This window comes from Pleurodeles waltl, chromosome 5 (assembly GCF_031143425.1).
Source record: "Pleurodeles waltl isolate 20211129_DDA chromosome 5, aPleWal1.hap1.20221129, whole genome shotgun sequence".
NCBI classification, from domain to species: Eukaryota; Metazoa; Chordata; class Amphibia; order Caudata; family Salamandridae; genus Pleurodeles; species Pleurodeles waltl.
This window is the reverse complement of record NC_090444.1, coordinates 1,313,028,884-1,313,173,062: the sequence shown is the minus strand read 5'-3', so window position 1 is coordinate 1,313,173,062 and position 144,179 is coordinate 1,313,028,884. Positions and strand designations below refer to the sequence as shown.

The 144,179-nt window shown below is 44.3% G+C and overlaps 1 protein-coding gene across 1 annotated transcript; it reads right to left on the bottom strand.

Annotated features, from left to right (window-relative positions):
* Nucleotides 1-44,759: 44,759 nt before the first annotated feature.
* Nucleotides 44,760-122,415, bottom strand: LOC138297114 (trypsin-like). The gene is made up of 6 exons (XM_069236614.1): nucleotides 122,085-122,415; nucleotides 120,243-120,380; nucleotides 100,781-100,946; nucleotides 96,111-96,370; nucleotides 66,756-66,892; nucleotides 44,760-44,912 (listed from the first exon to the last, which is right to left on the bottom strand). Exons 1-6 carry the CDS (start codon nucleotides 122,413-122,415, stop codon nucleotides 44,760-44,762), a joined length of 1,185 nt encoding a protein of 394 aa, XP_069092715.1.
* Between the last annotated feature and the right edge of the window lie 21,764 nt (nucleotides 122,416-144,179).

Sequence of the window (144,179 nt, the reverse complement as noted above, 5' to 3'; positions counted from 1 at the left end):
TTACTTGGATTGAGGATATCATCAGCTGATGTTGGAGGAATCCTGCAGCTATATAACAACCTTCTCCACGCACATAGGTCTGCAATGTTTTAAACGCCTCAACTTTGGAGTGTCATTCGCAGCAGAAGTCTTCCAAGACACCATATGGGAAGCATTGTCAAGGCTAATGGGCGTGATAAATAGAAGTGACAATATTGTGATTTTCTTGAAAACCCTGGAGGAACATCACACAATACTATGAGATACACTACAATGTCTGGTAGAGCGAGGATTGACTCTCCACTGCCAGAAACGCTTGTTTTACACCAAGGAAATAGAGTTTTTTGGATACAACTTCTCTGAAAAAGGTATACAAGTCGACCTTACAAAAGTGGAAGCCATCAAAAAGGGGATCATTCTGCAGAGTCCTTTAAAGATCAATAGTTTCTTGGAGATGCACAGTTATTGCTGCAGGCATATCCCCAACTTGGCCACCTTCTCTGAACCATTGAGGACCTTGACCAGAAAAGATGTTCCGTGGAAGTGGGACAGCAAGGCCACACAGTCATTCAAAGATATCAAGATGTCTCTGTTACATGATGCCACCATGGCATATTTCAGCCCCATGCGACTAAGGAGCTCATTGTGAACACTAACCCCTCAGGCTCAGGCAGTGCTATTGCAAATAAAATGTGAGGGAAAGTGGGTGTCGATCGCGTATGCTAGCAGAGCTCTGACAGTGGTGGAAATGCGATATGCTCAGATTGAGAGATAGGCCCAGGCTGTCTGGTGGGTCTGCAAACATTTCCACCTCTATCTCTGTGGACAGAAATTTAATTGACCACAAGCCTCTTGTACCACTTTTTGCAGATGCTGCTCGGAATGGACTGTCTCAAATTGAGAGATCAGCTGTACATCACCTACAATAATCTTTGGAGATGGTGTTCTGGCCCAAAGTCAGTAATCCAGCTGACTAACTGTCACGTCATCCTCTGGCCTCTGACCTTATACACAGCAGAAAGAGGATCTAGGATTCAGGGCTTTGTTCTGATGGTTACTGAAATGGCCTGTCCCTGAGCTTCATCTTTATCTGAAATTACGGAAGTTGAGAGGACACCACTGGAGAAACGTCCTAGATGGCGCCCGTGGACTCATGGAGGAGAGCAGGAGGCAAGAACCCAGTTGGGGCGATGCAGAGACGAACTGAGCGAAAGTGAAGAAGATCTTATAATGCAGGCCATCAAGTTGTAATCCCTCATGGTATGTGGACCAGGAATGTTGAGTTAGCACACCAGGGCCATCAAGGGGTATCCAAAACCAAGGCACATCTGTGAAGCAAGATGTGGTTTCCAGGAATGGACTGAATGGTCAAGGACACTGTGAAGAACTGTCAGTCATGCATCATCACCAGTAACAAATCCCCTGTAGCATAGGGATCACAGAGGCTGCTAGCACAAAGCCATGGTCCTCTGTGAGCATAAACTTTGGCAGTTTTCCAGGAAATAGGTTCACAGTTCTGATAATGGACACCAACGTTCCTGCAGTTGAGCTGGTGAAATCCACTGCTTTTGAGTATGTAAAACCTGAGCTCTAGAAGATTTTCTACTTTTCTCCTTTTCACTTCTGGGGTTGCCCAATGAAATTGCAACAGACAATGTTCCTCCATGCCAAGGCCAGGAGGTTAGAATGTACTTGCACAACCTTAACATCAAGCTTTAGAAAATAACACCCTAATGGCTTCAAGTCAATGGTTAAGCAGAGAGATTTATGCAAACTCTCAACAGAGCACTGCAGATTGGAGTGGAAAGCATGAAGATCTTGAGTGCTGTCTGAACCAATTCCTGAGGGCATATAGGCACATAGCACCAGGGGATGTGCACCAAGCGACCTTTTGATAAGACGGTCAATCAGAGATCTTCTACCATCAAGGCCCAAGTGGGAGCCGTCCACCCTAGATGTACAACTCACTCAGCAGAGTAGGAGAAGCAACAATGATAGAGAGACTCAAGACAGAGAAGCGGTAGTGCCCACTCTTCAGGTAGGAGACTGAGTAATCATCAAGGATCGCTACCCTGGATGAAGGTTTCGTACTCCATTTGAGAAACAAACATGGGAGGTAGTGAAAGTGAAAGGGACCATTATAACGGCCAAATGAAGCAGCCTGGAAATATTGAGAAATGTGCCCTGGTTCAAAAGGGTTCCATCCAGCAGGTACGAATCTGACAAAGAGGACCTGACACATGAACAAGGTGTGACCGCACATGAAACACACGAGAAGAGGCCGGAAAGAGTACCATTAGAAGCACTGGGAATGAGCATGCTCCAATCCTAGACCCAGCCAGAAGCTAAGAGACTTGTGTTGAAATTGTGTTTTACTGTACGGAGAGTCCTCGTCAAAAAGCATGAACCCATTTGGTTTATTATTTTCTGTTACTTTGCTGTTTTTAATTTCTGAAAGGTTGGGAGAGATGTAGTGAGCCACCTGGCCACTACGTGACATTGTATCTTTGCACTCACAACGAGGGCCGAGTGTGGCCCCCGGGTTTAAATAAAGGTGCACTAGGTGCACACGGCTAGTTCACGCATTCACTAACCATCTGATGTCCGGTGTAAACTTGTGCATGTTGAGTGGCCTACGTGAGGCCTGTGCATGTTTGTGGCCCAGCCATAGCCACCCCCCCTCCGCAATGGGGACCTCTGAGAACACATCTGGCAAACGCTACAGCAAGCCAGGAGGCAATGCATCAGTCTCTGGAGAACCCCTGGCTCAGCCACAATGAACACGTAGTCTGCTGGGAACGACGCCAATTTAAGATTACTACCCGGTCGATTTGTGAGAACATGACAATAATACAGTACGGTTTCCTGTCTGAGTACTATATGACAATCACTATGTACTCTGCTTATGGTATATAACACAGCTCTGTGCTGCTGGCACTGTATAACGGAAATGTGATAACGTTGAAAAAAAGCACTGAGTATGCACAGAATGTGCATTTCAACTATAGTGCACTCTACTGACCCGCTCCCTCCCTTCTGAAACAAGAACTTATATTTAATTTACAGAAATCTGCGAGGATGCTGTGACAGACAACCACGAAAGTGGTACTGACATGGCAAATACAGGACATTGGGTTACCATGAAAGAGTGATTCTGCTGAGTATTGATGAACCCTATTTATTTAATCAATGTTGTGCTCCTCTTCAATGAAATGTACAAACAAAACTATTTGGCATCCATATGTTCCTCAAAATTAAAAAACTAAACAGGAATGCAGAAGCGTATACCCAGAGTTTTAGGTAGCCTCAATGAGATTTTAGGAACAAAATACTCTGCTAATGCAGACCCTAAAGTACTTCCCTGGTTGCTAAACTTAAACTCTTGTCAGTGGTTATTCTGTATTAGAGAAGTGTTTTGTGATTTTACAAAGTGAATTTATTAAGCATTGGTTAAAACTGAAAGTGTGCTAAATTATAGGTGCACTGGGAGTCTGATTACTGAAGTGTGTTAAGATTCCTTGGTGTGTTTTAGACTGCAGTCCTGGGGCAGAACTGAGAGAAAATATAAACACACTTTATAAAACGGAGGCCCCCCTAAGCCAACTTTCGATAACAGAAATGTTTCTAAAGTGATTTTTCATCATTTGAAAGATGCTGCCTTGCAGACACACACAAACACTCACACTAGGTTTACCTAACATTTTCTGTTGGGCATGCACGGACAGAGGCAGGTAATTCTGTCATTCTGTCAGTAGAGATCTACACAGGGACGGCTCCTCCAATTTTAAAGAGTCTTTTTTGAGATGTGACATTTGAAATGTGATCCATTTGCTATCAATGGTGACAATATCCTCGAGGCATGACCTGGAAGACTTGTCCCTGGTAAACAATAAAGTATGATCACTCCCGAAATACAGACTGAGGTAATGCCGTACATCTTTCACATCTACGTTGCAATAATTGTCCCCTCCTTTCTGATCCACCATGTTTTAACTCTGGGAGTAGACAGCTTTGTAAAACACACAGTGCCAATTCCATCAGCAGTGAAAACAGAGAAGAACAATGGGTCAGCCCCTCTTTCAGCATTGCTTGTCACTCACATTTTAGAACAGCTTACACTCCAGCAGCCTCTCTCATGGCTGACCATTTGATTAGCCAGAAATTGGGCAAGTTTGCAAAAATAGGGGCAAACGTAGTTGTTTAACAGAATATTGTACCTGCTTCTCCAGAGGTTTTGAGGGTATGACATGCATTTTACTTCTATCTATTCAACTGCTGCAGATGTGGAAAAGGCAGGAGTGCAGCTGCCTGTGCCAGGTGTATGCCACAACTGCAATGATGTCGCTCACTCGCCATATCCCTGACAATTTCAGCAGAGACCAACAACTTCTTCAAGCATTGCTCACTTCTGGGGCTACTCTGTGTATCTTTCGAGGTCAGGGTGGCTGCCTCCATAACCTTTTGCTCTTGCCAACACTTAGCCAATACAGAGACAATTGCCTAGAGAGATGAGGGATCAGCAGCTGACTCGACAAGCTGATATGGAGGTGTTTTGGAGCAAGGTGGAATGGCCAATAAGAGGGCATGAGCACTTTGGGACATGTGAGACCACAAGCGTGATGCAGGTGAATGAGATTGGGAGAGGGCATATGATGCTTTGAGTGGGGTACAAAAGCCTCGGAGTAGGCTTGGGAAACCTCAAGGAGCAAATTGAATGAAGTAGGATGCAAGCTGCAGAGACTCAGAGTGATGTCATAAACCCAAGTGAGTTGCTACTATAAAGAGGGCACGGGGGTTGTGAATTCGATTTCTGGGAGAATTCAGGTTGCAGTTGATGTTTAGTCCTTACTTTTGTAGATAACTAACACAAAGAGCATGTACATCTTACCCTCTGGTCCTGTGCATACTCCGTCAGCATTATTAATATTGGATTCTCCCATGCCCATCCTGTTAATACCACCGTGCTCTCATGAAACATTTTGAGCTGTCTTGTGCTTGTATAACTCAATTTCTGCTGAGCTCTATTGACTATCCTTGTGATGGGCAGTAACCGTTGAGTGGGTAGTCACAGTGTGCATGCTTGTGATGCACTCTTGCTTGAAAGAAGAAACTTGCTTGAAAGAAGAACTCTGAATACATTGAATTGGATTAGTAAGCATGTTCAAAATGTGCTTGCCCTAATTCGGAGGGTTGGGAGTGGCTGCTCCCTCCCTTTCTTGAGCACCTTATGCTTGAATATAATCACTATTTTGCAAGAAGGAGGTCCTGCGATGACATTACTCTATCCTCCTCTATTTGTAGTCTCTGAATTAGAGAATTGTTGAATATACCCTGGGAAGTCAGAAACCCAGAGTTAATGAACTTTGCCGTAGTCACGTTGGGTCCATGCTTCACTTTGTGGCTCATTCTATAGCTTGGGAGACTGTCAAGACTACCACCTGTTACATGTAATTTGAGAGGACTATCTAATATGGCACAACCAAGACATTAGTTTACATTTCCAAAGCTGAAAGGCAAGACGTAAAAGGATTGGTGAATTCTAAAACTCTGTCATTTGATTTGGTATTTTGGCAAATTTGCTACTGTGAGCTTAGCCCTGATGAAGTCCTGGCAATGAGGGTGGGCAAAACGTATGTTGGCTACAAGATTTTGATTGAGAGAATGGAATAAACAATTGCTCTGGAAGAATTTTGCAGACATTTGACTGGATTGATAAACTGCTTGAAAGAAGAACTCTGAATACATTTAATTGGATTAACATGAAAGCTTGAAAGGATCTTTATAAATTGTTTTGGGCTGCTCTAACTTGAAGGATTGTGGTGTCTGCTCTCTCAATTTCCTAAGCACCTTACGTTTGTATATGTTTCAAAATAAAGAGCTCCTGAGCAGACATTACTCCAGTCCCTCCCTCTTTTGTAGTCTCGTATCCAAGGAATTGCTGAAAATACTTCAGGAAGGCACAGACCTAGAGGTAATGGCATCTGCCATAGTCATGATGGGCCAACTTTGTAAAAACCTTATGTCCTTTTTTGACAAGAAGAACAGAAACGTTTGGACTGAAATGTGTGGGAAGTTTGAGAAACATCCTTGTGTGCCAATTTATCCATGTTAAATAAATTATCATCACCTAGTGTTCTGAGTCAAGAGAAAGTGAGTGATGTAGCTGTTAAACTGAACCCTTAAACATCCTAGCCTAATCCAGCCTCTAAGATAAGTCAATTTTTATTCCCTGAGGCTTCACAATACCAAAAGTCATAAATACCTCTTTTCAAAAGGTATTGGTTCCCAACACCCTAAAACATACTCATAACTTCATTTTTAAAGAAACAATATGCAGTACACTTGTTTCAGCTAACTATAGACCTATTTGAATTCTCCCTATTCAATTACAAGAACACATAACGCCAAGCACTATAGAATATACAAAAATTATTAGCAGATATCAGGGAAGATCTCTTCTCTTCCCTTTACTCAGGGAAACCTGAAGTCCTAATTCTACACGGTCTCTCTTTCACTTGAGATCACAATATGCTACTGGTGCATCTGAAATGTAGTCCAGTATTCCGGCACGACCCTTTTGTGTACCAGACTTTCCTGTTGAGCTTCACATATCCACTCAGGATTGGCTTCTCTGCATTGTCTGTGAAGCAAATTTCTACCGACTTCAATCAGGGATCTTCCACTCGTTTTTCCAAGTTCAATATCTACATGATGCCTTTGACTCAGATTTAGTTCCAAATGAGAACACAGCATCCAACTCCACATCTTTTTGGGCATCAAAGTCGGACAACATAACAACAACATTACCTGCCTGAAACAAATATACAGATGGATGAAGGAGAGACGTTGTATCTGCCTAAACGAAATACTGAAATCAGGTGTCATATATATGTGAACAGTTAAGAAAGCTCTGATCTCTGAATGTTTGCTGAAATCAGGTTTGGCAATGGATACCTGTTCTGCTTCAATGAAAGTTCATGAAGAGTGAAACACATTTTTCTGGGGGAAAATGAAATATGTTGAAGAAATTAATAGTTATAAAGCTTTGCTCTATTCGAAGAGCTGCAATTTTGAAAATGTGGACCACAATGACGAGAATGCACTGAGCCACATATTAAGGGCCTGATTTAGATCTTGATGGAATTACTGCCATCCTGCCGTGGCCCCATATACTCTGTCAAGCCGACAAAGTTCTGGCAGCTGTAGGTAGATGTATTACGGATGAATTGCCAACTGACTCAACAGAGTGCTCTTCCTATCCATCAAGCTGGTGGGCTCCCACTGGCATATTGAGATGTTACAGTTCTGCAGGCATTTTTCTGGAGGCGGAGTGCTGACGGAGAGAGACCATTTTACAATGGTAGTGGCCAGGGTAAAATAGCAAGTACACTCACTCAATGTACTTTAGCCAGATATGTCCACCTGCATTACACACTACACAACACACTACATACACACCATGATCCTTTGCCAGTCCACCACAACACATGTACATGCAGAAACCACACAATGCCATAGATCCTAAAACACAACATACACACACTAATGATACTACACCCACAAACAGCACAACCACAACTACCAATACAATGACACACTCATCTACACAAACACACTCACACAAAAACACACATGATAACAACCACAACCAAACAACAACACTCACCTTAATGTTGCACTCAACAACACAACACACAACCAATCATCTACAACAAACATCAGGCCCTCATTCAAGTGGCACACATACAGACACAACCACATCACCCACTGCAGCTCCCCCTACCTCAACCAGCCAATCCACTCACACCTCTTCCCAAGTAAAAGCTGTCAGGTGCCAGATATGTGCCCAATAGATGCACATTCATGAGAAGGACACCCCTGGACTATAAGCAGGAGACAAGTGAAGTGCAACACAACCAGCGGAAATTGCACCATCCAAACATTTTTCACTGTCACACATGGTATATTTTGCCACAAGAATATACATTAGAGTAGGAGTACGTGTCTGATGACTTGAGTCCAACTTTCACACAGTATGCCCCACATTGTGTATTGCTGTATAAATCATTGTGTCATTTGAATGGCTCTATTGTTCTAGTGACATACATGTAGTGACTCACATACACAACTGGAAGGACAATATTACACTTACAGGTCTAATTGCAAAGTGCACACATAGACATAGTTTGCAAATGTGGTGTTATTTTTGTTTGGGTGCAAATATGTTGTAATTAATATTTACACCTAATATAAAACACCAAAATAAAAATTGTGTATGTAATCGACTTTTTTTTAATATGCAGGTATATCTCAATTAATATCTGGAACAGATGTTTTGCAGACACATGCATGTCACAAGTAGTATTTTAAAACATTACTGTGACATGTATATAACTGCACTGGTCCTGAGCTAATGTGAAGTGACTAAATAACGTACACCAGTAATCCAGAATGCTTACCTTCGAGTCCCACGATGACAGGGTTGTATGTCCTTCGTGTTCCAGTGGCAGCAGCAACGGCAGGTCTCATCCAGTTAGGTGCAGTCGAAAACAGAAGTGGGAAATGGACAAAAAGGTGAGTTTTTACCTCATTGTCCTTCCAATCTGCTAGCTCAGGTGTGGAGGTTTCCCCACCACAGTTGCCTTGGCGGGAAGGCACTTTGTGGTTGGCTTGGCATGAACAGTGTCTGGAGTCCCACTGCCAGCCACTATTTCCAATGGTGCCGTCAACGCAGATGATTTCTGGCGGAGTCGGTGGGACTCTGGTGGTCTTTTACCTATGGTCCTGACTTTATCTAATAGAGTGGACGGACCGCCAAAGCAGCGGACGGGTTTTCTGATGGAAAACTGAGGACAGGATAGTGACCACCAAGATCTAAATTGGCCCTAAGTCTAGTTTCACTTGAAAACCACAGCTGAAAGCTTTTGGGGAGTGCCATTTCTGTTTTGAGTGCAGCCACGTAGAGGTTGTTTTGCATAAAATGGTTCAAGGGCCAATGGCTCTCATCAAAGGAGTATTACCCTTATAGTAACAGACTGTTTGTTGGAAAATTAAGACAATAGTCTTTCACTATTATGCTGCAAATAAATTTGGTACTCAGTGCCTGCTGTGCAAGAGCACAAGAGTACAAGAGCTCATGAAAAGTTAAACACATGTCTGGGGGTAAGAAAATCAAATATTCACAGAAAATGAATAGTTATCAAGCTTTGATTCACTATAAGCATTGAAACTTTGCAAAGAAGGATCACGTTGACCAGAACACGAATCCTACATGCATACATTCAGTTCAGTCTTGTTAAACACACGTGAATGGTGCATGCTTTTATGCAGACTAATATATTGTGGAAAACATTCCTAGTGCTCTGTTTAGTTTGAAGACATATATTAGGTGTCTGAAAAGGAATTGTGGTCTTGTTTGAGAAAACAAGGAGTTGTGTGGATTATTCCCTTGTGAGAAGCTACAAACTATGCGTGCTAGATTCTGTTTGCTAGGAATACAGGTAGCAGAGACATAGGCGACTTGGAAAGTTGAGGGTTTCATTCCCTCTTCGTCTCTTGAGACAGGTTTTGAACTGCATTAATCAAAAAGGCTTGTTTTAAACCTTGTTTATACTATTTTAATAACCTTTTCAGTGGCTCCTTGATTATTTTAAATATTGCCTACTAACACAGGAATTTCTGGAGATGGGATAAGGGAAAGCACATCAGTACATTTGAAATGTGAATTAATGTGATGATCTTCGATGTTGCAATTAGAGAACATGTACTAATGTTTTTATCTATCACGTCTTGACCTAGATTACGAGAAAAAAAACACACAAAAGGGGGAAAGAAGGAGGAAGAGAAAGACAGAAGAAAGTGACAAAGGTATAAAGCGGAGAGAAAAAATAAAGAGCAAGGGTGAGTTTGAGGGGAAGGGAATGTCTGGTGATGGATTAAAGACGCATGAGGGCAAATTAGGACTAAGGATCCGTGGTATTCAGCATCACTGCCTTCTGCAGCGCCTGTGGCAGGTTCTAAGCAAAACGTTTGGGCATCGGTGCTTGTTATACAAATTAAGCACTGTGTGATATGCATTGACCTTCGTTAACTAAGCTGCTGGGTGGTCTAAACCCATAAAACACAAAGTTTATTCCTTATACTACCTTCTTGGTAATCATTGTGCTCATCCTGCAGAGTTAAACTGGAACCTAAAAGGCACAGCATCAATGTCGTAATGATAGAAAAGTATTTATCCTATGAGCCACATTCTTTAATCATTTTGCAATTTGCCAAAGAGAGTGAAGACAAATTAGAATGGACTTTTTTCTTATCAACTATTCCAGCAACTGCAAACATACCTACCATTCTGATTATTTTTAACAGAAATGAGAGTCGCTGTAAGATTCGGTAATTTCTAACCTGCAAACAATAGAATTAATTTTAAGTATTAACTAGGAAATCCGTACAGCGCTGTTCTTAACCTTTTGACAGATACTGACCCCAAGAAATAGGCTGCTACACACCGGGGACCCCCACTTCGACAATTTCTATGATCTGAACCTTAAAAAAACACATAAAAATACAGAAACAGGTGTACATCAAACAAATATATAAATTAATAACTATTGTGTTTAAAAGGCAGAAAAATGGACAAAAGTCCAAATTTGAATTTTGAGGGAAGGTTGGCGAGTTTCACAATTTAAATTTGTTTTTAAAAGACGAAGATATATGTTAGGCTCTAAGATATGTTTGTCTTTTTTGCTCTGAAAGCAAGCACTCTTTTCGTCAGTGCATAGCAGTTCTTCAACTGAGAACACCAAGGCCCTCATTACAACATAGGCGGGCGGCAGTCGCCGCCCGCCAAGCTGTAACCGCCGTGCGGCTGCCAATGCGGCCGCACTCCTGCGGTGCCCATTATGACATCCCCGCTGGGCCGGCGGGCGGAAACAGAGTTTCTGCCCGCTGGCCCAGCGGGGATGTGGGCCGCAACATGGGAGCCGGCTCCAAATGGAGCCGGCGGTGTTGCGGCCGTGCGACGGGTGCAGTTGCACCCGTCGCGCTTTTCACTGTCTGCAGAGCAGACAGTGAAAAGCGGCATGGGGCCCCGTGACTCCCCGTTCCGCCAGCCTTTTCCTGGCGGTTCAAACCGACAGGAAAAGGCTGGCGGTAGGGGGACTCTTAATCCCCTGGGCAGCGCTGCTAGCAGCGCTGCCCTGGCAGATTACTACCGCCAGGGCCATTGTGGCGGGAAACCGCCGGCCCCGGCGGTGTGACCGCGGCGCTTCCGCCGTGGTCGTAATGACCAGGGGAGCACCGCCAGCCTGTTGGCGGTGCTTCCGTCATTTCAGCCCTGGCGGTCCTGTACCGCCAGGGTTGTAATGACCCCCCAAGTGTCCATGCTACTTCTTTACTGTACTTAAGCTGTTCCCACAAATCAAGCTAAGGATTCCAACTTGTTTTTTCCTGACAATTTTATATTCCCTAACATTTACACAATGTTTTAAAATTTGCGATTTTACAATTACCTTTTTATGTGTATATACTTTATAAATCTTCCAATACTATTTGCAGACTCCCTGAGTAGGTGGTGTGGATCCCAGGTTAAGAACCGCTCACTGTTATTCAGTACATTCTTGCGAAATCATTTCTGAGAAGAACTCATAAATGATTTTCTCGCATTGAGATAGACCTCTCATCTACTTTATTGAACAAAGTAGGCCTAGGATTTTTCTCTTAAATTGCATTTGCTGTGATCTAGCATTTACTCCTAGAAACGTATAATTGCTCTGTATTTCGTGCAAAACCACAAGTAAACAGGCATTACAAATACTTTCCTATGAAATGAAGAACTATCTATGCTCTGTTAAGAAGTTACACTTTGGTAAGTTGTAACTCTAAGTTTATTTTTGTAACAGCAGGCCATGACAGCTCACATCTCGCCTGGTCTCTCCAGCCATCTTAACCGCCTTCCTTCGGAATCGGCCCCCACCTACATTCCAATAATACTTAATGCACGAGCTGCTTAATTTGCTCATAAATATTACACAACCCAACACATCTTCCCCCCCTATATTTGAACACAACAAGAATACCAAAGAATTATGCATAAATATAACTTAACATAACAACACAGTTATGACACATCTGATTTCCACATGTCAGTTCAACATTAATTTAACATCACCGTTAAACCATAAGGTAATCTTTAAACTTTGCAGGCAATCTGATGACTCTAGTGGACAAATTGCATTTAACTTGGTCTTTCCCTCCGACCGTTGTTTTTTGTCTTTCCCAGAACCCTGAGATCTGGATATGGAGATTTTGGGGGTTATTACAACTTTGGAGGAGGTGTTAATCCGTCCCAAATGTGACGGATATACCACCAGCCGTATTGCGAGTTCCATAGGATATAATGGACTTGTAATACGGCTTGTGGTATATCCATCACTTTACTGTCACTTTTGGGACGGATTAACACCTCCTCCAAAGTTGTAATAACCCCCTTTATCTTTATTCCACCATTTTCCATCTACCAGTTTTACAACACTGTCCTTCACTTTTCTTCCTTTCTGAAAATGTTGACTGTCTCCTGGAAATAGTTCTCGGACGTTTCACTCTCACTTCATCCCCTACCTTCATTTTGAATCTCCGGTTTCCAATCATATGATGAGCTTGATCATACTTATTTTGTGCACATTCCCTCTTCCATATTACATCTTCAGTCTTCTTCTTTGGAATCTCAAACTGACCCATCCACTCTCCTGTTAACTTGGAAGTGGGAACATGTCCACGCAGTAATATAAAAGGTGATACCTGTGTGTCCGCATTGTTTGTAGTACACACACCCATAACAGTTTTCCTATCTCGGATTTGCAATTTAAACCACTCACTTTGGACAATCATGCATTTTCTTTTATAACTCTATTCAACCTCTCCACACAACCATTACTTCCAGAATGGTACAAAGAAGTCTTGGTATGTTTTATGCCCAAGAACATTAAACATTTCTCAAATTGTTCAGATATAAATTAACTGCCATTGTCCATCAGAATCTCATCAGGAATACCCTCTCTTGCAAAAGTATGTTCCAACCATTTTATTATATTAGTTTTATTTGGCACACTCACAAACTTTACGTCAGGCCAACGAATGTAATAATCTATAAGAACTATGCCATATTCTGGAGTCCCTCCCACAATATTCATAGGTCCTATGATATCAATTGCCAGTTTACCCCATGCCTTCCCAGGAACCTTGACAGCTTCTACATGACTCTGAATGGTTACCTGAGACTTGTCACTAATGGCACAATTCATGCACTCTCTAACATAATGCTCTACACTTTTATCCAAACCAGGCCACCAGAAACTATCCCTAATCCTTCTATTCATGGCACACATGCCAATGTGACCTTCATGGGCCAAATTCAACACCTTACTTCTCATACCTTGAGGTACCACTAAGGATTTAAAATGGTATAGCAAATTGTTTGATGTAGACAACTCATCAAAAACATGCTTGTACTTACTCCCATAATCATCTATAAAATTCCATTCGGACCATCCAAGTGATTCACCTTGCATAAGCGTTTTAAGCTCTTGATCAGCTTCACATGCATCTCTCTACTCTTGTTCTGAAATAGCCCCCTCTAAATGATCCTCTATAGAACATACACCAACATTACCATCATCGCTGTCACCATCTTCTCTGTTATTTCCATTACCTTCACTTGAATCATTACTTGTCAATCTAGATAAGCAATCTGCTAACACATTTTTCTTCCCTTGAACATATTCAACTTTAAAATTATGTTCACACAGCTTATATTGTCAATTAGCAATTCTAGGGGTAGCTTATTCAGCATCTTTCGTTGTGAACAGTTGAACTAAGGGTTTATGATCAGTCCTCACAGTAAATCGTGTGCCCCATACATATTGTTTAAAATGTCTTATACCCCACCAACAGGCTAAAGCTTCCATTTCAATTACAGAATAGGTAGCCTCTGCACCCCTCAAACTCCTTGAAGCAAATGCCACTACTTCCTCTTTCCGATCTCTTTTCTGCATTAACACCGCACCTAACTCTTTCTGACAAGCATCAATCATAATTACAGTGTGATCCTTGGTATCAAAAGGTTTCAACGGGATGGCAAGAGCTATTTCCTTCTTAATACTTTTAAATCACAACTCTCACACAAATCTGGATTTTTTTCTTTGTTAGAAAGTTTTCTCAGAACAATTAGGTTGAGTAGAACTCGATTAAACCCATGAAGGACCTTAACTAATCTTTATTTTCAGGACAAGCAAAGCCTTCTATTGCCCTCATTAGACTTTAAGTTTAATGCCCACTTCAGATAGCTCAAATCCTAAATAATTTATAGATGTTACACCTATGCAGCATTTTTGGGACTGAGAGATATACCATTCTAGTTCAATAGGTCCAGTACTCGACCTAATCTCTCATCCTGCTCAATTGTATCTTTACCATATATTAAAATATAATTCTGAAAAGCTTTCACACCTTGCTTGCCTTTAAACATACTTTCAACTGTTCTTTGGAAAACCCTGAAGCCAATGCCAGCCCGAAAGGCATGCGCTTAACCTGGAATAACCCTTCAGGAGTAATGAATGGCGAGTAATGCCTAGAGATGGGATGCAGATTGATCTGGTGATATGCCGTCGTCATCTACAATGAAGTAAATACTTTGCCACCTTTGATAGAAGATAACATTTCAGTTATGTTGGGTAAAGGATATTGATATACCCATATCTGCTCATTCAGGTCTCGCAATTCCACACACATCTGTATGGATCGATTGGCTTTCTGAGCTAACACAACTCGTGTTACCCAATCTGATGATTCAATAGGCTCAATAACATCATTCTAGCACAGCTTGTCCAATTCTTCCTTAAGATCTTCCTTCAAAGTTAATGGTACCTTACATACTTTATGTACCTTTGGTTTAACATTATCTCTTACTTTATCATTAAATATTTCTGGATATTGCTCTTCCTATTTATTAGGTTTAATGGTTGACACTTGTACATACTCCCGTTTCAATATGACCTATTCTGGATTGTTCGGATCTAACAATACGCATAGGTTCCCTTGATCATGCCATCCTAGAAGACATGCCTCATCCTTGGCTACCTATACAGTTCCTCGTGTCACGTTGCTTTTGAACATCAATTTTGCATCAAGTTCACCGAAAACCTCAATAGACTTCCCTCCATATCCCACCAGTTGTATTTTGGAATGACCTATTGCAGTTCCTTGGTTTTTAATATAACTTGTTCCATTTTGTTCCAATTAATAGAGTGAATGGAGATCCTGAATCTGCCATGACTCCCACTTCTATTGCATTTATTACTACATGGCAGAATGGTCTTTTTGATCCTTGTACTGTCATCTCATATATTGGTGACTCAGCTTCACTAATGAAACATATTTCATCTTCCTCACTAGATGGCAGTTAGTCGTTCAAGTCTATACTATTCACTATGTTCGAATTTGGTTTGCCAGATGACTTACACACCCTAGCAAAGTGTCCCTTTTTTAAACATTTAGCACATGTTTTGTATGTGGCAGGGCATATCTTAGCATTACCCAAATGTGAAGTACTACCACATCTGTAACACTCCATCGGCCTGTTTAAATTTCTTTTTTCAGATTTTCCACTTATATTCTGCTTTTGTTGGCATTCTTTCTTTATAAACTTCTTATTTTTAATTTTAACAGCTAGTACACTCTGTGATTGAGGTTGTGTTTTGTTTTCCATAATCGCCATTTGTTACATATAGGACGTAGTACTTTCAATTCTTGTGGCCACTTCTAACACATTTTGTAAGGTTAAATTGGGTGTAGATAATGAAGCTTCTTGCACTTTCTTATTAATTGTCTTCTCTACCAATTGGTCTCTTATCATTTCTTCTTCAAAAAACTTGTACTCACAGGATGCGGCTAACATTCTTAGTGCACCTACTTAACTTGATGCAGATTCACCTTCTACCTGCACCCTTCTATAGAATGTATGTCTTTCTAAAGTGACATTTTTACATTTTTTAAATCTAATATCTAAAGATTTAATTGCTGTCTCATATTCATCTTCAATTCCATCTCCCTCACCTTCTATTACTAATACCGATTCTTTGGGTGTATGTTTTAGTATTTTCCATCCTTCGGTACCCAAACAGTGTCATAGTATTGCAAATTTCCTTTTATGTGTGAAATCGTCTCCTTCTAGTGCATCCAGGTATGCTTCAAATGCTTCCTTCCACTGTTCCCAGTCAGAATCAGGTGAATATGGATTGGGAACAAATGTTGAAGGTCGCCTTTTAGATTGTTGCATTGTACTGAAAATGACAGTGCCAGTGTCTGAAAATGGCTGAATTGGTGAAGGATGTAGATTACTATAAAGCCTATCCCAACCTAAAATGGCCGATACCTATTGCGATATAAAGTTCTTGCAAAGTGTGTGTATCACTGTAATAATGTGATGCTCGCTGCTTCAATGGTATGCGTATCACTGATGACACGCACCTTGTACTATTCCTCAGGTACACACCGCAAAAAGATTAAAGTTGCACTGCATGCACCGCAGAATAAAAATGAATTCCCCAACTAAAAATGTCCGCCGTGCATCTGACGTTTGTGTGCGTATCACTGTGAACACACCCCAACGATCGATGGGTCGTCGTGAAGTCGGGCTGAGGCGGAAATGGACCATCGCTTCCGAAGATGCATGCGCAGGGCTGCAAGAAAATGTAGCCCTTTACAGCACCTTAATAAACCTTCCGTGGTGCAGATCTAGGTGTTGTTTTTTGAATGTTGCCCAAATGCGACCTGCACGTCAGGTGAGCCATCAAAGCAGCACTCAAAAAGCTGATCGAAACTGTGACCGAATAACTGTTCCCTGGAACACACGAGGAGGCCCTGCTGTCACGCTCGCCGCCACTGTTAAGAAGTCATACCTTGGCAAGTTGTAACTCTAATTTTATTTTTGTGACAGCAGGCCATGACAACTGATGACGCTGAAATGAAGGTTTTACATTTATTAGCGCATAAACGTAGTGCTGCAATAATCAAGTGTGACTTTAACCGAACTAATAAAGATTGTACGGGAACAAAATGTGCCCTCAGAGTAGTTCGCCAACATTTATAAGCGTGCTTTATATAACGTGATGTATTAGAATTGTACTAATCTGACATAACCGTAAACGTGTGCCATGATTTGCTTGTTTGAAATGTTTTAACTTAGCATAACTTTAGTGGAGGCTTCGGCCTAGTTGCCTTGTCTCACGATTTAGATGCTCGTGTTTTTCTAATGTGCTAATAAACGTGTATTTCTGCTTGAAGCTGTACTTTTCCAGTGAGATCGGTTCACATGCTTATCTTTAAGTTTTCGTGCCAGCCTGGCATCTCCTTCTTTGCTCCAAGGTCAATCTGCAGGTGCGGACAATGGAAGCTCTGAAAGTGAGTTAATTGGTAAAATATGTTGCAACTTACATACCCGACTCCAAGGATAATGTATGCCTAGGTAGAAGCTTGAGAACTGTTGTTTTTGATTGGACAATTTGAAGCCAACCTATGAACCCTCCAATGGAAGACCCTACTGGATTTGAACTGTTGACTATTTAAACCTGGTGCACAAGAAGAAAGCAGCCATTACCAGCTCTTTTTAGCCATTACTCGCCATTTGAGCCATTCGCCATTTTTACGAGCCATTACTCGCCATTTTAGCCATTAGCCATTTTGCAGGACATTGCAGCCATTATGGCCCATCTTGCCGACTTCGTCATTTTGCCATCTCCTACGATGCCAATTGATGTTCAATGAGACTTTGATGCTTTCTCTAATCGAGAGAAAGAGATTCTAAGAAATTCTTGCCCTAGAGACTTTAACTTTGATTTGCCCCTTTGCATGAAGTAGCCGTCCTTTATCTTGCCGCTGTGAGGCAATTGCCCCGTCCCCCTTACCCCTTTGCCCCGTCCCATGCCGATCGAAAACGGTACCTGTGAGACGAAGACTTCCTTGAATGCTGATTGAATTTGGTAAATATGAAAGGAAAAATGTACAATTGCATTGTGTTTCTTTTTAGGTAACCAACTGCTGATTTTTGATAAGAGCCCTAGTTAGGAGTTTTCCAAATTAATGTTACTAAATTGTTTTTGCATGAAGTCCCACATGCCGATGCTAATTTGAGGTTAGATGAGGATTCCTTTGTTGCACGATGCAATTTGAGACCTTGTTATGCTGACTAATGTATGCAATTAGCTCATTACAGATTATAGTTTTAGTAATTTGTGTTGCTATTATCGAATGCATTGTTATTCAAATGCTGCATAGATTGCATCTTTTCCGCCGTTATGGACAGCTATTAATGTTCATTTACATATATCATTTGGTGTTGAGACACATTTATATTGTGCTAGCTTTGTTAATATAGGGAAATAAATTCATTAACTTTGAATAAACTGGTGTGGTTATTCATGACCGAAAGGTCATGGTTCACCGAAATGTTTTCTGGATTAATTGTGAAGTGTTATGTTGATCAGGGCATTGCTTATGTTCGTTATTGATTATTGATTTGATTAAATTGATTGATCTCGGGTGAAGAGAGTCCCACTTGGTCAAAAGATTCATCGACCCAAGAGCGTCCAAATACAGGTAATTTATTAGGTCGGAACGCTCTATCAGTAGATGGTAGCAGAGGACGGTTACGCCCTTTGGGACCCCGCTCGAGAGGTATATGGTGTTGAATTAGATTTTTTCTTGGGTAAAACAGATTGAGAGAATGATGATGCCCTAAGTCCCCCGCGACTTTCCCGGGATCTCGGAGCTTGCGAATGGAGAGAATGGAGGTGTGAAATCGGCGTTGGCGGTACTAGTGACGGTATGAGTGAAGTCAGGATTTTGCGCTTGCACAGTTTATTGCCGCAGATTGTTTGGAAAGGTTGCGAGGATTTTAGAGAATAGCGGAGGTGCGACTCCGAGTGTGAGAGTAGGGAAGTCGTCGAACTTCATGTGCATGTGGCGCTTTGTGCAGAAAAAGGTCCACGTGGTTGTTGTTGTTGAGACGGGCCCTGCGAGGTCAAGAGACTCCGGAGTATGTTGAAAAGTGTATGAGACACTTGTTTTATGTTGTGGTCTGGTCGGTTTAATAGGTTGACCGGGCGTGGTCAACGAGTCGGTACGTGTGTTAAGGGAGTGAAAGAAAACTTCGACTTCGGGCTTTGACAAATTCTAAGTGCACTAGAATAGATCATTGACAAGTTGAGAGCAGAGTCTGCGGGTCAGATTTGCTTGCGAAAGTGGGGACCGAGAAAGATGGAATAACTGCCGAGGCTAGTGAAAAATCCCTAAGGTCCTGAAGCGATTGTGTTACCCTTCCTGTAGTAAACCGACAGATCTGTTTTATTATTATTTGGTTGCTCACGATACATGCTAGAAGTTGTTACGAGAGGAGCTGAGTGAAGGAGGACAAGCCGCAAGGCTTTGTCAGCCGCAGTGTGTGTGAGTGTGACGTCACTAGGAGCCGCGCTGGGATAGGTTGGTTGCAGAGAAGGGTCGCGCACGGATTGGACGCAGTCCGTGGGGCTCGATTGGAAGGGGAAAGGCAAGCGAAGAGTATTCCGGGAATTAAAGTCACTTATTGATTACAAACTTTGTGAAATAAAAGACGAGAAAATGAAATTTTTTAAAGCATTAAAGAGTGCGATGAAGGGGGAGTCTTACATTAAAGCGAGCGTAGGAGAGGAGACGCCACCCGAAGGTACACCAGCTTACATTGTAATGGAGGAAAGGGGGGTAGCTCCGTGCCTTTGGCTAAAGCAATGGCACAAGCTGACAGAGAAACATGGGAGCGTAGCGTTCCCGATCCATGGGACATTCAATATAAGGATCCTAGAGAATTTGAGATTCGCGATGTACGACATGAAGGTACCTCCAAGGCCAGCACAGTTTGAGGCTCTAGCGATTTGGGAACTAATGGCTAGACAGCAACAGCAAAAGAAGTTCGAGACCAGGGTAAGAAAGGTAGAAAAGACACTAGCGGACGCTAGGTGGGATAATGCACAGAAGGTGTGGAGGTCAGATATATTGCAGGGGATAAAATTGTTTCCCGCAATTACTAAGGAAGAAGAGGCGCCAGGCAAGAAAGCTACCTGTAAGACAAACAGGAGGTGTTCCAAAGATAGAGAGGAAGAGGAAAAGTTAAGGAGAGAAGAGGAGTTAGAGGATGAGGAGTTAATCATGCAATTGCTGAACGACCGTCCACCACCTTATGCAGAGAGTGGACAAGGTCCAAGTACCAGTTCTGCCCCTCCGGCACCGGTACAGAATAATGAAACTCTGAGTTCGGAAACGCCATCGGGATTTAAGGACCCGAGTTTACTGTTCACCCCGCAGATACCGCAGGTTAGGAGAATATATCCAGATGTGCCTATATTGAAAACAGCAGAAAATTATCAGCCGCAGGTCCCAAGGTACTACAGCAGTGACAACAGTACGGGAATGATTCTAGATCCAACCGTAATGGGAGTACAGAATGGTCGCAACTCAACATTGGCACAAGCTGAATCAACCCAGCTTTTGATGCCTCAAAAGCAGATGCAGGGGGGAACCGCACATGCTCAGATGACGGGGAGTCAGACGGGCATGCCGGCAATGATGACCCATAGTGTGGGAATGAACATGCCTCAGAACATGGGGAATGGACAGAACCCAGATGCGATATCCCTACCCATTACTGTAGGTCCGCCGGTACCTTTGTACATTCAGCCTAACTCAGGTATGAGCGGTCAAGGATCAATGGTGCAGAGTGGGACGGAAAGGAGGTGCATAGAAAACACTCCAGAGACAACTCCGATAGCGGCTCTGCCAACTGGATCTGGGTCCTTGATGGAGTTTAGTCCCATATGTGCTCAGTCAACAGTGGTGAGGTCGAGTCCCCCACTGATGATACCACTATCATCGAACACTGAAAAGTTGCCGCAACCATCAATAGCAGTCGATGTGAATGCTACACTGATGGGGTTGAATGCGCAACAGCTGACACAGTGGTTCAACAGTCTGAATTCCACACAAAGCTCAGCCAGTGGGAAGGGAGAAGACTATCTGAATAGGGTCAGGTTGAACATGGAAGCACAAGAATTGGTGGAAGGGACTATGGGGGTGAATAGGTTAGAGTCCTACTCGGAAGAAGAGCTGAGGTATCTATGTCCCAGGATTACGAGAGAAGTGAACAAGGTACATAGAAGGTTGCAAGAAATAGCTGACAAAAATGGGGTTGAGATAGACAAGACAAAACACTTGAGCAGGAGCTATAGATTGGATTTCGGGACCATAGACTTTGAACATATGAGGTCAGCAGGCATGAAAACGCACCTTAGAGAATTGCTGCAGAGTGCACAAGTGTGGAGGTGCTTAGACAAATGGGAAAGCAGATGGGCAAAGAAAAAGGAAAAGAAGAAAGATAGTGTCCCAGAGCACAACGAGAAAAGACCACAGAGTAGTGATGCAATAACCATGTTACCAATGAGGGAGACAGCAGGGGGAAAATTAATACATGTACCGTGGCACAGAAGCGACATTCAGTCTTTTACAGATGATTTTCCCAAACTGAGAGAGAAACCGATTGAATGGTATCAACAAACTGATAGGTTTGTGAAACTTGCGAAATGTCTTTGGGAAGACCTGAACACCCTCTTTGAGATTGTGGTTCCGGCAGATTTGTGGGAAGACTGCAAAAGGGCTGTAGGTTGGCCGACAAGTGAACCAGAGAGAGACAGGGATACGGGTGCACCATCACCTATGGTGATGAGCTTGTACTATAAGGTGATTGAGCATTTGAAGACGAAGGTTGCCGCGAAAAATGTGGATTGGCAGAAGATTGATCGAACTGCCCAAGAGGCTAAAGAGTCGATTCATGGTTACTATGAGAGGTTGTTGAAGGCGTTCAAGAACTACAGTGGCACGGAAACAATAGAGGCGAAGGACATGCTTCATTTTGTGTTTAGATTTGTGGAAGGGCTGAGACCAGAGATAAGTCAGATGATAAAGACGCATTTGATTTGTTGGCAGTCGAAACCTATTGATGAGGTGTTGAATTATGCGAAATACTGTAGCGACGAAATTGAAGTGAAACAGAAAAGGTTGAAAGAGAAAGTGATGGTGATGCAACTTAAAGCAGCTCAGATAGGTCTGCAAGGGTTGCAAGGGTTCCAACAGCAGATACCGCAGCCGCAGCCGCAGCCGCAGGGAAATATGGTGTTTCAGCCACAGGCGAGAGGCAGAGGCAGAGGAGGTTTTGGGAATAATGGTCCGGATTTGAACACTGTTGTGATTCCGAATGGTGTGCAGGCAATGAAAAGGGTGATGCCGTGTCACGTGTGCGGAATCGTCGGTCATTGGAAACGCGAGTGTCCGATGGTGGTGCAGGAAGGTGCAGGTGTTGGTCAGCAAAACAATGATGTCAATGCATTCCAGACAATGAGGGGACCGAAAATGAGAGGTCCAAACCCAAATTTTCAGACCATAAATCAGCTGCAGGGATTACAGCCCATGCAGCCGCAGCAGATGCCCCGTATGCAGATGACGCAAATGCAGCCAATGCAACAGCAGTTTCCCATGGTACCTAATCAGCTAATGCAAATACCTTTGGCACCAGTGAGTCAGCAGCAAGTGATGGTTCCTCCACAGGTCTCGGGTCAGGTGATGAGTACAAATGGCACCGTACAACAGTTCCCATTACACAGTGAGAATGGAATAAACAATGTATGGGAGAGTGAAAGTTCAGATGAGGAGGGAAATTGTGTGCTTGCAGCATCCTTGGAAGTTGATCAAAAGGGTCCATATGTGGAGGGAAGAGTTATGGGTCATCCTGTTTCATTCTTGGTTGACACAGGAGCCACACGTTCAACTGTTAGGAGCATTGAAGTACCAAATTTGCCACTCTCAGGGAGAACAGTTCAAGTAGTGGGAGTAGCAAACAGGCACCTGACGAACCCAATCATAGATCCAGTACAAGTCAGAATTGGTAACTATCAAGGGTCACATAATTTTGTGGTATGTGACTCAAGCCCGATAGCACTGTTAGGGAGAGACCTATTGTGCAAATTGGGATGTTCGATTATGTGCTCGAACGATGGAATTAGAATTCAGACGAGCAGTGATGGGGAAGAAGAGGACAGTGTAGAAGGGGATGAGATGGAAACTGTCGATGACGAATATCCTCTGATTAACCTTTTTCCGATGATAACTGAAGAAGATATTCCAGCTGAATTACGAGAAACAGTCGGAAAGGAAGTATGGGATATGACAGGAAAAGAGGTGGGATTGATGAAAGGAGTAGAACCAGTGAAAGTGACCGTAAAACCCAATGCAACCTTTCCCCAGACCCCACAATACCACATGGCACAAGACACCCTCATGAAAGTCGCCCAACTCATTGACGAGTTTGTAAAGCAGGGAGTACTGAAGGAAGTGTTAAGCAGTCCATGTAATTCACCAATCATGGGACTAATAAAGCCGAGTGGAAAGGTCCGAATTGTGCAGGACTTGAGGAAAATAAATGACATCATAATTAAATGCTGCCCTGTAGTACCGAATCCAGCTGTGATAATGTTTCAAATCCCTTGCGATGCCGAGTGGTTCTCAGTCATCGACTTGTCACAAGCATTCTTTTCGGTGCCTCTTCATGAGGACAGCCAATTTCTCTTTTGTTTCAAATTCTTAGACAGAGTTTACAGTTGGTGTCGAATTCCTCAAGGGTTTTCGGAGTCACCGTCAATTTTCAATCAGATTCTAAAGAAAGACTTGGAAGTGTTAGAATTGCCATTCGAGTCAACCCTAGTACAGTACATCGATGACTTACTGATTGCATCTAAGACAGAAAGTGGCTGCTCAGCCGACACCATTGCTCTACTGAACCATTTGGGAAGGAATGGACACAAGGTGTCTCCTTCAAAGTTGCAGTTCTGTCAGAAGAAACTAAAATACTTGGGTCATCAAATAGAGAAAGGGTCACGGAGAATAATGAAGGAAAGAATAACAATTGTACTTCAAATGAGTCCACCAAAGACGAGGAGGGAGGTGAGGAAGTTTTTGGGGATGGTGAGCTACTGTCGCCAGTGGATTCCCAACTTCTCAACTCTAGCAAAGCCTTTACTGAAACTGACCCAGAAGGATGCCTTGGATGAAATTGAGCTGAAAGGAGATGAGATGGATGCTTTTATTGAATTGAAAGAATGCATGTGCAGGGCTCCAGCTTTAGGTATGCCTGATTACACAAAGCCTTTCACATTGTTTTGCCATGAACGTGACGCATGTTCTTTGTCTGTCTTGACCCAAGCCCATGGTGGCATAAACAGACCAGTAGCGTATTTTTCAGCTACTTTGGATCCGGTCGCAGCAGCACTGCCAGGGTGTTTGCGCGCCGTAGCAGCAGTTGGTATCAGCCTCACTCAGAGTGAAGGAATAGTGATGGGACACCCATTAACAGTCATGGTCCCTCACTCAGTTGAGATACTTTTGACCCGCTCCCGAACGCAACACATGACTGGAGCAAGACTCACAAGGTATGAAACAATAATTCTGGGCTCACCGAATGTGCAGCTGAAAAGGTGCACTACGTTGAATCCAGCAACCTTGCTTCCCGGTGAAAATGCTGAAATTGAGAACGCTGAAGACGTCGAGCATGACTGCCTTCAGGTGACTGAATTTTGCACAAAACCCCGACCTGATATTAGGGATACTAAGCTTGATGAAAATGACCAAATTGTTTTTGTTGATGGTTCATGTCTAAGAGATGGGATGGGAATTTTGAAAGCAGGATATGCTGTATGTACTGTAACAGGTGTCTTGGAAGCGTCCTGGCTTCAAGGAGTCTATTCCGCACAAGTAGCAGAACTTGTAGCCCTTACAAGAGCATGCCAACTGTCTACATTGATGAAGGTTACCATTTACACTGATAGTCAGTACGGGTTTGGAATTGTGCACGACTTTGGGCAACTATGGTCACAGAGAGGTTTCCTGACCTCTTCAGGGTCCCCAGTGAAAAACGGGGAGAGAATAAGGGAATTGTTACACGCCATTCAAATGCCAGCCGAAATTGCAGTGGCAAAGTGTAGTGCTCATACAAAAGGACAGGACTATGTTTCTCTGGGAAATGCATATGCGGATCAAGTCGCAAGATTTTGTGCCTTGAACTGTATATTGCTCAGGGATGAATGGAATTTGATAAGTGAACCAGAACTCGAACCAGCTGAAGCATTTGCCTTGAAGGTCGTGGATACAATGGATGAACTAAAAGCATTACAGAATAGCGTCAGGGAGGATGAAAGAGATTCCTGGATTAAGTCACAGTGTACAAGGAGACCAGATGAGTTATGGGTTTCAAATGAGGGAAAATTTGTTTTACCAAATAGTCTCTTATCGCAGCTAGCGCGGTTCTATCATGGGCAGGCTCACCTAGGGAGAGATGCCATGATAAGATTGTTCAAAACTGATTGGTTTAACCCCAGATTCCGTCAAGTTGCAGAAGCAGTTTGCCATCGATGTGTCATTTGCCAGCAGATGAACCCTGGGAAGGGAACGGTTGTGAACGTGAGCCACATTGGTAGGGTGGGTGGCCCGTTCAGCAGAATGCAGATGGACTTTATTGAGATGCCTGTGCATGGAGGTCTGAAGTATGTGTTGGTGATTGTGTGCATTTTTAGTCACTGGATTGAAGCATACCCCACACGTAGAAATGACAGCCTTACAGTTGCAAAACTATTGTTGAGGGAGTTGATACCACGTTTCGGATTCCCGATCTCTTTAGAATCAGATAGAGGAAGTCACTTCAATAACGAGGTGATAAAGTTACTTTGCGCAGCGCTGAACATTGAGCAAAAACTGCATTGTAGCTATCGCCCAGAAGCCTCAGGACTGGTGGAACAAATGAATGGTACACTGAAATCAAGAATGGCGAAAATATGTGCATCGACAAATTTGAAATGGCCTGACGCATTGCCTTTGGTGTTAATGTCAATGAGAAACACCCCTGACAGAAAGACTGGATTGTCCCCGCACGAAATTCTCATGGGCAGGGCCATGAGACTTCCTGCAGTTCCCGCAAACGCGCTTTTGAATATTACAGATGATATGGTGTTAGACTACTGCAAAGGTCTGGCTGACGTGGTTCGCTCTTTCTCTCACCAGGTGGAAGCAACCACCTTGCCACCGATCTAAGGTCCAGGACACACACTGAAAGCAGGTGACTGGGTCGTGATAAAGAAGCACGTGAGGAAGTCGTGTCTGGAACCCCGTTGGAAAGGCCCTTTCCAAGTGATCCTGACGACCACTACCGCTGTGAAGTGTGCGGGAGTTCCCAACTGGATCCACGCCAGTCATACAAAGAAAGTGTTGTGTCCCACAGATGAGGAAGTTGAAGCGCTGAAACTGCCAGTTCCTGATAACAAAGTGCCGAGCGCTGAGACAGAGCAAAACAGAACTAAAAGCGAACAGGCAGGAACAGGAGAGAGAGAAATATTCTCTGAGGACGAAACAACCGATTCACTTGGGGAAGACCAAGGAGAAACCTCAGAAAGCGACGAAGCAGCTGAAGGTGACAAAGAGCCTGAAGCAGCTGAAAGTGATAAAGAGCCTGACGAAAGTAACGGTGACGAAGGGCTCGAAAGAGGTGAAGAAGCAGGAGAGCCTGATCAGAGGAGGGCTTTCCCAGAAGCAGACGGTACAGAAAAAGAAAAGAAAAACCTGATTGACTCCCCAGAAGGAGGGGACAAGGCAGAACAGAACGAAACTGTTCAAACTTCTTCAGAAGAGATCGCAGGTCCATCAAGTGGACACAGTGCAAAGAGAAGGCCAAGTATATCACCAATAAAACTAAGAACTAGAGAAAAGTTGAACGACAGTGAAGGGCCAAGAGTGAAAGAGAAAAGAAAGGAAGTGTCTGTCGTGGTACCGACATCAAGTGAAGGAAAAGACGTGGCCAAAGAGGAAAGTACCAGCGAGGCAGAATCAAAGAGAGATGCAAAATTGAAAAGGAAAAGGATACCAAACAGGAGATATTCCGGTCCAGAATGGGCATATGTAGTCAATGACGATTGGACTGACGAATTTGTATCTCTAAGCCTCGAGAACGAAGAAGAAGAGATACCAATAGAAAAGAAAAGTTTTATGGACACTGTTGATTGATAAATGACATTGTTTGCTAAAATCTAACGTGAAACAACCAGTTGAGACATTGCTAAACCGGATGAGACATTTGCTGACTTGATAAGACTTTGATAACCTGATTGACTCTTAAACCCGATTTGAGACAACGTTGCTAACTGATAAAAGACTGAGTTATTGCCGAATTGAGACAAATGCTGCTAACCGATAAGTGACTGAGCTCCTGAAGAAAACTGTGTGAACATTGCGCTTGTTCAGCTTTGTAACTAATTGCTAAATCGTTTCTTTATAGGTGCTTCTAGCTCTCTGATTCTATACAGATCATGACTACACAAAACAGTAGAGTGAAATATTGTAAATATGCGTGTATAGGCTTGATAACTGCATGTGTACTAATAATAATGGCAATAGTGCTTGCAACGCGTGGTAAGGGTGAGAATGAGACAATTGATGCTTCTACTTTTGCTCCTGTTACTGTCACTGAACTAACCGCATTGAAAAGACTAGAATTATATGAGAGACACTTGCATGATAAGAAGGAGCTTTCGTATAATGTTTTCTATCGCCTACTAACAGAATATGTTGAGACTATGGATGCGAAAGATTGTTATGTGTGTACACAGATACCGACATCGGTAAAGGAAGGGGTGACTTATCACCACATGCCTCTTACATACGGGATTACATGTAGTTTAGTAACTTCTAGATTTTATGGTCAAACTAACATACAGTATTTTTATTCAAATTATGATGTTACCTTTGCATATGTTCCTATAATTACGCAGCTAAGCCAGATTGCTAAAGATTGGGATGCTAAAATAATGAGGGAATTTTTCGAGCCAATGCAACCTTTTGAAACAGCTCATGCTCATAGGGAAAACCTTACATGCTCACTCACTGCAGTAGAAATAAGCTTTTTAGATCGCACAGATGATAGAAGGGCACAAATGAATGCGAAATTAGAAAAAGAGCTAAGTAAGAGGACTTCAGTAGATAATTATGCTTTTGCCGCAATAAAAACACAAGGGAGAATAGCTTTAGATGCTTGGCATGTAGGGAAATTTTGTATATATCGTGGTGAATCTTATTATGATAACATTTTCGTGGGAGCGAGTGAATGTAAACATACGTTTATCTTTAAGGCCAAATGGACATTCATGCTGAACGGACTTGACCCTGTCATACCTGGTGTATATTACATTTGTGGGCATAATGCCTATTATCGTCTTCCAAAGGGATGGTGGGGGAGATGTTATTTGGGTATAGTGTTCCCAAAGGTTTATCAACTGGATGACCTATCGGTGATTCCAAAGACGTCTGGATCTCATCGTATCCAGAAAAGAGAGACCGCAGCTGCTGTGGTAGGAGATATACTTGGAGCCATGATTCCTTCATTGGGAGTTGTGTTGAATTCCATCAAAATAAGAAAGTTGTCTACTATAGTGGATAACATGTTGACAAAGTTTTCAGGTGCTATAATCCTGATGGATGCTGAACTTGCAGCAGAAAGAGCTATGACTCTTCAAAACAGGCTTGCCCTAGACATTCTTTTAGCAAAGGATGGCGGCGTTTGCAAAATGCTTGGTGCGCGTCACTGTTGCACGTATATACCAGACAACAGTGTGAAGATTAAAACAATGCTTGCAAATCTAACAAAAGAGAGTGCAGACTTGAAGGAATTGAAAGAACCAGGAGTTTGGGAGAAGGTTGGAAAGGGAATTGCTTCAGTGGGAAATTGGCTTGGTAGCATTTGGAATGGAATATTACTAAAAATAATGCAGGGAATACTAATAGTACTAATTTGCATCTTTGGGATTTGGGGAATAAAGAGGGGAATACAAATGATTATGGCAAGAATTAAGAGAAGGAAGGAAGAGAAAATGATGAAAAGAATGGCAGAAGAATACAAGGCAAGAACAAGGGGAACTAAAAGGCAAAGAGAATTGACAGAATTTTAAATGGAATAAAATTTGTGGGAATAGTTTTGTGTGATGACAAGTAGTCATCAGAGGAGGGATTGATGACGCTGAAATGAAGGTTTTACATTTATTAGCGCATAAACGTAGTGCTGCAATAATCAAGTGTGACTTTAACCGAACTAATAAAGATTGTACGGGGACAAAATGTGCCCTCAGAGTAGTTCGCCAACATTTATAAGCGTGCTTTATATAACGTGATGTATTAGAATTGTACTAATCTGACATAACCGTAAACGTGTGCCATGATTTGCTTGTTTGAAATGTTTTAACTTAGCATAACTTTAGTGGAGGCTTCGGCCTAGTTGCCTTGTCTCACGATTTAGATGCTCATGTTTTTCTAATGTGCTAATAAACGTGTATTTCTGCTTGAAGCTGTACTTTTCCAGTGAGATCGGTTCACATGCTTATCTTTAAGTTTTCGTGCCAGCCTGGCATCTCCTTCTTTGCTCCAAGGTCAATCTGCAGGTGCGGACAATGGAAGCTCTGAAAGTGAGTTAATTGGTAAAATATGTTGCAACTTACGTACCCGACTCCAAGGATAATGTATGCCTAGGTAGAAGCTTGAGAACTGTTGTTTTTGATTGGACAATTTGAAGCCAACCTATGAACCCTCCAATGGAAGACCCTACTGGATTTGAACTGTTGACTATTTAAACCTGGTGCACAAGAAGAAAGCAGCCATTACCAGCTCTTTTTAGCCATTACTCGCCATTTGAGCCATTCGCCATTTTTACGAGCCATTACTCGCCATTTTAGCCATTAGCCATTTTGCAGGACATTGCAGCCATTATGGCCCATCTTGCCGACTTCGTCATTTTGCCATCTCCTACGATGCCAATTGATGTTCAATGAGACTTTGATGCTTTCTCTAATCGAGAGAAAGAGATTCTAAGAAATTCTTGCCCTAGAGACTTTAACTTTGATTTGCCCCTTTGCATGAAGTAGCCGTCCTTTATGTTGCCGCTGTGAGGCAATTGCCCCGTCCCCCTTACCCCTTTGCCCCGTCCCATGCCGATCGAAAACGGTACCTGTGAGACGAAGACTTCCTTGAATGCTGATTGAATTTGGTAAATATGAAAGGAAAAATGTATAATTGCATTGTGTTTCTTTTTAGGTAACCAACTGCTGATTTTTGATAAGAGCCCTAGTTAGGAGTTTTCCAAATTAATGTTACTAAATTGTTTTTGCATGAAGTCCCACATGCCAATGCTAATTTGAGGTTAGATGAGGATTCCTTTGTTGCACGATGCAATTTGAGACCTTGTTATGCTGACTAATGTATGCAATTAGCTCATTACAGATTATAGTTTTAGTAATTTGTGTTGCTATTATCGAATGCATTGTTATTCAAATGCTGCATAGATTGCATCTTTTCCGCCGTTATGGACAGCTATTAATGTTCATTTACATATATCATTTGGTGTTGAGACACATTTATATTGTGCTAGCTTTGTTAATATAGGGAAATAAATTCATTAACTTTAAATAAACTGGTGTGGTTATTCATGACCGAAAGGTCATGGTTCGCCGAAATGTTTTCTGAATTAATTGTGAAGTGTTATGTTGATCAGGGCATTGCTTATGTTCGTTATTGATTATTGATTTGATTAAATTGATTGATCTCGGGTGAAGAGAGTCCCACTTGGTCAAAAGATTCATCGACCCAAGAGCGTCCAAATACTGTACAGGTAATTTATTAGGTCGGAACGCTCTATCACAACTCACATCGCCTGGTCTCTCCAGCCATCATAACTGCCTTCCTTCAGAATCCACCCCAACCTACATTTCAACATGCATCATAATACTTAATGCCCGTGCTGCCTAACCTGCTCATACATATTACACAACCCAACACGCTCCTAGAACCTTGCGTTGGAGTAAAACCTTCAAATATTGTGGCCCTCAAAAACAGTCCCCAAGTATTCCTGCAGGTCCTTTTAAATCGCTTGTGTGAGTACCTCAAAACAATTTTCCAAGCAAATCAAGTAACTGTTCCATGTATTCCATTTAAGTGAGGACTTTCATACACATACATAGAAGCTGAATAGCACTCTAATGTCTTTTTACATAACGATGTAAGAGTTCACTGGCCTCTCAGGTCAGGTTTCATTGATCCAGAAAGCTACAAGTCCACTCTTAATGGTTATGATTTACATTGACTATTTTATGGTAGGTAACATGCTTCAAATAGCCTGAGTGGGCAGAAAACTTCAATACTTCAAACGTTTTTAGAACTATCTTGAAGGCCCAAAGTTCACAATTCCTCCAACCAAGCAAAACCTTTTTCAACCCAGCTTCCTCAGAAAGCCATAGGCTATTCTGACATCATTCCAGCCCAGAGAGTGTGGTGCAATAAACAAATCTATAACAGAATTTACTAGGGGGAACTGGTAAGACTGATCTATGTCCAGAGAGGCCAGAATATAGCTATCACCACTTCCCAACATCCACTCACTTCTTCCAATTTTAACATTTCATCACCCACGTACTGCATTGCATAAAGGCTGTTGAGCATCCCAAATAACGCATATGACAGTAAATCGATTTGGTAAAACCTCTAGCCAAACCAATCAAGCACCATAATCATTGATATACCAGTGAGTTAAGTCACTCTTAGCTGTGAACAGTAAAATAACCACAAATACTCCACTGGAAGTTCAGCTTCCCAGTCCATCCAACAAAGGAGTCATGGTACCTGGACTCTGTTAGCACATCAAGCTGTTACTAAAGGCCGAATGTGTGTTTTTACATGACTAGATTACCTGGGCCACATTGTAGAAAGTTCCCATGGATCAAAACCTGCTTTACCATCTGCTTCAGCTTGGTTTTACATGAGTTGCAGTTGCTTGCATAGCTCCTTCTGTAATACAGATCTCACTGGTGCTAAATATGTGATGGTGCGATCTCCAGCTGGCTTACCTCATTTCTTTAGGGGTGTGATCCGACGTAAATGATATATATATATTTTGCCTTTGTGCCTGCACCATATTAAAGACACTGGTGCAGAGGCAAGGCTGCTGCCAGGCAGCACACTGACTATGCCCCACATAAAGGTGGGGCACAGTCACTACGTTCCGAGGGCGCTCATTGATAGTTTGCAAAGGGGTTCCTAGGCTCTCAGAGGCATTGTAGGGCAGGTGGGTACATGAACGTCAATTCACCAAAATGCCAGGGGTAGCAGAAGTGACTTCACATGCTCTTTGACCTTCAATTTCATTCACACACACAAAAACGTACAAATGCACACATTCACATTTACACACACTCTCTCACGCAAACACACACTCACACTCAAGCACACACACAACATGCATTTAAAATCATTTTTACTTACCTCAGCTGCCAGGGAGGGCCATAGTCCAGCTAACTGTATTTTTATTACACTAATAGAGAGTATTAGTGTAATAAAAAAATGAGAGAAAACAACGAGAAAGGAGCACTGCCATTGTTCTCCTGGCCCTGATTTGCCACCTCTGAAGCCAGTGGTCGCAAATAGAGTGTCTGGGGTCGCAAGGGGAAAGCCAGGGCATCCCCTAAATGACGTCCATGGGTGGGTATACAGTAGTCACTCACTGCAACAACTTGCTGAGGGGGTATTCTGCCCCCCACGCCTGGTTGCAAACTATACAGTGAAAGGGGGCTCGACAGCTTCAAGCAGCTGGTCCGCCTTTGAACAGTATGTTGCTCCCTGTGGAGGTGTGAGTTTGCGTCTGCACTAGGAGGAGCAAGCAGCACATTCGCTGTGATGATGTTGCAGTGACCCATTAAGTCGGCAGAGGGAGTCAGTGCGCCACTTTTATAATGTTGTTCCTGGTTGTTATTTGCTGTAAACAAGGCAATGTTTTCCAAAGGAGGGTTGTAAGAAAACCATGATAATATAATGACCGCAGTATAGATTTTTATTCAAATATATAGAACCGTAAAACCACAGACTTTAAGCAGTAGTCATTAATGACCTGAGACAAAATTAAACTACTTATACTCACGGTTCATAATGTGATTGCTCCTGACCTTGTAGTTGACATTGTCGTATCCTACTAACCTAACTTGGGTTTTAAAATGTTGACACTCAGCACATGATACATTAATTATTTTCGGTTGAAACACGACATCACTATGCAGGTCAGATAGCTATGGTGTTTGAACATAAAGTGTATGCCCAAGAACACACTGTCAGGCAGGGCAACGTGGAAAAGAACGTGAAGCCGAGCTTCTAGTTTCCGAAGCTATTGACGGCAGCTTTAAGTAAAAACAGGCCAGGGATTAATGTGACTTTAAGTGAAAGATACATTTTTCCAGACTTACAGGGGCCACCTTTTGTCTCTGTGGGCGTAATATGGCATCCCCTTCTGATGTCTTTATAAGTATCTGTCTGGCTTTTAATTGCTCCAAATTCAACCAAAGCAGCAGAAAACAATTTGTGATGAGAGAAAATCCAGCAGTTAAACATAAGGATGCATAACATCTGTGGAACCACCACGTCGATGCAATATTCATCATTATTCACTATTAGTTTGATGAAAAAATGGAGCAGCAGGAGCTGAAACATGACCTTTGCTGCAGCTGATGCAAGTAAAAATGCTTATAAATGTATATTGTATGTGTACAGAGTGTGTTTATGGGAGAGACAGTAAGCATATTTATAAATGTGTGTCTGTACAGTATGCATGAGCGTATGCGTGTGAGTGAAAGTGAGTATGTGAGAGTAACAGTTGATGAGTGAGAATGAGTGAAACTGAGTCAGTAAATGAGCATGATTTAGTCAGTCAGTGAGAGTAAGAGTGGCTGCCAGTGAGTGAGAGTGGGTGAGTGAGAATGAATGAGTGAGGATTAATGCGAGGGAATGTTAAAGTGTAAGTGACAATTGGTGAGAGTGACAGTAAGTGAGTGTAACTGTGAATGAGCCAGTGAGGGTGAGTGAGAATAAATGAGAGTGGTGCAAGTGAGTGTGAATAAGTATATCTGAGTGAGAATAAAAGTGAATCTGATAGTGAGTGTGAATGAATAACTGAGAATGAGTGAGACTAAAAACTTACGCTGACCCAGCAGGAGATCTTGTTTTGGACACAGAGATCACAGCGGCTTTCGTGAGACCACATCCCTCAACATTTCCGCTACCAAGGCGTGCCGAAGGCGCTACAAAGGCACTGATGTGCCCTTGTGGCACGGGACGCGCCCGGTCTTGCACCCGGGCAAAGACCAGGCCAAGAGCAGGCCCGTCTTAATCTGTGATAGCCTGACAGTGGCCGGGCCCCCCCCTTTTGGTTTTTAGGATCTCCGGTTAGAGGCTTCTCATAAGCAACTTTGGGGAAAAGAAGGGTAATACCTGGTGGTGGACCTGACTTGCAAAGTAAATCCCCTGGTACTATGATCAGCAGTTTTCTGGTGAGAGCTGTTGATCTAGTGGCAAATGAAATCAAGCCAGCCAAGGGGCGACTTTAATGGCAGAGACTCTCGTGGCTTCCCCATCTCAAGTACCCTCACATGTAGGGGTACCCTTAATGAGGGAGATAAATGATGATGTTATGCATGATGGGGCCTAAACAACTCAAGCATTGGTATATGACTCACCAAGGGGGCATCAGGGCCTGGACCAGGCACTCATGGAATCTAGCACCGGGAGGGGAGGGATCGGAGGTATCGGGCAATATTTGGAAAGGGGAGCCCAGTTCCATAAATGCGTGTCCTCGGGCTAGTGACCTATAGACTAGCAGACCTCCTTTACAAGAGGCTATAGGAGAGAGTCCACCAAAATGCCAAAAAAGAGCCCCTAAGTGGGAGCTTGGAAGTCAGAAATATTGGATGTTAAATTGCGACCAATGTATGATCTGCTTACAAATAAGGAATCGATTTTAATTAATCTCTGCCAATTAGCAAACCGAAATGGAAGACAGATAAGCCGAGGGGGGGTGGGGGTGGGTTGGTGGTGGGCTCAGATTGGCAGGTATTCAATGCAATCTACCACTCATCCCCCAGTAACAAGGGACTTGCATTCCCCAGATGATGGGTGCGCTCGGATGGTCTTACACCACTCACAGAGTTCACTGGGGATGAAGAATAATAATAATAGGGATTTTAGGGAGCATCCTGAAAGTCTGATCCAGTGTAATAATGATCCTTCAGGTATGCAGCACCCGTCTCAGCTCTTGTCTCAAAGGCCCAGCACCCCAGTTCAAACCCAAAGTAGGAGACCCCGGAGAGAAAGTAACCCTGGTATTTTGAATCAACTACCTGTGATAGACCTCCATTCAGCCTCATGACCTTGTGTTATTGTACTGGCCAATGTCCCCCGGCTCCCTTTGGGTTTTCTGGAAATGGTAGAATCCCTTAAGAACAAGGTTCTATTTTGGTTAAAGAAAACCGTGAATTTCCCTAGCACTGTGTAGGAAAGTACCATCTTGCCTGGCATGTTACCCCCATATTTCACTGTATATATGTTGTTTTAGTTGTATGTGTCACTGGGACCCTGCCAGCCAGGGCCCCAGTGCTCATAAGTGTGCCCTGTATGTGTTCCCTGTGTGATGACTAACTGTCTCACTGAGGCTCTGCTAACCAGAACCTCAGTGGTTATGCTCTCTCTTTGCTTTCCAAATTGTCACTAACAGGCTAGTGACCAATTTCACCCATTCACATTGGCATACTGGAACACCCTTATAATTCCCTAGTATATGGTACTGAGGTACCCAGGGTATTGGGGTTCCAGGAGATCCCTATGGGCTGCAGCATTTCTTTTGCCACCCATAGGGAGCTCTGACAATTCTTACACAGGCCTGCCACTGCAGCCTGAATGAAATAACGTCCACGTTATTTCACAGCCATTTACCACTGCACTTAAGTAACTTATAAGTCACCTATATGTCTAACCTTTACCTGGTAAAGGTTGGGTGCTAAGTTACTTAGTGTGTGGGCACCCTGGCACTAGCCAAGGTGCCCCCACATTGTTCAGGGCAAATTCCCCAGACTTTGTGAGTGCAGGGACACCATTACACGGGTGCACTATACATAGGTCACTACCTATGTATAGCGTCACAATGGTAACTCCGAACATGGCCATGTAACATGTCTAAGATCATGGAATTGTCACCCCAATGCCATTCTGGCATTGGGGAGACAATTCCATGATCCCCCGAGTCTCTAGCCCAGACCCGGGTACTGCCAAACTACCTTTCCCGGGGTTTCACTGCAGCTGCTGCTGCTGCCAACCCCTCAGACAGGTTTCTGCCCTCCTGGGGTCCAGCCAGGCTTGGCCCAGGAAGGCAGAACAAAGGACTTCCTCAGAGAGAGGGTGTTACAACCTCTCCCTTTGGAAAAAGGTGTCAGGGCTGGGGAGGAGTAGCCTCCCCCAGCCTCTGGAAATGCTTTGATGGGCACAGATGGTGCCCATCTCTGCATAAGCCAGTCTACACCGGTTCAGGGATCCCCCAGCCCTGCTCTGGCGTGAAACTGGACAAAGGAAAGAGGAGTGACCACTCCCCTGACCTGCACCTCCCCTGGGAGGTGCCCAGAGCTCCTCCAGTGTGCTCCAGACGTCTGCCATCTTGGAAACAGAGGTGCTGCTGGCACACTGGACTGCTCTGAGTGGCCAGTGCCAGCAGGTGACGTCAGAGACTCTTTCTGATAGGCTCTTACCTGTGTTGCTAGCCTATCCTCCTTCCTAGGTAGCCAAACCTCCTTTTCTGGCTATTTAGGGTCTCTGCTTTGGGGAATTCTTTAGATAACGGATGCAAGAGCTCATCAGAGTTCCTCTGCATCTCTCTCTTCACCTTCTGCCAAGGAATCGACTGCTGACTGTTCTGGACGCCTGCAAAACCGCCACAAAGTAGCAAAGACGACTACTGCAACCTTGTATCTCTGATCCGGCCGCCTTCTCGACTGTTTTCCTGGTGGTGCATGCTGTGGGGGTAGTCTGCCTCCTCTCTGCACTAGAAGCTCAGAAGAAATCTCCTGTGGGTCGACGGAATCTTCCCCCTGCAACCGCAGGCACCAAAAGACTGCATCACCAGTCCTCTGGGTCCCCTCTCAGCACGACGAGCGTGGTCCCTGGAACTCAGCCACTCTGTCCAAGTGACTCCCACAGTCCAGTGACTCTTCAGTCCAAGTTTGGTGGAGGTAAGTCCTTCCCTCACCACGCTAGACTGCATTGCTGGGTACCGCGTGATTTGCAGGTGCTCCGGCTCCTGTGCACTCTTCCAGGATTTCCTTTGATCACAGCCAAGCCTGGGTCCCCGACACTCTAACCTGCAGTGCACGACCTCCTGTGTTGTCCTCCGGCGTCGTGGGACCTTCTTTTGTGACTTTGGGTGAGCTCCGGTTCACTCTTCTTTGTAGTGCCTGTTCCGGCACTTCTGCGGGTGCTGCCTGCTCCTGAGAGGGCTCCTTGTCTTGCTGGGCGCCCCTTCTGTCTTCTCACGCAATTGGCGACATCCTGGTCCCTCCTGGGCCACAGCAGCATCCAAAACCCTAACCACAACCCTTGCAGCTAGCAAGGCTTGTTTGCGGTCTTTCTGCGTGGGAACACCTCTGCAAGCTTCTTCACGACGTGGGACATCCATCCTCCAAAGGGGAAGTTCCTAGTCCTCTTCGTTCTTGCAGAATCCACAGCTTCTACCATCTGGTGGCAGCTTCTTTGCACCCTCAGCTGGCATTTCCTGGGCATCTGCCCACTCCCGACTTGAGTGTGACTCTTGGACTTGGTCCCCTTGTTCCACAGGTACTCTCGTCTGGAAATCCATTGTTGTTGCATTGCTGGTGTTGGTCTTCCTTGCAGAATTCCCCTATCACGACTTCTGTGCTCTCTGGGGAACTTAGGTGCACTTTACACCTAATTTTCAGGGTCTTGGGGTGGGCTATTTTTCTAACCCCATATTGTCATAAAAATAAAGTACCTTCATTTTTAGTATATCTGTGTATTGTGTTTTCTTATGATATTGTGCAGATGACACCAGTGGTATAGTAGGAGCTTTACACGTCTCCTAGTTCAGCCTAAGCTGCTCTGCTAAGCTACCCTTTTCTATCAGCCTAAGCTGCTAGACACCTCTTCTACACTAATAAGGGATAACTGGACCTGGTGCAGAGTGTAAGTACCCCTTGGTACCACTACAAACCAGGCCAGTCTCCTACACACTCTTGCAAACGCGATTCTCTTTGTGAGGAGAGTGGGTGACATTTGCCCTTTAGAGAAGAATTATATGGGCGACACAGTGATTGTAAATTTCCGCAAGCTAAGGCTTGCGGGTGATATTTTGTTACATACTGATGGGATTGCCTAAGCGTGATTCCTTGATGATTTTGTGGCTAGGGTATTTTTATCGACATTTACAACAACCGGCTATAGTCCAGCTAAATGGGTTAATGAACCCTAATCATGGCCAGTCTTACGGTGTCTTAAATTTTCCACTCCCGATTACAAATCGTTTTTTGCCATTGAGTTATCTAGAGGTGATCAATTGACTTATTCAAGAGGGGGCATATGTGTTACTGAGTAAAACGGACAAGAAAGGGATGACTTGTGGTGATTTACCTATGACTAAAAAAAGTGTTACAGAATGTAAAAAAGCGTTTGATCCAAATAGGCACAGCGGAGGCACTCATATGTTGGCCTGGAATATTGCGGGATTTAGGAATAACCTGGAGAATACAGAATGGCTGACTTTTATTGGGTCTTATGATGTGGTTTGTTGTCAGGAAACGTGGGTTACTCATATTAATGTCTCTGTAAATGGTTTTAAGTCTTACTGTGCTGAAGCGACACAAGTGGCTGCAGGTAGAGCTAAGGGAGGGCTCTCTATTTTTGTGTCCAATTCGACTAGGGATGTGAAGATCGAGCAAATTGATTCAAGTTCTAATTACCACATTTTAAAATGTTATTCTCCCAAAAAGTTTCAAATACATTTAATAAATTTTTATTTTAATAATTTCTCATCACATCCCATTCATATTATTGAGGAGTTAAGCAGGGAAATTACAGATTGTAGTGAGAGGGGGTATGTCCCGTGCTCCATAATTTGGGCTGGTAATTTTAACACTGTTAAATGCCCCTATGATGGGAAACATATATGTGGATTCACAGATAACATGGAAGGTGATATGGGGCTTTTTGTCCACACCCTTTATCGGGAGGCTCTCAATTACCTGATTTCATCATTTAATTTGATGTTCTCACCAGATGATTATGGGAAAGGGAGATTAAATCCACCCATCTTTGTTCTAAAATTGTTTTCATATTGTTATCAAGGGATCTGGTGCAATATTCTGTGGACCAGGAGATTGTATCCCTCCATTTTAGTGACCATAATCCTGTCAGTCTAAAATTGCACTCTCTCTAACTAACAAGGCCTCTTGGGGGCAAATCTGCCCCAGTTATCCATTCAGTAAACCTGGGGGTTCACCTTCAGTGGAGTTCCATTGGTCACAGTGGTTTTCTGGAAAACTTAGTTCCAGATGATTGTAAGGAGACCAAAGGGTGTCACTCGGAGTCAGATGCTCCATTTAACATTTTAGGAAATTTTGAGGCCCTTTGTAAAGCTATATCAGGGATGTTGACTAAAAAGAAGATCCTCAAGCATTCGGCCAACTAACTGATGTTTTTTCCACGAATCTTCAGCTGCTCTCCAAGCACTCAAAGTGGCAGCAAATAGCATCCCGCGGATTAGTCGTCCCTTTTTTAAATCCACCATGTTGGATGGTATTATATGTCATATTTTGGAGCAGGAGTGGTTTGACCATTTTTCAACAGTTTTTAATCCTGAAAATATGGAAGGTATAGGGGAAGAAAAGATAGGGTAAAAGTACGAGGAAGGCTGGGTTGCAGACCTTGTGGATCTAACTTCTGTTACTAGTGCCATTAAGAGAGCAATCCCTGGCAAGGCTTCCGACCCTGATGGGGTCCCAGTTGACTTGTTTAAAGCAAATTTAGATCTGGGCACCACTGATTGCCAATGTATTGAGAGCGGCAGTAAAAAATGGACGTCCCACTTCATGAAGGGAATCAATAATAGTCCCTATTTATAAGAAAGGGGATAGGAACTGGCCCGCATGTTATCACCCAATCTCATTGATTGATTCATAATAAAGATTTTGGGCAGGGTTATCCTAGGGAAGCTAGTAGAGTCTTGGGCAGAAGAATCTTCTTTTTTAAGCTTGTTACAATATGGTTTCCGCTCGGGCGTAGGGATGGTAGAGCAGGCACTGAACCTTACTTTCATTTTGGGTAAATAACCTAAGGCCAAGGGAGAGACCCTCTATATGGCCTTTATGCACCTCTCTTGTGCTTTCGTCACAGTGGGTAGAGAGTTAGAATGGGCCAAGATGGAGCAGGTGGGTATAGATACCCACCTATTGGGTCTCATAAAAAGACTTCACTGGGAGACTACCACTAGAGTCCATTATTCAAGGGATGGTGATTGTACAGCCCCAATCAAAGCAGTAAAGGGGGAGAGGCAGGGATGTATAGTGCCCCCCTTTTTATTCTTATTGTATATCAACTCCCTATATTTAGCTCTGAATGACTATATGAAAATTGTGAATCGCCCAGTGCCGGTTTTGCTGTAGGCGGACAATGCTGTGCTCTTGTCTCATACAGTAAACTGTTTGCAAAAACTTCTTGATGGCTTTAATAGCTTTATGACAGGTCTCAAACTTAAGGCAAACCATCAAAAATCATGTGTGATGTCAGGAGGCCCAAGAAATCATAAATTAAGGTTATTTTGCTTTAGGGGAGATCAATTGTTACAATAGCAATGCTTAATTACTTGGGTATTCTTTTTGATTAAAATGGAAGTTTGGAACCAGTTAATATCACAGAGGGCAGCTAAAATGAGGATTATAGAAGTGTCTCTATTTAGATTCGCGAGGAGTCTGGGGCAGAGGCCAATACGTGAGCTGCTCCAGTTTTATAAGAGTAAAAGCGTAGTGGTGGGGGAAACTTATGCTGCTTGAGTATGGGGTTACTCAGCAGCAGGCAAACTTCAGTCTGCAGAAAATGGGTTTTTATGTAGGCTCTTAGCCATCCCAAGATCCACTGCAAATCTTATTGCCCATACTGAATTAGTGGTAGGATAAATAGATGATTGCATAAAGTTGGCTCCACTTCTCCTGTGGATAAAGATATGGAGTAACCCCAAAGTTCAATTTTGTAGGAGTGTATTAAAGTATTGTTTGAAGTCGAACAATGCAGCGTCGATCCCCTGGTTACTGTATATAAAGTGTCCCTTTTATAGTTTAGGGTGTGCACATTTTTTTGAGAAGCCAGAGACTATTGGTGCTAACTCTAAGACAAAATTAATAGAGGTTTATAAGCAGCTAAAGAAGAAGCAAGATTGACTAGTGTTGTAAAACGCTCTGAGGTTACGAGATATATGCAAATAGTAAGACAGCTAGTGTAGAACCATACCTTTTGTGGATAGACAAGTTAGAGTATAGATTTTATCTCACCAGGTTTAGGCTTAACACAATTGATTATTTGATGGCCTTCCCAGCGTGTGGCTCCTGGTTTTCATCTTTTCCACCTTGTCCGTGTAATGGGCTGACTGCACAATCCACTTCACTCCTTATGCTAAGTTGCACATTATACGGCTCACCCAGATTGAGGTTTTTACGCCCTATTTTACTGAAGGAACAGTTTTCATTTTATAAGGAGGTGTTAAATTATCTGCAGCACTTGCCCACATTGGATATTTGTGCTGCGGCGATTAGTTATATTAGAGCTGCTCTTGCTATCGGGAAAATGTATGCACTTCAAATGATTGGTAAGGATGGTATTAAAGGATAAAAAATGTGATAACAAATTAGATGTGAATTGGTGATGTCTGTGTTTTATGATTAGTTAAGATGATTTTAATTTCCTCTTAACAATGTTATTGATCTGCTTTTTAATAAGGGTCTGTATTGTTTTATTCTTTTATGGCTGATTATATTGGCTGAATAAAGATTCATTTGATTTGAGTGAGTCAGAGTAAGTGAAACTATCTGGGAGTGTTGAGTGCGAATGAAGGAATGAGTAAGAGTGAGTGCAAGTAAGTGAGTGAAAATATATTAACGTATCAGAGTAAGACTGAGTGAGAGTAAGTTTGAATCAGAGGGATTGAGTAAAAGTAAGTGTAAAGGAATGGTGAGAATGAATGACTACAAGTGAGTGTGAGTGAATGTGAGTGGGTAAATGTAAGTGAGTGTGAGTATGAACGTCGTGTTATGCTTGTGAGTCTTCCAGTGTCCCTGGCAAAGTGCAAGCAAATATAGGCTTATAAAGGTGCCCATGTCAAAATACTGGCATTTCATACTGGAGACAATTCACACCGTGAAAGGCACCTGCAACAACACACTGGCATTAGAATGCTGGAGTAAATTATTGGTATAACGGGCATCCTTGCAAAAATACTGGTACTGGCATACAAGAGCTAATTCTTGGTGTATGGGGCACACATGGACAAAACCTGATTTTGGCATACTTGTTGTAACTCTTAGCATAGGGGGCACCCTGGTCAATAATGGTGGAAAATTTGAGGTAATTCTTGTCATAATGGTGGTTTACCGTGGCGTATGTGGGGATGTTTAAAACAAAATGCTGGCCCTGAAACACTGGCGGTAATATTTGACATAAAGTTCAGCCATGATATATGGACGGCATTAAAGGCAATATTCTGGTACTGACATATTGCAAGCATTTGTGGCATGAGGACACAATTGACATATGAGGGACACCAAAGGCAAAATGCTGACCCTTGCACAATGGGTGTTATTTTCGAAGTATGGGGCACCCATAGTATATTTGGAAAAATGGGGTCAACAACTGGGTGATTTAAACTTTCACTGGCTTTGGCACACTTTGAATAAACTTGAATAATTCATAAGTGCACATTCAGACCCTGTGGCGTTTCAGCATGATTATGTGAAAATTGTGCTTTACAATTGACTTTGCCCCCATTTTTAAATTTTTGGTGGGGGCAGAACTTGCCTACCCTGAACCCTCTTAGAAGAGGTCTAGTTTACTCACTTCACTCGTTTGCCACAATTTAGGGCATGTATGACGCCCCACCACTTTGAAAGATCAAGCCAGTACCCTAATATAAGTGGTGTCTAAAACAGGCATTTGTCTGGTTTGTTTTGTTATATTAATCATGCAGTTATTAAGGCACTTCAGCAATGCCCATTATTGTGATGTCATCATGGTTATGGTCATATGAAATCACTCCATCACTTCACGGGTGGATTTGGAATCAGAGGTCATGACACTTCCTAGAGTGCCAGTAATATTATAGGGTGTGTTTTCACATGCACTACTCATGGCATTTTGGTGAATCAACGTCTATGTGTTGATGAAGCTGTCCAGAAAACTGAGTTTAGAGCATGATTTACATAGAAGAAAGTAATCGTGACTTTCATTGGAAAATAAACAACCAATGTAGAAATTAACTTCAAAATGCAACCAGTCTTTGTTATATAAGATTATATCAAGACTTTGGCGGTCATTCTGACCGCGGCGGTCGCCGCCCGCCAAGCGGTTCCCGCCGAAAGACCGCTCCGCGGTCAAAAGACCGCGGCGGCCATTCCGGCTTTCCCGCTGGGCCGGCGGGCGACCGCCAGAAGACCGCCGGCCGGCCCAGCGGGAAAGCCCCTTCAACAATGAAGCCGGCTCCGAATGGAGCCGGCGGAGTTGCAGGGGTGCGACGGGTGCAGTGGCACCCATCGCGATTTTCACTGTCTGTACAGCAGACAGTGAAAATCTTTGTGGGGCCCTGTTAGGGGGCCCCTGCACTGCCCATGCCAGTGGCATGGGCAGTGCAGGGGCCCCCAGGGGCCCCACAGCACCCGTTCCCGCCATCCTGGTTCTGGCGGTGGACACCGCCAGAAACAGGCTGGCGGGAAGGCGGTCGGAATCCCCATGGCGGTGCTGCAAGCAGCGCCGCCATGGCGGATTCCCTGGGCCAGCGGGAAACCGTCGGGAAACCGCCGGCTCCCCTTTTCTGACCGCGGCTTTACCGCCGCGGTCAGAATCGCCCAGGAAGCACCGCCAGCCTGTTGGCGGTGCTTCCGCCGCCCTCCGCCATGGCGGTCATGGACCGCCAGGGTCAGAATGACCCCCTTTGTTTGGTGCTAGAGACACCAAGAATTTACACTGTAACAGCACTGTAGTGCTGGTGCAAGAAAGCTACAACACATTAGGTTTTCAACAAATGAATATTCTAGAGTATCAGTAGGTGCAGCTTGAAATCTGTTTAATGAAGTACAGAGAATCTGGAGATATGGAAGTCATACTGTTATGGAATGGGCTATTAGATATGATGTACAATTTACTGGAAGTCACACTATCACTGTGTGCTGGAAAGACAGCAGAAATCTGCAGAGTGAAAATGGCACTAGATTTTTACATGTTTTTCTTGTTACAGAACCCTCTTTCACTTGCAACTGGGTTTTACGTTTTCTACCGCCCACTGTCCCTTATAAGTAATAGCCAGGATATGGCTTCCTGGGGATGGAAATCACTTAAGGAGCGACCCGATGTATCATATGTTGACTGATCCATGCATACTACAGATTCCCATACTATCAACATGCATTATTTTATTATGATATTGTTTTTGGTAAGAGAGCAACATGTTTTTAGTTAGAGAACAACTTTATTAATATTGCCTATGCACTGTCGATGCATTAATTATTAGATGTGACTTGATTGATCCACGCATTATAGTTGCAGACTTTGGTGTATACACCTGGAGCGTCCTTCGAGGCGCACTTGCTAGGTCCCCAAGAGACCACACCCTGAAGCTGCCCGTTGCACGCCAGGGGTCCTCCTGAGTCTCCCTGCAAAAGAACCCCAAAAATTGCGCATTAGATACTGTAATTTGTGCTTAGTGACAAAACAGACGTCCCCTTGTGTTAAAACATTTATTGCAGCCTCTTAAAGAGGAGTGGCCTAAGGACTTTTGCATGTAGAACTTTTTTTTAACAATGGTCAGACTCTGAGGGCTTTGTAAAGGTCACAGAAGCCTAGGAAAGTGGTGCCAGACCACCCAGACCATGACAAACCTTAACTGAACGCTCCGTTTTAAACTATCACATGTAAAATAATATTCCTGGCTTACTTGTTTCATATCCATTATATGCAGGAATGGAATGTTTCTTGTGAATTGTGGGTTTTGAAGCCGCTCTTGTTTCAGCAAAAGGGGCATTCCTTTGAGTTTGTCATTGTGAATTTTGCCGTCGCAGCTCAGACACCGCCCCTGCCAAGCAGCGTATCCTCATACGCACTCGCTGTCAAGGAAGCCATAGGTGTTGTAAATCCAATGACCAACTGCCCTTATGACAGGGGTCGAAATGTGCACTGCGAACACACATTTCTTTGTATTTTATCGCAACCACATGAGTAAAGTAGAAGGTGCAACTACAGAATCATTTTTAGAACATTGGAATGTTGGGAACTGCTTTGAAAACAATGGAGTACTCTGGGCTTCTAATAGCAGGTAGAAGCCCAGAGCTCCAACATTCCAATCTTTTTGTTGACAGGTGTTGCTGTGAACAAAGGCTTCGCTGAACTGAGGGGACTCTCAAGCCCCTTTATTTTATTTATTAGAGCATTCTGCCCTCTAGTGGCAGAATATCCTAATAGCCTTATAGCACGTAGCTGGGCTCTACCGGCATTAAAGTCCTACTCTCTTGTTAAAGGCTTTTTCCTTCGGCTCGGGTCTTTAATGCTTAAGTGGGCCTTTAATGGATAGTATAGCCCACTGCACCGAGTTATAAGGCTATAATAAAAATAATAAAACTGAACCAGTAACAACAACAATAATAATAATAATAATAAAAGCATTATTATTATTATTATTATTATTAGTAGTAGTAGTAGTAGTAATAGAAGTATTTTCAGACATAAACAGGGGTATGTCAACCTTATACACCTTCTACAGAGTGTGTATTTTCACCTGGAGTGACTGAGAGAAGAGACTGGGTTGGGTGGTTGACATTGATAGCATACCTATATACACCCAATGCGCTTTGAAACAAGGGGGAAGGTATGTTGTGGGCCTTTGACATAGAAATGTTATTATTCATCTGTCATCATTGACTCCTTTTCCTTTACCACCTTTGAGACAAACTGCACCAGTTACAGACACACCAATACCTGTCCCTCAAGCTTGCTCCTTCGGCCACTACTCCTTCGATCATATACTAGTGGTGCTGCTGCCTTATGCTGGGGCTCTTGATTATGATGTACCACACTGTGGCAAAACAGTTGCAAGCGTGACACTTTTATGTCTGGGGATGGAGAACCCCTCTTAATTATTTAATGGTATAGAGTGCACGGCTACCAAAAGGTGTCCTGGTGCTAAAACCAGTAGATTCTCCTGTACAGTTCAAATACCCATTACTGTTTAAACAATCAGGTTTCTAATTGCCTTTTAAATGTCAAAAGATACGAGATGCACCTCATTAAAAAGGTAATAACTTCCAAGCCTTCTCTACCTCAAAGGCAAATGATACACCCATGTGTTAGACCTGGCATCCTTAGACTGGTCTTTCTCCAGACCCTTTGCCTTTCACCTCCTGTTTTGTCGCTGCATCTTTTTGTTGGCCTTAGTACTCTGAGCACTTTACCAGTAGTAACCAGTGCTAAAGGGCATGCACCTCTCCCCTAAACATGGTCATATTGGTGTATCTACAACTGGCATATTTCATTTTCTTTGAAGTCCCTTGTAAAGTGGTAGACCTATACCCAGGACCTGTAAATTAAATGCTACTAGTGGGCCTGCAGCACTGAATGTGTCAGCCACTTTAGTAGCCCTCAAACATGTCTCAGAGCTGCCATTGCAGAGCCCGTGTATGTAGTTTCACTGCCACTTCGACCCGGCATTTAAAACTTCAGCCTTAAACTACCCTTTTTTTTTTACATATGCCACCCCTAAGGTAGGCCCTAGGAAGCACATAGGGCAGGGTGTCATGTAAGTAAAATTCATGACATACTTTAACATTTTGCATGTCCTGGTAATGAAAAACTCCCAAAGTTGTTTTTCATTACTGTGAGGCCTGCTCCTCTCATAGGCCACCATTTGGAATTCCTTAATATACTTTTACTCTGTCATTCCTGTTCAGAAAGGAGTATCTACAGCATATTTCATATCATTGGAATGGTAATGATAAATCCTCTTTACTGGTGAAGTCAGATTTATTATTACTATTTTAGAAATGCTGCTTTTAGAAAATGGGCATTTCTCTGCTCTCACTGCTCTGTGTGCCTGACAGTCTGTCTCTAATACATGTCTGGTCTGGACTGGGTGACAGCTGAATTTGTGCATTCCCTTCAGACACCCACAACACTGGATACTCAACTGCATCTGCATTCGTCTGCATTCTGATGGGTCTCCCTGGGCACAGAGGATGAGAAGGGCTCACACTTACACTTCAAAGGGTTGTGGGCTAAGCTCACACAAAGGGCTGATTACCCCCAACTGATAGTCTGCAGCCGGGGCTGGAATGAAAGGGGAACGTGTGCACTTCAGAGCGATCCTTGGAAGTCACCCCCCACATCAAGGGCACTTTTTGGTATAAGTACTGAGACTCTGACCTCCCAGAGACCAGTACACTACTGGACCTGAAAAAAACGCTGCTGGAGTAAAGACTGCTGTGATGTAATGATTGCCACTCTGCCAGGATTGACTGTTCCCAGGAACTGCTGCTCTGCTTTGCTGTACTGCCCAGCTGCCTGCTGATCTCTGCCTTGCAAAAGACTAAATTCAGAGTGACTCCTAGGGCTTGCTGGCTTGCCCGTGTTCTCCTTGAGGGCTCAGGTACATCAAAGACTTAGTGCTTCATCTCAGCCCCCCTGCATCATTCAGAGCATGTCTGTTGACACTGGCATATCAGAGAAGTGAGCACAGTGCTTTATGTCAGCCTCAAACTGTCCTGAATGTGCCTCTTTCTGTTGGCATATCAGAGAAGTGAGCGTGGTGCTATATCTCGGTCCACACCACCCTGAGTGTGTCTGTTGCTGCTGGCAACCTGGAGAAGTGAGTGCGGTGCTTCTTCTCAGTTCCACACCATTCTGAGCATGCCTGTTGCAGCTGGCATATTAGAGAAGTGAGCGTGGTACTTCATCTCAGCCCCACACCACCCTGAATATGTCTGTCACCACTGGCACCCCAGGGAAGTGAGTGTGGTGATTCATCTCAGCCCCCTGCACTGTTTTTCTGATTAGTGGAGGAGTAGCTCCTCTGCACTGCAAGGGCTGGAGGAGAAGCAGCCGCCCAACACCTGAACAAGAGTACATTCACCTGCAGCAAAACGGGCCTGTGTGAGTAGCCCATTGACTGCCCCAGCGGGCTGCATTACTCACCAAAGGTACTAAAACAAAGGGGCACACTGAGTCCTGAAGCAAACTTGTTACATTTCACTACGCATAAGGAATTACAGTAAAGACTGTAAGAGGAGCCCATTAAAATCAAGCACTGTTTTGACCTTTACCTTTAAAGAAACATAACTCGTGATATACTGATTGGATTTTTGTCGTTTTGGTCTTATGTTTTTCACATACATAATCTCTATGTTTCCAAAGCCTGTGTGGAGTCTTTTTGTGGTGTTTTCATTGGGATGCTGTGTGTGTTGCACAAATGCTTTACACATTGCCTCTTATGATAAGCCTGCCTGCTCTGCGCCAAGCTACCAGAGGGTGAACACAGGTTATCTTAGGTGTGTAACTAGCTTACCCTGACTAGAGTGGTGGGTTTTACCAACCAGAGGCTCCCATTTCTAACACCGCCTAAAAACATTCCTGATCTTAGGGATTTGAAAAAAGAAAGGTGGACCTAGATTGAAGAGAGAGGCCTTTTGGGATTAACTGTCAAATAAACAAAGGACCTTGAGTACATGGAGTTTAAGCAAAAGCCTTACTGTGGCATTATGTACCAGCTGTAGATGCCCAATGGTATAGGCAGAAAGTCCTAGGTACAGCACTTCAGCATAATCTAACAGAGTCCACCAGCAAAATGGAATGAGTGTTATCCGGGAGAAAAAGAAAGATCTTACAGAAAATCTTCAGCTAAAAAAAAAAGGATGATGTGACTTTTACCAAGTATGTTTTGAAGGAGAGTTCATCATTAAGCACAGTCCCCAGATCAGATTTTTAACATTCTTAACAGGCAAAGAAAAAAGGTCTAGAGAGTCAGGCCACCATTGAGGACCTTTTCTTAGGTGGATTACCTAGCACCATCACCTCAGTTTCACCTGAATTCAACTTCAGAAACTTTCTTTAGTTCCAGTCAGCCACACACTCATGCCAGAATAAAAGTGCACATGACCGCATTGTTATCATCAACCAATTGGAGAATTATGTGAGTATTATCTCCATAACCCATCCAGGATAGATGATGCTCCAGAATCAGCCCTGCAAGAGGCATTATTTAGAGGATGAATATTATGGGGTTCAGTGAGGAGCCCTGTGGAACTCCACATAAAACCTGCCTAGCTCAAGAGGAAACTTACAAACGGTCTTGCTGTAGTCTGCTAAAAATTACAAATCCAATTGAAATCCGGTTGTATAATTTCATGCCTCCAAGCCTGTCAAATAGTGTGGCACAATATAGTGCTGATGGCAGTGTAGAGGGATAAAGGGATGAGAGTGGCAACTCTGCCTTAGTTCAAGAACAGTGCTTAATTTGAGACAGTGGTTGCCTTTGAGAGCCACTGGCGCTCATTTTAGGGGACCGGTGTTGATTTTTATGCATCAGACATTTACAGATAGCAAGAGAGGGAAACCCCCATAAAACAGAATAAGTGAAGAAGAGAAAGATGAAAAAAGAAACAAAAGAAGAAAGTGGAAACCTGCAGAGTGATATGAATGAGCAGCTGGCCCAGGCTTCTGAGCAGAGCTTTAGGCACCAGCGCTCATTCTTTTACAAATTAACCACAGTCCAAGATTATCTGCGGTTCATTTTGAATAGCAACAAAAGCCACTTTTGTATCATAAAAGGCAAGGAACCCACTTTCATAGGGTTGAGAAGCAGGTTTGGTGACAAGCGTTATCAGCTGAAAGTTAATAATCTTCTTTATGAACTTTGCATAAAAGGATAAAAGTGAGGTAGGGCAGTGGTTGCTGACAACTAAGGGATCCAAGGAGGGTTTCTTCAAAAGATAGAGAGTATAAGCTCTTTTCCTGTCTAGAGGGAGATGACTAGACAGAAGAGAGTAATTAACCAATCTGCAGATTACCAGTTATGTAGAATAAAAAATGTAGGCTAGACAGGGCTCCTCCAAAAGCATGAATTAAGGAGGATCACAATTTTTGTCCAGTCCTTCACTCCTCTCACTTGCAGGACTAAGTTCATTCCTGCACCCACCAACAGCATTTACCAAAAGATCTCCAGCAAAGAGCCCCCTTGTGGGTCTGTTGGGCATTGCAGCATCGGCCCAATGTGGATCAGGCACGATGATAAAACATGACACCCATTAGGGTGTGTGAGGGCTCTTGCATCTGATTATAGAAGTCCCCAGTTGATCTGTGTCAAGCAGTAGGGTCCAATTGGGTCCCCCTGTTCGGAACAGTGTACCTTGATGTATTGCATATCATTGAACCTATTCAAGGTTCAGAGTGGCTTGCCCCAGTGGTCTTAGCATGCAAGTGTGGTAAATCATTGAGGTTGTGTGTTGATTTAAAGGATCTGATCACCAATAGTTGGGTTGATCCCCAACCATTGCCCAACACTAACGAAATGTTGGCACACGTTAAGGGTGCAATGTTTTGTACATCATTGGATATGTTACCTGCTTACCACCAGGTTGAGTTGTGCCAAGAATCCAGACAATTCACATCTTCTGTCACACCTGGAGGTGCATATTACTATGTTCGGATGCCATTTGGATTAGCATCCGCTTCTGCATTTTTTCAGAGATTGATGGGCAATATGCTTAAAGATACACCTGGAGTCACTTAATTTCAAGATGATATCTTGGTGTATGATAAAGATAAATGTGAACATGACCAAAGGTTAAGATGTGTTCTTGACATACTGAGGTTTAGTCAGTTGACATTAAATAAGGATAAATGCAAGATTTCTCTGGATGGTGTAGAATATTTACGATATCATGTATCAAAAGATGGGGTAAAACCCAAAGTCAAAATCTTGGAAGCAATTGAGAAGGCTCCTAAACCTTGTGGGAAATTTTGCAAGTAAGACAGCATATATAAGGGACCCGCTTAAGGAGAACACAAAGTATATTTGTAATGATGAGTGTGAAAAGGTGTTTGAGTTAATTAAACACAACATTGTTATTGCATGCCCCCTTAAGCTGTTCACTACCAATGACATGTGTAACATTTCCACTGGTGCCCGAAATTTAGGTCTTGGGGCCATACTTATGTAGAAGCAGAGCAATGTGGAGCAAATCATTGTGTTTGCTTCAAGAACTTTGAGAGGTGCAGAGACCACTTATTCCACGATAGACAAGGAGGCTCTTGGTTTGTGGTGGAGTGTACAGTACTTCAAATATTTTGTGTGGGACAGCAGATGTATATTAAGAATGGGCAATAAACTATTGGTAGACCTATTTAGAACAAGTAGGGGCAGAAGACCTACCCACTGTATTGCCAAATGGCAATATAGACTGCAAATTTTAAGTACAAGTTAGAGTTTGTGGCTGGTGTCAGAAATTGATTTGCTGACTATTTGTCAAGATTAACATTGTGTGAGTCTGGTTCCCAGATAGAAATGGATGATGACTTGGATATGGTGTGTGTGGTGAGTTACATTAATGTTACTATGAATGGTGCTTTTTCTGATGATGAGTAGATGGAAGCATCAATAGTTGACAATAAGATATAAAGTATGATGGAATTTGTTGCCAGTCATTGGCCTCCTGCTCAAAACATTCAGGAGGCCATAATTCCATATTTAAGTGTTTCTGATGAGTTGTTGGTTTTCAATGGTGTCTTGCTTAGGTGTAGATTGTTGTCAGTTCCATTGGAGTTGCACAACAAGGTTCCAACTTTAATTCATGAGGATTGATATTTGTGCCATGAAGCACAGATTAGGTTAGGGTTTTTCATGGCTGGAGGATTGACATGGCTGTGCAACATTTTGTCTGTGAGTGTAGTGTGTGCGCCATGAGTGATAAGACTTACGTGATTTGTCTTATTCCTATTACCCCTTTGACCACAGTTGAATCACCATGGCATAAACTGGCTTTCAACATATCTGAACCATATGGTGTGACAGCACACCAAAATATGCTTGTGTATTGAATGACTACTTTACTATGTGGCCTGAAATCAAATTTGTGGACAGTGTGAATACTGGTGTAGACATTGATTTCTTCAAATAATTGTTTCTGAGGGAAGGGTATCCTGAGAAATTGGTGACCAACAATGGCACCCAGTTGGTGTTGAGGGAAATGAAGAATTAAAAAAACTGGCTGGCATAAAGCACATTGGAACATCTTTATATCATCCCCCTAGTAATGGGTTGGTGGAAAGAACTAATCATACTATTGAGGATCTGCTCCATTTGGCATTGGTGAATGGTTTGAAATAGAAGTCTGTGATGAGAGATATGATTTGGGCCATGAGAACCATGTCTCAAAAAAGCACTGGTATGTCACCTTTGACCTTATTAAGGGTCAGGGTTGATATGAGAAATTGAACAAGGAATGGATGGATCAGAAAGGTGTTGATGTTGTGACGATTGCCAGTGCTGTGGATGTGAGATATGAAGTGCAAAAGAAATATATTGGCAAAGGTTGTAACAGAATGCTTGCCAAGATGGGTGATTGGGTTAGGCTCAATAAACCTGGTCATGTTCAGAAAGGATGTTCCTGTTTTTTGGCTCCTGTTCAAGTTAAGACATTGAAGGAACATGTGATGGGAGGGTGTGGTACAAGAGCTTTGTTTCATTGGTGTCTGACTCCAAGTCCACGTATGTGTGTGAGAAAATGGGCGTGGGAGCACAAGAGTGTGTTGAAGTGGGGTATGACCAGTGGCAACTTAGGTTCCTCAGATAATTAGTACTAGCCCTGTGAAATGTAAGGATTTGGTGAACAAAAAGTTATGTATTGTTTGCTACCTACATGGGTATGGTAGTGGTTGGTTCTCTTTTCGCCTTGAGAGATTATGTTTGTGACATGTTTGTATTTACATTTGCATTTTGTGTTCATGTTATCAAGGAGTTGTTGGTTGTGTTGATCAACTTAAGTTTATTTTGCATGCATTTCGCTTTCAAGTTCCCTATCCCACTATTGGCAATTCTATTCCAAAGGGTACTATTTTTTTAAATTGTTATTTGGTGTGCTACTTTTATTGTTGCAGAGAATTCCATTCTTATTTTTTTTTGGTTGTGAAGGGGGGGTGAAGAGTGACATATGTGGAATGGTGGGTGGCATTGGTTACCTGCATAGAAAATTGGGGTGCGGGGTTCTAAGGATGACAGTTGCTGCTGACTGACGTGGCTGGCGGTCCAATAAAGCTTTGCTCTCCTTACCATAGTACTTGTCTTTTCAGAGAGGCAGAGGAGGGAAAGAGAGAGCGAGAGAGAGAGAAGGAGAAAGTCAGAGAAAGAGTGAGCGAGGGAGAGAGAGAGAGAGAGATTGGGCTTTTACATTGAAAAGTTGATGACTTTAGGTGAATACCAGTGCTCATTATATGCTGCCATTCCATTCCATTGTCTTCTTTGGAGCCCTCAATATTCAGGGGTTTTAACATATAGTTCAGGGTGTAAGGAATGCCTTGGAATTGGAAAGTCAATTGCTTCAACTGTGAAGGCCCAACTCATCTTACTTCATGAACATCTACTGAAATCATCTTGCTTGTACATTTGAATACTCCTAATAAGAAGGACTGATTTTTTTCACTTCATGAATGTGACAAATTGTTTTTTGGTTGAGTGGGTGAAACCCTACTCAAGCAGCAGCACCAATCCTCATCAGAGTGAACCACAAAAAGTCACTAAATTAATTTGTGCATAACCATCTGGTAGCTTGGCACAAAAGCAGCCAGGCTTAACGTTAAGGCAATTTGTAAAGTATTTATGCAGCACTCACACAGTAATAAAGTAAAAACACAGAACAAGAAAAATCCCAAATCAATTTAGAAAAATAGAGTATATTTTATTAAATTATTTGACACCAAAACAACAAAAACCAAATCAGTAGAGCCAGAGTTATGAACTTTTAAAGTTTATAGTGAAAACTAGAGCCTAAAAGATCAAAATGCCCAACTCGGACATCTATTTGCGAGATACTGAGGCAAAGTCAATAGTTATAGCGACCACGCTGAAGCGCGGTTCAGATACGAAGGGGAGATTGGACCCAGTCTCAGCTTACCTTCGGACTTAGAAGAAATTCTTTGAAAAAATGTCTGAGAAGGCAAAATTTAAAGTGGGAAAGCAGACAACGGTGTTGGAGGATGAGGGGTTACCATTGGGGACCCGCAGGATGAAGTTGCGGTCACGTTTTCTACATTCAGACTTAGTCCCTCATTACAACCCTAGCGGTCAGTGATAAAGTGGCGGTAATACCCCGAACAGGCCGGCGGTAAGAAAAATGGAATTACGTCCATGGCGGAAACCGCCAACACTGACAGACACTTTAACACCCTGATGGCCACGCGGTAGAAACAAACACTGCAGTGGTAACTGCCAACAGACAGGCGGAAGACAATGTACCGCCCACACTATTACAAGGCACCAATCCGCCAGCTTTTCCGGGGAGGTACCAACGCAATCAAAAGCACGTCGGAAACAGTACACAGAAGGGAAACCATTCACCTCTCAACACTCAACCAACAACCAGGACGCCATGGAGCCCGAGTTACAGGTCCTGCCGATGCTGGTCTACCTCCTCATCTACCAGGAACATCAAAGACGGCGGCGACGACGATGGTGAGTACTGCACCTAGCACACCAGGGAGGGGAGGAGGGAAAAGAGAGTGACACACGCACGCAACACCCCCACCCACAAAAACACACACACACACACATATCCAATCACATCACAGATACACCCCGTCACCCCCTGGAAGAACGCAATGACCAAATGAAATTAGTCTAACGAGTATAATAATCGAACAATCAGATAGGCCAACATAAATTTGAATCATCAGTATATACAAATATTAACAGCAAGTACACATGTCCCATTAAATGTCCGTGGACCATTGGTCCCAAAAAGCATGGGCGAAGCCCACACATGACACCTGCCTCAAAATGGAGAGAACACTGCAGGGGCATCAGGTTGAAAATAAACAGGCACCTCAGGGGGAAGGGGAGGGGGGCACCTCAGCCGGATGATGGGACAACGCCACTGCTCCTCGAGGGGGCTCCATGCCCACTGCTTAGTCCTGGGGAGTGCAAAGCCACAGTCTCTCAAGTCTCCCAAGTGGGTGGTTTGCCCACTGTTTGGTCCTGGGGAGTGCAAAGTCACAGTCTCTCATGTCTCATGTCTCTCAAGTGGGTGGTTTGCCCATTGTTTGGTCCTGGGGAGTGCAAAGCCACAGTCTCTCAAGTCTCCCAAGAGGGTAGTTTGCCCACTGTTTGGTCCTGGGGAGTACAAAGCCACAGACTCTCAAGTCTCCCAAGTGGGTGGTTTGCCCACTGTTTGGTCCTGGGGAGTGCAACGCCACAGTCTCTCATGTCTCTCAAGTGGGTGGTTTGCCCACTGTTTGGCCCTGGGGAGTGCAAAGCCACAGTCTCTCAAGTTTCCCAAGTGGGTGTTTTGCCCACTGTTTGGTCCTGGGGAGTGCAAAGCCACAGTCTCTCAAGTCTCCCAAGTGGGTGGTTTGCCCACTGTTTGGTCCTGGGGAGTGCAAAGCCGCCGTCTCTCAAGTCTCCCAAGTGGGTGGTTTGCCCACTGTTTGTCCTGGGGAGTGCAAAGCCACAGACTCTCATGCCTCTCAAGTGGGCGGTTTGCCCACTGTTTGGTCCTGGGGAGTGCAAAGCCACAGTCTTTCAAGTGGGTGACATGTTCCACTGGTCCTGGAGGGGGCTTTGTGCCCAGAGTGCTTCATCCTGCGAAGGACTGTGTTAGTGGATGCTTTTCTCCACTGGTTCTGGAGGGGGTTTTGTGCCCAGAGGGCTTTATCCTGCCAAGGATTGTGTTAGTGGATGCTTTTCTCCACTGGTTCTGGAGGAGGCTTGGTGTCCAGAGTGCTTCATCCTGCCGAGGACCCTGTTAATGGATGCTTTGCTCCACTCTTTCTGGAGGAGGCTTGGTGCCCAGAGTGCTTCATCCTGCTGAGGACTGTGTTAGTGGCTGCTTTCCTCCACTGGTTCTGGAGGGGGCTTGGTGCCCAGAGTGCTTCATCCTGCCAAGGACTGTTAGTGGATGCTTTTCTCCACTGGTTCTGGAGGGGGCTTGGTGCCCAGAGTGCTTCATCCTGCCAAGGACTGTGTTAGTGGATGCTTTTCTCCACTGGTTCTAGAGGGGGCTTGGTGCCCAGTGTTGCAGCACCAGGGGTGTGGCAGTTCCCATTCCCTCACCTGGGTGTCTAAGCCACGTGATTTTCCGGTAACAGGTAGCATGATACTCCATGGAGGCAGAGCCACACTCCACCTTGCGACGACTTAGGCTTTAAACTGCTGGAAGTGCCAGTGCTGGTGGTGCCTCATGTAGTGTGTGCAGGGTCCAGGACGCCTCCTGCAGCCTCGTACGGCTGCCCATTGGGGATGATGCTGATGTCCGCTGTAGTGGCGCTGGCTGGGCATGTCGCGGGGCACGTGGCTGCAGGGGTGTCTGCGGCAGAGATGCTGCCGGTGGTGGCCGTGGTGAAGGTGTCTGTAGTAGTGGAGGGAGACACCAGGCTGTCTCCTGCTGCCTTGGAAGGCTGCCCACTAGGGATGATGCTGGTGACTGTAGTTGTGGCAGCGGCCATGCAGGTGGCGGTTCAGGTGGCGGTTCAGGTGGCGGTTGTTGCGGAGGTGCCCACAACAGTTGAGGTTGCTGGCCTGTCTGGATAAATCGGGGTCACCAGTCCCTCACCTGGAGGCTCCGTGCCCTGAGGTGACTTTCCTTTGCTCTTGAGTTCCTTCCCCACCTTGGCAGTCGCTGCTTGGACCTTGGCACTGTCCTCTGTGGTTCTGGAGGAGGCCTTGCTGGGTGGGTGGTGCGGCTTTTCTCTCCTGCATGCTGGCCCCTTCTTTAGCTTGGCAGGTGGCAGAATAGGGTGGTCCCTGGCTTTAGTAGAGGGCACACTGGCAGCACTGATGGGTGCCCCCTTCGAACCTCCCCGACTTGCAGGTTTCACAGTGGACGACGATTTGGTGGCTGAGGTGCTGGTCTGGGCTCTAGACAGCCTGGCCCTAGGGGAAGGACGGGGGGAGGTTTAGGGAAGAGGTCACGGGAAGCCAGGAATTTTTTTTGGGACACACTGGTACAGGAAGATGGAGGAGGTTTGGGAGTGGAGGATGAGGTAGTGGTTGTAGGAGGTGTACGTCTGCTGAGTTTGGGTGAAGGTGCATGGGTTGGAGGCTGTTGTGAGGTGGATGGCTGTTGAGTGGGTGTGTGCCGGTGCTTGTGTACTTTGGGAGGAGGGCTCACAGGCACAGTGGGAGAAGACACAGGGGAAGTGTGAATGGTAGTGGGGGTTGTGATTGCACGTGAGCGGTGTGTTGTGATGGTTGTGCTGGTGATGGAGGCAGTGGCTGATGATGTAGTACATGCAGGTGTGAGTGGAGACGAGACTGGGAGTGACATGGAGGACGTGGAAGAGGAGGACACAGTGGAGGCAGTGGATGTTGGTGTGTCTGCATGGGGATGGTGCTTGTGTGAGTGCCTGTGGGATGTGTGGTGCTTATGTTTGCCTGAGCCACTTTTGTGTGATGATGTGTGTGCATGCTGGTCTGTAGGTGTGCTTGGGAGAGGCTGAGGAAGAGGGGATTGGGTCTGGGTAGTGGAAGTTGGCAGGGGAAGGCTGGACACAGGGACAATGGTTGCCATCAGTGCTGAGGCCAGAGCCTGAAATGTTCTCGGTTGGGCTGCGCCAGAATGAATGCCCTCCAGGTATGCATTTGTTTGCTGCAAGTGCCTCTAGACACCCAAAATGGTTGACTGCCCAACAGTGAGGGATCTCAGGAGGTCAATAGCCTCCTCACTGAGGGCAGCAGGGCTGACTGGGGCAGGGCCTGAGGTGCCTGGGGCGGAGGAGATGCACACCCTCCTGTGTGAGCGGACACGGGAAACACGCTGAGGGGCTGCTGGGAGGGCGGTGCTGGTAGGGGGTGTGGCGGCTGTACCTGTTTTTGCGGTGGGCACAGAGGTGCCCGCCACCGCAAGGGAGCTCCCATCAGAGGAGGAGTTGCTGTCGTGAGTGTCCCCTCCTGTCCCCGTCATGGAGCTCCCCTCGCCCTCTGTCCCACTGGTGCCTTGAAACTCCGTACATTCACCCTCCTGGGCCATGTGGGTTGCAGCTCCCTCCTGCTCCGGTGCAACTGCTCCTCCGCCAGATGATGCTAATACACACAAGGACAGGGTGACAAAACATGAAGGGGGGGAAGACAGAAGAGACACATGGTCAATGCCAGCAACACCTCTACTGTTGGCGGATACAACACACAGGGAGCAGGACTAGGCCCTGCACTAACAGTTCTTAGGAAAATCACCGGCCAATGGGGGAATATGCCTAATCCCATTTGCTGCACACCTGCAACCCACAGGAGCCTGACTAGTTGTAGATGGCCACTACCACTTTTGGGGTTGGAGTGCCACAGAGCCAGCCTAATAAGGGACCTACCTTAGCAAGTTTGCCCTGGCCTAGGGGAGCCCACAGCCCACATCCCCCACCCAGACACCTCATAAAGCACGCAGACTCAGCTGAATGAGATTGTACTCACCCCTTGCTTGCTGCTGTGATGCCCTCAAGCGCCCATCCAACTCCAGGTATGCCACCGCCAGGATCCGGAACATCAGGGGGGTCATGGCGCGACGGGCACCCCTTCCACGTTGGTAGGCCATCCCAACCTGGGCCTCTGCCATCTTCTTGCTCCAGCGGTGCAGGTCCTCCCATCTCTTTTGGCAGTGGGTGCTCCGTCTATGATAGACCCCCAGGGTCCGCACTTCCTTGACGATGGCACACCAAATACCTTTCTTCTGGTGGGCGTTGACCTAGAGGAAAGGTAAAGGAGGAAAGGAAATTACTCTCCCATCAAGCCAATCATACTCATTGCCCACCAGTTCCCACCCATGCCCTGATGCACATACACTCACCGTCCTCACATGCAGGCCTCAGCCCCCCCAACATGTCTCTTCCATCCACACCACTCCATACATTAATGTCCCAAGCATCATGCTGACGGTGTACTCACCTGTTTGTCTGGGGGACCGTAGAGTATCGTGTACTAGGGGAGGACCCCATCCACTAGTCTCTCCAACTCCTCCGAAGTGAAGGCAGGGGCCCTTTCTGCAGACACTGTAGCCATTGTCGCTTCCAGACTTAGGACACAGCAGCACTTGCATCACCGCCGGCGTACATCGTCATTGGCTCCTGGAACCCATAGGGCCCAATGATAACCAATGCTGAATTGCGCGGCGGACTTCGACTGCCTACTACGATGCTGCACAACGCCAGCGCAGTTACCTCATTTCCCCTTATCCCTCCTTACAGGTCAGACAGACGCCATTTCAGGGTGGCACATCGCATGGCACCTAACTGCGTCACAGCACATTTGGGCAGCAATACGGACAGACAACGCCACACACGGATTTACTCACATTAGTGCAAAAACACCTGGGCAACCTATGTGGTACATGACCCTCTGCTCACCATTCTCCTCCATAGGGCCCATCCGCTGGGGCAGCTGATGAGATGGCATCATCCTCCGGTGTACAGACCCCTGGTGAACCTGTCGACAATGGAAGACAGACACATCATTATCACCTACAGACTTGATGGTGCCACAATCCAAGAACTGTGTGCCCAATTGGAGCTCGACCTGATGTCAGCTATCCGCCATCCAACAGGTATCTCCCCTCTAGTGCAGGTCCTGTCAGTGCTCCATTTCCTGGCCAGTGATTCCTTTCAAACAACAGTGGCCATGGTATCAGGGATGTCTCAGCCAATGTTCTCTAAAGTGTTGTCCAGAGTGCTATCTGCCTTGCTGAAACACATGTGCAGCGACATCGTTTTCCCACAGGTGGAGGATTTGCCCACAGTGAAAGCTGACTTCTATGTCCTGGGACATATCCCTAACATCATTGGTGCCATTGATGGTACACATGTGGTATTTGTCCCCCCGCAGGAATGAACAGGTGTGCAGAAATTGAAAAAGCTACCATTTAATGATTGTGCAGATGGTGTGTTTGGCAGACCAGTACATCTCTCATGTGAATGCCTAGTATCCTGGCTCTGTGCATGACGCTTACATTTTGAGTAATAGCAGCATCCCTTATGTGATGGGCCAACTCCAGAGGCACTGTATGTGGCTAATAGGTGAGCCCAAGGTATGAATAGGTGTCTGGGTATGGGGTAGTCCCTAAGGGTTGGTGTATGTCTAACAGATATCCCTCGACATTTACAGGTGACTCTGGTCACTCCAACCTCTCATGGCTACTGACCCCAGTGAGGAATGCCAGGACAAGGGCAGAGAAACGCTACAATGAGACACATGGGTGAACTAGGAGAATTATTGAGCTGACTTTTGGCCTCTTGAAGGCCAGATTCCGGTGCCTCCATCTAACAGGTGGTTCCCTATACTACTCACGAAGAAGGTGTGCCAGATCATCGTGGCATGCTGCATGTTGCACAACCTGGCATTGCGACGCCAGGTGCCTTTTCTGCAGGAGGATGGCCCTGATGTTGGTCTTATGGCAGCTGTTGAGCCTGTGGACAGTGAGGAAGAGGAGGCAGAGGAAGAAGATAATGACAACTGAAACAACATCATCATGCAGTGAGACACAGGTAGGAGACTGGCACATCTCATCTCATACCTGACTACTGTAGGACATTGTATGAGTTAGTCTTTTTAATCTCGGTGTATGCACCCTGACAGTTCACTTTGGCTTGCCTTTTCACAGATTTGGGTACCACAATCTGCCTTCTGCTATGTTTACTGCTGCCCAACAACTGTCATACTTTGGTATGTGCAAATGAACATTTACATTGAGATTTGTCTAAGAAGTTGTAATAATATGTTGGTGAAAGTACAGACTGACTCTAGATTGTTTTGTGATTCAAGGGTGTTTATTTAAGTGCTAATAAGTAGTGGGGGAAGTGCAATGGGCAGGGGTGATGGAGGAATATCCATGGTAGAGTCCAGTCTATTGGTATCACAGGTGCATTGTCCAATGGGGCTTAGGAAGGGGAGCCATGGCAGTTCATGGTGGACAGGGTGACATAGTGGGACAGAAGGGGGACATTCAGGAGAGTCCAATTTCCTGGCGGGGGTGTTGGCAATGTTCTCTGTCTTGTGCCTGGATCGCAGGGACCGTTTGCGGGGTAGTTCTCCTTCTGCAGGGGGTGGGGTGCTGGTGGCCTGTTGGTCCTGTGGCGGGACCTCCTGTCCACTAGCGCCGGCGGACATGGAAGGCTGTTCATCGTTCGGGCTGGTGTCAGGGGCCCGGTGGTATGCCACTGTCTCCATCATGGTGTTGGCCATGTTTCCCAGCACCCCTACAATGGTGACCAGGGTGGTGATAATGGACTTCAAGTCCTCCCTGATCCCCAGGTACTGTCCCTCCTGCAGACGCTGGGTCTCCTGAAACTTGGCCAGTACCGTGCCCATGGTCTCCTGGGAATGGTGGTATGCTCCCATGATGTTGGAGAGTGCCTCGTGGGGAGTGGGTTCCCTGGGCCTGTCCTCTCCCTGTCACACAGCAGTCCTCCCAGTTCCCCTGTTATCTTGTGCCTCTTTCCCCTGAACCGTGTGCCCACTGCCACTGACCCCAGGTCCCTGATCATCCTATGTTAGTAGGGTTGCCTGGGGTCCCTGTAGTGGTGGACACACTGCTGATTGACGTGCCCTGGGGACAGTGGCATGGGCCCGCTGGGTGGGTGCTGTGGTGGTGTTTCCTGAGGGGGGAGGTTCAGTGGTGGTTTGGGACTGTGGCAGGGGAACCAACTGTCCAGAGGTCCCTGATAGGCCGGGCTGGTCATCTTGATCCAGGCATGCAGAGCTGCTGTCGTCACTGTGGGCCTCCTCTGTGGGGGGACTGGATATGTCAGGCACCTCCAGTCCAGTGAAGGTGGGTAGGGGTACTGTTGGGGTGTAAATGCATTGTTATTACATCTGTGTGTGCCATCTTGTGCAATGGGTTTGTTTCCCTCTACTACTGTGCTTGCATTACCGCCATGGCCCTTGTGTGAGTGGTGATTGTGTGCCCTGGGTGAGTCTCTCCCTTGGGCGTGCTGTGGTGATGGGTGTCCATGCACGTCTGTGATGGGTGTCCATGCATTGGTGTTGCATGCAGGGCTTGGTATTGGGATGTGTGGGTTGTGATAGTGGGGTATATGTGAGGTGGTGGAGTGATGGGGGTGAGGGAAGGGGTAGGAGGTTGTGATGGCATGCAGGTAGGGTGGGGGATATAGTGGTAAAGATATGACTTACCAGAGTCCAGTCCTTCTGCTACTCTTGCGAGGCCCTCAGGATGCATGATCGCCAAGACATGCTCCTCCCATGTTGTTAGTTGTGGGGGAGGAGGTGGGGGTACACCGCCAGTCCTCTGTACAGCTACCTGGTATCTGGATACCACAGAACGTACCTTCCCCGCAGGTTGTTCCACCTCTTCCTGATGTCATCCAGTGTTGGTGGATGCTGTTCCACTGCGTTGACCCTGTCGACAATTCTCAGCCATAGCTCCATCTTCCTTGCAATGGTTGTCTGCTGCACCTGTGATCCGAATAGCTGTGGCTCTACCTGGATGATTTCCTCCACCATGACCCTGAGCCCCACCTCAGAAAACCTGGGGTGTCTTTGAGGTGCTGTGATGTGGTGTGGGTGATGTGTGAGGTGATGGTTGTTGTGATGTGTGGGGTGATGTTTTGGGGTGTGTGGTGTTTTGTGCGTGGATGGTATATGAGTGATGTGTTGTGTGCCTATGGATGCTGGTGTTGTCTTAGCTTTTTTGTCTCTCTGCTTCTTCCAAAAATGCTGTTGTAAGGGGCTGTGGGTGGGTGTTTTATAGTGGTGTGTGTATGTGTGTCAGGTGTGTGTATTTTGAATTGTCCAATGTGGTTGTGTTTTGAAAGTGCGTGTGTATTTTGAGCGCGGCGGTGTGTACGGCCAATGGATTACCGTCGTTGATTCGTGGGTCGTGATACGTGGGGTTTGGTACCACCAGTTTATCACTGACCTTTGGTGTGGCGGTCTTGTGTGGGTGTCTGTATAGTGTAGGATTTCTAACTATGAACTGTAGGTGATAATACCCGTAGCCGATTTCCGCCGCTGATACGGTATATTGGCGGCCGTCGGCCAGGCGGTCAGCGGGAGTTTCAGCCAGGATTCTAATGAGGGCCTTAGTCTCTTTTTTGAAAGTTGAAAATCTTCAGTGGGATAAAGCTGCAGGATGTAGCCAATGAGGGTTCCCTAAGGCTGGATACCCCTTCTGCAAAGAGCTGCTGAACAGAATTTGCTGCTGTGGAGAAGAATGTAGCAGGAGCTGCCCTGAAGTAACACAAACTGACAATGCACCTTGGGCAGATCGATGAGCAGGTAGGTCCTGGTCTCGTCTTGGTTCTTGTGCATTTTTCAACCAATTGGGTTTGTGAATATCTGAGCACCTTTAGCACCACTTTCAATAGACAAGGAGTTGAGAGACACCACTTGAAGGGCCAGGACTCACTCAGGCAGGGTCTAAGTGTGGGTTCAAGATGACTGGAGCCTTTTCTGTCTCTGAAGTTCTGATCAGGAGACTAGCCAACTAGCCCCTGGAGTCACGTCTGGAAGTCTTGGTTCAAGGAGAACAGGGCTCAAGCAGCAGGGTAGACCTCTGGGGCTCAGGCCTGGCATCAGGCAGCACAGCAGTCCTTCTTCGTGCAGCAAAGCAGCCCTTCTGAATTACACAGCAGAGCCCAGCAGCAGGCAGTCTTCTGAGAGTCCTTCCACAGTTCCAGGAGTGAATTGAAGAGTGGGTCTGAGAGTCCCCTCTTTATCCCTGGTCCCTTCTTTGAAGTGGAAGAGGTTTCTAGAAGCGCCTGGCTACAGGCACAATGGACTAGTGTAACATTTTTTGTGTGAGAGCAGGTCTCAGCCTATTGATATGTACCTGGGACTGTGCCCAACTCTGCTCCCACATCCTGCCTGAGATGGCCCATCCAGGCACACAGAATCCTTCTATTATGTGGCTGCCTAGAAGGAAAATACAAAGGTCGCTGCAACTCAAACCTAGTCGTGATCAAGGAACAGGGTGCAGGTGCCAAATGGTTGGGGTAGAAAAATGGCTAGTTTTTAAAAGTTGCAATTTTAGAATAGTGACTTAAAATTCAACTTTACCATTAAAGAGGATTTAAAATTTTAATTCATCAGTCTCCAAAAATGTCTTTACAGCCTGTTCCCAATCAAAACCTAGTAATTATCACATGTAATAAGGGGATCCAATTTTATCCTAAGGGAGAGGTAGACCTCATGGTAGTGAAAAACAACTTTAGGCGTTAAAAGTAAATGCTCATTGTTTTAAATATAGTGCACCTTGCTCTATGGCAGGGGTCTACAAACTGGGGGGATTGCGCCCCTAGGGGGCCCCCAAATGATCCCGGGGGGAGCCAGGCTCTGGCTAAAAGAAGCACTTATGCTAATAACAGGGCTTTGTTTTAAGCTGATTAAAATGAGCAGCAGTAAACCACTCTGTAATGTGCCTTCACTAACATGGTTTGCCATTTATATCGAAGCTGGGAGTATGTGTCAAAAGAGAAGGGACTCCAAATACACTTCAAACCCCCCATCTCACTTCTAATAATTACACGGTGGATACTTTTACACATTAGAAAGGCCACTTGACCACAATAGTATGTTAATAAATAGTATGTTTGGCATCATGTATTTGATTGCATTTTAAAACAGTAACAGTACTTAATTGCAATGTTTCAATAAGCGCAGACATATTTAAACACTGCCAATTCAATAGAAAAACTGTGAAACATTCAGAGGGGGGGGGGGCGATTATTTTTTTTCACTGGGGAGGGCACAGAATTAAAAGGTTTCAAAAACACTCTTCCATGGGATCTCTAGTGAATACCTTAACAGTGACATATGTAATCAAAAGGAGCAATAGGCTTGGCAAGGGGGTTATTTTACCAAGTCAAATTGGCAGTTTAAAACATAGAGGCCGCAATGGCAGACCTGGGGCATACTTTAACGGGCTACTTTAGTGGGTGGCACAGTAAGTGCTGCAGGTCCACTAGTAACATTTCATTTACAGGCCCTGGGCACATGGTAGATCACTTTATTAGGGACTTACAGGTAAAATAAATATGCCAGTCAGGTGTAAGCCAGTTTTACCAAGTTTCAAGCAGACAGCACAAGCACTTTAACACTGGTTAGCAGTGGTAAAGTGCACAGAGCGCAAAGGCCAACAAAACGAATTCAGAAAAAATAGATGGATGAAGGCAAAATGTTTGGCGGAAGGCCAGTATAAGGCTAACAGGTCTAAAGATTAACTTGTACTAAAATGTGTGCGTATCCAAGGTCTTGGCAATTTAACTCTTTACTGAGTCACTCAGTCACCTACAGATTCTCTTTGGTACTCCCATAGTTTCACTTCTATGAAATGAGTTTGGCTGGTAAATGATTGCATGGTTGAAACACACTGCTTTAACCATGCAATCAACACCAGCTCTCAAGCTGTGGTTGACACCTTGATTTTTTTACAGTTTTTTATATAGCACAAGCTCAACCTGAAGGTATTAGAGTGCCTTGCATGAGCACCAGTTACATTACAAAAGGACATATTGTTTTTTTTGTAGGCATTGGGAGATTAAATGATTGCTCAGACTCAAACCTGGTTCCCCAGTTCCAAAGATGGTAGCTCTTGACAGGAAATATGCCAAAATGTATGGTAGCATAGTTGTGACACTCTGGTGTTTAGTTGTAGCAACTGGGAAACCCATAGTGGCAACTTTGCAGTGCCTTTATTATTACCACCAACAAAACAAAAGTACATTTACTGAAAAGAGCAGTGGTAGGAAAGTTGTATCAAAAATACAAAATGATCGCAACGTTGGTAGGTTAATCTCTATTGAGAAAAGGAATTGGAAATAGAAGAGAAAGTAAGTAAGAAGACCCTCATCTTGCATGGAACCTTCGTAGCATATTCCGGGCAGACGGGAAGTTCTGTAAAAATTGGACATGTATCTCATCTACTGTATAACAAGTGCCATAGGCTATAATGCACTTGTAATATGGCAGATGGAACATCCGCTGCATTTATGAGGGAGTATCCTGTCCACCAAACTCTAAATAATAAACAGTGGGTGATTTCTACTCTCAACTGTCTGAAGTAGAATGAGGGCAATATTTTTTTGTCCTTGTCACTTCACAACACAGGTTTTGCGTAGTGTTTATGACCGTACTGGGTTACAAAGCTAGAAAGTGTTTCAGTTTCTGACAAAATGGCGGTTTTGAAACCTTATATCTCATTCAGTGGCCAGACTCATCCTGAACCTCCCCACATGGACTCACACCACTCCCCACCTCAAGCAGCTCCCCTGGTTCCCCTTTCAGAAGCAGGGTTGAATGTATTTCTTACCCCACAGGTGTCCCGTCCTCCCTGCATGAATCCAGCACACATCATGTTGGCTGTGTAGTAGTAGGGATAGGTCTGCTGGCACTGTGCACTGGAGATAATTGGCAGATCCAGACACTGGAGAACCCGGGGATAAACCACTGTAAGAAGAACACAGCGTTAGAAGCAAATGGTTTGGATTCAATGATAAATACACTAGGAACAGACCAAGTGTAAATTTGTCAGGCTTACAAACTCTGCAGTCATTGTGAAGTGCAAACATTACACTTGGTTAAAGCATTTTATCCCCCCAAAAATTGTGAGAGAAATGTTTCTTCAAAATTTAGTTTTTGCTGAGGTATTTATTCTACAAGATCTACTTTATGGGATTTTACACTCTTTTCAACTTAAGTTTGTGGATGAAAAACCAAGCAATCTGGTTTTGGGTGTTTTATACCTTCTGTTTCGTTTTATAGTTCATGCAGTAATTGCTGATTTAGTTTTTCTACAATATTTTTAAATAATAATTTAAAAAAATCCCACTTACAATATTTAATATATATTAAAATGTAGTAATATGTATTCATATAAATAATGTAAATTATGTTTTAACAAAAGTGCAAACGTTTAACTTTAAACTTTTATTAATTACTTTTATAATAATTATAATAATGATAATAAATATTATTCCAAGGCTGAGCTGGAGTAATTGTACTACTGTTATGGGGCCATTTGATAGTAACTTTAGAATGTAGTTAGTGAACAGCAATGAAATGACTCTTTTGTGATCGGGATTTTGTATTTGCATGAATTTCCTTAATCCCATTCTTAGCCCTCCATAAACCCATCCTCTTAGGTGAAAGTATTCCCATTTTCCTGCCACACCCTCCTCTCCTTCCCACAATTAATAATAAGATGTAGACCTATGTGTGAGGACATCCTCGCACATGTTAGTGATCTCTGCATAGAAAAGATTGGAGTTGTGGAGTTGGAGGTCTCTGCACGTACATTATGGAACAGCATTTTTACTGTAGTACCACTTCATATACTACAAATGTAGTTTGTGAAAAAGCTCCAAAGTCAGTAGCCTTAGCTTGAATTGTGGTAACAGTACGATTACAGCAAACAGAAGCGAGTATGGATGACTGTGGCCTCAAATAAAGCGCTACTATGCACCAACAAAAAGCGAACATCCATTAAGAGCAAAAAGGACAAAGAGATATGCTAGAGTCCAGAATATTTCTTTATCTTTTAGAGATAAAAAACACATGTTGATAAGCTACACCCCAACCATTAAAATTAAAAGTTGAACTTTAAAGATTTTTGTTTATGAATTATGAATTAAATAAAATATTTCAGAATTTGGGTATGTGTTTCATACATAGTTGTTTCTGTATTTGTGTGTATTCTTTAAACGTTCAAATTGTAGAAATGTCTCAGGCTGGAGACCGAGCTTTCAGCAATGATTTATCTGGGGACACAAAAGTCAAAAATGTAAGAATATCTGGTCTAGAGAAAAAGGTGACACAGAGAAGGGACTTCTAAGAAATGTAGGATCAGGGCTGTCACTTGCCATGCAGAGAGTTAGAAGCTTGCCAAAGGGTTGAGGAATTAGCTTGTGAGTCTTTGCGTAGAGAGCACATACAGTGACACCTGTGGAGTTCTGAAGTTTTTTACAGTATTTTAACTTGAGTTGTTCCGAAAAGTGTCTGTGACAAGATCTCTCTTTTCGTGATGCAGAGGAGACCAGACCAAAGAATGGTTTTGAATATGTTGCAGAATATTTTACCATTTATACACTGCATTGACCAATCCAGCAAGGATCAATGATGGGAGCATTGGGAACACCCTCCAGAAGCTACCACGTGTGGCAGATTGTGATAGGGATGGTAAAATCACATGTACTACCCTGGAAGAGTCCATTGTTTAAAGAAGTATAAATGCAATTATGTGAAGAGCCTGAGGGTGTGCAGTTAAAACATTTTTCAATCCAATAATTTTGAAGAGGGAATGATGCATTAGGAACTGTAGTGGGCCAAGATGATTTGGCTATCCATCATGAGTCTATTGCTTTTATATACATTTGTTAGATCAAATTCTGGGTCCATAATAAAGTGAAAAAAACAAAATGAGAAAAATTCCACACCAATTTGAATAATAGAGTCAAATTTATAAATGATTTAATAAAAAAATGACAATAATCTAGTCAGTAGAAGGAGAGGTATGCATTTTCAAAGATTTAAGATAAGTCTAGCACATAAAAACACAAAGCACCACTTGCTGCTCGAGCAAGACCTGGTGAAAGTCACAAGATCAGGTTGACTGCGCTGGAGCGTGGGCAAGATTCAGGAACCAGATTAGTCCAGAAGAAAATGTTACCTTCCAAAAGTCTAGTGCTAAGAGTTCTGCTCATGGTAGAGGAGGCCGCAAGGAAGCAGGGAGAGTTTCGGGGATGTTCGGCGCTGTAGTGTGAAGAGCAGGGTGGGCGCTGTGGACAATTGTTGGTGTACAGTGAACATCTTGTTGGGCGGTCTTTGATGGAGATTCATGCTGGCGGTCACAGCGGCCTGTTGATGCTATAAAGCAAAGTGCAGATTTCACGCTGCTGGTCATCGCTGGCAGTTGCTAAAGGGTGAAGAGTCGGTTTCACTTGGGTTTTGCATTAGCGGTTGGAGCAGTTGACAAGATCTTGTTGCAAACAGGCCCTTTTGCAGTTGTGAAGAGCCCGGAACTTCAGGATTCCTTCCTCCATTCAAGGACAGTCAATTAACCTTTGGAGTTAGTTAAGCCTGGGGTGAAGGGTGCAGGTTGAGTCTTCCTTCTCAGCAAGCAGGGCCTTAAGCAGCAGAGCAACAGGGTGTCCTTCTTCTGTAGTATCCACAGGTCCAGAATTGGACTCAGGAGCCTTGTGCCCACTTTTAAGTTGGAGAAGCATCTAGGGGTATCTGGAATTTCTTGCCTCCCTATCCTGGTCCCACTCTGTCTGGGGCATACTAGGCTAGGGTGAAGTCCTTTGTATGTGAGCTGAGCCAGTACTTCTGAAGTGCAAGTGTGGTAGGTAAAGGCTCTGCCCATCTATCAAGTCAGAGATGGCCCATCCAACTAGCATCCAGGTCCTGCTTTGTGATACTGTCTAGGAGGAATACACAAAGCCCAACTGCCAACTACACCTAGTCATGTGTCCCTGGAACATGCTGCAGGCACCAAATGATTAGGACATAAAAATGCCAACTTTCTAAATGACTTGCCTACCTGCTCCCAATCAAAGGTTATCACTTATTAAATGTAATAAAGTAATCCAGTGGTATTCCATGGGAGAGGTAGGCCTTCCAATAGTGAAAAAAATGCAATAAGGTAACTCAATGTTATCCCATGGGACAGGTAGGCCTTCCAATAGTGAAAAATGAATTAGAGAGTTTTCCACTACCAGGACATGCCCAACGTTTGCATACACACACCCGGCCCTAAAGGCTGTTTAGGTGCCTGCCATAGGGGTGACTGATACATTTACAAAAAAGAAAGGTGTAGGCCTGGCAAAAGGTTTATTTGGCCAATTTGCAATGGCAGTTTAAAACTGCACAAAAGGCCTATTAAGTGGGCAGCACAACCAGTGCTCCAGGCCCACTTATAGCTCTCGGTGCCTGTAGAACCACTTTACTAGGAACTTATAAGTAAAATAAATGTGCCAATTGGGTGTAAGCCAATTTTACCATGTTTAAAGGAGAGAGCACGAGCAATTTAGCACTGTTTCGCAGTCTTAAAAGTCAGCATAAACAGGTTAAGAAAACAGCAGAGTAAGGCACAAAATTTGGGGACGACCCTGCAGAACGGGCCAAGTTCAACACTGGCAATCTGACTAAAATAGTAGAGTCAGAGGAACTTGGTCATGTGGGAAATAATGTGTATTTCCAGATCTATTGCTGTTAACCTCCCTCTTCTTATCCACTGACCAAGGTCATCCATGCCCCTCTTCTGCCTAGTACTTCTTATTTTTGGTTGGCTATGTTGGCTACAGAAGGTAACTTCCATTGGCTGAATGGAATGGACAAGGAGGGAAGCTGAATGCATCATATGAACAGCCTGTAAGTGCCAGTTATGTTATTTACTGCTGCAGCTGTAGTGATTCAAGGATGAGGTGTACTGACTAACCTGCATGCAGGTCACAACAGCAAGACATTGTAGATGAATGTGTTGCTTTGGAGGAGGAGGGGATGTCACCAGTTTCCATTTTTTGTAAACCAACACTAAGCATTGCAGATAAGGGTGCAGATTAGACTGAGTGGATTGTCTCCTCTAGTACCATTCTCTATTATAAGGTTTCCACCATCTTGGGATAAAGTTTTATTTTTGTTTTTATCAAGAGGAAGCTGTGCTTTTCAATCAATATTAAACAATCTTCTATCCATTCCTGTTTTGAAGTCCAGAAGCAGAGAGTTCAATTTGGCAAGGACCTATGGATCTAAGGGCCAGATGATCAAAGCTATTTAGCGGTTCCAAACGGTCTAATTTGTAAAGTCGGGCCATTTGCGACAACTAAAAAGCTGTCTGGCATGTTCCAAATGCAAAATTGCACTTCGGTAACCTGTTATCAAATAGCAATTTGGTATTGCGATTCGGTATTAGGAAGGGGCATGTTTAGGGTGTCCCTTCTTATAACCGAACCGCAGTGGTATGATTGAATATTTTGCGACCGAAATGCAGTCGCAAAACATTTGCAGGTTACCATCAGCTTCAAGTTGGTGGTAACCAATTTGCAAATGGGAAGGGGTCCTCAATGGACCCCCTCCTCTTTGTGAATGTCTGTAAAAGCATTTTTCAAGATTGGGCAGAGGTCCGTAACTCCACTGCCGGCTCTCAAAAAATGAAAGGAACATTTTTCATTTTCTATTTTTAAAAGCAATCACAGACCTGGTGGTCTGCTGACCCCAGCAGGCCACCATCCTTGTGATATTTTGCAATTCCCAATTGGTCGCAAAGCTAAACCTACCTCATGAATATTAATGATGTAGGTCTATTTGCAACCCATTGGGGATCACAAATGTAACTCAGTGGAGCTTTGAACATTTGGAATTGCGTTTTCCTTATTGAGATTCGCATTGAATTGCAATTAGGCAGCCGCAATTCCAAACGTATCATCTTCTGGCCCTAAATGAAGAGATGTTGAACTAGGGAAGGCAAGTTCTTTGTCCTTAACAATCGCAAAAGGAGTTTGCCTTTCTTGAGCTTCTGATAGTTTCCTACCTCCGCCAACCCTGCAGTGGGGTTTTCTCAGGAACTGTCTGGTGTGACGTTCAGGGTAAACCATAAGGTATTTACAGTGCCATCATTTGCTCACAGCCCACCCCATACTCTGTGTCAGCTCCAGGGACTGAGCTTAAAGTGGCACCTCGTCAATATGGAACCCTCACAGTATTTGTGTATTGTTTCTTACTACGTCTCAGTATCACATAACACTAGAATGAGAAAATGGTGCATTGGCATATTAAAGGCAGATCTATTGGCTACCAGTGGCGCCTCTAGAAGTGAATTTTAGGGAATGCACACATTGGGCTGTAGAACAGAAAAATCCGGTGGAGCCACTTATTACCCTCGACGTGGTTTTCCCCTAACCTTTAGCCTTCAAACCTCCTTTGTTTGCTGACTTTGTTTTGCTTGCCTTAGGGCTCTGAACACTTTACTACTGTTAACCAGTGCTAAAGTGATTGTGCTCTTTCCCTAAAACATGTTAGTTTGCCGTATACCCAATTGTATTTTCAATTTACTTGTGTCTCTAGTAAAGTTGCACTACCTGTGCCCAGGGCCTGTAAATTTAGTGATACAAGTGGGCTGCAGCGCCAATTGTGCCACCTACATAAGTACCCCTTTAAACATGTCTCAGGCCTGCCATTGTATAGCCTGTGTGTGCTGTTTTAAACTGCCATTTCGACGTGGTCAAAGTAAACCTTTTGCCAGGTCCAAACTTTCCTTTTTAATACATATGTCACCCCTACAGGCCCTGGACAACCCAGAGGGTATGGTGCAAAGTATTTAAACAGCAGGATGAATACTTTTAAGTTTTACATGTCCTGGGATAGAAAAACTCCTACATTCATTTTTCACTACTGCAAGCCCTATCTCTCCCATAGGATAACATTGGTGTTGCCTTATTACCTTTTATAAGTGTAATTTCCAAATGATAACCAGCTCATGGTTGGTGAATTTGTAATCGCAAATTAAAATCCTAACTTATGGTGAAGTCCGATTTAACTTATACTTGAATGGGCTGTGGCCTGTCTCCACCCAAATGGTTCCACACCCCCTGTAGGTAGTGTGGAGCCAGGGCTGGGAAGGCAGGGCATCTGTGTATTTCAAAGGCATGGCTCAAGAAGCTTCTCCCCACTTCAAGAGCACAACTGTGTATAAAAGAAGAACCTTAGACACCAACATTTCAGTAAACTTCTGGACCTGTGGACCTGTGGATACTCTACAGGAAGGAGTGTTATGCTGCCACAAGGACTGCCACTCTGATGGAATGTTGCTCTGAACTGATGCCCTGTTGTGCTTACCTGGTGCCTGCTGCCCCTTGCATGGGGAATGTTAGAAATGGGGTCTCAAGTTGGCAGTGGTTTGCACCTTTTTCAAGTAGGGACCCTCACGCTAGCCAGGGTAAGGGATTCACACAGCTAAGATAACCCCTGCCCACCCCCTGGTAGCTTGGCTGAAGCAGTTAGGCTTATCTCACAGGCAATGTGTAAAGTATGTGTACACACACACACACAGTCACAAAGTGAAAACACCACAAAAGTACTCCACACTAATTTAGAAAAAGTCAATATTTATCTGAGTAAAACAAGACTAAATTAACAAAAGCACATACACCAAGCAAATATATGAATGTGCAAAGATTAAATGTAGTACAGCACTTAGAAACACAATAGCTCCAACTGGAACTATCAAAGCACCTTGATGGAATTGTTTCTAACAGTCCGGTGCCTCCCGCAATGGAGTGTGGTTGGCCACAAAGTCATACAGATCATGGTTATGATTCCTTGGAAAACGATGAGTCGGGAGGTAAGGTGTCGCTGGAGCCGGTTAGGCGTCAGTTCCTTACGGTTGCAGAGGAGGTGATGCGGTGTTGGCGGCGAGGCATCAGTTCCTTACAACAAGGCCAGATCAATGAATCCAGCAGGTCAAGACGTGAGGCGTCGAATTTGCGGTGTTGTGATCACACCATGTGGCCACAGGTGCTGCGGCAAAGTCAGGTGCCACGGACGTCAGTGACACAACACTCTGGGCTCACACTATGGCAGGACTTCGGAGCCAATTCAGCGGCATAGGGCCTGCGTTGTAGGTCATGGTCATTGCACTCAGTGGGGACCATGGATCTGGTGCAGGCAGCTGTATGGGGTCAGAAAGCGGCACCAGTTCCGAAGTCGTTCTGGAAGTCAGTGCACTAGTTTCTTCCTTGTTGCACCAGAACTCATTCCCATGAGCCCAGGAACTGGATTTAGCTCCACTGGGTGATTTGGCCTCAGCAAGATAGCCCAGGCACTGGCGGATGAAGTCTTTGATGTCCCTGAGACTTCTTAATAGGAGGCAAGCTCAGTCCAAGCCCTTGGAGAACCTTTGGAAGCAGGATGTAGAAAGCCACGTCCAGTTCTTTGACTCCCAGGACAGAAGCAGCAAGCAGCAGGCCAGCACAACAAAGCAACAGGAAGAGTGGCAGTCCCACCTACAGCATCCAGCTCTTCTTCCTGGCATAATTTTCTCAGTTCTGAAGGATTCTAACTATGTGGTGTCAGAGGTCCAGTACTTATACCCATATCTGTTTTTAAAATAGGAAAACTTCAAAGAGAAGTCTTTGTAGTGCACAAGACCATGCCTTCCTTGCCCTGGCTCCAGACAGACTCCAGGGGGTTGGAGACTGCTTTGTGTGAGGACAGGCACAGACCTATTCAGGTGCAAGTGTCAGCTTCTCCCACCACTCTAGCTCAGGAAGACCCATCAGCCTGGTGATGGGCCATCAAGATATGCAGGGCACACCTCAGCTCCCTTTGTGTGACTGTCTAGAGTGAATGCACAAACAGCCCAATGGTCATCCTGATCCAGACATGTATTTAGCAGACAGGCAGAGGCACAGAATGTTTAAGCAAAAAAATGCCCACTGTATAAAAGTGGCATTTTCAAACTCAAAATTCAAAAACCAACTTCACCAAGAGATGTACTTTTAAATTGTTAGTTCGGAGACCCCTAACTCCACATCTCTATTTGCTCCCAATGAGAAACTACACTCAAAAGGTAATTCCCATGTTACCCTATGGGAGAGATAGTCCTTGCAATAGTGAAAAACGAATTTAGCAGGACATGTAGAACACACCAGTATGCGGGCTACCTTTCAAACACAATGCACCTTGCCCATGTGGCTGCCTTGGGCCTACTTTAGGGGTGGCTTACCTGTAGTAAAAGGGAAGGCTTGGGCCTGGCAAGTGGGTACACTTGCCACATTAAACTGGCAATTTAAAACTGCACACAGACACTGCATTGGCAGGTCTGAGACATGTTTACATGGCTACTCGCATGAGTGGCAGAATCAGTGCTGCAGACCCACTAGTAGCATTTTATTTACAGGCCCGGGCAAACATAGTGCACTTTAGTAGGGACTTACTTGTAAATCAAATATGCCACTCATGGATAAACCAATCACCAATACATTTTAGACAGAGAGCATGTGCACTTTAGCACAGGTTAGCAGTGGTAAAGTGCCCAGAGTCCTAAAGCTAACAAAAACAGGTCAGAAAAAATAGGAGGAAAAATGCAAAAAATTGGGATTAATCCTGCGAAAACGGCCATGTCCAGCAGGTAAGAAGAACTGGATCTGCAACTTCACTTTGAATCCAGGACCCCAGAGTGACTTCAAGGGCTAGTCTGGCGGCCTGCTGATGTGAGCCCCAGGGGCATAAAAGGCTCCGAGTCATCTCCTTGACCCAGATGAGGTGAGTTCCTGACCTCCAAGGGGTACCTCTCAGGTCCTGGACCATTGATGTGGCTCATGGGCTCTTTATATCAAGCTTTTGTGTTCTTCATGACCACGAACAAGCCCGTTCACAGAGGAACTGCTCTGCTTGCACTGAACATCAGTGTGAGCAGCTGCTAGTCCATCTCTTCACACATCAAGCATCACACATTCATGAAGGGCCGCCTATGCAAAGCTCCAGCCCGCCCATCCGCAACACCCAGTCTGCTCTTCGTGTCACACCGACCACCCCCAGCAATGCTCTCCTTGCTCCCTGCAGCCCTCTCCAATGCAAACGGGACTCTTGGCACCAAAAACTTCATAAGATAAAACTTTAGCAAGACTAATCTGGGCCTGTATCTGACCCTCGCTCCATCTTGGTTGGCCTGAACTTTGACTTTGACTCGGTCCAGCACAACTAGATTTCCCTGGCTGATGCTTTATGCTTTGAAGTGCTATTTTTTACTTTATTGTTTAAAAAAATCATAATTTCGGTTCTATTTATTGGATTGTTCTTATTTTGCCCTTGTTTTAATGATTAAATGAAGCTCTATTTTTCTGACATTGTGTGGGTATTTCACTGTTTTACTGTTTAAAGTGTTGCACAAACACTTTACACATTGCCTCTAAGTTAAGCCTAACTGCTCTGTGTTAAGCTACCACGGTGTTTCTGGTTGTGGGTGCTGCTTGGCCAGGGTGCACACCCCAGTCAACCAACAGCCCTTTTTCTCACAATACATGTATATTGCTCAGTGAAGGCAGTCACCACTGGGTAATTATAGTTAGGTCAGCATCTCCATATGAAATGTCTTTTATGTTTTGCTACAAACGTTTGATGTTTTTTTGAAGAATCTTCATTAAACCTTCCAAACAAAAGTGCTACTTTTTGTCTAGTTTGTGCATGGAAATGTTTGAGGTGATATGAAGGGCCTAGAAAAAAGGAGGTCACAAAACACAAAATCCCCTTGCATTTTCCATTGATTTTTTGAAGAAACACTACCACAAAAACTGCTGAACAATATCATACCAAATTTGGCTGGAAGCTACATCATGGCCCAGAGAGCATTCTTTTGTGATTTGGTGTAGATCCGTTCAGTAGTTTAAGAGACAGTTGCTCCCAAAATATTTGTACATCTTGATGGTTTGGTTCAATGGACTCTTGTGAGTCTCTCAGATCCAATTTTAAAAAACAGAGCCATCTTATTGGCCCCAGGAGGCTTTTTTACCCTAGGGCCTTCTTGCTCCCCAAGTGACTTTAATTTGTGCCCTAAGTAGCCATAACTCGCACCCTCATCATGTATAGTGTTGTTATCCATGATGTAATTTCAGATGTTGCATTGATTTTATCAATGGGGTCAGAGAACATGTCATGAGTAATGTGTTATGTGGAGTAATGAGCAGTGCATGGTGAGGGTGTTAGTTATAGTTACTTTAGGGCATGAGCTATAGTTACTTGAGGTAACTATAAGTGGTGAATTTCAGTGTTTTTTTCCTTTTACAATGGTGTGTTTCAACTTACATTTTCACCTAACCATAATGTCCCTTAATCAATCAAAAAGGTTTTTTTAAATGTAAATTAATATTAGCCATTCTTTCTAATAACTGGCCTATCGCATTGCTGCCTGTGGTTACCAAAGTATTAGCGAAAGTGGCTAATACTCAACTATCTAATTATTTGGAACCTATATGGCTTCTTCAAAGTACTCAATCAGGGTTTCAACCACAACATAGGACAGAATCTGCCATCCTCAAAGTGATTGAAATCATTAAATTTGCACTGGATCAGAGGAAGAGTGTCACTCTTATCTTGCTTGATTTATCTGAGGCGTTTGACACAGTATCGCACCCAGTGCTGATGCACAGGTTGGCAGATAGAAGCACTGGGGGTTTGGCAAGTCTGAAAGTAGAAATCTTCACTGGGAGAACACAAGAGATCTGGCTGACGCCACCACTCTTCATAGCAGAAGAGGCTTGCTTCTGGAATGCCACAGGGCTCCTCCTTGACCCCTAGTATGTATAATACTAGGGGTCAAGTGTGACCCCACTAGCTACTCTAATTGGATCCTATGGAGTGAGAGCCATATCATATGCTGCCTATGCTCACCTGCTTCTCACCTTTGATCATTCAACTCCCCATAAAATGTATTTTTTTGTTTCCTTCCTGAAAGATGTCCTGCGTAGGTTGCAGAACAGCCATGTCCAATGCAATGCAATGTAATGCAGAAAAAAACTGAGAGATCTTTGGATTCATTCTGATTGGCCACAGAACATTCTTTCTCTACCCTCCCCAATGATGGCTTACTGTAGCCCACCACATCATAAACAACAAGGGATGTTGGTGGCACTGCCCCTTCCAGGGGCACCACCAGAAATAAACAATATTATTGAAAAAAGATCCCAAGGGCACTATAGGTCACTCGGTCAAAGAAACAGTAAATAATAAATGAGCAGCTCCTGGTGGTTATTCAGTATTCTTTTGCTGTTTTTTTTGTTGCAAACTCAGGGCCCCATACGGGGCACTCACACTACCAAAGCTGTTAGGGGTCCAGGAAGCATTTTCTTTCAAACATGGGTGCCCCAAGGCACACCGGGGGCACCTACATTACCAAAATCACAGGAGGCTATTGGGGAAACCCAAAAGGCCCCCGTGGCCCCTGCCAGCTCCCCAGCTACCACTGTGGTCGTAGCTTTTTTTTTTTTTTCAAAAGTGGGTGAGTCATTGTCCATGCAGGTCACCCACATGTCTTTATTTGTTGGGGCTGCAGGGAGATCCCCAAAACCCCTGTGGCCTGCCAGCTCCCCAGCCAGCAGCGATAGTGGTACGGGCAGGAGTAGGCTCACTCACTTTGCTCCCACTCGGGGAGAGAACAGTATTTTTCAATGCTTCCACCTGGGTGGGAGTAAAGTTGTATTTTCTAGCCTGGGAACGTGCAGGCAAGGTATTCCTCACTCCCCTTAAATTGAAAATGGCCCCAGGGCTGGATAAAGGTCTTGGGGAGAGGAGCTGTGTGCCCCCTCCCCTAATACTAAGACAGCCCCAGGGTATGGGGTTCCAGGAGCCTCGTCGGGGCTTGGGGAGGTTAGCCACATGACCCCCTCCTCATAATGAAGTAATGCACCCCCCCACCACCGAGTCCTTGCCCACTTTTTGGATCCTCCACAAATTTGCAGTAACATTTTTAACTAATTTTCTTTAGCCTCAGGGGGTCCCCCACCCTGCCCCCTTATACCTTTTTAAAACTTATTTCTAGGAAAGGAGACTCAGTTCCTGAGTCCTAAAATGGATGCCCCCACATCTTTGTTGATATGGTGTCATTCAGTCAGATGTTACCTTAAGATCTATCAGCTTCATGGATCCTCTGTGGTATGAAATATTTATACCATTTTAAGCCTTAATTTCTTAAAAACTACTGACTGGATTGACACCAAAAGCATGCTTTCTGGATCAAGATCTATCTTTCTGCTAAAGTTGGTATAATTCTGCTCAAAAGTCTTTGCACTATCACTGGTCAATTTTCCGATAAAAAAATGGATGGGGAAAATTAGTCTTGGAACCCCCACTTTTTCTCAGCCCGTGCTTGGCAAATCATCCTGAAACATTCCAGAATGGAGCTGAGGTAGATGAGGTGGGTATGTGGTGAACACAGAATATTTTCCTATTTTAGATGTACAATATAGTGTCAAGTTTCTCTGTCCAGCAGCATGAGAACATTCAAGAAATTGTAAGGAGAACCCTCACACACTTACCCTAGTGTCATGCTTCATGCTCAGGCCTCCTCATTTGTCAAGCATCATTATGACATATGGACTTCCTACCTAGGAGAAGAAATTGCATATGGCAGAGAAAATAAAAATCATCTGGATGTCTCAAGTGTATTTCTGCTAAGGTGAGTACCCAGGAGATGATGATTAAAAATGAAGAGGTTGATGCCTAGGAGAACAATTATGTCTGCGTTCTCTAGTTTACTTGTTTTTGCCTATTGGCCCCTGTGGGATCTGTGGCATTTGTCAAGGATCCCTGTTTAATGCAGCTCCATGCCCCATGAATTCCAGACATCTTTCACTCATGCACACATCTTGGGATTATAAGAATAATTCAGAAATACTTGCAATTAGCCTACCCTATGTAGGACCCTATTAATAATCTATGGAAGACCCTATGGAGATTCACAGGTTGGGGATCCCTTGAAGTCACACATTCATGAAAGGAAGAGCCTATTTTATTTTACCTATTCATCAGTGTGTCCATATTAAGGGGGGGGCATCTGTCCCCCTCCAGAGACGCCAGTGTTGACTTTGCCAATGCTTGCCATACTTGCAATCATTATTGATTCATGGCTTTTTAAACTTCATGATAAAACCCTTCCTGGATGAGTTCCTAGATCTTTTTACCTGAGATTTGGAGAAAGACACCTGAATGAAAACAATTTGGCAGTGAGGTATCAGTTGTCTGCTATGATACTAAAACTCATCATTATTAGCAATGTGGGCAGAGGAAAGGCTAGCTTGTGGAAGCATTGACTGGACATTTATCAAAGCTTCTTTGCTTCCCATTCAAGGGAAACATAGGACACTCAGTGTTAAAAAAGGCAATGTAATTAATGTCACACTGCCCCCTAAACCTAACAAATCCACATTCACCTTGGTGGCTGATTGTAGGAAAATGCCAATTTGTGCACGATCGCCCCCATTTTTGTGGACTGATGGTGCTGGTTTCTTGGCTCTGTGCACTGGAGCTCAGCTAACCAGGCCCCAGTGCATGTTCTCTCTCCCCTCAAAAATGTTGCATTTCCCCTTATAGGCATATTTAAGTCCCTAGTATGTGGTACCATCTATACTCAGGGCCTGTAATCAAAATGTCACTAGTGACTTCAGCACCAATCTTTCCACCCATTACAGTGTCAGTACAAAAAAAGACTGAAAGCCTGGTAGTCTTGAACTGCAACTTTTATCTGTCCAGATAAACCTTTTTGAAAGGCCTAAACTTTCCTTTTTAGTATGAACAAGTCACCCATACATAGTCTTTATACGTCCTAAGGAGGGTTGCATGGTATTTGAAAGTGAGACATAAAGAACATTATTGTCATACATGCCCTTACAGTGAAAAAGCCACCAAAGCTGTTTTCTCTGTAGCAAGGCTGGCTGTTCCATAGCAAAACACTGAGTTATATTATTACATTTAATAATGCTAATTGCAGTTAGGAAAGAGATAGAAATGTAATTCAAAGACTCTTTTCAATAGTTATTCAAAATCCAATATAATGGTACAACTTTTTTTTAATGATTGTTAAGGAAAAGGTACTTTTAGAATGTTTCCTTTTCCCTGCTTAAACTCTCCGGAGGCCCTTTTGCATGATCTCCAGCTGTCACATGGTGGCTGAAAGCCCCCTTGAAGAGGTGCAAACACTGCTTCCAGAGCAGAGCAAAGGCCTTGGGTGTGGCATGGTGTTTCTGTTTCTCTGGCAGGATGACCATCAGGGCTGTGCCCAGAAACCTGTTTAATTTCATCAAAGAGACCTACCATGTCACAAGGCAATGTTAGCTGACACATGGGCAGGGTTCTTCTGTGTTCCCCTAGTCAGGCAGGCACCAATCCCTGGAATCGTTGACCCCATTGGATAGGGAGGATCAAGGAGTCACTCCCATCCAGAGGCTGGTGACAGGCATAAATGTGGTATTCCCAATATCCTCCTCAGAACACTGATTAATCCATAGCAGATCAGGAGAGGACTGCAACTACTGTCTGAGGCCTGAGATGAACCCTGAAGGACTGGACTTGCTCTTACTCATGTTCTGAGGACAAAAAGGGGACTTCAGGGGTCAGTTGGCTGACCACATGTTAAGCTACAGGGCTACAAAAAGCTGCAATGATTCAGGTTTGTCTAGCTCTGAGCTTTTCCTCAGCAACAAATCTGCTTTAGCTGGACTTCATGGAGAGGGTATCCAGTCTTGTGGAGCCCTGTTCGGTTACAGCTTGCAGCCTTGCCCCGTTGGGGGAATCCAAGCTCCAAAAAAGTGGCTTAGTCTGAAAGTAGAAATCTTCACTGGGTGAAGGTACCAAAAGTATATGGCCTACCTGGGCCTTGAATTTTGAATTTGTCCCACCCTAAGATTTCCTACTAAAAGTCAATGGCTTCACCAGGACCTCATCTGCTGGTTATGCAGCCTGGTAGAGCCCCTCTCAACCAAAGCCTGTTGCCTTGCCCAGCTGAGGATTTTGAGTTCCATTACAGAGGTTGTGTTAGAAAGTAAGACTTTTGACTGGGTCACACCTGTTTTCCATAGTGGTCAGCTGTATGTCGCACCTTGGTCCTGGTCTAGAGCAATCAGATGACCGTGTTTGGCTCTTAATATTTTTGGGGCTATTTATATTTAAAACTTCTTGCTGTTTTTCTTGTTTGGAGTCATTTTGTTCATTAAATTATTTTGCAGATAATCCTGGGTAATTTGCCTGTACCAAATTATCTATACCCAAGCTACTGAGAGGTTTTGAAAACTACTGCATGTCCAAACATCTGGTGATTAACACTCAAAAAATTAAATTAATTATATTAAATTCAAGGTGAAATTAAAGAACATATTCAAATTCCAAGGCAGGGCCATGGAGCCGGTTGAATATCACCATTATCTGGGGTGTAGATTTGACGAGAAGTTGATCTGGGCCGAGCAGGTGGTAAAAAGTGAAGCAATCATGAGTCAAGCTCCAAACGTTGTTTTAAGGTTCTGTGATAAATGCAGATGAAGATCAATTGAATCTGGCCTCACACATACCAAATGAAAACCTTAGCTGCAGGATCTTATTGGGCAGAGCTCTGGGTGTGTAAAAAGGCCACCGGACTGAAGAATGCAGAGAACCAATTCTATGTCAGGACTGGAGGCGAGCATTATGCTTATCTTTCTCCACTTTAAAATAGCAGCCAAGAAAGATAACAATAAAAACAAAACTACTGATCCCATGAACCCTAGGGATCAGGAAGGGAAAACAGGCGTATCCAATAACATGAAGCGGAATGGCAGCAACCAATCAGAGGAATGAGTCCCACTGTAGTCCATCATTGGTGTCTGCAACTCCTCTTTCTTCGCTGATCAAAAGCGAGATATGTGTCATGGTTTTTATCTACTTTTTATTATAGTGTATTTACACATATTTTTTTCTATTTTACTACTGTTTTATTATTATTTACTAGTACTGTTGGCTAAGTGCTTGTTTATTTGCCTCCCTCAGCCGCAGGAATGGTTTTCCGCTCCTTCGCGGCTGCTTAAACTCTCCTGGGCGAATCGCAGCAGTTTCTCGGGCACACCAGGGGGCGTCCTGTACTGACGCGCTCAGGCTCTCGGGCGCTCAGCTTAGAGCTTTCATTCTGAAACAGAGCTGAGAGTCTTCTGCACAGAGTATTTTCTAGATTGGGGTCTGTAAAGCCAGCTTGGCTCATTTATCCTAATTTTTTCATGATGCCCTGTTCCACATTATTTAAATACTATACTGCATTTTTTTCCTACCCTCTATTTAAGGGTCTGTATTCTCGCTAACACTAACTTTCGTTTGGGACATTTCTCAGGCACCTTATCCCCAGGTATATTAACCTCGCACCAGGGGTGTTATTGTCCCAGGGATTAGAACCATTTCCATTTAAGCTTTTTAGACTGACATCCAGTCTTACCATAATTTAAAGGATACTCTCCCATTAAATTCTAAAGCCTCCTCACTTCATTTACAACTCCTTAAATACAGTTATATCATTTTTGTCTTGTGGAATTAAATGAGAAGGAGGAAGTTTTTGACACAGTAGATGCCTCTCTCTACCAGACAGTCTCTGAAGCCATTACTCTCTTCGAGGAACGACTGTCCCTACAAATTTCACAGGAGTGTGCTAGACTGGCTGCTTCTACCCCTCTCCCTCCAGCTCTTGTTCTCTAGAACACTACTGAGAGCCCTACCCCTGCAAAGCATTGTTGTGAAGGAGTCCATCAAGATATTTTTGACCGAGTTAAACAGGCTTTTATGTCAGCTGATTTTGGGCCGTTTATGGATACTTCCCCATCTCTGAACAGTGATCAGTTTACTGATAACTATGTTGATCTTGATGAAGAAACTGGCACTTCTAGACCTTGGCTTCCTTGCTCACAAACTCCTTCTGACACATCCCTGAATCTTACGATCTGTTGGACCCCAATGACAGTCTCCAACCTCGTTCTTCCGAATGGGCCCCGTCTGAGAAAGTTGAGTTATGTGGTGGGTCACATTCAGAAACCTTTAGAAAAATAATCACGTAACTGCCTTATGGCAGAGTGTCCCTGCCCATCTTTGTCAACAAGGTTGTCCTGACCCTGAACTAGAGCCTAGAATGTCTACCTTTTTACAAAAATTAATCAAGGATCCTTAAAAGGGTATTGATAGGTCCTGGCGGGCATGCCGGGACAAATCATTGGATGTCCTCGGTCCTCTAACAAAAATTGTAGATATGTCGGAGGATGCAAAGGCTTCAGGGTCTGTTATCTCCCCAGAGGTACTGTGTGGTTGGGCACACCATGGCGTCATCTTCCTGGGAAATGCCAACTGTGCTCTGTCAACTGAGCATCGCAGGTCACTTTTAGTTAAAGTGGATCCTCCAATTCTCCAATTCATTTGGTGTCAACAAACCTTTGAATTTGCCACCCTTCCGTTCGGCCTACCCTCAGCAACATAGTGTTTCACCAAGGTCCTCAGACCGGTGGTGGAATGCTCAGGGTGATGGGTATATGCCTTATTGTTTATCTAGACAACATTCTTCTCTTAGCCCAGTGCCCTCGAAAGCTAACACTTCATTTACAAATTACTATCGATCTCTTACAACAGATAGGTTTTATTGTAAACAAATCAATATCTCTACTGGTCCCTTCTCAAAAGGGTGTCTTTCCAGGCTTCGTAATAGATTTAGTCTCAGCCACTTTGAGTCTTCCATCAGGAAAAATGGCGAAGATTGTCCACGAGTTGAGACACTCCTTATCCAAGCAGCAGATTTCTCTGCACCAGATTGCCCGTTTGAAAGGTCTCCTCTCTTCCTCCATCCAGGCAATATTTCGTGGTCTGCTCCCTTACCGCAATGCCTAAAGGCTGCTCATTTACGCTGGGGTTTTTCTTACTCTCACATTATCTTCCTTTCAGAGGAAGCTCGGGAGGAGATTAGTTGGTAGCTGTCCCACATGGATGCCTAGAGCGGCAGAGCTATTTTTTGGCTTGGCTCCAGACCTGGTTATCGAATCCAATGCCAGCAGATCAGGCTGGGGTGCTCGCTGTGGACATTTTTCCACCGGTGGAGTTTGGTCACCAGACAAACAAAATTTTCACATAAATTGACTGGAACTTTTATCTGGCTCATTTGCAGTCAAGTGCTGGACCAAAGATTCTATTCAGACGTGTATCCTCCTCAAAATGGACATTATTTTTGCTGTCCGTTATATCAGTTATCTGGGGAAGGCTCGGTCCAAAACTTTGTCAGACCTCGCAACCAGTTTTTGGCAATATTGCCTGGACCGTCAAATTTCCGTGACAGCAGAGTACCTTCCTGGTCAGGACAACCAGGTGGCAGATTTTCAATCCAGACATTTCTGAAACTCCAGGCTCTGTAAGTTCCATCCGCATGTTTTTTCCAGTCTGAATGACCGTTGGGGTCGTTTTTGGTGGATCTTTTTGCTGCCAGGCTAGACCACCAATTTCCCAGGTTTCACAGCTGGAGGCCGGACCCCCTAGCGGCTGCCACAGATGCTTTTCTCCAGTACTGGACTCAGAGAGCGGTTACGCTTTTCCTCCTTTCATGATGATCACTCGCAATTCTGCTCAGGTTCGTCGCCAACACGCCAATATAGTCCTGATCACACCAATTCGGAGATCTCAAGATTGGTTTCCAGTTCTTCTGGAACTTTCTTTGTATTTTCCAATCCAATTGCCCCTGTTTCCTTTGATTCTCCTCAATCCGGATTGTATTCCTCACCAAATGGTTCTGAAAGGCTCTCTGTCTCTGAAGACCTGGCAAATTTCCGGGCCCGATGGTTGGTTCCAGACCTTTCAGGCCAACCTCAGGGAATGATCCAAGTCAGCATGGACTTGCTGGTCTTGTTGATGTTTGCGATGGGGTCTCAATCCTGTAGACGAAGATGTAGTGCATATTATCAATTTGTTAGCCAGCCTAGGTACGGAAGGCTTAGGTTAACGCTCAATCAATACTTTCAGATCAGCCATTTCTGGTGGTCATTCTCCCTTGAATGGGTCCCCATCCGGTGAACACATTCTGGTGTGCCTTCTTCTTCGAGGGATCAGACCGCCCTCCCTCCAGAACCATACTACTTATCCTTTTGGAATGTAAATTATGTTTTAAATTTGTTTTTGTCTTGGCATCATAACCAATACTTGTCCAGAAAAGAGCTTACAGCTAAATTGGGGCTGCTTCTCTGTTTGGTATCCTGTAGAAGGGTCTCAGATGTCTGTGCTTTGGATATGTCTGGTAGGACTTTTTTCCCTTTGGGGGTTACGTTCACAATAGGTAGGGAAACTAAATGCAATAAAAGAGTAATTTCCTAGTCTGCTTTTCCAGATTCCCCCAAACTTTGTGTAGTTCAATGCCTAAGGCATATGAAGAAATGTCTTCGGAAGTTCATCCTCTTGGGGAGCGTCAACTTCCCATTGCACTCAGGAAACTGCATAAGGCAGTTTCATCCCCTACCATCGCACGCTGGGTACGATGGGTGGTGCAAGAAGCTGGAATCGATCTATCTCTTTTTGGGGCACATTCCACTCACAGAGCCAGGCACATTCCACTCACAGAGCCATGGCCTCCAAGACGTTCACTTTAGGTGCTCATTTCGAGGATATGAATGCTGCAGACTGGTCTTCGGATCACATTTTTCAAAGGTTTTATTTTAAACCAGTTCTTTACATGGCACAGCTCATAGTGGACAAGCTTTAAACTAGCATAATTATTGCCTCCGGTCCTGACATAGAATAAAATATCTCCTAGCTATCGTAACCAAAAGTTTCAATTCTATTAAGGACATGGAGGCGAGGATTGTCCCACCCAATTGTCTTTATGACCCCTTCCCTGTTGCTAGTGACACTGTTCTATTATTTTCAATTGTTATCAAAAGCAGCGCACCTTATATCTAATTGATTGCTTTAACTTGACTTGATTGTTCCTTTGCAGCCTTGAGGCTTTGTAACTATTTACTTTTTCTAATATCCATTTTACTACTTATTCCTAGTACCTGAAACAGTTAAACAAGATGTTTGAGCACACGTCACTGCCTGTCTTGTGCTACAAAAGAGGAGTTGCAGACACTAACGATGTACTACATTGGTACTCATTTCTGCTGATTGATGCCGCCATTTTGCTTCATGTTATTGGATATGCCTGTTTTTGCTTCCTGATCCCTAGGTTCATGGGATCAGTAGTTTTGGTTATTATTGTTCACTTTGTTGGCTGCTGTTTATTAAAGTGGAGAAAGATAAGCATAATCCTCGCCTCTGTGTTCTTTATAGAATTGAAACTTTCCGTTACAATGGCTAGGACATTTTTCATTCCTATGACGTTTTCTACATTTAGGTCTGGGACTCCTATGGCCTCATTAGGACTGACTTTGGGCATGTACAGTGTTGAAGCCAATCTAGCACTTGAACCCACCCTTTATTGAATCTGAATATAGACTGAACCCAAGCAAGCTCTAGTTAAAAGCCCTGGGTGAAATTTGGCAAGGCAGTAGCTCGTGCAAACTACAGTGGCCTAATTATATTGCAGGTATTCTAGCTGCTAAAGGCAGTGCAGAAACCTGAACTAATCCAAAGTCAGAAACACCTCAAGTGTGCACATAATCAAGGGAAAATATTCGGCCTGTAAGAATACACAAGAAAAAGGCAAGTCAATGACACGCTTCCAGGAAGTTAAACCCTCTGCCTCCTATGAACTGCACTTGGACCAGCTATTTCCCGAGATAAAAAGATCATTGTATGTAAGGTTCAGAATAGGCCCACTGCCAACAATGATTTATACCATCAACTGATCCACCCCATCTTCAGCCTCAACTGCGTTTAACTGCAAACAAGGCTGTGATTAAACTGTTTTACATTTCATGCTACTGTGCACTAACTCCTTGCAGGCAAGGAGGCTCTACCTTCGCCCCCTTTTTAACAACTATAGCATAAGACAAGGTTGGCAATGTCCCTATGTCTTCGAACTGATTCTCAAGGAATTTTTTTTAGCCCGGTGACATCATTTATCTCTGATGCCTGGAAAGAAACATGACTTTGCTTTCCAGAAGTTCATTGTTTTATTTCAATTTAGGGGTCAGAGGAATTGTACCAAAGATAGACACGATGCCTTAAACCTTAACTCACAGTATGCAGTTTGAGCCTGGGGTGACCCTACCCAACAATCGTGGTTTGTCTCTACACGTTGACTAGGTGTGTAAGGTGATCTCCCACGACTGACTATCCTTCAAATGTCTAGACAAAAGTGATTAAGAGGCCAGAGCCCTGCAGGCTCCACCCTTAGAGCCTCAGGTGCAGAGAAAACTGAGTGGATTATTTGTACTTGAAAATAACACGCGTGCTTTTTGAGAAAATCATTCTTACACTTTCTCAAATTGCTGTTTATCTCATGTGGCTGCAGTGAAATGCAGCTGGCATCTCTTACCAAGGGATACAATGTAAATTATAATGTGCATGTTCCCGTTGGCATACTAATGACAGTATGTTCACATCCAAGCTAGGGTTTTTCGCCAGCCTTCCCTTTAATTCAGAGGTTTTCAAAACTGGGGGTGATCTCCCTGGGTTCCCTAAATTGATCTCGGGTGTGTGCAAGGCACTGGATAAGATGAGCACCATGTTCAAAACAGTGCTGTGTTTTTAGTGAAAAAACAGAGTGGCAGTGACATCTTTTGTCACTCATGTCCTGGCTGGGAGTGGCTGTCAAAGGGGGAGGAGCTCTGAATAAGCATCAGAGGCCCTCCCTCTCATATCTGATACAGGAAAAAGATAGTTTGACACTTTAGGGAGACCAGGCTACCCATAGCATGTTGGTAATAACGTGGTCGATTGGATTTTCAAAAGGAACAACTAAACAAAACTGCAATGTTTGAATTGCTAAATATAGTAGTAGTAGTAACAAGTTTTCATTAGTTAATTAAAACCATAAACTTTTCCTTCCACATAAAAATTTAACAAAGCAATTTTAGTGCAATAAAGCAATTGCAGATCTTAAGTTTAGAATGAAATGGTATATGAGATTTCCTTCCACATACATTTTTAAAAAAAAGATCTTACTTAGTGCCATAAGGCATTAATAAAAATAGGGCAACAGAGCAATCTTAGTGTAGATAAGGCAAATACAGCGCAAAAAAAAGAGTCCTGTGTTTGAAATGAAATGATATATAAAATTTCCTTCCACATAGAACTTTAAAAGAGAACAGTAATAGACCAATGAGGCATTAGTAAACATAGGACAGAGTGAGAAGAGGCCTTCTATCAATTTTATTTGTCCCTACTTAAGTCTGATTGTTAGCACCAGACTTTATTGCAACACTTGCTAAGCAACCCAGATGAACTACCTAGAAGCCTTCCCTTCTTTAAGAAGATCAGAGTGGGTTATAGGGATTTTGTTATCATTTCCGACCTTCCTATGACTTAGTTATTTCGAGAGGATGTGATATTGAGCGACAAAATTTCCAAAAATTGAACCAGCCTAATGTTCAATATTGTATTTCGAGCGTTAAAAGCTGCAATTAATGCTTGTCTGCAGGATCTAATTCTTAAATCGTTTAATTCTTTTTTCAGTAAGAGTCTCCTTTAATCCGCCAAAGCTGGACAAATGCAGACCACATGCACCAAGTTTTCATCTGCTAGATGACAAAGACGGCACTCCTGGGAGCCTACTTGCAGCTCCTTCTTCCATTTTGGCATGAGGTCTAACGTTGGAACTTCACCCAGCCTAAGTCTGAGAAAGGATTGCTTGATTTTCCGTGAGTAGGAGCCAGCCATCAGACGTGATTCTTTAAACGTTTTGTAGGAGTTAAGGATCAACCAACTATGCTCCCTTTTGGTCAATGAGACCCTATCTTCTAGCCAGCTCTGTAATTTACTTGCTTTACCCACGGCTTTATTGAAAATGGGGATGGGTAGAGACCGGTCCCATAACTCATCTAAGTTTAAAAGACTCTTACTTTTTTCTAGATACCTTGTGTAGTTGCAGTTCCCTCTTTCTAGGATAATTTCCTGCCAGACTAGATTGGCTAAAGACCCTTTTGAAGCGCTGCTCAATTTGTAGCAGCATTTAATATATGCCGCGGGTTGGGCTAACGACTGTTTGACCAGCATGAATTCCAGTCTGACCTGGGCTGGCGAAGCACGCCCGGGGAGCCGAAAAACGCGATTATAGGTCTTTATCAGAAGCTTATCCAGTAGACCTACTTCCATCCCCCTCATAATTTCGGTCTCATAGGTGATAGTTAGAAGTAGTTTCGTTCTCATTACAGCTGTTAATGGGTTCAGAGCATGACCACAGATTGAGTTTGCTAGCTTACAAAAAGCGTAAGTAAGGGCCTGCGTCTTGTTTTTTATTGCTTCTTTTTGTGGCGTGAAATTACCTCTAGCGTCCACCACAAATCCTAGGTATCTATATGATGTTACTTCCTCTAGTATTTTCCCATTCATATGCCATTTACATTGGCTTGTTGTCCTGCGGTTTAAGGTAATAATTTTAGTTTTTTTATGATTGATTTCTAAATCATTAGATCCAGATTATTCTTCTAATGCCTTTAACAAATTCTGCATGCCTATTCTGGTGTTACTGATTAATAGTAGGTCATCTGCATATAGCAGATTGGATACTTGTTGACCACCCAGTGAGGGGGAGTGGGATGAATGACCATTTAACCTGGTGGGGAGATCTGCTATGTACCGGTTGAAGAGTGATGGGGCCAATACACAGCCTTGCTTCACACCCACTGTTGTTTTGACTGCCCTGGATAGGTGAGAGCCTTCCTCCAATTTAACCTTCACCCAAGTATCAGAATATATCATTTTGATGGCATTTAAAATGGGATGTGGCAGCCCCCACAGTAGTAATTTGGCCCACAGTTTGCTGCGGGAGACACAGTCAAAAGCAGCTTTAAAGTCAACAAAACATAAATAGGTTGGAGTCCCCTTTGCTTTTGCTCTGTTCATGATCAGACCTAGCCCCATAAGATTTGTTAATGTTCCTTGGTGAAGCTGGTTTGATTAAAGGGCAGAATATTGTTATCTGTAATCCCGGCTTCTAGATGTTTTAGCACACAGCAGGAAAAGTACTTGAGGTCAACGTCTAAAAGAGCGATTAGTCTGTAGTTGCTTGGGGAGAGTGTGCTCCCACCCTTATAAATGGGGTGGATTATTGAGCCTTTCCAGGATGCCGGGACGCTGCCTGTTGTGAGCACATCATTAAACATTGCAGTCAGGACGTTTGGCCCATCTTTCCATTTCTTGTTTGAATAATGCTTGCGGTAAGCCATTATGGCCGGGGGCGCAGTCCGTTCGTGACTTTCCAAAGATTTTTAATAGTTCTGGTGCCATAAGTTTCGAAGCTTCAGGGACGTTGGGTTCCCAGCCAATCATATGCCCCTGAATTTGAGGGCCTTCTTCGCTGGTCAGTTTTTTTTAGATGAGACTTTAAATGGGATACCCATACTTCCTCTGTAATGTTTGCATTATTGCCTGCTTTTGCACCATTGTCTATTGTATTGATGATTTTCCAAAATCTTTTGGAGTCAGATGTTTTGGTTGCAAAATGTAGTTTGGCCCACAAGACCTCTTGTTGGCCTTTTTTAACGGTTCATAGATCCCTTTTATACAATTTCCTTTGCTCTCTCAGAGCGGTCAATATTGATCCATTATCTGGCCATTTACACAGTGATCTTAACAGTTTACCTACAGCTGCTTTCCTTTTGCGCACTGGCAGCGGTAAACGTGAACTTAGGAGGTGATTCAATTGTGCTCCCTTTCTCGTGTTACTTAAAGAATCTTTTTTTATGAGGTCGAGGGCAAAATTCTCCCAAACTGTTTTCAACTTTGCCCCACTTGTCATTGATTCTAGCTTTCGTAGGGCCTCTTCTGCCTGACTTTCAATTGTGTCAGAGGACCATTTGAGTCGCTTTAGATTTTCGGTGTCCAATGCCCCATTTAGGGCTACCACTTTCTCCAGTTTTTGTGGTGATGCACAGATTCCAAATACCTGTGGCTTATGATCACTTTCCGTGCGGTCTATGATGGTAAAAGAGTTTACTAACTTATATAAAGCTGGGGACACCAAAGTTTAGTCTAGATAGGAGACCGATTTCCCGGAGAATCTTGTCCAAGCCGGTGGAATATCGGGACACTTCCTTCCGTTTAGCATGAAGAGGCCTACTGATTCACAAGTGCGTATAAAACTCTCCCCTATTTTGTCTTTCCTGAGTTTTTTTGGGAGGGTTTGGCTGGGCATTCTTGTCACTGTTTGAATGTGGTCTTCACTTGGGTTGTGGAATAAACCGAGATTGAAATCACCCGTCATTAGCCAGAATGCCGATTTTACTGTGCTTTTTATCCTTAATAGGTGGACTTTTCTCACTGGGCTTTTCTTCAGTGGGTCTGCTGGCCTGATGTACTCCTTTCAAAACCGACCATGTGCCTTTGGGATTTCCCAGGTATTGTGAGGCTAGTAACGGAGTTGGATAGCGCTCTCCTTTGTAGATGGTCACCTCAATGCCCCAGGCTTTCAATAGGTCTTTTCTTTTCATGATCCGCTTTGGGATATCTGGTGCCGAGAAGATGGTGAGTGTTGGATCCGTGTGTTGCTTACCTCTTGCTTGAATACATTTTATTGCTGCGAGGTCCTCCGAGGCTACAAACTGAAGATCCGGTAAGGCTTTTATGATTCTTAAGATAGAAGAGCGATTAAGAATGTCTGTGGGGGACCTAGAGGTGAATTCCGGAATCCAGAGTAACTGGAGGATGGACTCCTGGGTGTTTGTGTCTGTTATAAGTGACTGATTTTGCTCTATGTGCCGGTTGTGCTCCTTATACCCATCTTCCCACTGACCAGTGGCAGCCTTGTGTCCCTTGCAGCCCACATTGACCAGTGTTAGTTGAGGGGGCAGCGCAGGCGTGATGGGTTTTGGTTTTGTACTCTGCTGGCCCCTTGTGGGGCTTGGTCTTAAGTTCGTTGTTATGCCAATTGCTGCGGGTGGCCTCAGAGGGGACTTTGTTGACTGGGTATTGTCTGCTGAGGTGGGGAGTGTTATCACATCTGCTATTGTGTTAGAGCTTGTACCTATGTGGGTAGTAATGTCTCTATTATACCCTCCATTTGACGTCGCTTGGTCTTTAGGTGGTTCCTTTAGGCTAGTATCAGTGCTTTTTATGCCAATTGATTGATAAAGTTGTGCGGACTCCCTTCCCTTCCTTGCCCGCTTACTTTCTCTTTTTGAAAGGGTCCGGGTTGTGGGAAACTCAGGGTTCCCGGGCTTATTGATGGACTGTAGTGGAGGATGATTCTCCATGGGTTCCATACTAGCACTTGCTAGTTGACGGCTGTCAGCCGACATTCTCTCCTCACTTATAGTCGGTGAAACGGGTGCTAGGGAGGAAAGGGGCTGCTGCTTCTCTTGTTCCTTCTCCCTCCATGTAGATTTTAGCATGGTGGCGAGTGGTTTAGTGCCTGTAGGTTCCTCCTTTCGGGTGGAGCAGATTTATTGAAGTATTCCCTCTAGGATTTGTGGCAGCTGAGATATCTTTTCTACTACCTCCTTACAGGAACAGATTGTAAAGTCATTAGAGTGATTGACTTGCGCCCTTGTTATAAGTGCATTTAATTTTTCTAACTTACTGTCAATCCCAGAGACAAATACTGCCAGGGTGTTTAGCAAGTCAACTTGAATGTCCATTTTATTTGAGTGAAAATGCAGTGCCATGACTGATGCTTGCATTGAATTTAGGATTGCAGCCCACATTTCTTCTGACCTGACCGCCACTGGGCCTAGTATCTTTAAGTTGGGCTCTTGGTTACCAATTGATAATACTTTATTTATTGTTGTTTTATGGGGAGATTTCTGTGCGGCTGTCACTGTTTCTGCCTTTGCTGATCCGCTTGTAAAGACCTGTTCTATACCGCAGAGGTCCTGTTCTTCTTTCTCACAGTCGTACGTTGGAAAAGAGTGGAGTTTCGGACTTTGACAGAATTGGCCACCTTCCTGAGATTCTTGTTCTAAATGTTCTGCGATTGCTACCAGTTCTGAGTCCAGGATGGGTAGCTTAGCTGGACTAGATGTCCATTGGTACTTAGTGGCGTCTAGGGATTTATTGCATAGAATTAAGTCTTGCCTAGGATTGTAGAGGGATCCTGGTGTAGGAGTAGCTGGTACCGCGTCTTCCTGGCCTGTACTTGATGCATCTACTTTTGTAGCGTGATTTTTCCTGATCACAACTGTTGGCGATAGGGGGAGGGGAGGAGGTGGATTCATTCTGAGTTTCTTTTCATTGCTTCCTTGCTGTTGCCGGTCTTGGCAGGATGGGGTTGTTTCCCCAAGACTTGTTTGGGCTGGAGCCAGGGAATTCATCCTTTTTCTGATAGCGCAGGTTCCAGCAGTACTGAATTAGTCTGTTATCTTACGATGCTTGGGAGAGACTGCGGACTCTGGAACCCCCTCCGGCGTGGTCATCGATTTCCAAAAGCCGGGCTCTCCCCAGTTCATTTCTTCCATGCTGGAGTTTTGGTCGCCTCCCCCGCGTGTGCCGTTTGTTAGATTATGCCTCCTGCATGGGAGGGGGAGTTCCTGTTCGCTGCTTGCTCTCCTTTTTGGGGTTGCTTCATCCAGAGCCAGGCCTCCTTTCCTTTTTCTCTTACCTTTTTTTGCAGGGCGGTTGATAATACTGCCTTGTGCTTTGCCTGATCTCATGGTCGGTAAATTTTGCTACCTTAGAGCGGGGTGATTTTGAGTGGGCTGAGTGGGAGGGAATAGGCCTTGTTGTGCCTTGTTGTGCCTTTTATTATTTTGAGGCAGTTGAGGGTGCCGTCCTCCAAGAAGAAACTTTAACGTATGTTGTTTTCTGAGGGTGCAATGAAGGTAACCCTATGGGGGAACTTGAAGCTTTTTGGAGTTTGGGTCCTGGGGGGCTCAGAGAGTCCGGAAGTGCCAGCCCTTGCCGGTCCTTGTTGATCCCTCCTGCTCCTGCCCGGGCTACCCAGGCCTGTGGGAGCCCTGAGCAGGGTGCAAGGGCAGGGGGAGGGGCCGGGGTAAGGGGGGTGTTGTGGCCACAGACTCCCTAGTGAGACTACCAGGGTGGGTGGGAGCGAGGGGTGCTGGACGTCCTGGCAGTGGAACCAGGCAGCACCAGAGCCTGGACCAGCTTTCCCCTGCCTTGTTGTCCTTCTTGCCCCCCCTTAGCCCCTTGCCCACTGCTGCTCACCTGCTCACTTGCCTCTTGCTGGTGCTGGGGGTCGCGTCACGGGCAGCACCTGGTGTAGAGGGCCGGTAGCTGGAGCCCTGAAGCCTGGCCTGGACACCCTGGTGTACCGTCCTTGAAGGGTGTTCCTCTTTTCTTTTGCCACCATAAATGTAACCCCCTATGCCACCTATACCACCTATGCCCCCCTGCAAGCCGCACCTGCGATCGGCCACTTCTGCGGGGGTCCGCAAAGGGGAGAGGGCGCTGCCACGGGGCTCCTCTGTGCACGCCTCTGTGCACACCGGCGGCCGCTCGGCTGCCACACTGACTGCTGCGGGCTGCGGGCAGCGGGCTGCGGCTGCGGTTGCTACAGGCAGGATCCTGGGCCTGCCGCCCGTACCAGCGGAGCACACTGGTAGCCAGCGGTGAGTGGCAAGTGGCGTGCGGCGAGTTTCAGCGGGACTGCTGCTGCTAGTGCTCCGCTCTGAACCGGAACCGGAAGAGCTGCAGAGTGTTGCTTCCGCAGAGAGCCCATGGTGATAACCCTTCTAAATATCATAAATATGTTTAGAGCTACTAATGAGATAGAATAATTGTGAAAAAATATGTTTGTCTTTTTGGGGCACCACGATTATTTTTCTTTACATGAAGCTAGACTTTTTACATCACCTCACGTACCTCAAGTTGTCCCATGTTAGGTGTCACGCATTCTTGCGCATTTATACCGAAAACGAGAATGCTAAGCAAAAGCAACTTCATCAACTCATGCATCTTCTGGTTGAAAGTTGCAGTTCTACTGTTAGCTTTTAGACATACAGTCAGTTGCATTGAAGCTGCATTGCCATTTAATTCCACAATCCTTTTAGAATTGGTTGATTACAAACTGGACACTGACACAGACAAACATGCATACTACACACCTGACTACGGTATATGTAAAAACAATGGATTCATGCCATTTTACCTCCATCAGGGACTGTATTTCCCCATCCAGATGTGAGGCACCAGGTACCAGCCGCTGCACATCCGGTTGGCAGTGCAATTGGAGAGACGAAGTGGTTGTACTGCGCCGGCTTAGACAGCTTGACCAGCATGATGTCGTTATTTTGATTCGTGGAATCGTAATTCGGATGCTTGATGACTTCAGCCACTTGTATGGCCTGCTCCGTGCTTTCGGTGAAAGTCGTGTCGTATTCACCGAGGTAGGCTACCAAGGTGTTGGCCCTGGCAGGGAAAAACATGGATGAAAATGAGTGAACTAAAAGAGAGATAGAGACAGGATGAAAGACCGAGGATGGATTGATGGACCGACAGCTCATGTAGATTTATTGGGAATGTGCAGTCATGTTAATTGTGCAGGAACTGCAGATTACACGTTTAACACAACTTTTGCAATGTAAACTGAACTTACATATAAATGTGGTGATACCTATGGCAGAACAAGAAAGCCACGTCCATTCACGTCAGCAAAATCTGGTGCTAGCTTTGCAGCTTTAAATGCAAAACATTTCACGGAAACTGTTTCTGCGTGTTCTTCAACATTTGAAGCTACATTTGTGGTAATGTTGGCAATACCTAGTGCAGTAATGCTATAACAAACCCGTGGTATTGCTGCACATGTCTTGGTCAATTTCAAATGATAGCTAGAAAGACAGAAGGATTGACAGGGAGAGCACTGTGTAAACATTTTACATAAACAGCAAATAGGCAAGAGTGTCTCCCTGCTGTACACGTTATCACTCTTGGGCTCGTTCTTACAACAGTAGATAGACCGCCATATGTCTGCACTTTTAAATAGATATTACAAGAGTAATAAATGTCTTAATCCAGCAAGGCATAGTCCCAGTGAGCTAAAGAAAGTTCTAATAATCACTATGCTGAACAAATCAACTGCTGACCCTTTGGAATGGTGAACTACAAACCACCATTGACCTGAATTTGACCTTTCAAAGCAAAATATCAGACAGCAAGGTCACCTGCCAGGTACAAGGATTACAATCAGCCTTCCGACCTGTAAGGGCACAGAAACCCCAACTGCTGACCTCAGCGAATAGCTGCTCTTCTCCGTCAATGTTTGCAAAATTAAGATTTTGATTTTATTTCACCTTTCTGTGGTCAATGTGGCAGGAGATTACAAGATACTCTGTGATCATCTGGGCTTCTGGAAAAGTGGTCTCGACAATTGGGCGATCATGTTATTTTTTCCATTCAGTCTACATTTAACAAATTTAATGGAATCATCATCATCGGCCTTGAAACACATCGGACACAGAGTTCACCAAGCCTGTCCGAGGGACATACTAGTATTTAACACTTACATGAGACATCTTACTCAGATCAAATCCCATTAACGATTGAATGTCCTCTGCATTCATTTGGAAATGCAAGTTTACTTACTCTAGGGCGATTCCAGAGATCAAGCAATGCATAGCAACAAGCCAGAAAATGTAAGTACCCCTCACTCGTGCCATACCTCTTCTCACACGGAGCATCAGGCAAGCAAGCTCTATTCTTCTTAGAGAAGTACCCTTCACACTTTTATCATCCATCCATCCATCCACTGATACATTCACCCATCAATATGTCCACATATCTCCAGAGATTATATGGCCTACATTTGCAGCCGCCCTACCACGTCATTATTGTTACGAGGTTTGCCGGAGTTGAGAGGCGCTCTTCACCTAGTATCGCACCTGTACAGGGCATGGATTGCTGATAAGCCCCATAGCCCATTTCCGGCAACGGTTGCTTGGGAGGAGGAACAAGGGGTGCCCCTCGACGATGTCCTGTGGTGTAGGACTGGTTCTAAAGTCTGGACTGTGTCTTCTAATGCAAGATTTAAGTTGGTCCATTGCATTTACTTGCACAAGACGTATTTTACCCCCTGTACTACTGTATAGGATAGACCCTAGCAAGACTATCAGTTGTCATCGATGTCAGGCACCTGTGGCCTCGTTCCTGCACCTGGCTTGGAACGGCCCCTCGGTCAACTCCTTTTGGGGAATTGTGGTGAACCGAGTGACTCCGGCACTAGGGACTGTAATTACAATGAGTCTGACTGTTTGCCTGCTAGGAGACTTTAAAAAAACGTAAAGGTTAAAAAATTGAATTTCAATTCCTGCACCTTCTACTACTCCTGGAGAAGAGGAGTCTCTCCATTACCTGGATGGCGCAAACTGGCCCTAGTGTGGAAGGAAGGGCGTGAGACATGAGTGAGTGGGTGATTGCAGAGGATGTGCACCTCCAGAAATGCAGGCATGATTATAAAGTGGAAGAAGACCTGCACGATTTTGATGACCAATTAATACATTTTTGGGTTGAAGGGGGGGTTCACAGGAGGACTCTACTGAGGATGAGGACTTGGTACGTACAGTTATCGATGTTCTCCCTATAGTTTCATGAGAGGAGAGTTCTGGGACATCTGTGTGGAAATGGACCAATGATCGCTTCATGACACATGTCGAATGTTGGGAAATGGCAGAAGTTATGGGTTCTTGTTACTTTACTGCTGTACTTTAAATGTAACCAAAAAAAATTTCTTCTAAAATTATATATGTCCACTTATCTGTCTAACCATACATTCACCCACCCATCTTTCCATTGCTTACCTGTCCACTCATTCACCCAATACCCTTTTGATCCTTTTGCTCTTTCCTCCGCCCTCTCACCCTTCATTTATCCTCCTTTTTACTCTTCCATCCTACCTTTCACCTTTTCTTCCTTATTTCGTTTTACCTTTCCTTCAGTTCATCCTCCTTTCCTTCCTTCTATTTACCCTTCTTTTGTCAGTCATCACTACTTTTTCTTTCCCACCTTTCTGTGATGTTTATTTTCTACTATTTGTACGTCTCTGTGTTCCTCTATTTTCGTGATTTCACCCCTTTTCTTTCACTCTTTCCCTTTGCTGGGCTTGTCTGTCCTCCTCCCACACTGCTCTGTCATTTATTGCCTAAAAAGTATTAGTTATGAGCCCTTGCCAGATCTCCAGACGGATGAGACCCATAAACAACTAATTAATGTTTAGGGGCAGCCCACTGAAGCTGCATAAACGGGGGTTCCCTGCGCCTCTGAACAGCAGTCTGCTGGCTGAAAACAACCCCACCCGTGGATGAAGCCGAGCTCTCGTGTGGCTGGAACAAACACTCAAGCAGTTTCCAGTTCAAAAGACCGATGGAAGTACGATTCCCACCTATCCACAGACTAGTCAGGAAAAAACCCCAGGACAAGTCTCAACAAAATATTCTCTTTTGCACCTCAGGTCACAGAAACATTCATATATTGTTAGGCGTTTTTCGGTCTCTATGGTAATCCAGGATGAAGGAAAGCCTGAAGGTAAATGTGGTTGAGATAAATGGGCAATGAGACTGTTCAATCAAGTTGATAAAAGGCGTGCAATGTTTTTAACAAATGTAGTTCCCAAATGGCATTTAGATTTGAAAAGGTGTCATCTGGAAACCTATTGTGTGGATCATTCTATGACTTCCAAGATGTCACATTGACAACTCCCCCTCCCATTAGAGGACATAATGCCACATATGGACCATACATTCTCCTTCGTAGTTTGCCGAAGAATATGCATGGGGTGTACATCTCCCTGGAGCAAGCAACGATGAACCACTGCAGTCTCTGCAGGACAATATTGTGAAAACTGAATTCATGATTTTTGACAGACCCATCGCTATGAAGTAACTATTGTGTCACAAGTAATTGCTACAAAATCAATAATCTAAATGAATAATTAAAATGTGATGCTCGACTCATAAAGTTCCCACTTTGAGAAATGTTCCACTGTAGCAGGAGATTCCTAAGGATGGGAACAAGGGTGCACAGTGTGGATTGCCAGGGCACTATGGACTGAAAACGTCCACAGTTGGCCAAAGTTTTTTCTTTTGTGTCACCTGCTCCAAAAACAAAGTTAAGATTCTGAGTGATTTGTGGGAGCGGGTGACACCTTTTCACATTTAACCTTCACGTGGTAGTTCGAGTTCTGTTTCATTCCATGGGTAGTATCGCATAAATAAATACAGATACTTAGGTGCACAGCATGTTTAAGGAATCGTCAATTGGGGATATTCATTGGCTAATTCAGTGCCTTAAAAATAGCTTTTTTATCTACACACAAATCTTTTGTGAGAACTCCTTTGATTTGAAAACGCCGTTGTGTTCACAAAATACTTAGCTTTAGTGGTCAAAGAGAAATTTAGCTTAGAAATACACCCAACTTGAACTGGACAATAATTCACACTTGTTGCTTTGAAGGTTTTGTTACTCTTTTATGATTCAAAGCAGCTTCTATTGTTGTTACTCTTTTAGTAGACACCCAAGTGACAAAGACATTTTATCTAAAGGACGAAAAATCTCTCTTCTCAGTCCCACATAAAAAAAAGTGCAGTTCACTCCAGAACTGGCGATGCTAGCTTTCTTCCACTCATGAAGGAATATTGTTATAAAAGGTATATTTTCCTTCTGTTCTAAACTGTGCAGCATTCCTTCGTCCTGGGTCACCACGAGGACAGAAAAAGGCCTGAGGGCGAACGTGGCTGAGATAACTGGGCAATGAGCATCATTCCATGGTCCAAGCCATCCTCCCAGGTGCATATTTCTACAACTGATATATTGAGAAATACTCACGGCTGATAGCAGTGTGCAGCTGATACGATCCAGTACTGATTGATCAGAGAACCTCCACACCAGCGACCTCCATTGTATGTGAAGTAGACCTGCCAGGGCACGCTGCCCTTGGCACAGTTGTAGCCGTTGACTACATCATTGATATCTTCAACCTTTGTTGGGTAGGCAGCTGCAAGCAGACATGAGGTGGTAAGACAAATGGTCCCATAGCTATGGAATCAAATCACTAGTAGGTTCATGTACTATCACTGTTATCTATTAACGTTTCCACTCAGGATTATAAACCTAACCTGAATGATGGTGTTATACCATGCTACAAACAGTACCAATGATGCTGGGTGTGGCATTACATGCAATGAAAATAGAGCAACCCAATAATCCCCAAGGAAGATGAGTACACAATTCGCATACAAAACCAATAGGTCCTGAAGGAATTACTTCTTATCTTAATTAGTTATTTGTCAGGTCAGTACAATAATCCATTCTTTTACAAATTAATATAAATGAACAAAAATCAGGAGGTGTTCCAATGTAGATTAATTCCTAAAAATATTAAAACATGTTTAATTCATCCATTAGAACATGTCATATTGATCATTACTACACCAGGGGTTGTATCATGAACAGCTGCGCTGACGCAGTGCACAGTGGGGCACCTCTTCTTCTGTATTTGTATTGTCTGAAGGAAATACATTTTGATTGGGATTTCTCTGAGTTAGCATCTGAGACACAGACAGAAAAGTGCACGCTCAGAGAGAGGCAAACGTTTTCGTTTTCACATCATAGAATTGAGAAACAAAATACACGTTAGACCTGACAGCCTTAGGGTAGTCCTCACCCCAACTTTCTGCCTGCCTCCCTCCTTTTTCTGACCTCCTTTTTGCTGGCTTTAGGACTCTCTGCACTTTTCACTGCTAATCAGTGTGAAAGTGATTGTGCTATATCCCCTAAATCACAGTAATGTTGGCTTAACCTAAAATTGGCATATTTATTTTACTTACAATAACCCTAATAAAGTGTACTACATGTGCCCAAGAAATGTAAATTAAATGCGACCTGTGGGTCTGCAGCACTGGTTGTGCCACCCACTTAAGTAGTCTTCTCACCATGTTGCAGGTATGTCATTGCTGAGCTGGTGTGTGCAGTTTTACACTGCCATGTTGACCTGGCAAAATAACACTTTTTCAGGCTCAAAACGTGCCTTTTTATACATAGAAATTACCCCTAAGGTGGGTCCAGGACCACCCAGGAGTAGGGTGCAAAGTCTGTAAAAGGCAGGACATGTACTTTTAAGTTTTACATGCTGTGGTAGTGGAAAACTCCCAAATTAGTTTTTCAGTACCACAAGGCCTATCTTTCCCTTAGGATACATTAGGTTTACCTTACTACATCTTCTAAGTGTAATTCCCAATTTGGAAGAGGTAAGTTTGTCAAGTTTGGAATCAACAAGTATTGCCACTTGAGACTGCGAGGCTCCAGCCCACCCATCCGTGTTGCCATGCCAACTCTTCACTCCCACAAACCACTGCCAGTGACGCTCTCCTTTCTTCCATCAAATATCTTCCCCACAAACGGGATTCGGCCCATTTCTAGAGAAGGTAAAACTTCAGAGGGACTTACCTGGAACTCTATCTGACCGCTATATATCATGGTCAGCCCGAACATTTGGCTTTAACCTGGTCTACCGTGACCCGATATTCCCGGTAGGTGCTTAATGCAAGTAAGCAATATATTGCATTTTAGTCTATAAAAATTGTAACCTTGGCTTCTACTTTTTGGATTTTTGTAATTTTGGTCTTGTTTTGATCACAAAAATAGGCACTATTTGTCTAACATGATGCTTTCACTATTTTACTGTTGAAGTGTTGCACAAATACTTTCCACGTTGCCTTTTAAATTAGGCCTGACTGCTCTGTACCAAGCTACCAGAGGGAGAGCACAGGTTAACTTATGGTGTGAATCTGACTTACCCTGACTGGGATTGTGGTTACTGCTTGGACAGAGTGAATACCTCTGCCAACCAGAACCCCAGGGGCATATTTACGACACCCCTCTGGCACAATAAAGCCGCAAGAGAGTCACTTTTCTGATGCTCCGGCGGAGCAGTGTGCCTGCACATATTTACAAGGTAACGTAAAGCCACCTCGTGTGGCTTTTCATGGTCTTGTAAATAATGCCCCCTTTAACGCATAACTCTGCATGAAAGAGGCGTTCCATGGGTGTTGCTGTGGGTCTTCCCACACAACACCTATACAGTCTGAGGTATTCCTCGATTTACAAGGTTTCGTAAATCTGGGAATACATCAATTCCTGCACCACTCCAGGGGTGGCATAAAAGTGGCACAATGAGGAGAAATACCTTTATTTCTCCTCATTTGTTACTATTTCTATGTGTGCTGCATTTTGGAGCACACATAGAAGGAGGGAAATGCCATTGGGTGTTTCTGTGCGGGAAGGTGTCCCTTCCTGCACACAAACAATCATCCCTGCAATGCAAGCACCCCTGCACCATGGTACAAGGGTGCCTGTGTTGGCGCTAGCCAGCTAATTGTGCACCAACGCAGGCGCGAAGAGGAAAGCACAGGGATATTATGTATTGCTCTAAATGCTACGCATCCCTGCACTTTCCTAATGGTGCAGCGTGGTGCAACAAGCTGGCTTGCAGCGCCTTGCTGCATCATTTTCTTGGAAATATGGGCCCTGATTTCTAACAACTTATTATTGCCTTGCCATTCTGAAGCATAGAACCTGGAGTTATCTGAGAGTACTGCTTCCATGGTATTAGTAAGTCCAGGATGTGGCACTACAACAACAAATTATGGAGCATTGTTATTGAGGTTGAAAATGTTTTGATCTTATTTCGGCAGTGAAAACATGGACAGCACAATATTGTGGAACACTATGATTGTTAATAAAAGTGGTACATTTGGAAAAAAAATACAAATGATTTATTCTCCCTTCAAAATGTGCTACAGTCAATTTAGGTAGGAAGATCCCTCTGTTAAAACTTAAATGATAAAACACACAGGAAACGGTGAGAAAATGGAAAAAAGTCACTCATTGCAAAAGAAAAGGAAGAAGGAGAGAAAGATTTTGAAGGAGTGGCACCTAATAGAACTTCCACATTGTTCAAGAGCCGTCAGAAAAATGATCCCCCAAATTAAACAAACAAATGTACGACGAAAAGTGTTTTTCAAACTACATTTACAAAGGGGGCTCTATGTACTGACAACACTGCGGAAGTGAACAGTAACTAGGCATCCAATTTTGTTAGGTCTGGCCTTTGAGACAGCTTTAGGTGTGTCACCAGACTCTTGTTTTTCCCACAAAAAATATACATAGAAATAAGGGTTTTTGGCCAGCCAACATGACCCAGTGATCTATTAAATGGACACTGACATTTTGCAAAGCATAGGGCAGAGATATTCACACTGCGGGGTGCTGCCCCCTGTGGATCTGTGGATGTATTCCCAGGGGAGCAGAAGTGCCTCTGTAAGTACTTGTAAAGGAATTTTCCATGCTGCCTTCATTTACATGCAGGGTTGAAGTGTTAAACAAAGTGTAGGAAGTAATCTGGCCGTGGTGGTAGGGTCAAAGCTTAACTAAAAAGAACCAAATATTTTGTGTCTTGTTGTTTTTCACTTTCAGGTAACTGCATATAAAACACACACACCTTAAATGCAAGTTAAACTGATCATTGGGGAATGCAGTCTTTGAAATTATGAAACCTCAGTGGGTTATTGTGACAGCTGCAGGTGGCTGTATGTGTGATCAGAGAGCTAAGAATAGAATCCTGATTGGTGCAGAGGAGAACATGTGTATTTATGGTGCTGCGAGGTCCCATCCTGTAACCAAAAGCACTGTGAACATGTAAGTCATTAGTTTAAACTTGTATTACATATAGTATATGATAGGCTGTCACAAAATGTTTTTTGTGTAAGATAAAACAAGTGTTTTCAAAATATATATTTTAGTAATAGGTAGACTATACATAGTGCAAATATTTTTATTGTGCCCATTAAAAGTATGTTTTCTAGAACTGAGCTGATTACACTCTTACATTCATCCTCAAAAAGAATAAACCTCTGTCACAGTGAACATTCGACAAGGGCAGGACCAGGCGATAGATCAATGTTATGAGAGAGGCCCAGAGCTGAGCTTGTCTAACCATACCGTATCCAGCGCGTGCTTGGTTTATGTCTCATTAGTAAGTACCTGAACTATCTCCTTTTGTCTGTCACTCTGAACCCCGAGAATTTACGCACCCTCTGATTATATTTGATAACATGAACTAGTGAATTATGGTCAGAGCTACTAGTTCTGTTGACTGTTGACTCAGTCCCCCTTTTTAAACGGCACTAGAGGTCTGTCGGTTACCGGCTCACACTCACTGTATGGCCGGGATATATTTATCGAATGCATAGGACACCCAGAGCCTCAGTTTCAAGAAGAAAGTGAGTCCTCTTACCAAATACACTTCAAACGCAGAGTAAAAGGTTCTGTATAGAGAGCGGCCTAAATACCACAGGGATGTGTTTAGCGCACTGAGCTGTCATTGGTTTACCTGCCTGATGCCCCAGAGCCAGAGCCAGCAGCAGAAATAACTTCATCTTGGTGATCCGGTCTTCTGCTTACAACTGTTACAACCGGAAGGGCCCTTTTTATACAGTTTTTTTTATCAGTTCTCCTGCGTCAGAGATAACATAGACCTTTTTGTGGAACATGGGCTGTATGCCTTATCTTGTCGAAATTCTGTTCTGCTGTTCGGAAATATCTCGTAATACAAACTTTAAAATTTAAAAAAATGTTTCACATCCAAGAAGTATACCATTGGAGCACACTAGATTAGTGTGCCCCACAATCTCAGCCGAGGGTTGCCGAGTTACACTGTCACCAAGAATAGCATGAGTCTGTGGACTAACCTGACCAAGGGTTCAAATTGGTGATATAATTGTTAGAACAAACACACTCAGGCGCACAAATACATAGAAACTCTCCTGCAAGGGCAAAGATACTTATACTGTCGACCTTTTTCACAGAAAAACGAATTTAAGTGGTGCTAGAGTTCAAATGTTCCTGTCTAGATTTTAGGATTTCCAAAAGTTAACTAAGGTTTTAAAGTCTAACAAAGTTCTAGCAGAAAGCTAACAATGGAGCAGATGCAGCCAAAATACAAATCCATTAGTGAGAATAGAAGTTATACCCATAAATAAGCATTCTTTGCAAAAACATATCATCCTTATGGATATCTTTTCCGCACATATATTTACTGGTTACTGCACTCACATCTGGGGCCATATCATGATGAGCTGCACTGGGGTAAAGCCAGGGACTGTTTGTGTAGGCTTGGACTTTATAAAGTGCGTTCATTTACCACCGTATTTATTAAAAACAACACATCTCAGAAACAGAAAGCTGTGCTGTCTTAAAATCAAGTACCAATTCAAACAAATATCCGGTCAAATGAATGAATTTTACACACTGCAGGCGCATGAAAACAGATGCTCTGCACGCAGTCCATCATGATATGATCCCTTGTCAGTTTTAGATACTGATTGTCCAGACAAACTAAGAGCCTGATTTAGGGCCCGATTTAGATATTGGCAGAGGGATTACACTCTCACAACGGTGACGGATATCCCATCTGCCGAAATCTAAATCCCATTATGTCCTATGGAATTTATATTTCAGCGTCAGGATATCCGTCACCGCTGTGATGGAGTAACACATCCTCCAATATCTAAATCAAGGCCCTAGATCTTTATGGGACTTCCAGTGTCCCTCCATGGTCTCGGTTTCAAGTACTCTTTCAAGCTGAAGAATTCCCTCCAGCCGCATTTAGATGTATGGCGGCTGAACCTCCATCCCTCTCGACAGAGTGTTTGCTGTCGAATAAGATGCACTCCGCCAATGGTGTGGTGGACTCCTATGCTGGCTAACATTAGTCCGTCAGGCTGGCGGGTTAGGGTCGGGCATATTTAAATTTCACAGGTGTGCTGGAGTTGTTCTAGTGGCGGATTCCTGATGGAGGGAGTCCGTTGCAGGAGGCTTTCAACATTGTGCTATGTCTGTGGCTATGTAATGGATGCTAGCAGCACACACTTGATTTACTATGGCTAAATGTGTCCATCTGCATACCACACTATAGAACACACTCCATTCAGACCATGATACTTTGTCATTCCACCGCAACACAACATTTTCCTGCTTACAACAAGCAAAGTAACACAAACACACAACATACACACACTCTTGACACTACACCCACATACACCACAACCACACCAACCAACACAATAATACATCTAAACAAACACACTCACACAAAAGCACACCTACACTCATGACAACCAGAACCAAACAACCACACTTGCCTGAATATTAAACACCAGCAAAACAACACACAACCAAACATACACAATAAGCACCAGACCCACATGCAACTGCTAAACATACAGGTTGAACTACATCACCCACTCAGCTCCCTCAACCAGCAATTACACTCCAACCCTTCCTAACTTTACTCCTCCTTCCCAATCATTAATTTACCTTTCCTTTACCCTTACCACCCCTAAACCCACCCCTCACAAGTAAAAGCCCTGAGGTGTCTGATATGTACTCAATAAATGACCCTTTCTGATGAGGGCACCCCTGCACTATATGTAGTAGACAAGTTAAAGGCAACAAAGCTAGGAGACATTATGTATTCCAAACATAGTTCACTGTCACATATCTGCCACATTGCCAAAATAATGTACATGAGAGAAGTATTATATGTAGATTACTTGAGTTCTACTTTCACAAGGTTTGCCCCACATTGATTATTCCTGTATAATTCATTATGTTAATGGAACATAATTGATGTAACAGTGAGATACGTATTCTGACCTACATTCATAACTGTAAATACAACATTTTTCTAACATGTCCCATCCCATTGCAAATTCCAAACATTGTGATTGCTTTCAGCTGTGAGGGACATTGAAAATTTGATACAAGCATTGATTGTCAGGAATCCCCAAGGTGCCTCCTGCGTTGTCTGTCAGCATCCCCAGGGATTAGGGTCAAGTCCTACCTCTGTTCATGGTTAAACCTTTATGTTTCTAACTAAACATAATGTGCTGTGTTACACAATTGGTTGTATCAATGCTTGTTTGCTAATGTGAGCAGGTGTAGACATGTGCTTCTAATTGGGTGTGGTGACTCATCCACATTTGGAAACTCAACTGCTTTCCTGATTGGCTACAAATAGCAGAGTGAAGCATGCCTCCCTGCTTGGCTTTGTTTTGCTTCCTGATCTCAACATCTAATTTAGCAGTCCAGCCCCTGCTGTCATCCTCGTATTCAGGACTTTTGAGGCAATTAGTTTCTTCGTTCCTGTACCAGCTGACACCAGGCATTCCTTCAGCACTCTGAAAAAGACTCCAGCTAAGTGACTAGTATTCTCCAGGGAGTTTGTTCTTTGAGCGCCGCGCTTTCCTAGAACAGCTGGTGTATTTCAGACCTCGTATTTTGGCAGAGTGCTAATCTTGAAGAGACAAATGCATTTCTGAACATTCTACATTATTATTGTAGTTACTTGCCTAAATGTGCTTCAGGAAATCTGCTTGAGCTCAAGTACTACAAAAAGTGACAGTGCAATTTTAAAAGAGCATTTACGTGACTTTTCTTTCTCTAAAAGCAAAACTCTTGGATTTAAATTGTGTCATTCATGCTTGTGTTTCAGGTTTGAGGAACTTGCTTTTGAAGGTTTTTTCACACACACAGTGAAACCAAAGCAAACTGTGCCACCCTAACTGTTTAAACCCAGAGTGGACATTTGTATTTCTTGGATTGTTTTTGTTCCTTTTAGTTTAACCCTATGCATGCAGGAAAGTTATACGTGATATAATTAATGCCCTTGTTTGTCTTTCTTGTACATGATAAGTGCAACCGCAGTTCTAATTGTAGTATGCAACAGTGAATCTCTGTGAAGCCAGCCCTAGTGTTGCAGTACTTATTGTTATGGTACTCAGTTTGGGTTTTTGGTAATGCAGTGTTAGTAATTGTGCAAACAGTTATTATTATCCAAGAAAAGTGCTGGAGCATCCCGGTGTTCTTCTACCGCTCCTGTGTCCATATCAGAAAGAGAGATTCAGTTTCAAGGAAGTTGAGTGCACTAACTCTACTATCACTCTGTCAACAACGACCTGCCCCCCCCGAAGATACAGGATGTCTGGCTGGACCGACAAGACGTGGCAGTGTTTTGTCTCTTTCTCTTCCACTTACCCTTTCTTTTTGGGACACCTGCTGGGGTTTCTGTGTCCACCAGGAAGTGCCTAGAGGTGTTCCAGGAGGTCGGGGGCAAACCATCGCCCCTGCAGACATCCTGCTTTTCAGTTGAGTGGCCCCGTCTTGACATAAAGCCAAGCCACAAGATACAGGGCTGCCTGGTCAATGGATTCCTCAATGGGTGCTTCCAAAAGGTTTAGCACAGGCTTTGCCAGCTGATCAGGATGCTCCATCTTTATTAGATTTAACTAGGGCCCTAGCGGGATTACAGAAGGAAGTTCTTTCCTTAAAGCAAGAGAACCTGGAGTTGCACACTGAACTACAGCGCTATAAACTACAAGACACCCCTTGGGGAGGAGTCAAACTAAAATAAAGATCTCCAGTACTACAGGCCCCTCACTTTGACCCATCTAATCATGTTCCTAGACCCGATTCAGGTCCAACGACTTCCACCACACAACCCATACAGGTAATGGTCACAACACCCACCCCGTGCCCTTAGCTCCTCCAGAATGGTTTTTTGGAGATAGTGCCAAGTTCGACATTGGTCTATTCTGCTGGTGGAGTGCAATGACCCTATACTGTATGATTTCAACCGGTTCAAGGAAACCTTGCGGAAACTGTTGGCCAAACACCTCTTAGTGCAAGCCAGTGACAATGAGTTGCTGAATTTGCCCCAGGGAAACAAGGATATACTGTCCTATATCACCTCTTTCAATTGGTTGGTGGCAGAGACTGAGTGGCCCGAGAAGAAGAGGACCTCCCTCTTCTATCGTGGCCTTTGGGACAATCTCAAGGATGTTCTAGCCCAAATTGTGGAACCTACTATGGAGTGTTCTGAGTTCATTGACCTGGTGGTACGATTGGATCACCGCTTGAGTGAACTTAAGGGAGCAAAATTCCGATGTGACACACGCTTAGTGGTGCTCAAAACTGATAAATAGGAGTCCACCATTCCCACTCATGATGCACCTGAATCCATGCAAATTGGCAGTGTGCGGGACCCACTATCTAAGGAAGAGAAAGAATGTAGGAAAAAATGTAAACTCTGTTTATACTGCAGTAAGGCAGAGCATTTTGCTCTGGAATGTCCTAACATTCCTACTGCTCCAAAGAAAGCCATTGGAGCGGTAACAGGGCCTGAATTCTCTCTTCCTGACCAGGTGGAAAATGAACTGGCTCGATAACTTCTGAGAGCATTTTATCGAGCGCTTCTTTCAATATAGTCTCATCTTCTGGCTAATACCACCAGTCCAGTACCAAGACATCTAACTCTTATTGTGACGTTAGTGTTCTCCCCTCAGGTTTGTGAGTTCATTCCCATATTGCTTGACTCTGGGGCTACAGGAAACTTTTTAGACTTGGGTTTGGCTAAAACCCTAAATATTGAGACTGTCAGAAAAGACGTCCCTGAACCAGTCAGAGCCATGGATGGCTCAGAATCGTCCTCTGGGCTTATCGTTTATCAAACAACACCCTTGTCTATGCTTTATCCAAACAACCATACAGAACAAATGCAGTTTGACCTCATAGATACCCCAGTATTTGGAGCCATTTTGGGGATAACCTGGCTTCAGTTACACAATCCCAAAACTGACTGGGCAGCAAGGACAGTGACATTAGACTCTAAACATTGCTGGCACTCCTGTTACCAAGACAAACCATTACTAGTGACACCCTTGCATTGTGGTTCCACACATAGTACGGCTATCAAGACGGACAACACACTGGCCATTCCTGCACTGTTTAAAGACTTCCATGATGTCTTTAGTGAACAGAAGGCCACCAAGCTGCCGCCACATAGGTCATACGATTGTCGTATAGACTTGATTCCAGGGGCAATGTGTCACAGTGCCCTTTCCTCAGGATCTGCACACTGCTGAACAAAAGGCCCACCTCCTGGAGTCACCAACTCAGAAGGCTATCAGAGCACAGAGTTATGATGAAGCTAGGCGGGGGAAGGGAATTAGGGTAGGGAACTGCAGGGAGAGAGATCTGAAAAGAAACAGTTAGAAGAAATATGCATATACTCATTCATAACAGTATAAACTCACCAATAGACTCTTGAATAAAGGCGTCTCTGTGGTATCAGATTGAGACCCTTTGTGAATTGGGTGTAGCCCCTTAGTATAAACTCACCAATAGACTCTTGAATAAAGGCGTCTCTGTGGTATCAAATTGAGACCCTTTGTGAATTGGGCGTGACCCCTTTTTTGAATCATGGAACAAGAACAAACTGCAACCTCTGAACCTAGAGATGGCAAGAGCTTTGGACTATATTCATACTCTGAATATCAATCATGTAACAATTATGCATTCATAACATAAACCTTGGATTTCAGCCTAGAAATTCTCAAAGACTTAAATATGTGTCTCACATATGATGCTTCCCAAAAAACAATGAAACTATAATTTGCTTATCTCCAAAACGTTTTCACATTTACTACTAAGGCCTGAAAGTTTTACTCATTGAACTTGAAGCGCTTTGTTAGTTGAGCAGAAGCGCCTTGTTTGTTGTTCATGAAGCACTTTGATCATTATACATGAAGTGCTTTGTTCATTATGCCAGAGAGCGATTTTATTTGTTTTGTCTGAAGCGCTACGCTCGTTGTGCTAAGGGGCGATTTACTCATGTGGCCTGAAGCGTTTGATCCTCGTGCCAAGACTCCTTTACTCATGTGGCCTGAAACGCTATGATTGTCGTGCCAAGGGTGCTCTCCTCTTGTGACCTGAAGCGCTTTGCTCGTTGTGCTAAGGGGGCGCTTTACTCATGTGACATGAAGCGCTTTGACCGTCGTGCCAAGGTTGCTTTACTCGTGTGGTCTGAAACGCTTTTGATTGTTGTGCCAAGGGTACTTTACTCGTGTGGACTGAAGCGCTTTGATTATCGTGCCAAGGGTGCTTTACACGTGTGGCCTGAAGCGCTTTGCTCATTGTGCTAAGGGGTGCTTTACTCATGTGGTTCAAAGCGATTTGATCGTCACGCCAAGGCCGCTTTACACGTTTGGCCTGAAGCAATTTTATTGTCGTGCCAGGAGCGCTTTACTCTTTGAACTGAAAGTGCTTTGCTCATTGTGCTAAGGGGCGCTTTACTTTTGGAAGTAAAAACTCCCTTCAAGATTGGGCTCATCAAGACCTTACCGCTACGAGTACGACCTACTCATATCTGAATTCACCATGGAAACAAGGATACTCCGATTTGCTGTCAACCTGCCATGCAGGAAATCTGTTCTTCTTCAGAGGAACCCCCATGAGGTTTGACTGCATCAAAGTCTTCAAAATAGTGAGCAATGTGCTTGGGTGTGGCTGGGCTATATCGGCCTGCCACACCCCAAGATGGCCGCTGCCTCTAGAAACCTAGGAATTGTAGTCCATTCATAGAATAGCACTGATAAGTGCATCTTGTCCACCAATGTCCTGACCCTGCAGCTACATGAGCTTTACCACAGGGCAGGCAACGCTGATAACCACTTCTAGAACAAGAGGGGATGACAAGTGGTGCACATGAAGCACCGCAAATACGTGCAGCAGAGTTTCAGGTGGGACCTGGACCGGTACACAGCCTTATTCCTGACACAATGCTACTATGTAGTAGGGTGTATGCTCTCTGAGCCTGAGAATCGATACCTGCAAGACTACCTGGATGATCTATTGGCTAAGAGTTTCATTTGTCATTCAACGTCACCAGTATCGTTGTCTTTGTTCTTCGTGCCCAAAAAGAATCGTGAGTTGCGCTCCTGTATAGATTACCACGCAGTGAACAAAGTGACCATAAAAAATCGGTATCCACTTCCGTTGATCCCGGTACTTTTAGAACAGGTACTTCAGTTGACCATTAATACTAAACTCAACCTCCGGGATGCCTACCACTTGATCCGAGTGAGGAAGGGGGATGAGTGGAAGACGGAGTTCCGAACTAAATTCGGACTCTTCGAGTACACAGTGATGTCCTTTGGGTTGTGTAACGCTCTTGCAGCGTTTACATTTTTCATCAATGAAGTGCTGCAGGAGTTTCTGGATATCTGTGTAGTGGTATACATAGATGACATTTTGATCTATTTGTCTTCCACTGAGGACCATATAGGGCATGTAAGAGCGGTTTTACAACGGCTTCGTGAGCATTATCTCTTCGCCAAGCTGGAAAAATGGGTTTTTCACGCTACAACTGTAGAATTCCTGGGATATGTGATCACTCCTGGTGGAATTTCCATAGATAGGTCCAAGGTACAAGCCATCCTGGATTGGGTAGCCCCACAATCCATCAAGGATGTGCAACAGTTTTTGGGCTTCGCAAACTTTTATTGGAGATTTCTACCCCACTTTTCTACCGTGGTATCTCCCATAACTCATCTCCTACGAAAGGGGGTTACGTTCTTCTGGGATGCAGAAGCTGAGAAAGCCTTCCAACATCTTAAAACACATTCACTGAAGCGCCCATTCTCCATCATCCCGACCCCGCTCAGCCATTTTTCGTGGAAGCAAACGCTTCCCAAATGGCAGTGGGTGGTGTTGTGTCCCAACGAGATCCTGAGTCTGGGCATTTCCATCCAGTAGCTTACTTCTCATAGAAATTGCTACCGGCAGAGCAAAATTACATGGTGGCGGAGCAGGAACTTCTGGCCATCAAGCTTGCCTTCCAGGAATGGCGTCACAACCTATTAGGAGCTAGACACACCATAACTATTTACACAGATCACCGTAATTTACAGTTTTTTCAAGCAACCAAGGCCCTGACACTTCGTCAACTATGCTGGCTTCTATCCTTTAATGAGTTTGACGTCGTAATCACCTATAGGCCCAGTACTACACAACAAAAGGCAGACATGTTGTCTATGATGGGTTTCTCCTCTGATGTTGCGCTAGAACAGGTCAGAAGCATTATACCCCCAGAAAAAATTGTGGCTGCACTTCCCAAGAGATCCTTGAGAAAATACGGGTAGTCCAACACAAGGCTCCCTGTTCAACTGATGTGTATGAAAAAGAGGGTTTACTATACCATGCTGATCAGTTGTACGTCCCTACCAAAGAAGTACAGGATACAGTGTTACATTGGGGACATGATTCTGTCCTCGCAGGTCACCCGGGTGAGAAAAAGATGTTAGATCTCTGTCAAAGATGTTTTTGGTGGCCCAGACTTGTGCAGGATGTCAGAAGCTACGTCCAGACTTGTTCCACCTGTGTTTGGGCTAAAACCCCACACACTCCAGCCACAGGATTGTTACTTCCAATGCCAATTCCGGTGGCCCCATGGCATACCATAAGTATGGATTTTATTTCTGATCTCCCAGCTTCCAATGGACACACTGTCATATGGGTGGTTGTACATTACCTAACTAAAATGGCTCATTTTGTTCCATTAAAATGCCTCCCTACGGCTTCCAAGCTCTCTGATTTGTTTGTCCAACACATTGTAAGGCTTCATGGGTTGCCCACCACAATTGTTTCCGATCGTGGCCCCCAATTTACATCACTGTTTTGGCTTGGCTTCTGTTCCTCTGTCGGTATGGACGTCCGCTTGTCCTCTGCATATCATCCACAAACAGATGGGAAGACGGAACGTGCCAACCAATCGCTGGAGCAAATCCTGAGATGTTACATTGACACATTGTCTCCTGAGTGGGATAAGGCTTTACCTCTTGTTGAATTTGTATATAACAACAGTGTCCACATGGCTACAGGAGTATCCCCATTTTACTGTTTGTTTGGTCTGCACCCAAGAATGCTACCTGTAACTGAGTCCCAAACATCCACAAGAGTCAAAACTCTCCCAAGCTCAAGTAAAAAAACAAGCAGACAAAAGAAGGAGACCTGCTCCCTCTTATCAGATAGGAGATCAGGTGTGGCTCTTATAAAAAAATCGCCATCTTGCAGGATCCAGAAAATTAACCCCCTGATTTCTAGGCCCCTTTCCTATTTCCAAAATCATCAATCCTGTGGTAGTAGAACTGACATTGCCAGATGATTTCAAAGTACAGACCGTGTTTCATGTGTTGTTACTCTGTCCCTATTCCCCTGATACCCGCGATGCCCCACCACCTCCCCCGGTAAAAGTACACGGGCAATGGATATTTGAAGTGGCCAAAATGTTTGACTCCAGGCACGTCCCTGGTGTTCTACACTATTTATTGGCTTGGAAAGGCTATGGGCCTGAGGACAATTCCTGGGAACCCCCACCCACAGTTCATGCTCCACGTCTTACTAAAAACTTCCATGTCCTGCACCCTTCCAAGCCCCACCCTTTGAGAGGGTCCTTGGTGGGGAGGACTGTCAGGAATCCTCAAGGTGCCTCCTGCGTTATCTGTCAGCATCCCCAGGGATTGGGGTTAAATCATATCTCTGTTCTTGGTTAAACCTTCATGTTTCTAAGTAAACATAATGTGCTGTGTTACACAATTGGTTTTATCAATGCTTGTTTTACCAATGCTTATTTGCTAATGTGAGCAGGTGTAGACATGTACTTCTAATTGGGTGTGGTGTAGACATGTGCTTTTAATTGGGTGTGGTGTAGACATGTGCTTTTAATTGGGTGTGGTGGCTCATACACATGTGGAAACTCAACTGCTTTCCTCAATAGCTATAAATAGCTAAGTGAAGCATGCCTCCCTGCTTGGCTTTGTTTTGCTTCCTGATCTCAGCATCTGATTTGGCAGTCCAGCCCTTGCTTTCATCCTTATATTCAGGACTTTTGAGGCAATTATTTTCTTCGTTCCTGTACCAGCTGACACCAGGCATTCCTCCAGCACTCCGGAAAAGACTGAAGCTAAGTGACTAGTATTCTCCAGGGAGTTTGTTCTTTGAGCGCCGCCCTTTCCTAGAACAGCTGGTATATTTCAGACCTCGTATTTTGCCAGAGTGCTTATCTTGAAGAGACAAATGCATTTCTGAACATTCTACATTATTATTGTAGTTACTTGCCTAAATGTGCTTCAGGAAATCTGCTTGAGCTCAAGTACTACAAAAAGTGACAGTGCAATTTTAAAAGAGCATTTAGGTGACTCTTCTTTCTCTAATAGCATAACTCTTGGATTTAAATTGTGTCATTCATGCTTGTGTTTCAGGTTTGAGGAATTTGCTTTTGAAGGGTTTTTCACACACACAGTGAAACCAAACCAAACTGTGCCACCCTAACTGTTTAAACCCAGAGTGGACATTTGTATTTCTTGGATTGTTTTTGTTCCTTTTAGTTTAACCTTATTCATGCAGGAAAGTTATACGTGATATAATTAATGCCCTTGTTTGCCTTTCTTGTACATAATAAGTGCAACCACAGTTGTAATTGTTGTGTGCAACAGTGAATCTCTGTGAAGCCAGCCCTAGTGTTGCAGTACTTATTGTTATGGTACTCAGTTTGGGTTTTTGGTAATGCAGTGTTAGTAATTGTGCCAACAGTTATTATTATCCAAGAAATGTGCTGGAGCATCCCAGTGTTCTTCTACAGCTCCCGTGCCCATATCAGAAAAAAAAAAACAGTTTCAAGGAAGTTGAGTGCACTAACTCTACTATCACTCTGTCAACAACGACCTGCCCCTGAAGGTACATGGTGCCTGGCTGGACTGGCAAGAAGTGGCAGTGTTTTGTCTCTTTCTCTTCCACTCCCCCTTTCCTTTTGGGACACCTGCCGGTGTGTCCATGTCCACCAGGAAGTGCAGAGAGGTGTTCCAGGAGGTCGGGGGCATACCATCGCCCCTGCAGTCATCCTGCTTTTCAGGTGAGTGGCCCCGTCTCAACATTGATTTTGGAAATTGTTGTTTACACCAAAAAGTACATTTGTTTTTATTTATAATTAGGTGTTGATACAGGTGTGTTTGATCTAATTTCTAAAATAACTAGATTAAACACATATGCATTTTTAGGACATTTATGTAAACACACGGGTCCAGAGGAAATGTTAAGTGACAATTCAATGTAAACAAGTAATATGAAATGCTGACCTTTGATTCAGACGACAACGGGGTTGATATGCATTGTGGTCAAGTGGCAGCAGCAAAGGCAAGACTTGGAAGATCGGGTTCATGATGAAAACGGAAGTGGAAAAGGGAATAAAGGTAGGCTTTCAATCTGCCAACTCTGGTGTGAAGGTTTCCCTGCTACGGTTGCCTTGGCAGGAAGGCACATCATGATTGGCCCGGCAGACAAACTGGCTGTGGTCCCGCCGACAGCCGCTTTTGCCTATGGCGCCGTGGACGCTGTAGATAATTCTGGTGGAAACAGCAGGGCTCGAGTGGTCTATTGTCTATAGGCCCTCCAGCATCTAGTTGGCTGATGGATTATCTGACAGAAAAGCAATGGCGGGACCAATTCTGCAAAATTCGAAATCAGGTCCTAAGTGAATGTGGAAATGAACGTCCACTGATTCTCCTGACTTGAAGCTAGACTACGTCCCACGCAGAATAAGGGAGCCCAGTGATTGCTGGGTTTTAAAACATGAAAGGAATTTATTTGGGTATTTAATAAGGTGCTAATATGTCACCTTAATATCACTACAGAGAGCTGCAGAAGAGCAATAGGAAGCTTTAAAGAATGGAAATGGTACAAGTGCAATCGGTGCCAAACCTAATGCCAAACCTAATTCAATTTGATTTATTCCTATTCAGCTTCTCTGTTGCTGTCTTTCTCTTTAGAATTGCATGGTACTGCCGCACCCACATTGCAGGAAAACCTGGACAATTGTTCTACTCAATATCGTCCCCCAGAATTTCGTGGTACAGGAATTTCAAGGTTAGAATATTAAGGGTCGAAATTGCGAAAGGTAAATGCATAAAGGAATGTATGGATTTACATTTCCTAACTCCACATCTATCTACCTGGAAGGTATATGTACCATGTAGATACATATATTTGGAGTTAGGAATAGAAAGTATAGACATACTGAGCATTCAACATTTTTTTTATATTTTATCATCAATACCGTTTGGTTCCATTGGAGGTCCAAACACTGACCAATCAGTATATTGCTTTGTTAAGATTTTTAGTGGGCCCTTGCAGGAATGGGGAATACAGAGTGGAGGGAGCTGCACTAAGAAGGCATGCAGGAATGGTGAGATTAAGTAGCCAAATGCATATAAAAGAGCAGCTTTGTAAAGAGCGGTTTAAAAGTTTGAAAAAAAAAGAAAGAGCATTCTTGACATGAAAAGGAATTCAATTCCAAGTCTGCATCTGCATAGCGTAGCCTTCTTTCTCTAACCTCTCCCAGATGGGTAAGTGACCCCAGTTCTCCCCCAGCCATTGCTAGATACACCTCCCGCTCCTTTTCAGTAAACACAGGACAGTCACTTGTTGGTGCTTAATGGCCGCAGTTCATTCACACATAAAATCATGGATCATAAACATCACAATTTAATGGTAATTTGTTTATTCCATGCAAAGCTTTTATTACCTATGCCACTGTTATCAAATAGTCTTTTAATTCTAGTCTATCTTAATTGTTCACAGCATGTCACGTACAGCCCCCTGAGCGATGGCCCCCACTTTGCAGGTGTCTAGCGGTTATGCGGCTTCTAAAATTTCCTTGCTGCTGAGATTTGTGTGGGCAGCCCTAATGCCTTGCCTGACCTGCAAGTGCCGTGTCTGCCTAATGCTGACTCTGTGCTGGCCATTCGCCTGCTCCCAGTGCCCCAGCAATGACGCATCTCAAGGACACATAATTGAGCGGCTCCTCTTCTTAGGCTATTGCACTCTTGTTAGCTGTTTCTTGTGTGCTGTCTCTGCCACACTGCCTGTGGTTTACCGACCTCAGGAAGCTCCCGCTCTTGCTTCCCTCATTGTTTTGCCTAACTGAAGCCCAGTTGCTCAAGCACCCCTACTATACTGAGTACTAACATGTGCATACTGACCCCGGTTAAGTGGACACCTTCTGCCTCGTAACACCCCAGTGTTTTGAGATTGATTGGCTAATGTCTGACTAACCCCAATCATTAGCTTTGCACACCCTCGCCATGGAGATATTCAGCTTCCTCCTGGACCTTTCTACCGCCACTTGATCTATCACCCCCCTCCATTCAAATTGGGCTATGACCTCCGACCACAAGAGTTCTGCTGGGAGAACAAGCCTAGCGGCTCCTGTAAGGCATGCTATAATTGCCCCAAGCAAATTCTTTCTTCCCAGACAAGCCAAATAATTCCCCCCTGGGTGCACTAAAACAGCATCAGGTCTCTCTTCCCGATGTAGCACATGTTGGATGGTGGGTACCAACTGTGCTCATCTCATGCCTGGCCTTCCCAGCCTTGTCACTGAGGTGTTGTGCAACCAAAGTCCATTATAATCCTTCTGCCCAGATGTCCACTGTTGTGCACTTGTGATATAGCAGTGACTCAGGATCCACACTCTGCCCCTGCTTCCCGGAGGCCCTGTTGTGAAAGAAACACAGCTCAGAGAACCGTGGGCCGAATGTGACCCATAATGGTGCTGAGGCCCACTGGCTTATTTTCTTTATGCACTTCTCGCTAAGCCCGCTAACTACCTCTGTCGTAGCAGAGCCTATGCGAAAGGAGTGTGATCCAAATTATCTGGGGGGCAGACCTGCCTCGCCTAATGCCATTCTGAGTACCGCGGTCAACTGAAAACAGGTAAGGCATGAGCCGTCTCCAGGAAAAGTAGCCACCCTTTGCACGCTGTTCTCCATGTATTCCTGCATGATGCATACTGGACAGCATTTGCTGTCTTCCAGGCAGTCTAGATGTGTGTATGTACCCATCACCTCGTGGTCCCTTTTTGACTGGCACAAATGCATGGCCATGTACCTATCACCCAAGTGCACGTTGCATCTATGCATGCAAGCCTTCCCTGGGTCGACTCTGGAGGGGGCTACTAGCTTGCTTATCCTGTAGGCCCCGAAGAATGCCAGAGCAAATGCTGCTTTGTATAGTGCCACCTCGAGCTTTTGCCAGCAGGTACTGTGAAGCCCTCGGAGTAGCTTTTTGAGTATGGTGAAGTCAATGGGTTGCCTTCTTTCCTTCCACTTGGGTTGCATACTCCTCTATCCTTTCATAGCTGCCCAGCAATAGAAGGAGCTATCTGGGTCACTCCCTGACGCCAGCTTCACTTAGTAGGACACTGCACTGATGTGGGCCTGTGCCCATGCCATACTTCTATCCCCTGAGAATGCCCAGTATATGAACTTCTCCACATTCCTGCTTGTAATGTCGCCTTGCCCCAAAGCGCTGTCATATTTTTTAAACACTTCCCAACACTTACGATATTTCCCAGCCATCTTGGAAGCTAAGGCATTCTCCACCAGCATTGGTAAATTGGGTCTACCAGGCTCCAAAGATGTTTGGGAACAGGTGTAATGTTGAGATCCGCATGAGGTGTCAGCTCTCTGGATCTCTTCCACTGAAAATGAGACACTGAGTCAGCCACTGAGTCATCACACCTGAAATGTGCCTAGCTCTAATCGTTATTTTGGCTCTAAGCTTGCACCCGACTAGGTGGCTTAGCAAGAATACCACCGCCGGGTAACGCGCAGTCCCTAGGTTCAATGCTTGATCTGGCTGTTAGCGAGTCGACCCTCCCATATTGAGAAAGCAACGATGATGGGGAAGTGTTCCAGAACTGTGATAATTTTAGTGATTCCTTTAATGTGCTATCTGGTTGGCCAGTGGGCAGCTGTCCATGCCAAACCCAGGACAGTCCCAAAGCCCTTGCCCCTACAGCATCAGTGAACAGTTCTAACTGTTCGGCTGTTACCCACGGTTCTCCCCATTTCAGGGTTCCGTTAAACTTGGCTAAGAGAACCGCCCCTTGCCCTAGGTCCTCCCTCACTCTCTGCGTGAGCAGGACCCAGTGGTGTTTCTTTGTCAGGCACTTGGTCAAGCACGCCAGGCTCCTGGCAAATGGTCTCCCCGCTGGGATCACATGGTTGGCAAAATTGAGTTTTCCTAGCGATTGTTGCATTTTGCCCAGTGTAGCCTATTTCTTCGAGAGTAGCAGTTCAATTATATGTTTCAGTTCCTCAACCGTTGCCCACGGCAGCCTGCATTTGCAAGCTTCAGTGTCCAACTCAATTCCCAGGAAGGATAGTTGGGTGTTAGGGCCCTCCGTTTTGTCATAGGACAGTGGTACCCTGAGCTTTTTTTGCCATTTCAACAAAGTGTTCCAGCAGGTCCCCACATTCTGAGGTGCCCATACCTACCAATAAATAGGAAGTCATCCAGGTAGTGTATGCTCACCCACGCCGGGTGATATGTTCCTTACTCCCATTACATGAAGCTGCTGAAGGTTGATAGACCTTTTTCAGGGGCGGCTCCTTCATAATGGTGAAGAAGCAATACCCCCTGGCTAAGTCAGGAGCCACAGGAGGGTTGAGACGGGAGGGGGAGGAGGAGAGAGTGCACCTAAGTGCGCATGTGTGTTTGGCCGGCCGTCTTAGGTCAGCCAAACACACATGTGCACTTAGGTTTCTCCAGTTCGGCTGTGTGGAAGAGCTGGGCTGGAGAAACTGCACAGACCCCAGGACAGTGTCTGAGCGGCAGTCCAAGCCATTCAGAACAATCCTGATGCTTCTTTCATGCTAGCATTTGGAATGAAGGAAGAGCCAGGATTGTTGAGGAGCCTGTGCTGGTGTCTCAGTGAATTCTAGGACACCAGAAGAAGCAGAAGGAGGCGGCCACGGTGGAAAGAAGAACGTTTTTTAAAATTATTCTTTTATTTCCACCTCTCCCTTCCCCGTCCACCCCACCCACCCCAGGTGGAAGGGCCTTCCTGTCCAAGGCCAATGCCACCATGGTGTGCCCAGGAAAGGTGATAAGGTCAGTGTATGTGACCCCATGACCGTCTGGCCCCATGCCTTCAGCCCCCCTGCTAAAGCCTGACAGGTTTGGCCGTGCTCCAGGATGCCGTGATGCCCCAATGGTCTCTGAACTGTGGAGTTAAGAACTCCTACTTGAAAGCCAACATTTGCAATCCCCTGATGTTACCCCAGAGCCCCACTGCTGTGTACAATCTTCCTTTTGTGCACCCAAGCGCATGTGGCTCACCAGTTTTTAAAGCTGTATCCTCCTCCCTGACAGTATCGGACCCTTTGGCTGCCCTCCGTACTGGTTACAATCGCTGTCCGCTGGCCATTGTCACTGTCCTCGTTGTTGAATTCGGCTGCACTGTCCTCCTCAACTTGTCCCTGAGCCCCAAATCTGTATGCGCCACCCTCAAAGGCTCCATTTCCAATACAGCCCGGCCTTTCTCCAGAGGCTGAGCGTCTTCTCCCACCTGCCATCACTAGTTTTAGTGGGGACTGCCGTTCCAGCTGCAAGCCCCCTGTGACCAGGTCCCCAAGTCTGGACCCTGCCAACCTTGCTGCTTCTGACCTTTGTGGCCCCAGTCTGGGGCCCTGTGTCAACCTCTGCTCCTCTGTGATTTCATGGTCCAACATGCCCAGTACTTGTCTACTGGTCCAATAGCTGCCATGACTTGCAACCAGCTCTCGCACTCTCTCAAGCAGCTCATGCAGGTCTTTATCCAGCTCCAGGCCCTCACCTTGTCCTGCTATAGGTCACTAGCAAAGCGCTTCTTCAACTGGTTTGTTTGGACCTTCTTGTCCTCTGTGTCGCTTTTGTACTGGCAGGTTTGCAACACTCTCTCCTTCTGCCCGCTCCTCTACCTCTGCTCGCCATGCCTCCGGCACTGGTCAAAAACTGCAATCCTGCAGTATGAGCAAGTCACAGCACTGTTACCCGACGTGTGGTGTCTCTGCTCTTTACTCCTGTTTGTTGAGGCAGTTCAGTTTGTTGAGCCTCCCTGAGCAAGCCGGTGGTCTGATGAGTTGAGCTGGGCCTTGGGTACCATTTTCTTGTGCCTACTTGCTGTCCCCGCTTTCGCTACTCTCCCTGGTTGAATGGCCTGGTCGCTGCCTTTGCCCAGCCTTGTATCACGCCGCCGGTTTCCTCCTCGCATGCACACTCCTTCCAGCCGACATTCCCTTTCAGAAAGGTCAACATGTGGGTATGGTGCCTGTTAGACCTGACAGCCTTAGGGTGGTCACCCCTAACTTTTTGCCTGCCCCCCCCCACTTTTTAGATACTGTTTTTGCTGGTTTTAAGACTCTGCGCACTTTACCACTGCTAACCAGTGCTGAAGTGCATATGCTCTCTCCCTTTAAACATGATAACATTAGATCATACCCAATTGGATTATTTAATTTAATTATAAGTCCCTAGTAAAGTGAACTATATGTGCCAGGGGCCTGTAGATTAAATGCTACTAGTGGGCCTGCAGCACTGATTGTGCCACCCACTTAAGTAGCTCCTTAACCTTGTCTCAGGCCTGCCATCGCAAGGCCTGTGTGTGCAGTTTCACTGCTAATTTGACTTGGCATTTAAAAGTACTTGCCAAGCCTAAAACCCCCCTTTTTCTACATCTACATCTACGCCACCCCTAAGGTATGCCCTAGGTAACCCATAGGGCAGGGTGCTGTGTGGGCAAAAGGAAGGACATGTACCTGTGTAGTTTACATGTCCTGGTAGTGTAAAACCCTTAAATTCGTTTTTACACTGCTGTGAGGCCTGCTCCCTTCATAGGCTAACATTGGGGCTATCCTCATATACTGTTTGAGTGGTAGCTGCTGATCTGAAAGGAGTAGGAAGGTCATATTTAGGATGGCCAGAATGGTGATACAAAATCCTGCTGACTGGTGAAGTTGGATTTAATATTACTATTTTAAAAATGCCACTTTCAGAAAGTGAGCATTTCTCTGCACTTAAATCCTTCTGTGCCTTACAATCCACGTCTGTCTGGGTTCAGTTGACAGCACCCTTGTGCATTCACTCAGACACACCCCAAACACAGTATACTCAGCCTCACTTGCATGCATCTGCATTTTGAATGGGTCTTCCTGGGCTGGGAGGGCGGAGGGCCTGACACTTACATGTCAAAGGACAGTAGCCTGCCCTCACACAAAGGACTGCCACACCCCCTACTGGGACCCTGGCAGACATAATTGACCTAAAAGGGGACCTTGTGCACTTCTAAGCCACTCTTTGAAGTCTCTCCCACTTCAAAGGCACATTTGGGTATTTAAACAGGGCCTCTGCCCCCACCAACTCAGACACTTCTGAGGTAGACACTCTACCTGAAAGACACTTCCTGGAGAAGAGAACCTGAACCAGAACCTGCAGCCTGCCAAGAATAACTTCCTGGCTGCCCAAAGGACTCACTTGACTGCTTTCTGTGAAGGACTCCTGCCTTGCTGCTCTCTGGCTGTGCTGAGAAGTGCTCTCCAAGGGCTTGGATAGAGCTTGCCTCCTATTCTCTGAAGTCTCAGGATCAAAAAGACTTATTCTCTGCAAGAAGGACTCCTTGTGCAGCGAAAATCGACGCACAGCCTGCCAGAAACAACACACAGGCTGCATCGCGATGAAAAATTCACTGCACGCCGAACCGTAATGACGCAGTCTGACCTCGCAATGAGAAGATCGATGCAGCACCAGCGTAACGACAGGAAATTCAATGCACGACTCACTGGATCGACGCACAGCCGAGCTAGAACAACGCAGGCCAACTTCCAGAGAGGAATCGATGCAGCGCCTGCCGTGCAGTAGAAATTTCCACGCAGCGCCCACCGGATCGACGCAGCTCCTGTGACTTCATCCTGTCTGCACTGGAAATCCATGCATCGTCCCCGGGACCTCCGAAAAACCTGAAACCCGAAGAGGATCCAAGACCGAGCACTGCAAATCGAAGCAAAGCCTTCCCTTCATGAAAAATAAACAACGCATCGCCGTGTGCGGCCTGAGAAATCGACGCACACCTCCCTGTGTTCCACGCATCTCCTCCTCTGTGGTTTTTTGCAGAGATTTTGAACACAAAGCAGGTACTTTGTGGTTGCAAAAGACAGTTAAGAGACTAAAGACACTTTATATCATTTTTACAGCGATATTTTCAACATATACTTATCGCATTTAAATCGTTTTGACCTGTATCTTATCAGATAAATATTATATATTTTTCTAAACACTGTGTAGTGTATTTTTGTGGTGCTCTACTGTGTTATTGCATGATATATTGCACAAATACTTTACAAATTGCCTTCTAAGTTAAGCCTGACTGCTCAGTGTCAAGCTACCAGAGGGTAAGCACAGGATAATTTGGATTGTGTGTGACTTACCCTGACTAGAGTGAGGGTCCTTGCTTGGACAGGGGGTAACCTGACTGCCAACCAAAGACCCCATTTCTAACAGTGCCACAACTTGCCCTTTTGACCCCGCGACTCGCAATGCCCTGCCATTGGATTGGGCCCTCTAAATCACGCCAGCCTATCACCTGCGTTCCTTTTTCGCAGGCTAGCGGCTTACCCGCCTCCTGGGTTTCCACCCTCTGTAGGTTTTCTTAGAGGGTAGATCACTGGTCCGGCTTCGCCTATCATCCCTTCACTCTTCTTTGCAACACAGGGAGTGAAAACCCACAGAAATGGATCCCCCCCGGTAGAAAAGACTCAGGGCAGAGAGATGTAAAGGTTAAAAGATTTGTGTGTGAGACATGCGTTTCTCGTAGAGCAGCGTAAATCATGCTGGAGCAATTTAAAAAAGGAATCATGTCAGCTCACCTCTTGACTACTTTAATGTATGTGAGAGACCTGGAGGCAACATGAAACGCAGCTCTTACTCGGCAAGTTTGGTTTCCAGGAGGCTTGTGTGTAGGGCAGAGCCATAGTGAATTCAAAAGATTATCATGCACTCAACTGTTAGTTTCTGATCCTGGGGGAGGGGAGAGAAGAGTAGAGTGTAAGAAGATGAAAGTAAAAATATGTTAAATCTGTCAGACTTAGCCATTGTTTGAGTGTGCCCTTTCACGTTTTAGGTTTAAATCAAGAAGGAAGCTTTCTTAAGCTAAAATATTTGCTTTCTTGCCACACCTTTTCAGTTGTGTAAATCCACCAATTATGGAGTTTCCGGGAGGACCTAGGATTTAGAGGTCCATACCTCAGAATCTACCAGTGACAGCTGAAATAATGAGGCATACCAGGCATCCACAGGCCTGAGTGCACCCACTGAAGGAACCATACAAGGAAGGCTCATAGTGCAAACAGTTCCAGAATCAAGACAATGTCCCTCAGCCAATATAATTCAAAGCTATGAGGATAGTGGCCTTCTGAGACTAAGCATCTGGTTTAGAGTTTGGAGAAAGGGTTACTCCATCACAAACGTGGCGGATATCCCATCCACCGTATTACGATTGCATTATAGCCCATGGAACTTGTAATATGGCGAACAGAATATCCATCAAGTTTGTGCTGGAGTAACCTCTCTGCGAAACTCTTAAGCAGGCCCTAAGTCAGGGAGCAATAGGAACACAGAAGGGGTACAAGCACTTGGGGTGGTGCAGGTTCATCAGCTACAGACAATGGGGCTGCCTGCTTCTCACACAGGGTGACAATTTGAGCAGGCAACAGTTGCGGGTTGAGGGCAGCATTCCCTACTGGGTGGACCTTCAGCACATCCTTTATCCCCCTCATGGTGTGAGGGATGGAAGTGCTTAAATCTGGGGCAGAAGTCAAAATCCTTTCAATAAGTCACTTCCAGGGTGGGGTCCTCCTTGATTATCATCTTGGTGCCAAGTGTTGTCCTCTTTTGCTGATCCTGTACTGCGAATATATTTCAATTCCTTCTGTACCGTGTAATCTTTCTCTGTTCCTGAAAACCAGGCTGGTAGGCTCTGAAAAAGGTCCCACACCATCTGAGCAGAGAATTTAAATGATTACCATCTTAATCTACTAAAGCATCCAAGGAGCCACAAGACATATACTCCTACATATAAACATTCACACAAATAAACACACACATTTAATATTAACAGCACTGATGGAAATGGAGGTTCCAAACTAAAAAAGCTGCTACACAGCATTCTCAGGGCAGTTGTTCCACCATCATGCAGTCCTCAACTGTTCAAACTGAGGTCTACCAACTTTGTTATACAATTCCAGAAGAGATTGAAAACAGATTTGTTTAAACTACATCGGTGAAACAAATACTAGATGAACTGCTATGCTTTCTATTTCTTTTCTCCCCTCCTGCTAGTATTTATTCATTTATCTCTTCCGCCCTCTCACCTTTCTGCAGTTATATCATTCATAGTGTCATGGAACTCTTTCCGGAGTCAAACCAAGTTATCCTCCCCCCCTAAACACCTCATACTGTCCTGCTCTCATTAACATATACTGCAATCTCTATTCCTGCCCCTCTCTAATTGTCATCCTATTCTCACTTCTTTCTCTCCTGACAGCCTCTCACTTGTCAGTTTCATCTTGTGTGCCATATGTGAAGTTTAACCCTTCTATTAGGATATGCTTAGCTGGGTTAAATTGTTTCTTGTGAAATGCCGTTTACTGCTTGTTTATTTGTACTGTTGGTTGAGCCCTCGGCATAAGAATAGTAAAATGAAATAAAAAGAGGGAGACATTCTACCCATATTCCTTGATGATATTACATTGTTTTTGCACATATTTTTAGTTATAAGCAATTTCTAAAGATCAAACTGGATCCACAAGGCTAGCATAGCACTTTACATAAGATCAGGTGCAATCCAGAAATCCAGAGAAAATAAAATGTAACAATTATACTGCATAAATGTAGGCAATTTAAAGATTTGAAGGTGCTTGTTCTATTGAAGAGAGGGTGAGCACACATAGGGAGTAGAATTTCTACAGTTCAAAGAGTCTAACGGAGAGAACAAGGGGAGTATACAAAGTGAAGTAAGGGGCTGCACAATTTAATTGAGATACATTTACAAAAGCAATGGAAAGGAGAACATTTGACAAGGTAACAAGTAGAACATGTGAAGTGCTCAGCCAACACGTGTTTCGCCCTCTTGGTCCTTCAATATGGCGACGGCCGAGGTTGCGACAGATTGAATATTCCCGAATGCAATGACTGCAACATTTTGAATCGGATTGATCATTACTGAAACTTGTATAATAATTTCTGACACAGAATTATTTTGTATGCGTTGAGAAAGCCCTGGTGGACACACCCAAGAGGTCGAAACATGTGTTGGCTGAGCACTTCACATGTTCTACTTGTTACCTCTACATGGCTGAGCATTCCACATGCTCTATGTGATACTCTTACTTTGGATGAATATGGTGAATTAAAACTATCTTGAAACAAGAATCAACTTGTCTGTTGAATATAATTCAATGGGAACTCACCTTTTCTAATTGGATCACTTACTTATGGGGGACTAAGGTCCAATCCCCTTGGTTTTGAGCTCCCATATATATTCAATCTCATCAGAGATCTGCCATTCCATACAGGAAGTTGAACACTGGACCTTTACTTATTACCACAAGTTCATTATGGTAGTAGTTGGGATGGAGTTCCATATTTTGGGGGTATTCCCCAAAGAGGTTTGCTTCATTGTTCTAATTTGTTTTAAAGAAGGGAGTCTCTAGACCGGGAGAATCAGTACTCAGGAGAGTGTGGGATCCTCCTGGTATGGTTAATTTATGAGCCAAGTAATTTGTTGTACTCCTTTGTAAAGGGCTGTGACCCACAAATTCCAGCTTGAATATGCTCCTGGTCTCTATTGGGAGCCAACTGAGGGTCATCTTGCTCCACACACCAGGTGATCCATAGAGTTGAGGGCTGCATTCAGTGGGGCCAGATGGATATTATGTCTTCCAGATATGTTAGGTGTTGCTGTAACCAACTTTTCAAAGGTTCAGGGATTGCTTAAAATCAAAAGGCATAAGGTGCATAATGCTTCTGAGACAATGTCTATATTGCTTCTGGTGAGTCATTTTGGAAGTGTGCTCCTTTTGCTAAAGGGCTTGACATGGGCATTGAGATTCAAGTTTCTGTTTAGGGCAAAGGATGGAGGATTTTGCAAGCCTTTCATTGTGAAAAGCACAATAGATTTCATCCTGCCAATATCTTACTCACACAGTCATGTGAGGATGCAGAGTAGCAAGGGTTCAGCTTTAGGTGGTGCCCCATCATCCATGCCTGAAAATTGTCTGGAGTCCTTGTAAGCTATGCCGTCACAGCTATGATTTCACAGCTATATCGTCACAGGAGTCGGTCAGCTATAGTTGGGTGCCATCCACATATAGATGAAATTATATGTTTGACTGACTCTCAACGTGAGTGGCTCCATATACAAGTTGAAGAGTGCCAGTGAGACCCTTAAGAGACTCATTTTTTAATGGGTTAGGGGCTTGGAAGAGAGTTTGAAAGTTCACATGATATGAGCAGTGTCATGAGTCCATAACTAAGGCAAAACTAGTCCTGGGTTGCTTGTGTTCAGGTTCAAGGAGGACCTGGCTTGACAGTTCGGACTGGACTGTTCCCATGAGGAGCAGGGTCAAGACTGATTTGCATATTGCTGGGTCCAAACTGATGTGGCATGGTGAGCAAATAAATGATGGGCTGGGATGCTATGTGAGCGATTACAAGGGGTTAGACAAATTGCAAGCATTCCTCCCATCACCTTTTGTGAGTTTCATGTACCGCCCTAAGTGGCATGAGGTTCCGTGCTCACTGTGTCACCGGAACCAAGCTGTACCTTGCTGATGAGCCCATAATTAGGGTGAAAGCAGTCCTGTGATGCTTGTGTTCTGGTTCAGGGAGGACTTGACTTGGCAGTTTGGGCTGAACTGTTCCCATGAGGAGCAAGGGGAAGACTGATTTGCACATCGCTGGGTCAAAACTCAGCTGCCATGGTGAGCAAAAGAACAATGGGTTGGAGTGCTATCCTTAGCTATTGACAGTGGTCAGATTGTTTGCAAGCAGCCTCCCAACACCTTTGGGTGTATTTTTCCTTTTCTACTACAGCATAGGTTTCAACCTTGAAAAAGGCTATGCGAAAGATTTTTAGAAGGGCGTCCTCTGAAATATCTGTTCTGGTTGTCACGCTACCAGCAATACAATCTGAGAATGTTTGCTCTCACCTGATAAGAGGCCTTTGTTTAAAGTCACTCTTGAAGGACTGCAGAGTAATTATTCTCCATGTACTTTCACTTTTTTCCTGACTTAGATCTGATTTTGAATCAGACCTTTCTGGTGGGCAGTCTTTGTGGCTCTACATTCTTAGACTCTTAATTACTTTCCATGGAAGACTACTTTTTTTTTACTTCCAATTACCTCTGATAGAAAGGGTAGTGATTTCCAGACTTTGCCTCAGTTGCTTCCTTTTACTACTTTCTCTATAGAGAATGAAGTTTTGAGAGTTGAGCCTTCCTTCTAGCCTTAGCTGGCTACTGAATTGCATTCTTGTAACTGATTTGCTTTAATTCAATTTATCATCGCTGCACCGTAGGAGGAATTGTTGGTTGCATTGATTGGACTTTGGGAAGACGCAGAATCACTGTGTACATAGGACCCAGTTGTTTGGCTGATTAATGACTTGTTTATTGGATATCAAGGTTGCTGGATTTTAAGGGCTGTTAGGAAACAGACAATTCCGAGAAGGTTGTCTTTAACTATTAAGTGTTGTTATGAGCTGGCTGGTAAGCAGGCTCCTGCAAGGTTCTGTGCACATTCCACAAGTGGCAACATAGTGACTTCGCCAATTTTTAAGAGGAGTTCCTGTGCGGTCTATTTGTAAGACTGCACCCTGGTCTTCAGTAAATCCTTTTGCAAGGCACTATTGCTTGGTTTCTTTGGTGAGAGAGCAATATGTTTGACAGGTAATTCCTTTTTAGGGTCCAGCGCAAAGCGCTCCGTCCCTGGTGTAATCTCTCTGTAGGCTTTTAGCCACACCTAAGAGGGCGAAACACGTGTTGGCTGAGCACTTCACATGTTCTACTTGTTACCTTGTCAAGCCCATCAGTTTTGGTTGGTTTGTGGCTGGCCTTTTAAAATTAGCTTGATTTAATTAGTGAAAGACATGCATACGTCATGCCTTTTTTGGTGTTTAGCCTGTCTCGAGCGCACCGGCTAACTACTGGAAACATACGAGGCTCCATGTTTTCCATTGGTTTCTACACAACCTTTTCTCTTTATTTCGTAGGCAGCGCAATCTTACTGGGCAGTAGTTGAGCGCTTTGCATGACATCGACCCTGTTACATGGATATTTGCACTTTTGACGTTTACATGGATAATTGCACTTTTTCTGATATGTTTCACTGGGAGCGAACTTCTGTTTCCTTTTGTGTGTTTGCTTTGTGTTCATGGTGGCCTTCGGTTCGCTTATGTGAAACTATTTTACTTTTCAGTTTGTGTGGTAAGAAAAGTCTGATTAGGAGTTAACAATGTTAATAGTTCTAACTTCAGCAAATGTGAGACCCGTTGCATTGCAATTGCTTGTTCTACTCATGCCTGCATTGCTCCTGAAACCTCCTCCTTGCCGTTTGTGTGGGTATTGTTCAATCAACGAAGCTCCAAGATGGAGAATTCATTACAAGAACAAGTTGCTTGCCTTTAGTAGTGTTCTTTCTGATGGAGAAAGGAGCACTTCGTCCTTCTCATTTGAGGAGCTAATATTTTCTTTACTTTTTCCTTTTTTTACGTTTGTGTCTATCTTATGTAGTAGATACGTCACATCAGCAGGGTCGCATAACGTCATCTGTCGCCTAGCACTGGTGACTTATGTAGCTGTGGAGAAGTTTTTAGATCTAGTCAGGCACCTGGAAAGGGTTCAGTCGAGGGATCTCTGGTAGCTTATGTGTCCTTCAGAAAGAACGCTACCAAAGAATAGTAACTCATATTTTGTGGCAAAATATATAAAAAGTGCTAGAAAATCAGGAAGGATCATTCAAGATTGAAATCTTTCTAAACAATCCTACCTAAACGGACACAGTTAATCCGACGAGACAATGGCAACTTGAAACAGATATTGCTCTTCTGAGGGAAGCAAAATAAAATGTTTCAAAATCGTGTTGAACAAATAACCCCACGGGGCAGCAGGAGTTACAAAGAAGTAGGTAGACACTGAACAGTGACAGAGGTTCTGGAATCACAGACCACACAGATTGTGAAAAGCGAGCACCTCAGAACCTAAATGTGGAAATGACACCCCACAAACAAGGGACGTGGCTAGACCAGTTAGCTCATTTCCCTTATGGACTTTTTGCCTGTGTGTTACCATAAATAGACTTGAATCATTTTCCTTGCACAGTCAGAGAAAAATGTCATAGAGCCGAAATGTCAAATGAACGTGCGCCTTTTATTTTCCCTTTCTCTATGCTGTAATGACAAAAGTACATTTGAAATGGAGTTCCATAAGCCAAAATAAGACCACATTTTGAAACTGGTCGAATGGCAGGATTCATGATGGAAGTGTCATTTGGTGCGCTATGTCAGAGGCAAATCAAAACGGTTCTGTCACACGTTCATCCCCGGATAATTGGCATTTCAAACCTTGGATGAAGAAGAGACAGATATATTTTTAAAAGCTCAACCTTGTTGGAGGTATAAAATAATCTCAATCGTTTTTAGAGTTTTCAATAATACTTAAGTATCTCATCATGGGAAATGGAAATATTCCATTTAGATTCTGGTCATGTAATTTCTATAAAAAAGATCTTTATTTAAAACATTGTATAGCCAGCTCACACTTGTTTCGAGGAATGACCCTCTTCTTCAGTGCTGATATAATTTATTACTGGTTAAATCCAAGTGTAGCAAAACACATTTTTAATTGTAAATCAAAGATTGTGCTAGCCCAATATCAGCTCAAGCAACTATTACGAATGTGGGGCCAGATGCAGGAAACTATTTGCGAGTCGCAAACGGCAAAAAATGCCGTTTGCAAGTCGCAAATTTCAGTTTCCTATGCAGAAATGCATTTTGCGAGTCGGGACCGACTCGCAAAATGCATTTCCGAATCGCAAATAGGAAGGGTTGTTCCCTTCCTATTTGCGATTCGCAGTGGTATGCAATACCATTTGCGACCGCATATGCGGTCGCAAATGGTGTCACAGTTACCATCCACTGCAAGTGGATGGTAACCCACTCGCAAATTGGAAGGGGTCCCCATGGGACCCCTTCCCCTTTGTGAATGGACCACAAATTATTTTTTCAGGGCAGGTAGTGGTCCAAGGGACCACTACCTGCCCTGAAAAAATACCGAAACTAAAGGTTTCGGATTTTTTTTTAAGTGCAGCTCGTTTTCCTTTAAGGAAAACGGGCTACACTTAAAAAAAAAAAACTGCTTTATTTAAAAGCAGTCACGAACATGGAGGTCTGCTGACGACAGCAGGCCTCCATGTCAGTGAGTGGCCATAGTCGCTATGGGGCCGCAATTTGCGACCCACCTCATTAATATTAATGAGGTGGGTCTTTGCGACCCCATAGCGACTCGCAGACGGTGTCTGAGACACCGTTCTGCATTGGAAATTGCAACTTGCAATTTGCGAGTCGGAAGGACTCGCAAATTGCAAGTCGCAATTTCCAAATATGCTACATCTGGCCCTAAGAGCCATGCGTAGCAGCTGCACGTTCTTTACAAGTGGAATGCATTGGCTCCTAATTCGCAACAACTGATTGAGCTGATAACGGAATTGGACAATTCTTGATCTATACTTAAGAATGTTCTTTTGCTACAGATTACATATAACGAACAATAAATTATATCTGCCCTGAAGAAGTGGTCTTCCCTCGTAACATCTGTTGGCTGACTAGGCAATGATTTAAATAAAGATCGATTTTTATAGAAATTACATGACCAGAATTTAAATGGATTATTTTCACATGATGAGCTATTTCAGTATAATTGCAAACTTTGAAAATAATTGAGGTTATCTTATGCCTCCAATGAGGTTGAACTCTGGACAAAGACCATGGGGGTAGGTTTTAAATCTCTAGGCCTGTTATCCCTTAACCCTGATCTGTTGCTTAATATATGGTAAAGCCATTGATGAATGAACAAGGCCAAGCATTAGAGAATGGTGAACATGACAGACAGTCATAAGTGAGAACTCTACTGAAACTGAAAGACTAGCGCATCCATTCAAGCTTTGACAAAGACATGGTCCATCTAAGAATCCCAGTTGTCCCCGAGTGTGGCCTGGGGTAAGGAAACTTTCAAGTACTCCACAGCTGAAATTGGAGCCGTTTGTTGTGGCAGTGTGCAGTGGCAGCTGGTGTCCTTGAAAATGGTGGTGCATACATAGGATACATTTTTGATGTCACAAGGCCATTAGAAGCATTATGTGGCAACTATGTCTATTGTTTTTCCCCGGTATTACATAGCGTTTACAAGATGTTTTTGATAATTCTTTTCTAAGTATCTTGCATGTATATTTACGCTTGATTGCTTGGTGGTGATGTTGCGACATAACTACGAACTCTGTACAAAAAATATACAATTCATTTTGCTGAACTAATGAGTGTACAGTGACAATTTATGGTGTAAGTAAATAGTGATAATTTTTCCCTCTTTTTCCATTGGTTTGATATCTAGTGGCCTTGTGACATAAAAAATGTGACATTTTGGTGTCACAACACCATTAAAAGCATCATGCGGTAGCTACACGTATCTATTGTTTTTTCCCAGTATTTACATAGCACAAGCTCTCACAGTATGAGAGCGTTTAACATGAGCACTCGTTACATTTATATTACACAGGACTCAACTTATTAAAAAAGAATCACCTTATCTAATCTTCTTTTCCCACGATGGGCCGATTCTTTTAAATCCACTGCATTGTCTGCTACACTGAATAGCTCTGCATGCTTTGCATGGTAACTGGCATCACACACCTCAGTCAATGAAAGCAGTGCTCTCATGCTGCATATAATAGTAAACAGCATAATCACTGTGAGGATTGGCTGTTACAGATGAACACAGTGCTCCATCCGAGACCGCTGGGGCTGTATCTGGTTTCCCATCTCAATGACAGCGATGACTGTGAAAGCCTGAACTGCATGTCAGGCTGGCTACAAGCAAAATACTGGCCAATCTGCATATACACAGCCCCAGCTGGTCACAACATTAAAGCAGTCCTCCAGCAGTACACCTCTTGTCTGCCAGAATAATGTGTGCCATGCTTAATTTGTAAATAAAAATGTGCCGGGGCTCAAAGCCCTCCTCTTAAACCTGTGGCTGCTGCAATTAAATGTGGGAACACGGAATACTGAAGCAGCATAACCCTGAAGCCATCTCGGGCCTCTTCAATCCATTTAAAGCCACTCCCCTCCCCTTCAGCTCACTCTTGCAACTTTCTGCTTTCTCCCATTGTGACACTTTTTTGTTTTTCTCTTCCTCTGTCTTTCCCAGATGTGCCTTTTGCTCGCAGCAAATGTTTGGTGCAGAAGAATAAGCGCTGGCCCTCAAAAACAAGCACAAATTAAGCACTGGTGTGTCTGATAAAATTGCCGGCAGGAAGGTGGTCAATGCCCCCTTGCCCCTATGGAGAAACCTCCCCCGTTGACAGCTCTGGTTGATTTATCAACAAGGATTTGTGAACTAATGTGAAACAAGTAATGATTATAGAAGAGGTGAATCAGCACATACCTATGGGTTTGAAATTGACATCCTTCCTGTGTTCAATTGCATAAGATTGTCTTTATTAACAATAATTTCAGGGCCCAACTGTTCTGAAGGAAGAATTCCCAAATTCCCATTACTGAGAATCAAATGGTGATCAGATTGGATGCAAACGGTATTGGGAAAGTGAATTCTGAGACAGTATGTTGGTATGTTTTTCAAAAAAAGACAGTGGAAAGTTTAGGGAAATCATGAGTTGAATGAGTTGATAGGTCAAATTGCCCATGGTATCACAGTAACTCTTCTAGTAAGAATTAAAATCATTACTACATTACATCCATAATTAATCAAGGCCAAATTGAAATGACAATATTGGTGGCATTCAACCATTATTACAGTTTTATCACAAAACATTTGACTGATTTTTCTTACAGACACCCAGATTAAATGGTTTCACTTAAGGCCTACATGGTAGTAACGATGAGCACCAAATGACAGATGTAATCCGTGTGTATACAACATCGACATACTCACTGCTAGATCTCATATCCTTTGAGTGGTATTCCCCCAAACATTTTGCCTTCACTCCCTGATTTTTGCTGAACACATTTTTGTTGGCATTAGGACTCACATTACCCCTGCTAACTAGTGCTAAAGTGCTTGTGTTCTCTCCTTCAAACTGGAAAAAGTAGACTACACCTAATTGGCACATTTAATTTACTTGTAAATTCCTAGTAAATTGTACAACGTGTAACCAGGGCCTGTGAATGAAATGCCAGTAGTGGGCAGCAACACCCCTTGGGCCACCAACTAAAGTAGCTTTTTAAAACTTGTTTCTGGCCTGCCACTGTACCAGTGTCACCTCTAAGGTAGGCCCCAAAAACTCCTAGGGCAGGGTGCATTGTATTTAAAGTAGGACATGTGTACCTAAGGTTTACATGTCCTGGCAATAAAAAAAACCTGAAGTCGTTTTTTTAATGTTGTAAGGCCCATTTTCTACATTGGCTAATACTGAGTTACCTTATTACATATAAGTGCCAAGTACAGATTGAGAGCAGAAAGAGATGCGCTGTTTACACTCACATGACTTGTAAAGGACCTCAGTCTTGTCGGAATTCAGTTTAAGGCAGCTGTTCTTCATCCATTCGGCGAGGGCCTTCATTCCTTCGTAAATGTTGGTCTTGGCGGTGTCCTTGGTGAGGGAGAGGATCAGCTGGGTGTCATCGGCGTATTAGATGTTGAGGTTGTGAGATCGGGCGAAGTTAGCGAGCTGAGCCATGTAGACACTGAAGAGGGTCAGGCTGAGGGACGAACCCTGGGATACGCCGCAGATGATTTTGGTGATTTAAGAGCGAAATGGAGGGAGGCGGACTCTCTGAGTTCTGCCAGTGAGAAAGGAGGTTATCCAGTCCAGGGCTCTGTCATGGATTCCTGCATCACTGAGGCATGTCCGTAGGGTGCGATGGCAGATGGTGTCGAACGTGGCTGAGAGGTCCAGGAGGATGAGGGCTGCGGTTTCACCACTGTCCAGTAGGGTTCTGATGTCGTCGGTGGCAGCGATGAGGGCAGATTCGGTGCTGTAGTTGCTGCGGAATCCGGATTGGGATGGGTCCAGAGTGCTGTTTTCCTTGAGGAAAAGGGTCAGTTGTTTGTTGACAATTTTCTCTATGACTTTTGCCGTGAAGGGGAGCAGGGACATGGGCCAGAATTTCTTGAGGTCCTTTGGATCCGCCTTAGGTTTCTTGAGGAGAACGTTGATCTCAGCGTGTTTCCAGTTCTCCGGGAAGGGGGCGGACTCGAAGGAACTGTTGATGATCTTCCGGAGTTGGGGTGCAATGTCATAGCTTGCTTTGTTGAAGATGTGGTGAAGACAGGAGGCGGATGGTGAGCCGGAAGGGATGGTGTTCATGATTTCGATGGTGTCGCTGTCGTTGACGTGGGTCTAGGAGAGCAGGAGGCTGGTGGGTGGTGTCTGTGGTGTTGGTGGCTGACAGGGGGGTCTGAGTGCATCATAACATAACAAGACATAACATAACATGACATGTGGCTTTAATAAACTGAGAGAAGATACAGGTGGTCATGGCAAGTACCAAAGGGAGTGCCTGTGTGTAAGCCTGTGGCCCTGTCACAGGTTTAGCTGGCAGTCACTCTAAGGATACAGATAAGTGTAATGCTGCCATATTCAAAATGACTGGCCCCTCTGAATTATGTACTGTGCTGTCCTGCACTTCAGGACGCTACTTCCAGGGTACTGGCAAGCTGCCAGTAGCTCCTGAGCTACTTGTTGGGGATCCCTAGCCTAGACTGTAAAATTTTGATGAAAGTTTGCGTATTATGTTCAGTCCATTAACATCTGTGGAGTTGTCGAAATGACTGAGGATTCAGAGTATCCCCCTGGTCTAAACATTGCCTGTTCCAAATCTCAAGCCTGATCAAACAAAGCAAACACATGAGAAAAAGCTTCCTTTTCCATGCAATGAGTTCCACTAGGAATAGGCCATTGGATTCTGCTCTCTAGTTTGCCAGACCTACTGATCAAGTCCCCCATTCGTTAGGGTCATTTTATTTAAGACGTTTTCAACATGGTATTCCTGAAATCGGTGTTAAGACCATGGTAAAAAGTCATGCTTTTCCTAGAATGAACAGCTTGTTTAAAAAAGGAGTCGTCTCTAGTGGAGACTTACTCATTACATAACAATTGCAAATATCTAAGAACCACCCTGCATTGAACCAGGCGACATTTCCTTAAAAGCGGAAATAAAATTTGTTTAGTAAAAATCAGATACAAGTTACAAAAGACGACACAATGTAGCAGTGTTTTCTTAACAGTGCCAGTACAAGGGCAAGAACCCCAGGGAAGTACACTGCTGTATCCCAGGGGAAAGCTAAGCAGAAAGTACCCACCCCAAAGCAGAATACCAGTGACCTTTTCCCATCTTCTCATTATCCATGATAGTCAAGGCTCCATACATGCAGTGTCTTTCAGATTAAGATCATTTTGCATGGTGATTTTACTACATTCAGTGCCCCCCCTTAAGGTTCACCTTTTTACAGAAAAAAGAGGATTTTACTACCTTCCTGTCCTCTTTCTCAATGAAGGAGAGAAACTTGAATGACTCTTGGTGGCCACAATGGTTTAACGATGTGTCATTATAATCAATCCAGGGAATAGCTGTGTCCTTGTATTGGAAAAAAACAATCATTAATGACGTCCCTGTTCAGACTTGTCTCAGGATTGACCCAAATTGAGAGCCATAATGAAATGGGAGCCAATTTAATAAAATCTTCCACAAAGGGCAGATCGAGCTTGCCACAGCAAATAAAATGTGAGCTAGTAGGTCATTGATTCATCAGTCGCCTACATACACGATTCTCCTGAAGCTGTAAGGGATGGCTGTTAGAGTATCCCCAGACTCCTGCACTAGAACTGACTGCTGGCACCTACCGAGACTTGTAAAATAGACAAAGTGGGGGTTGGGGGGGGGGGGGGGGGGAGGATCAAGGCCTTATGACCAGTTGGCCAAGTAAGGCTCAGAAGCTCTCCTGAGCCCTTCATAATTTTAAAGTGCTGGCTAGCATGTGTGAATGCCATGTACCAGAACCATCAAAAGCAACTCCCAAGTACGGAAAGTTCTGCACAGTGAGTAATCGTTTACTCCCACAAGCTAGTGAGGCCACCCTATACTTCTTAGAACCACAAGCCTAATTTGGGATTTGCTAAAGTTGGTTAATATGTCAAAGTTGGCCATGAATTCAACAAAAGAGTCAACCACCTTGTGTAAGGCATTAGCCGTGCGGGCTATAAGGACCGCATTGTCTGCATAGAGCAATGTCGGAATAGCCACAGTACCTATAAGGAGGATGTCCTTTGCAGTATTTGGTAAAATAGGGCTCAGATATAAGATGAACAGCAGTGGTGCCAACACATAATCTTCATAAACAGAGCGAGCAGAGCTAAATGTCTCAGAACGCTCCCCACTGGGGTCAAACTGCACCCTGAACACCAGGGTCTAATGAAGGATATACAAAAAAAGCGTTGGTTATTGCTATCTAAAGCAGTGAAAAGGTGCATAAACACCAGAATAGTGATTCACTTGCGTTAAGGAATTTTGGACTAGGAGTAACTTTCTTTGAGCAGGTAATATAGGGGTGAGTCCTATGACAGGAAGCATATTCAGATTCTTAAAGAGTTTTCTGCAATGGAAGTAATTGAATATATGAGTGTTATCCTTCACACAGTATGCAGTGTCCAAAGGATCTTCATATTCTACATTAGTGGATATATCTGGTCCGGGATCACTTGATGGGTTTATTCATATAGCCATTGTACCAGTATCTCTGTGATAAGCAGCCTTGCCAAGATTCAGGTAAAATCTGCTTCCTGAAGGCTATATCGTCTCCGGCCCTTACTCTTGAAACACTAAGATAATGGTGGATGTAGCCTGCAGTCTGTTGGGAATAACACTTTACAGTATGGTCTTTGATTTTCACAAATATGTGACACAGGAACAAGCCTTTGGCCTTTTTTTGTATCTGCCTGCTCCAGGTGAGCTCCTAAATCTCCTCCAGGTAGAAATATTTTAACCTATTGCCAAATAGGAAAACCGTTGACCTTAAGGACACTAAACATTCAATTGTCAAGGAGTCAGTGCATAATCCAGCACATCAGAGTATCGCAGTTTGATCTTGATTTATAGATGATTTTGTGATTGTTACAAATGGGGTCAGCAGCTGCCTGCGAGCACGTGGAGCTGCTGCTTCAGCAGGTGGAGGTAGGGCATTGGCGGGCACCTTACTGTGTGTGCCGCTAGTGCTGGGTGACCATGCGATGCCAGGATGACCCTCCTGGATACCGGGAGTCTTCTGGCCCACAGCAGATCCTTGAACCTGGGCCCACTCTTGTCAGCCTAACTCCCTATGAATGGGTGGGGCACAATGCGCCTCACGGGGTGGGACCAGCCAGTGATCTCCAAGTGCCGGCCCACCCGTGATTTCCAGGCAGCACCTCAGTTCCCGGAGAGCCCTGGAGAAACAAAATGTGGTGGGGCTTCCCTCCGTGCTGTCACGGCCAACGGTGTGCGGTACTGGGGAGACAGGGAAGGTACACAGTCCCCAGGGCTCACGCCCTCCTCACCAGGGATCAGCTGCTTCACATGAGCTAAGTGGAATCACAGGTAAGTCCTCCACACCCCATACCCTAAGAAACAGGCAAGGATAAGGCGCTCTACAAGTACCAGGGAGAAACAAAGCAACCTTCCCCTGCACTATTTTCTGGTGAGAGATTAACTGAATGTCCAGCGCCCACCATGCAGGATAAGTAAAGCCAAGGGCAGTACACAACGCTTCCAACAGGGTTCCTTCTGACAGTCCAGCAGTGCCAAGGTAATCCAGAGTCAGGGAGCAGCTGGCAGCAGGGCAACAAGCAGAAACGCCATCCTGTGAGTCCTTGATGCCACCCAGCAGCAGCAGGAGTAGCTGATCAACAACAGAAGAGTGGTGTAGATGAGTCCTTTGTGCAGTCCAGCAGTCCTTCCAGCAGAGGTTCAGCCCCAGTTCCAAAAGTGCTCTAAAAATCATAGGTTGAGAGCCCCTGTACATACACTCAAAAAACGCCTTTGCCTAAGTGGTAACTTCAAAAGAACCCTGTCATGTGAAGCACAATACCCTTTCACCCCATCCCTGTCTCCAGACATCAATAAGGGGTAATCAGTCCATTGTTCAAGGGCAGGGCACAGTCGATGTGAACGACCCTCCCTCTCCCCAGCCAAGGAAGACTGTCAGTATGCAGATGCCATTTCTGTCACACCGAGCCCCTCCTGTTGGTTGTCTGGAAGGTATACCCCAAGTGGAGCTGTCATTCTGCCCCAGACATGGATTGGATTCAGGCTGCAAAACACTAGAGTTATAAGCACAGAGAAATGCCCACTTTCTAAAAGTGACATTTCTAAAATAATGATGTAAAATCCACCTACACCAGTAAGCAGGATTTCTTAATATCATTCCAAACATACCAAAGGTGCCCAGATCAGAAATGACCACTTAGGCATATATAAGGGAATTCTTAATACAAACCTGGGAGAGGAGCAGCACTCACTGTAGTGAAAAATGAAATAGACGATCTGGGAGTTTAGGCCTTGCCAAGTAGTTTGACTTGTCAAGCCAATGCAGCAGTAAACTGCACACAGGGGCACTGCAGTGGCTGGCCTAAGACAAGCTTGAAAGGCTACTTCTGTGGGTGGCTCAATCTGCTCTGCAGGTCCACTCATGGCATTTCATTTGCAAATACTGGGTATATGGTATACCACTTTACAAGACTCAGTTGTATTTTATGAAAAGTGTGAGATATTTGTTCACTACTGAACGTGCTGTCAGAACTCTTCAATGTGATTAGCTTTTCTCAATTTCAACCAAACCTGACATCTTCCATCCTCCCTGTTGCTTTACTACTTAGACGTCTAGAATTAATTTGAAAAGCATACATTTTCTTATTCATCTTGCCTTAAATGGCTCTGGCTTTCTCAACCACCATCAAATTGTATTTGTATTTACTGGGCATTGTTCGGCTGTCTCATAGAAATGCAGTACCTAGCTTTGGAAATGATACGTAAAGGGTGGTTACTTAAAGACAGAATGATAGCATTTGGTTGATATATGGTGTTAAAAATTGAGTCTCTAGTTGACAGGGGTATGCACCCATTTCAAGTAGGGACCACCACTCTAGTCAGGGTAAGTCAGATAAACACTATAGATTATCTGTGTTCACCCTCTGGTAGCTTGGCACAGAGCAGTCAGGCTTATATTAAGAGGCAATGTATAAAGTATTTGTGGAACACACACACACACACACACACACACACACACACAGTAACACAATGAAAACACCACAAAAAGACTCCACAGTTAGAAAAATAGATTAAGATTTTACATGAATTGAAGACCAAAACCACAAAAATCCAATGAGTAGAGTTTGAGATATGAATTTTAGATTAATAAAAGAGTTCTAGCACTTAGCAGAAAATAGTGCTTTAGGGGTTACTTGCGGTCGTGCTGGACTGGGCAAAGTCAACAGTTCAAGCTGACCATCATGGAGCACGGGCTGGGTACAGGAGCCATGCAGGCCCATGGAACAGAAAACCTTGATCCTGATCACAAGCACGAGATGCAGGGACGATGCATCAGTAGATGCATCAATGTCACTACCGCAGTTGGAGGGATATGTTAATTTTACACACACATTAATGGCGATGTGCTGGTTTCCAAAGACGAACATCAAAGCAGCGATGAGTTGATTTGAAAGCTTATGCAACAGGTTTCTCCATGCTGTCGAAGGGATGCAGTGATTTTCCCCCAGCGATGGCAACAATGCAGTGGGTGCAGCGCTGCGTCAATGCTAAATGCTAAAGTCAATGCTACACCTGGAGGTGTTGCTTGGGCCCCAAATGTGATGCACCAATTTTATTCCTACCACAATAGTCGCATCCAGCAGGTAGGAGGTACGTCGATTCTGCTGGTGTAAGTATCTCAGTCCACTTCCAGTGAATTGGGCACAGCATTCAGCCGGCAAGGGATTCGTCGGTCGATGGGGTGGTCCTGGAGGTGTTGCTTGGGCCCCAAATGTGATGCACCAATTTTATTCCTACCACAATAGTCGCATCCAGCAGGTAGGAGGTACGTCGATTCTGCTGGTGTAAGTATCTCAGTCCACTTCCAGTGAATTGGGCACAGGAGCAAGGGTAGAAACTTTGATATCCCTGCGTTTCTAATAAAAGGAGTCAAGCCAACAAGCCTTTGGAGACCACTTTGGGGTGCAATGCACAATCCAGCAAGGTCAGAGAACAACAGAGCAGCACAGAAGAAAAACAATATTTCCATGTCAGCAGTCCAGCAGAGTGAAAGTCCTTGATTCAGCACCGCAGGAATTCTGAGAGCGCCGAGTTGTAGGTCCAGAAGTGTCTGATTTGGTGGGGTAAGAGCCCCAGTGCTTATACCCAAATGTGCCTTTGAAATGGGGGTACATTCAAAGAAGGGTCTTTGAAGTGCATAAGCATCTTTTCTTCCACAGCCCTGGCCCCAGACTATCAGTAGGGGGTAATCAGCCCTTTGTATGAGGACATACACTGCCTTTTCAGGTGGAAGTATCCTCCCCTCCTGCCCTTCCTGCCCAGGAAGAGTCGTCAGAATGCAGATGAATGTAGATGAGTACTCAGACACACCTAACCTTCCTAGATTTATGGCTGTCTAGAGGCAATGCAAAAAGTGTAGCTGTCACCCACCTCAGATGTGTATTGGAGACAGGCTGCAGGCACACAATGCTGTAAGCTGCAAGCTTTCTAAAAGGGGCATTACGAACATAGTAATGTTAAATCCGACTTTACCAGTAAGGAGATCTATCGTTACCAATCCAAAGATATGAAAAATGACACCGCTACTACTTTGTAATCAGGATTTACAGCATAAATGGGTATTAAAGTATTCCCAATTTAACCTATGAGAGGAGTAGCCCTCAATGTAGTGAAAAGAAAATTTGAATGTTTTCACTACTAGGACATGCAAAATGTTAAAGTACATGCCCTACCTTTTACCTACACAGCACTCTGCCCTACGAGCTACCTAGGGCCTACCTTAAGGTGTGACCTATGTGTAATAAAATGGGTGTTTAAAGCTTGGCAAAGGGCTTTAAATGCCAGGTCAAAATGGCAGTAAACTGCACACACAGGTTCTGCAGTGTCAGGCCTGAGGCATGTTTAAAGGGTTACTTAAGTGGATTGTACAGT

Bases quoted from the DNA above. Each gene is read 5' to 3' on its own strand.
- LOC138297114 (XM_069236614.1), bottom strand. From the start codon at position 122,415: ATGTTGGACCATGAAATCACAGAGGAGCAGAGGTTGACACAGGGCCCC. The intron at 96,371-100,780 runs GCCGTGAGTATT...TTTCCCTGCCAG, and splicing joins TCAGCTGCACACTGCTATCA to GGCCAACACCTTGGTAGCCT. The intron at 66,893-96,110 runs GTAAAATGGCAT...TTCTTCTTACAG, and splicing joins AAATACAGTCCCTGATGGAG to TGGTTTATCCCCGGGTTCTC.